Raw genomic sequence first — 121896 nt, 5'->3', positions numbered from 1 at the left:
CACAAGGAGGCCGGACTCGAGCGATGGCAAAGCGTACCCACCCCCAGCCCTAAGCACCACCTCCTTGCTATGAGCGGAGAGTGGAAGGGAGCGAAGAGGGCGCCCTCGCTGGCCAGACGGCCAATCAGAGCAGGGCAGGCAAGCAGGACCGGCTCCCAGTGGCCACTTAGCTTCAGGCTAAGCGCGCTGCCTGCTCTGGCACTAGGCAGGCTCCCTGCCAATCAGGGGGCGGAGCGAGCGGGGCTCGGCCAATGGGGGGGAGGCGTCCCGGCCAGGCCCGTGGCCCGGCGGTCCGCGCAGTGGACTGCGAGCTCGTCACGCTGAGGGAGGCGGCCGCCAGCCCGCGCCCGCCGCCCGCGCCCAGCCCGCCCCTGCGCGTCATGCTGAGCGCTGCTCGGCGCTAGTGCCCGGGGCCGCCGCCAGTCCTGCCGCCCGCAGCCGCGCCCACCGCCCAGAGCCAGAGGGATGGTGGTAGTCACGGGGCGGGAGCCAGACAGCCGTCACCCGGACGGTGCCATGTCCAGCCCCGACGCTGAAGACGACTTCCTGGAGCCGGCCACCCCGACGGCCACGCAGGCAGGGCATGCGCTGCCCCTGCTGCCACAGGAGGTACCTGGAGCCGGGGTGGGGGTGGGGGGCCTCGGGAGAAGCAGGGGCGGGGCGGAGCGGGACGCTGGGCTTCCCCACCCCCAGGTCCGGTGTGCCAGGGGTGTCTTCCCTGCCCCAGCGGGTACCTGCCCCCACCTCTCCTTCCAGAGCTTACTGGCCTGCATGGCTGGTTTACTCCCAGCCCTAGGCCCTGCCCTTAATAACCTGGAAAGGGGACCTTGGAGCCCCAAGAGGTGATAGTATCTTCTAGAGAACCCAAGAGAGGTCTTGGCCCAAGTCCAGTCTCCACAGAGTGAGGCAAGGAGGTACCTGCAAATGAGAAGCAGAACCGTTGAATAGACGTGTCCACACTCACCTGCTCACCTGACAGCCCCTTTTCCCGCATTGCTCTTGCTCACCAGCTGCTATGCTGTGATGTGCTTTGGCTTCCATTGGTCTTACTTGACTTGTGTGTGTCTATCATGTTAATGCCTGAAATTACCCACAAGAGAAAGGCAAAGAGGCAAGGAGGGTGGAAGCTAGGAGGTGGAGGCTAAGGTAGCGCCATGTGGGAGCATGTGATGTGTGGAGTCTAAGAGAAGAGCCAGAGCCCCAGAGAGGCTGAACAAGGCTGGACGAGGCTCTTTGGAGCAGAGCACGTAGTCTTGGAACTAGAAGCCCTGGGAAGCTCGTGAAAACGAGCAAAACTGTAGAGGTAGTCTTACAAATCGGAAGAAAAGGCCCTTAGAGACACAGTGGTGCTGTGTTTTAGCAAGGGTAGAGAGGAGTTTTAAGGGTCTTTTTGTGCACTGGCATTGGGGAAATGTGGTTTGGGGGAAAGAACACAGAACCCAGAGACTATCACAGGCCAGGATTCCAGGACTAGCTCCCCCCCAGTGGTTACATTGCTCCACGTGAGCTCCAAATCTTTGTGTTCTCCATTGCTTTTCTCCTCTCTGCCTCAGTCTTCTCATCTCTAATATGGGACAAACACGTGGATTGTGATAAGATAGCCTTGGAAAAGGTTTGAAGAGCTCCACAAATTATTAGTATTCCAAAACAACATGAGTCCTTGGTATGCACAAAGAATGGTTTTAGAGGAATTATAGAATAGGCAGAAGGCATTTCCATGTCCTCTGGGAGCAGAATAGTAACAGCACATCCATCCACACACACAACTGAAAATGCCTATTTTATTCACCCATTCAATGAATATTTGGGTCTTTACTGTGAACCAGACACTGTCCAAAGCCCTGGGTAAGTTTTATTTAATGTGTTTGTATCCTACTTTATTTCACAAAAAAAACTTGAAAGGTGAGAAAAGGGACTGTCTAAACTTTGACTGGACCCAGAGAGATGTTGTAATATTGAGAAGTATGCAGTTGGATAGATTTTTAGCTAATCTGGAGAAGATTTGTGGGAAAATTAGAGAACTGGCCTTATTTCTTTGAGATGTGGTTTGGTAGAAACCACAGGTGGTGAAAGCCATCCAAAAAAGTTTTAAAGGCCTGAGTATTTTAGGGGAAACCTCGAGTTTTCCAGGGCAAATCTCTGCTTCTTGGTGAAAGCCATCCAAAACAGTTTTAAAGGCCTGAGCATTTTAGGGGGAACCTCGAGTTTCCCAGGGCAAATCTCTGCTCCCAGCCCTTACCTCCAGAGGCTTAGCTGGACTGGGCACTAATCTTCTCTCTGCAGATGAAGTTGAGGAGGAGCTGTGAGGCACAGAGAATGAGTGGATGCCTGGAAGCACTCAACAAATACCCGCTGAGCCCTGCTGGAGTGGCCAGGATTGGTACTGCTCCTGCCCTTGGGAAGCTTGGGGTCTAGTAAGGCGGGTTAACAGAAGAAAATAATTGCCAGTGTATTGTGCTAGGTCCTATAATAGAGGAGAGTGTGGCACACAGTGAAGGCACAATGGAGGGACTGTTTACTTAACTCTTAGGGGAAAGTGAAGGAGGGTAGAGCAGAAATGTTCATAGAGGAGAAGTTGGATAGAAGCCTGTAGAATGAGTGGATGCTGTTAACCTGTATGGTGACTTGGTATAAAGTAGTAACCCAGCTGGGCTAGTTCCATCACTGTCATCCAGGTGCCTTTGTGCGGTGAACAACCTACACTACTCTACAAGGCAATTCCATTGGCTAGGTGGACAGAGGGAGAGAGAAAGAGTAAGAACTTTTTGGGCAGAGAAAACAGCATGAGCAAGGGCACAGAGATGGTAAATTCAGGAAGTAAAAGAGGACAATGAAAGCTTGAACTTCAGAGTGGAGGTAGTAAAACTGTGGTAGAAAGACCTAACTTAAGAGTCATTAGGAAGAGAATGTATAGGACTTGTCAGTTGACAAGTGTGGGGAAGAAGAAAGCTTTCAGAAGACTCCTGGGTTTGGGGCTTTGGCAACTGAGTCATTGGAGTGGCCCTACCAGGAGAAGACGGAAGTCGGAGCAGTCCCGGCTCTCACTCTCCCTGCCTGCCTGAGATCCCTGGTGGTTCCTTTCCAGTTTCCTGAGGTTGTCCCCCTCAACATTGGAGGGGCCCACTTCACCACCCGCCTGTCCACCCTGCGGCGCTACGAAGACACCATGCTGGCGGCCATGTTCAGCGGACGACACTACATCCCCACCGACGCCGAGGGCCGGTACTTCATCGACCGCGATGGCGCGCACTTTGGGTATGTCTGTCCTCTACAAGCAGCTCGTAGTCCCAGCAAGTTAGTGGCCTGGGCTTGGGTATGGGGCTTTGGCATTTTCCATGGTGCTCAAAAGAGGACATAACGTATCGATGGAATTTGATAAATGTGCTCATTGAATTGGATCAAAATTATTAATTTTTTTTTAGAATTAAAATCATAGGTACATTTATTAACATTCAACAGTTTTGGGTAGATATTGAGTTGACACATATATCCATATGTGGATCAGAATTCTTAGTTTCTTTCCCAAAGGAGTCCAGGACAGCCAGAGCAACCCTAGGAAACATACCCTGGGTGGGTGTGCTGAAACTTTATTTCTAGACTATGCAACCGAAGACCGGGGAGTTGCCATCTGTGTGGAAAGGAATAGGTGTGATGCCACCTTGAGGCAGTGGAGGTGTAAAACAACTTCTCACAGAACACCCTGGGATCCCAATTCTGGGCTCACCGTTACCATTAGGGAGGAACAAAGCGTGGTGTGAGGCAGTGGTCCCAGACTTTCAACAGTTTAAAATAAACAAACAAAAAAAGGGGAGGGGAGGGCTGATCTAGGGTTTCTATACTTTAATTCTGCCAAGTCTCAATAAAAAAACCTTCTGTTGTTACTGTCATTTTGACACAAAAAAATAGTGTCAAAAACATAATCTCAAAAAAAAAAACCCTTCCTAAGACACCTGACAACTTTATATATAAACAGTTTTAAGACTTTAACTCTCGGTTTCCTTGTTTATAAAATGAGAATTAATTATAGCTGCCTTGCAGGCTAGTCCAAGGATTAAAGAGCCTTGATGTGACTCCTAGCCATGTTCTTTCCAGGGCATGCAGTTGAAATTCTTTGCCCTTTCAGTCTAACTTTGGAGGTGACTGCAGAATTGCCATGGTCCTTGACCTTGAACCAAATGACCTAGAGAAAGGAACTCTCCACCTACTTTGTTTCTGTGCTGGCCTCTACACAGGATTGCTGTCTTTGGGGAAAGGGTCACTTTTATCCTCAGAAAGGAGCCTCTGGCCAAATAATTTGCTTTGAAGCATCTGGGTTTCCCCAGTGGGCCATCAGCTGCCTCCAATGCTGAGAAAACAAAGTGTCACATCACTCTGCAGAGCTATAAAAAGATTTTTGTTTGCAGGCTGTTTAGTGGAGGAAAGTGCTGGCCCCAGCTGGCAGCTCCCACAGCACTCTTAGCTGGGTCTTGCCCCAGGATTATGTTTTTTCCGGAGCTTATCAAGGTTTGCTGAGGGTCCTTCAGAACTAATTTTGGAAAGGGGTATAGGGAGGGGAAGCAGGGTTTGGCTCTAGAATGATCTACCCATGTCTGAGTAGCCACAACTAGGAGAGATGGAACCAGGCAAGGGCAGAGCAGAAAGCACATTATTGTGGCATTCCTACTCTGGCTGCTGGATTCCAATGCAGTGAAGATTTTCAAAGACCCAGATAAAATAAAGTAGGGGTTCAGGGCATATGGAGGATGCATTTCTCTGCTGGTGGTGCTCATGTACCCCAGTACCTACCATGGAGGCCACCTGGACCTCTGCCCAGGCAGTGTCCCCTTGGAGTGAGTATGCAGCACTTTGGACCACTGTGCGTATGAGCATGGGGTCAACTACACCTGGATCTGAGCCTCTAGAAAGCTGTGGCCTTTTTTTTTTTTTTTCCTTTTTAGGAGGTACTGGGGATTGAACCTGGGATCTTGTGCGTTGGAAACAGATGCTCAACCACTGAGCTAAAGCTGCTCTTTTTTTTTTTAAATTTTTATTTTTTTATTTAAGTATGTATAAGCTGTGACTCTTTGAGCAAGGATATGCCTTGACCTCTCTGAGCCTTGGTTTCCTCATTTATAAAATGGAGACAAGATAGCACCTACCATATCATGCTATTGAAAGATTACATGGGACACATATGAATAGTCACTAACATAGGTTAATATCTAGTGAGTGTTGGCTGGTGGTGTGTTATGGTCATAGACTAATTATTGAGGTGACAGCTTACTCCTGTGGTATGCTCACATATCCTTCAGGAAAAATCCTTCCCACATCTACCAGTTATAGAACCAATTTCTCTTAGCACTAAAGAATCTGAAAAGAGAATTAGCAGGACCAAGTTTCAGTTTCTAAAAAAAAATGTAATATATGATTTCATTCAGCCCTAGAACTAGTCTGTTTAGACATTAGGGTTAGGCATTTTCTCCATACACCTATAGAATAACACTAATGGCAAGGACATGGAGCAGCTAGAACACTCCTTCATCACGGGGAGGGAGTGGGTGCAAAACACTGCACCACATTGATAAACATATACTAACCCGATGACTGAGCAATTCTCCTAATATTAACCCAAGAGCAGTTGGTGCATGTTTCCCCAAAAAGTCTTAGATACGAATATTTATTGCAGCTTTACTCCTAATAGCCCCAAATTGGGAGCAAGCCAAATGTCAGGAGAATGGGTAAAAGTAAATAAATTATAGTCTAGCCATACACTGGTATACTTCTTAGCAGTACAAAGAAACAGTCTATAGCTACACATAACATGTTGGGATAAATCTCAAAAATATTATGTTGAAAGAAAGAAGCCAGGCACACAAAAAAAAGAACTTTCTGTATGGTTTATTTGACTTTGAGGAAGAGGCAAAACTAATATTTGGTAATAGAAATAAAAGTCAGAAGACTGCTTCCCTCTGTAGGGATTGCCTGGGAAGGGGCATAAGGGACCCTTAAGGAGATACATCTTGATTCTAGGCATGGTCACATGTAAAAAATTTATTAAACTTTATACTTAAGATTTGTGCATTTATTATTTATAAATTATACTTCAAAATACATCTTTCCATTATACCTATTCCTAATAATTGTAATAATAATAATTGCAATAGTAATAATAATGATACCGATAATAACAAATACTAATACTTACTGAGGGCTTAATCTGTCCCAGGTATTTTCTAAGCACTTTTCATATATTAACTCATTTAATCCCCTCATAATATTATGAGATTGTTCCATTATTTTCCCCCATTTTACAGATGAGGCACAGAGAGATTAATTTCCCTTACCCAAGATTGCACAGCTGGCACTCTGGTTCCAGTTTCTGTGCTCTAACCATTATGTGGCACTGCCTAGGTCCCTTAGCTCCTTCTCACTGACTCTCCTTCCTCCCCAGAGATGTGCTAAATTTCCTGCGCTCAGGGGACCTCCCACCCCAGGAACGCGTGCGAGCCGTGTACAAAGAAGCCCAGTACTATGCCATCGGGCCCCTCCTGGAGCAGCTGGAAAACATGCAACCACTGAAGGGGGAGAAGGTGCGCCAGGCGTTTCTGGGACTCATGCCCTACTACAAAGGTGAGAGGTCAGCTGCTCAGGGCAGTTGGGGTGTGGGGGAGGAGGGTTGTAAAGCAGCTTCAATATCTAGGTCTCCCCCAGAATAAGTGGCTCTAGGGTTCATCTAAATTACTGAAGATGGGATTGAATTCTGCTTCCTTCCCTGCCTTCCCCCATAGTTACACTGGGATGATTCAGGTTAGGGTGGGCCCACCTGGCCCATGACAGTCGTCACATCACATTTCAGAAGAACAGCCCTCGGCCCATGGGCTTCCTGTTTGCTATGGAGAACCGTGTAAGTTTGTACCTCTCATAGGCCCTCAGAGTCCCTTCCCCAGGAATCTGTCCCTCCCTCTTTATCCTGACATCCCTGGGGCTCTCTGCCCTCTGCCCCTGCATAGTCCTCTCCTCTGCCCCACTGACAGGTGCTATGTTCACCCCCTTAGACCACTTGGAGCGGATTGTGGAGATTGCCCGGCTGCGCGCAGTACAGCGGAAGGCCCCCTTTGCCAAGCTCAAGGTCTGTGTCTTCAAGGAGGAGATGCCCATCACCCCCTACGAGTGTCCGCTCTTCAACTCTCTACGCTTCGAGCGGAGCGAGAGTGACGGGCAGCTCTTTGAGCACCACTGTGAAGTGGATGTATCTTTTGGGCCCTGGGAGGCTGTGGCTGATGTTTATGACCTCCTGCACTGCCTGGTCACGGATCTCTCAGCCCAGGGCCTCACTGTGGACCACCAGTGCATCGGGGTGTGTGACAAGCACCTTGTCAACCACTACTACTGCAAGCGCCCCATCTATGAGTTCAAGATCACATGGTGGTGAGTAGCCCTGGTAGGGAACAGAGTCCCATCAGGGAGGGTGCCCATTCCCCTTGGTGGCTCTGGGAATAAGATTCCTGGAGGGCTGCTGACACCTGCCCAGAACCTGCTGAGGTGAGGACTGAGCCCTGAGGCACAGCTCCAAGGGAACAGAGGTCCAGCTCCCACCTGCCTGGCTGTACCTCAGGGTCGGGCTCAGGGCTTGGGGCCTGTGGGCACTCTGGGCCTACACTCACCTGGCCCTTCCTCGAGGTTGGCAGTCACCGCCTGTGGCTGATGGGATCTAGCTAGGGCTTGACCGGGAAGCCCAGAGAGGTTTTATCACCTTGACCTTGCAGGAGAGTTTCTGCCCTTTTTAGAACATAGTCACTTCCTCAACCCTGTTGAAGTATCACTTCCTTGTGCTAAGTGTGTAGGTATGAGCGTAGAGAATGATGGGAGGTTTACCCAAACAGCCCACCCTAGCCCCTAGCTGAAGAAGAAAGAGCATCTCTCTCTCCCGGTACACTCTCTGTCCCCCCAAGGATAGTCCGATGGATTGTCTTAGGATATGAGAAGACTCCTTTTCCCTTCCACAACATGTTCACCACCTTTTGGAGCTGTAACTGTAGTTGCCAAAGCCGTGTACCAGGTTGGCCTTAGAACACCACAATGTTTACAGCCCTGTCTTGGGCCTTTGGCTTCTCCTACCTTCCTCCAACCTTTCTTGCTCACAGGGTTATCTTCTCACAGGGCTGGAATACAAATTTCAAAGGCTGCTGTCGAAGATTTCCAAAGTCAAAGCAGGCAATATGCCTAGATCTTCTGTTAGCTATCAGATGTAACATTCTTTTTAGAGGCTAAGAATACCTCCTTGGCTTCTATTTCATTGGTAGGTTCAGATTTAAGTGAACCTCCTTTGATGGGAAACACACACATCCCACCCCTTTAAGCTCTGTTGTTTTATCCTGCTAACCTTCTATCTCTAGAAAGGTGTCTACTCTGGACAAGTAAAGGAAGGGCTGGACTAGAGGCCCAGCCATCCTAGGAACTATAGGAAAACAGCAGATTTTGATTTTATTTTACTTCCCACATTTCAGAGAGCTAAAAAGATCCACAAGGGTCTCTTCCCATTGCATTTCCTTCTCGCTCTGTCTGCAGCCTAGCTGGTGGGCACAGGAATGTGTCCTCTAGAGGAAGAGCTTGGCAGCACCACTGGTTTCCATGCTGCATCAAGGGCTTCTCCCTGTGGTCATGACTGTACATGACTCTTCCTGGGTGTTCTCTTAGGGGCATTTTTTAATATGTAAAGAATTGGCAAGGACGACCTCACTGGTCTCAGTTTTCAAGGACCGGATTGGTGAGGTGGGGCAAGAGGGAGCTGAAGATGACTGTGTCCTTCTGAGAGAGGGAAGGCCAAGCTCTGGGGCCCTGGCTGAATTCTCTCGTGGGGCTGGAGAGATTCCAGGGCAGGGGTTTGCTCTCTGCACTTTTAAATGGGTGGTATGGAAGGACAGTGAGCTCCAAGAGGAAAGGACAGCCATTCAGATTCTGAAATGTCTTGTGTGTTCTCATCCACCAATGGATGGTCTCTGCTGCAGCTGATGTCTCTGCTTGAAGCTGAGCTCAACAGCATGGCTCCTGCCTTGTTCTCACAGAGCAGTCTTTCATTTCAGTTGCCACGATTGGTGTTCCTGCCTAGTACATGTTCATTTCATGACAGACACTGAGGTGCACTATTCAGGAGGAAGTCAGTGAGTAGAGGGCAGATAAGTGAGCCCCATGCTTTCAGTAATCCAGCCTTGACCCTTTCTCCTTCCCACCCCCTCCACAGAGCATCACAGGGCTTGGCTGTTTAGAGTCACTGCATGTGAGACATGGAGCAACTGGTAGGCTCAAAGGCAGGTTCACGAAAAAACAGGCTGTCGTGGTGGTGCGCTCTCTGCCATTCCAAGGAGACAAGGTTCCAGGCCAGTAGAGCAGGCAGAGAGGGGACTCTGTGCAGCCAGCTGAGAGCTCTTTCTAAATGGATTAAAAGAATTCAGCAGCCCAGCTTGGCCATTCAGTGTTGAGAAACCAGGGCTAGGCTGAGAAGTGCTTTTGGATGTTGTGGTGCAAGGTAATGGCCTCCAAATAAAGGGGCCATCTCTGAGGTAGTGACTTCTTTCATTCAGATCCTTTTCCAACTCTCAACGCCCAGGCCCAGAGCCACAAGAAGAATTAGGTCAGGAAGGAAGGAGCATCATTTAGAGCTCCCTGATCAGCAGGAAGGATATTCTCATAGAATTCTTGTGCATAGTGTTGATAGCTGTCTCTCATCTCATCCTGCCTTGAGACAGGTCACTGGTTATCAGTACATCAAACCAAAGTACCTCCCTTCACAGCCTCCCTGCTGTTTGATTTTGGACAACTTTTTATCCAGGTGCCATGTTCACTGGCTAGGAGAGTGAAAATTTTAGGAGACAGGACTGTATGTGCAAGGCTAGCCATAAAAAATTTCAAGAAAAATAAAACTAAAAACCGTTACAGGGTAACAGCAGCCAAAAAGACCAAAACAAAACCACAGTAAAATATGTCACACCATCCTGGGTGGAGGAATTCCTTTGGTGATGCTCTAAATAGAGGAAAGTCATCACTATCCTTTTTCTACCTTGGATGGGTTCTCCAGGCTGCCCAGAGCATACCATGCAGATAGCAGTAACCATACTCTGAAAAGTTTCTATTCCTTTGTTCCTAGGACTTAGGATATTCTGGAAGCTATCTGAGGCTGCCTCAGGCTGGTCAGGGGATTTAATCTTCTTGTTTTGAGTTGCTCACTGGAGAACTGGGAGATAGACATTTGCAAGACATGTTGTAGGATGAGCGTCAGTGTATAATTTTGGTCTAAGCTGGATCTAAGAAAAACAACAACAAAACAAAAACCACTCACACTGAACATTTGACCCTAGTAAAAATTTAAAGCATTATTCTCTGCATTCCTTCTGTCCATATTTGATTCCAGTGTGATTCCAAGGCTTTCTTGGGCACCATTCTCCTGAGGGTCTTGCATGAATTGGTGCCTGCCTCATGGTCCTTAAGCAAAGAGGCTTTCTCATCATAAGCTGGAGTGGCAGAAACCAGGGTGGGAGAGGAACTATTGGAATTCTGGAAAAAAAACCATGTCTGTATATATGTGTTAAGTGGGATGGGTGGGTTGGCAGGGGTTGGGGGAGGCAGGTGTAGGAACAGGCAATCACCTCTGGAGTGTGGGAGGTCACCTGGGTCCACTGTCTTCCTTCTGTATGATGTTGGGTTTGTGTCCATGGTGTAATGCTTCCTGTGTTCATTCACGTACCTGTCTGTGAGCACTTCGGGGCGTGGAACCTCAGCCCCCTCGGATGGCATTAAAGTCAAGAATTAGAACCTGGCTGCTGTGCCTTTCTTTTTAAAGCCTCCTTGCTGTTGTCCCTCCTCTACCCCCCCACCCACCCATCCCCCTTGCCAGCAAATAGATCTTGATTTCCACTTAAAACGTATGGTTTGGATGCCATACTAAATAAAGCAGGTGCTTCCCTGAGACCAGCAGCTGAACTTGAAATTAAAGGGAGGTGGGACCCATTAAGGCCCTTCTGGAGTTACTCCAGCTTTGTCTCAGGTAGGGACAAGCCTATCTCAGCCAAAGCAAAGAGCTTTCTCCTCACTACTGAGATTTCTGCAGGGGAAGAAGATACCACAGTCGCACAGTCGCTTGAATGGCTCACAGCCATGTCAGATAGTTCTGAAAGAAATCCTTCCTATTGTATCACCTGCTTCTTTCCAAGAGGCAGATAAGTGACTCTACACTATATGAGCCTCAGTGGCTAAGACCCTTCCTTGAGGGAAATGGACAAAAGTTGCCCTTCCTCTTAAATCAGGGTTTGGCACCTTCCTGGCTAATGAGTCACCCCAAGAAGATGGCCCATGGAGTGACTTCATGGATTAATGTGAGTTCTTAATGTGAGTTCTGAAGTGCGGGGTGGCTACATCACTTGCCAGCTGCCTCCCTGAAGTCTCTGATTATTCTGACTTTTAAATGAAAGTACAGTATCATCTGTGCCAAATGTATTCCCTGACCTAATTACCATGCACATAACCACTTTGTAATAACATACTAATAATACATCACAAGGTGGAAGCCGAAGCTTGTAGAGGTCTAATTTCCCCAAAGGCACAAAGCTAGTAAGTGGCAGAGCCAGAATTCAAACCCAGGACCCCTTTCCCAAATTCTCTGGGTGTTCAAGAGCAGGGTCCTCCTTCCTCCTGGCAGCTCAGTATCCACCTCTGAGGCCCAGATCTTCACCCTGCTTAATCTGTAAAGATGTGAAAAGCCAGTACACTAGGAAAGAAAATTAGAAAGGCTCACTTAGACCTCTAGGCCTTAAGTAGCCCCTGAACATGAAGGAGATAGCTGGGGTCCCCAGTTTACTGCCTGTCCTTCTGAGGCATGCATGTCCATAAGGTGGAGAAGGGCTCCGCCCATGGGCACTGAGCAGAGGGTGGCTGAGCAGGTGAGGCATGGCTTCCCGGCTGGACCCTGGCTGTGATTCGGTGATCTGGGACAGCCCTGTCAGCACCATCCCTTTTGGGATGGCAATTCTGACCTTTTTATGGCAACATTACCCCTGGGAACCCCAGACTTGTCGATCAACATGCAGAGAAATTCCAAGACAGTCCAAACAAGGTCTTTGCATGAGGATGAACATGAAAGTGATGCTCCTCGAATAGGTTTTTCAGATACTCAGCAGGATTTCTGGAGTTTATAGACACCACTGGTCATTTGTTCATGACCCTCAGTTTCCTCACATGACGAGTCTTATCTTTTTAGGAAATGGGTTCACCTAGTCCCAAGTTAAGGATCCAGCATTCCAATAGCTAAAAGCCCTATATGTATTTTCTCCTTTCCTGGTCTTGCATCTCCAAGATAAAACTTCAGCACTTTAGCAAGGGCCCAAGTTTGGGCAGCCCCTCTCTCCCCTGTTTCTTCATCTCCATGATGCTGGTATTAGCTAAGGCCAATAGCCCTTGTAGTTGTGAGAGTTGAAATATTAATAGGTTCAAGGTCTAAAGGCACCATTTCATTTGAAAAAGCCCCTTTAGAGAAGTGTGTCCACAGAAGCCTGGAGGAGCAAGGTGAACCTGTGAGCACAGTCCACACAGAGAGGGCCGTGTTTTGAAACATTTTGGCTTTAGAAGACATGCTGCTACATAATCAAGACCCCAAGAGGCCAGCAGAGAAATTCCAACCCTGGTTGTAGCTGCCTGAGAGAAGCCACTGCAAACTGCAGGTATGTACCTGGGTTCAGGAGAAGCCAGCAAAATCCCAGAGCCTCCCAGATTGCACACCAGAGGGACTGAGTTCTCTTGGAAGGGATGATTGGTGTCAGGAGAGGAAGCCTGAACTCAGGTACTCCTGCTCCACCCCAGTGCCATCCCATCTGCCTTCACATCTCACTCATTCAAAATGGAAAAGGACATTGATTTCTGGGGACCTTGCATCTGATATCTCAAGCTACTCTCCTTGAGTGATCTTGCTTGTGTTGCAGTTAGTACCATTTGTATCTTGCATGGTCCAATCAGGAGAGAAAAGCTGCATAGTAATTTGAACATGAAGGTTTACTATAAAGAAATATAAACTATAACAAGGGATTGGAGAATGAAAGATTGGCTAATAAAGAGTAAAAAGAACATAGGAATAGTAGATAGAAGGAGCAGCCAGTACCCCTAGGGTTGAAACAGAGGGCCCAAGGTAGAACTGCCCCCACATCCCAGGGCCATGGTCCAGACCTTATTGGAAAGGCCACGGCCATGGTTCACTGAGTGGCACACAAGTCAGTGGAGGGCTGTGCTAGTGGAACTTGCTAGAAATCTACCCTTCAAAATGCTGGAGAAATCTGTTCACAATGAAGTGTCTTGCTGGAGAAATCCCACTACAGAACCACCCTGGGTGGGTACGGGAAAGCTGCTGGCCTGTTTGCTGACTACCATGCCCTGTAGGGACCTAGGGCTCGAGAAGCTCTGTGTGCTGAGAGCGAGCACGCTAGGACAGCAAGGAAGCCCCACCCCGCCCCCCAATCCTGCAGTGTCTCACTGCTGCCCTCTACTGGTAAAGGTTAACATCATGTAAGCTAACAAAGGGAAAAAAAGTGAGCAGGCAATGAAGGATGAATTTGGAACTGTGAGGCAATAAATTGATTAACTGGGATATCAACTATATGCCGATGACTCCTAAGTTTATACTCTTCCCCAGGACTCTTTCCTCAGACTTGAGTTACACACCCAACCACCTGCTAAATAATGCTGTTTAAATGTCTATTGGTCGTATCAAACAATACATTCAAAATCAAACTCTTGAGTTCCCTTCTTCACCCCAAACACCTTCCTCATTCCATTTTCTCTATCTCAGGTTATGGTACCACCATCTACCCATTTGGCAAAAACCCGGGAGTCAACTTTGACTTCTTAACTCACCTTCCACCACCACGTAGTTGATTCCATCATCAAGATATATCTCAAATCTGTTCACATTTTCACGTGTCCAAATCACCATTATCTTTCACCTTGCATTATTACAGACATTAGCCCCCGATCATCCCCCTTTAACCTATTTTCCAGAATGACCTTTTAAAAGTGTTGATTGGGTCCTGCAATAGCCCTACTTAAAACCTTTTAGAAAAAATTGAAAAGAATTGCAAGTACTGAACTATGTTTGATCTGTTCCTGCCCACCTCTCTCCAGTCTCCTCTCGTATCACCCTTCTACTTCCCATCCTTCAGTGACCCTGGGCTTTACTCAGGTCTTGCCCCTAGGCTTTGTGATTGGCATTCCCTCTGTCCAGAATGCCTTTCCCCAGACCTTCTCATTCTTAGGTCCCAGCTCAAATGTCACATCCTCGGTGAGAAGTCACTGGCTATCACATCACCCTGTTTATTTCCTTCAAAGCATTTGTTACCAACAGAAATTATCTAGTTTGTTTTATCTCATTCCCTGTCAAGTAAGCTCCCTGTGGGCAGTGATTTTGCCTCTTGTTCACAACTACATCCTCAGTGCTTAAAACAATGCCTGACACAAGGATGTGGTCATTTAAGATCTGTGGAACGAGTACCTGACACTGGCATATGGGTCAACAGCAGGCCGAAAAAGTTCACATCAGCGGTATCCATTCTTGACTTGGGATCACTGCAGGGATAATAGCATGACAGCTCTGATGACACATGTGCCATCAGCAGACTTCACTCACTGCACTAGCCCCTGGTCTGCACCTGTCCCCTCCAGGAGACCTGAGGATGTACACTCATAAGTACTGACCTTTGTCAGGGTGTGGTGCATGGGGATGTCAAATGGAGAAGAGCTCATGGGAACCAGCAGCACCTGAAGTGTATGTGAACATGGAGGGACTTTCCATTGAGTGGGCCTGGGAAACCCCGGTCACACTTCCTAGGGCCTGAGGTAGGGTCTGTGTGAGACTGTCTGCCTGGCTGCCAGAGAAAGTTATGAGCGACGGGGCTTGCTGTAGGCATATCTCTGGTATGTAGGATTGACTCTCTTCTCCCAGAGGTGTCCAGCTTTGACCTCTTGATGGCAAGTTCAGACTCTTCTCTGGCTCATGGACTGCTCTATGCCCTGCCCTCTTCAGTCACATTGGGTAAAGGACATCTTTGGTCACTCTCAGCCCCTAACTCCTGAATCCTAGCCAGGATTCTCTCCCATCTTAAGTTTCATCCTCTGTGTATGTGTGTACATATATAAATGCATTTATAATATTTATAATACATGTTATATATAAATATGAGTAATGTAATATGTGTTTGCTTGCATAGGCAGAGATATTATCTTCATATCTGGTCACAGTTGTTGGTTCTGGGGAGGAAAACTGTCTGAAAGACAAGTATGTAAAGACTTTGATCTTCTGAACCATGTGAATGCATTAGCTCTTTAAAAATTAATCTCAGAGGGAAGCGGCTGTGGCTTAATCAATTTGGCTCCCGTCTACCATATATATGGGTTCACGTCCCAGGGCCCGCTTGTGAAGGCAGGCTGGCCCACACCCACGGAGAGCAGTTGGCCCACGGAGATCTGATGGCCCATGCCCGCGGAGAGCTGGCGCAGCAAGATGATGCAACAAAGGGAGACAAGCAGAAAAACGCACGGCAAATGGACACAGCAGGCGGCAAGCAAGCTGCAAGGTGGGGGGGATAAATTTTAAAAAGTAAAGAAAAATAAATTAACCTTAGAATGTCATTTCCCCCCCACTTTCAGCATATTATCTATCTCTGCTGTTGAATGGTTCTTTGCTTATTCATGTATTTAGGTGTCTACCCTGAATTAAACATTATGCAGTGTGGTAGTTTGAAGCTGTATACTACTACTAGAAAAATGTGTTCTTTCTATTCCTGTGGGTGAAACCTCATTGTTAAGTAGGTCCTTTTGATGAGGTTACTTCAGTTAAGGTGTGTCTCACTTTAACCAGGATGAGTCTTAATCCTATTACTAGTGTCCCTTATAAGAGAATGAAATTCAGACACAGGGAGAAAGCCATAAAAGCAAGAAGCTGAACTCAACAAAAGAGAAGGGAGAGATCACCAGATGCCTCTACATGCCTTGTCTTGTGGCTGAGGAGACAGACACTGCTGGCAGTGGTCTTCAGGAAGAAAGCATTGCCTGGATGAGGACTTGATTTGAACATTTTCCTGGACTCTAACCATGAGCAAATAAATTCCCATTGTTTAAGCTGAACCATTTCATGGTAATTGCTTTAAGTGGCCTTGGAAATTAAAACTCAGAGTAACCCCACAAATTGTGAACTATTATGTATATTTTGGCATATTATGTTCAGGCTTGTGTGCATTTTAATGTAATTCTACATTCCACTTGGTAAACTGCCCTTTTCACTTAATACATTGTGATGCAAAACAAAACATTTTTCCCAAAGAATTCTGAAAATATTTATTTCAATAGATCATTCAGGCACATATTTATAAAAATAAAACAGTACAAAAAGATAGACAGTGAAAAGTAATTCTCTCTCCTATGTCTATCTCCCAAGCCTCGGTTATCCTTCCTTTCCTGAAGCAATCACTATTACAGTTTCTTATAAATCCTCCCAGAGATGATGTTGCCCCTCCCCCTTTAACAATTTGATAGTATTCCATTAAAAGTATGTTCCACCAAAGAATTTTTTGAAACTACTTCTGCTGCCTTTTGAGACACACATGCCCTTACCCATCAACAAATAAGCTGTTCTTTCTCACATTTGGCAAACATATGCCTTAACTGTTGTTCTTGATACGATAAAGACTACTTGGAAATTTAAGAAAAAAAGGTAAGATGGAGATCGTGGGTTTCATGGTTGCCTTCAGTATTGCTTCAGCAAGAGAGAATGTACTTCACTGTGTATCCCAGAGATCTGTTTTCCCTAGCTTTTTGATCCCAGGGCAATTGGCTCACATTTTGTGTTTCCTAACTTCTTCCTAGCTGAGAACATTGTAATATGGTATGTTCTTCTGCCATAATTATTTGACCAATCAACTCAAGCTGAATCACTTGAAGATGACCCAGGTACTGTGCCATTGAAAGTCTTCAGAACTCTTGTTTCCCTGGGTCCATCTCTGAGGTTTTGCCCTGGGTTGGTGCTTTCCTAGGCAGCCTTTATCCACTATAGAGATGGACTTTACTTGTTCTAGGATTACACTGCCTTTAGCAAAACCAGAGTAAAGAGACAGCCACTTTCCTGAAAGCTTCAGAAGTCCCAGGGAGGACTCATGGGCCAATCCTCGTACATTCGTTGTGGCTAAGCAAATGGCAGAGCTTACATGCCTACTCCTGGAGCCAAGGGACAGCGTTATCAGTAGCTGAATGACATAGGCTAATAAGGTATAGTTCCCCAAAGAGAAGCTAGGTACACCAAAAAGCACACATCCTCTCGAAGTTACACAAAATTACATACCTGTTTCTGCTGAGAGAAATTAGTCATGACCACATTATATGAATTTAGCATAGATACCTGTCCGTGAACGGTTTCTTAAAGTATTCAGAAAAAATAAGGTTAAGAAAATAAGTTCCTCTTGTGGAGTCAAGTAAAAAAAAAAAAAAGCACAAGAGGGACAGTTTTAACCCCTTTTCTAATTTATATTTTAATGGTTTGATAGGTTTTTTTTCCCTTTCTTTCTCTCTCTCTCCACCCAACCATTTTATTTCATTCACAATTTTGTGGATCAGGAATTCGGGAAGGACCCAAATAAGTGTCCACCTGGACTGGCTTAGACTAGAAGGATCCTCTTTCTAGATGGCTGGTTATCCACCAGGGCCTTGCCACATCCTGGGTTCTTGCAGAGTAATGGTGTCAGGATAGTCACACTGATACTAGTTTTTGATGAACTGCAACATGCCCTATCATATAGCAAGTAGAAAAGTAATGACCTGCTCCATGACACTGATGTGATTTTACTATCACAAACCAGATAAATCTAGTCAAGAAAGATTTGTTTATTTTATCTAATTGCTGCTCGAAATAATGGACCAATATTATGTACAGTTAAAATTCCTGTTTTAGACACACATTATTAAAAATGTAAGTGGGAGCTGGTGTGGCTCAGTGGTTGAGCACCAGGTTTCCACGTGAGGTCCCAGGTTCAATCCCTGGCCCCAGTATCTCAAGAACTAATAATGGGACAATTTGAGCATCTAAATAAACAATTATAGTAATGGGTTATAACCCAAATAAAACAAGAATTCATGAATTCATGCTGACACAAATAGTTGTATAAAATAGAAAGGAAAGGTCTTAGAGTAAAATGCCAATCATTAAAAAAGAGATGAATTTAGAAACTCACCATTTATAACCAATATAGGCAGGAATCATCAATGGATGTGGAAACTGATGGATCAAACATTGACGACAAATAGGATATTTATATAGTCTCAAAGTATTTCCCTACAAATTGCTTATTAATTAAAAAGTAAAAACAGTAACTTCATTTTGAGATATGGAGACAGGAAGGATCAAGGTCTGTGTGAAAAACAAAATCACCCCCTCCAAAAAAAGGGGGGGGGTGTGTGCCTCTCTTCCCTATTGAATTACCTGACCAGTTTTGTTGGTGAATTTGACAAGCTTTTACATATGTACACTGTCAAACTGATACAGGGAAAAAGTGGGTTTTCTCTCAATGCATCTTTAAAGCCAATTCCGGGGGAAGTGGATGAGGCTCAACCAGTTGGGCGTCTGCCTACATGGGAGGTCCCAGGTTGGGACCATGGTGCCTCCAAAAGAAGACGAGCAGATGCTTGCACCCCGCCCCAACAAGCTAGCTGCTGCACCACAACGAACTAGACACCATACCCTGCTACAACCAGCTAGATGCAGCACCTGCTCCATCAAGCAGATCCCTAAACGAGCAGATGCCACAAGCCAGCAGATGTCACAGCCCAGTGGGGAGCAGATGTGGCTCAGGCTGCTGGGCGCTTGCCTCCCATGTGCAAGGTCCCAGGTTCGACAGACAGACCAAAGAACCATCTGGGGGAGGTGGAGATAAATAAAAATAAAATTAAAAAGCCAATTCCCAAGACACCAGTGTTTCAAAGAGAGAGGTTTTTGTTTTTTTTTGGAGGTACCAGAGATTGAACCCAGGACCCTGTACATGGGAAGCAGGCACTCAACCACTGAGCTATACCCACTTCCCAAGTCTTTATTGGTTGCACAAGCAATGGAGCACAATGGCCTCATGGCCCAAAACTGTGTCCTAGATGTGCAGAAACTCTTATTATTTTAAAACATCAAGATGCTAATAAGCAATCAGGGTATAGTTTGCACAGGTTCTTTCATTAAGGGGCTGAGTCAGGATGGGGGTATCAATTGGGGGGGTAGTTACAAGGTTACAACCATTATCCAGGAGAGGGGGATACCTAAAACAAAGGTCAGCTTCAAGATTTTTCATATGGCTATCAAACAGAGGAAGATGGAATGGTCTCCCTTTCAATAGAAATGTTCATATACAAAGGTAAGATCTGGAGTAATCATTACAATGGTAGGTTTTTAGTTGGAAATGGCCATATACAAAGGGTGAAGTCAGTATAGCCAATTTCAGTAATTTTGAATATTAACTCTTTTGGCTAATTTAAAAGCATTTATATGATGTTTCAGTAACCATAATTATTTGTTAATTCTTAACCTTTGGTTACAAATTCTCCCTCTCTGTTTTGTAAAATTCCCAATCTTGGGAATGATCTGGATGTGGGATCTTTCTAGTTTCTTCATGCTGAAAAGGGGCATCGACATTATGAGGTAGAGAGGGGAAGCTAGTTGTCTTCTGGGTTCCAGAGCTCTTCTGACATAGTAATAATTCAGAGACTTTCTGAAAAATAAATTGAGAATTATAGGGTTAAATATCCATTTTACATTGGGGAAATAATTTTATAGCCTTTCTTGGATAAAGCCTGAAGTATCCTTTAGGCTTTGCCTGCTAGCTGAAACCTGCATAAAAGTAATTCCAGAATGACCTCTCAACTCTATTTGAAATATCTTAGCCATTAAAACTTTATTCTGTTCTATTCCTTTTCCCCCTTTTGGTCTAATCCCACATTGTCAGGGAGGCCCATCCCTAGGAGTTGTCAAGTCCTGTATTGCCAGGAAAAATCTCTGGAAGTTAAGTCCCACATTGCCAGGGAAGAGTTTATTCCTGGAATTTCTGTCCCATGTAGGTAGTGAGAGTCTGGCTTAGAGAGGAAGGTCACATTTGAGTAACAAAGAGGTTCTCTGGAAGTGACTTAGGCATTAGACAGGTAGGTTTAGCTTTGACATTACAGAAATAAGTTTCATGGGTGCAAGCTAGCATGTTTCTTTTTCACAGGTTTACCTTGCAGAATTCTACCATGTTGTTGCAGTAACACTGTGGATTCTGAGTTTCTAGGTTCTTGGCTTCATCGCAAAAAATTCAGAGATGTGCCAGTTTAATAAAAAGAAAAGTACACACCCAAGATTTGGGTGTGGGCATGCTACAGGGTGATACATGCAATGGGGGTGGGGGGGTGGGTCCCAGCATATGTCCTTTCAAGATCTTTCCTCCTCCCCCCTCCCCATATTAAGGAGGGATCTCAGCTATTTGCTGGCCTGATTGATTGCCTTTCTACCTTCAACTGACAGCTTTCAGGGAACCAACAGGGAGGACTTTCTGTTTGGAGTTATCTAGGGCTTTTTTTTTTAAAAAAAGATTTATTTATTTATTTATTTCTCTCCCCTACCTGCCCCCAGTTGTCTGCTCTCTGTATTTATTTGCTGTCTGTTCTTCTGTGACCACTTCTATCCTTATCAGCGGCACCGGGAATCTGTGTTTCTTTTCACTGTTATCTTGTTGTCTCAGGTCTCTCTGTGTGCAGCGCCACTCTTGGCCAGGCTGCAATTTCTTTCGCTCTGGGCGGCTCTCCTTATGGGGCGCACTCCTTGTGCGTGGGGTTCCCCTACGCAGGGGACACCCCTGAGTGGCAGGCACTCCTTGCGCGCATCAGCACTGCGCATGGGCCAGCTCAACAGGGGTCCAGGAGGCCCGGGGTTTGAACCACAGACCTCCCACATGGTAGGCGGATGCCCTATCCACTGGGCCAAGTCCGCTTCCCTTAGGGCTTCTTTTGAGCCTGGGAGTTTCAAAGTTCCAGGTGGGATCTTACGACTATGTTCTGATGAGCAGCCTTCCCTCACTTCCTATACTAACCTGCCTCAGTTTCAATAAATTGTTTGAGAGAGTAGTAGGAAATACCCAGGTGATGGAGTTTAATATTTCTATATTTCTTCCAGTCCTTAAAAGTCTTTGCAAATACCTTTCAATTTATGTTCTAAAACTATGAAATGCATAGGGCATTACAACAATTATGTATAGAATATTACAATTTCACTCACTATTTTAGGTTCCATGTTAGTTATGCTGTTTATTATTATTTTAAAATACCACCTTTTTTTTTTTAATTAAAAAAAATTTTTTTGAGAGGTACCAGAATTGAACCCAGGGCTTGTACACACGAAGCAGGCACGCAACCACTGAGCTACACAAGATATGCGACTCATTAGGTTAAACTAGATAGTGCTGGACAACCTCTGGGAAGACAGCAATCTAGAAGGACACAGGACTCTTCTCTCCCAGAAAAATAGCTAGAGGTCAGGCAGAAATGGCCTGGAAAAATGTTCTAGGGTTTAGGACACCAGGGAAATAGAGGAAACTGCCCAGAAGAGAGAGAGACAAAGGAAAAGAATCACAAAACTGTGAGTTAAAAGCAGCAGCTGCTACTACCAGCACCTTCTCCTATAGAGATACTTTTGAATACTCAGGCCTTAGGGCCAGCAGTTACAGAAAAAGGGGGTCCCCCCGGGGAACCAACTCCCCAAGAAAGGGGCAAGAGAAGGAAACAGCCTAAGGCTGACTCAGCTTTGACCCACAAATGTGGACTGCTGTGTTCCACCAGCCCTTCCAGGCTAGGTGGGGACACACTATTGTTTGCCTTGGGAACTAGTTTGGGGCTAAAGAGATCTGGGACTAAAGAGATCTGAACCTCTCATAATTCCTTTCTACCAACTGGGACTGATTGTTGAGGACATAGATGAGAGTGGAATTATTTACTCCCTGGGAAAAGGAAGGGGACTGCCAGCCAAGGTTGGAGAACAGTTTTGGAGAAAGTTTGAATCACAAGGCTCTTAGCCTCCAGGCAGGAACCTGTATCAAACTGATAAAGTCTCCGTTGCAGCAAAAACACTCCCACCAGGCATTGAACTGAGAGGGCTGTCAAACAGTGCCATCCACTGGCAGACCAAGGAAGTACATGTGAGGTAAGAGACTTTTCCCTGCCTTTGAAGCCCCCAAGGTCCTAGGAAGCAGATCCAGAGCCCAGTTTTGACCAACTAAGAGGGAAAATCCTAAAGACCCAGATTGAAACAAGAATCAAAGAACAGCAATTAACAGACACCCTCTTGCTACTAAATCCCTACAAAACAGAGGGAAATTAAGCATCTGAGTAAACTCACCGTCCTAATCAGATGCCTGGACATCAGGAAAAAATCACTAGCCATACTAAGAAAATAGAAAACATGGCAAGTAAAGGAATATATTAAAGCTCCAGAAGAGACTCAGGATTTGAGAAAACTGATAATAAATGAGATGTACACAAATTGATAAAATCAAATTAATAAGTTGAAAGACAAAATGGTTGGAGATAAATGAAATCCAGAAGACACTGAGCGAGCACAAAAGAGTCTGAAAACCTAAATAGAAAATTAACAGAGCTCATGGGAATGAAAGACATGACAGGTGAGATCAAAAACACTGTAGGTGATTAGGGAAATGCAAATCAAAACTACAAGGGAAGCTGATTTAGCTCAATGGATAGAGCATCCGCCTACCACATGGAAGGTCCAGTATTCAAACCCAGGGTCTCCTGACCCGTGTGGTAAAGCTGGCCCACACGCAGTGCTGATGCGCGCAAGGAGTGCCATGCCACGCAGGGGTGTCCCCCGCATAGGGGAGCCCCACGCGCAAGGAGTGCGCCCCATAAGGAGAGCCTCTGTGTGGGGAAAAAAAAAAAGTGCTGCCTGCCCAGTAATAATGGTACCATACACAGAGAGCTGATGCAGCAAGATGACACAACAAAAAGAAACACAGCTTCCCGGTGCCACTGACAATAAAAGTGGAAACAGAAGAACACACAGCGAATGGACAGAGAGAGCAGACAACTGGGGGTGGGGGTGGGAGTGGGGAAGGGGAGAGAAATAAATAAGTCTTTAAAAAAAAAAAAAACTACAATGAGGTATCATTTCACAACTATCAGAATGGCCACTCTTAAAAAGACAGTGAACTACAAGTGTTGGAGAGGATGTGGAGAGAAAGGAACGCTTATGCCCTGCTGGCGGGAATGCAGAATGGTAAAGCCATTGTGGAGGACTGTTCAGCACTTCCTAAAGAAGTTGAATATAGGTTTGCCACATAACCCTGCAATACCACTTCTGGGTATATGTCCAGAAAAACTGAGAGCAGTGACATGAACAGACATCTGCACGCTGATGTTCATAGTGGCAATTTTCAACCCAGGTGTTCACCAACCAATGAATGGATAAATAAACTGTGGTGTATTCACAGACTGGAATATCGTGCAGCGGTAAGAAGAAATGAAGTGGTAAAGCATATGACAATGTGGATGAACCTGAAGGACATTACGTTGAATAAAGCCAGTCAGGCACAAAAGGACAAATACTATATGATTGCACTATTATGACCTAAATATATTGTGTAAACACATGGGAGTTAATAACTAGAATAGCAGATCTCATGGGAATGAAAGGCACAAATAAATGAAATTAAAAATACGCTGGAGAGAGCGGATGTGGCTTAAGCGGTTAAGTGCCCTCTTTCCGCATGGGAAGTCTGGAAGCATGGGAAGTCTGGAATTTGGTTCCCAGTGCCTCCTGAAAAAACAAAAACAAACAAAAGCAAAACAAACAAAAAACCAACTCAGGGACGCCAATATGGCTCAGTGGTCAAGCACTGGCTTCCCACACACAAGGTCCTATGTTCAATCCCCAGCTCCTGGTTCCTCAAAAAGAAAAAAAAAACCATTGATTATACACTTTTAGATAGATCATATGGTATATGAATATATCCCAATAAAACTGCTTTCTATGTAAATAATTGTACAAGAATAGCCAGAAATAGCAGATATGTACAGCATGGGCAACAGAGACTGAAAGGGGAGGAATTTTCTTGATTATTTGCTTTTTGTTTACTATTATTGAAATAATGAAAATGCTCTAATAATAATTGAAGCGATGAATGCACAATTATGTTCTTATATCAAATACCATTGATTGTACAGTCCGGATGAACTGTATGCTTTATTAATATGAATCAATAAAATTGACTTGGTTATTAAAAAACAGATAGTGCTCCAGAGAAATTGAAAGAACTTTCTTAAAATAAATTTCTCTTTCTGGTCCCCACAGCACTCAAAAGTTTCAAAATGCCAACATTACTACCCTTTTCCTTGCATCCTGACTCTCCCCAGTCTCTAGATTAGCTCCATTTACCTATTAACCGAAATCTGGTTCTTTTTAGTTTTCTTTTTTCTTTTTTTCTTTCCTTAGTGTCTGCGCAGTGCTGATGTGCGCAAGGAGTGCTGTGCCATGAAGGGGTGTCCCCCACATTGGGGAGCCCCACACGCACTGAGTGCGCCCCGTAAGGAGAGCCACCCCGTGTGAAAAAAGTGCAGCCTGCCCAGGGGTGGCGCCATAAACATGGAGAGCTGACGCAACAAGATGATGCAATACAAATAGACACAGTTCAGTGCCATGTCAGGTGGCCCTTTGGAGTTTGATTTTCTGTGTGATGGAGCTGGACTCAGATGTGATCTTTGTCCACAAGCCTCTCCTGTTACTTTTACTGGAACTGTAAATGGTGCTGGGGTTTAGTGTATACCCAGGGGACCTGAATCTCTGAACTGACCATGTGATAGCCAGGCCATTAGCCTCAAAAGACTTGCAACTCCTACACTCTGGTTTATTGGACTTACCCCACTCAGCGAAGTGGAGGTGAAGAAGGTCAACCACCACACCAGGAAGCCAAGACTGCCTACAACTGAAATCAGGAGGATTGCATCCAGCATCCATGTGGAATCTCAGCCTCCTCGATATAGATGTGGAGTGGACACAACAATTCTAAGGTCCACAGGATGGAGGAATAGAGTATGGATTAGAGTGGACTTAGTGATATTCTATTCATGAACTATTGTGATTAATAATCTAAGGAAATGTGGCACTGGTGTGGAGAAAGTGGCCGTGGTGGCTGCTGCGGGTAGGGAGTGGGAGGAAGAGATGTGATGTGGGGGCGTTTTGGGGACTTGGAGTGGTCCTGGGTGGTGCTGCAGGGACAGTTACCAGACATTGTTATGTCCTCCCATGGCCCACTGGGTGGACTGTGGGAGAGTGTGGGCTATGACGTGGACCATTGACCATGAGGTGCAGCGGTGCTCAGAGATGTATTCACCAAATGCAATGAATGTCTCATGATGATGGAGGAGGTTGTTGTTATGGGGGAAGGAGTGGGGTGAGGGAGGTGGGGGGTATATGGGGACTTCATATTTTTTGAATGCAACATTAAAAAAATAAAGACACACACAAAAAAGAGACACACAGATACCCGGTGCCGCTGACAAGAATAGAAGCAGACACAGAAGAACACACAGCAAATGGACACAGAGAGCAGACAACTGGGGGCGGGGGGGAAGGGCAGGGAAGGAGAGAGAAATAAATTTTTTAAAAATTGAAAATTAAAAAAAGAAGAGACACTGAAAACTTTAAAAGTCTAAGAATTTTATGCAATCTCCAAATATATAAGTAAATTACTCATGTAATTTTTCCATTTTCTTTTAAAAAGATACTGTTTACCCGAAAAAAACTTCAGTAGTAACAGAAGAAAACTATTTTTCTTATAAATTTTATGAGATCCTAAGATTCCCAACGGAATTGAGATTTTCTATTACATTTGTTATCACTACTTGAACCAAATGCTTACTGGAACATTAATATCTTGATTCTAAGAATATATTGCTTTATTTTTTGTTAGGTCTGTAATTAAGGAATGGAGAGAAGAGAAATCAGGGAAAATAACAAGATTAAAGGTCCCAGGTAGAGGGGAAGGGGCTGAAAAGTGACAGAGGGGGCTGATTTACAGACTACAATTCCCCATTACAGATTACAATGCCCAGGTACTCCCCTCAAGCCTGTTCTCATATCCCCTGCTCAAAACTCTCTGACGTTGTGCCACCTGAGAGGCAAGTTAGTTTAGGGAGAAGGGAAATGAGTCACAGCCGAGACACATGGCCATGTAACCTCACTTGGAAACCCCCTAAGGGTAAGACCACCATCAAGAAGGCTGCAGGAAGGACCATGCAAGACTACGGCGACAAGAGCCTGTTTGACCCACGAGATCCTATTGGGTCTTGGGGAAGCCCTGGAAACCTCTCAACAACAGACTTCCCCATTGGCCCCTAGATAGCTAACAGGTGGGGCAACCAATCAGAACAGCAAGCAGTTGGGGCCCTGCCCCAACATTAGGAGGAGAGGGAAAGGTCTTAAAAGACCTAACTCAGGGCCTCACGTGAGTCTAGTTCAGCAACATGCCCAGTCCATGCCTCCGACCATGTACTTTTCTCGTTTTGTTTCTTAATTAAACTCTTTACTCCCTTGCCTGCCCTACGGCGTGTCCTTAAATTCTTTTATGCTACATAAACCAAGAACTGAGAAGCCAACATAAATCAGATTAAATGCTAAAGTCTTTACCTACAAGATCCTGCAAGACTTGGTGTCCCATTTTCTTTTGCCCTCATTTCCTCCCCCGCTTTCACTCTGCCAATAAGTACCTGAGGGTCTTTGCCCTTGCTCTTCCCTGTGCCTAGAATATTCTTGGCCTCGTATTTATAGAGCTGACTCCTCACCACCTTGTTCTAACGTCATCTCAGTGAGACCCTCTCTGCCCACTCTAAAACTGCAGACTTCCCTGTTGCACGTCCTACTCACCTTCCCTGCATTATTTTGCTCCACAGCAATTATCATGATAATAAACCTGCTTTTCTCTCCAGACCATCTTGGTGTGGACTCCAATTCATCTGCTGCGGCAAGGACCCAGAGGGACCCCTGTGGGGTCTTCCTTCAATGGGAATCATGAGAACTGTGATTCGACCATTAACGACGGACATCTCTAACTTATTTAACTTTTCTTGGTCTCAGTTAAGAGCTGCTGCTAAGAAGAAAAAAAAAAAAAAAGGCCCTGGCATCGACCGATCTCTTTAGAAGAAACTCTGTAGGTCGTAACCCTTGTAAAATCCGAAGATCCGAGAAAGAATGGGATTCATACGTTTTCCAGTCGGCTTCATTCTCTTCCAGCTGGGATCCGTGTCTTGGCCCAATGACTCCTCTCGCGCGCCGCCTTTTCAGCCACCGCCTGGCTTTCCACGCTTCTACAGTGGCCCATGGGCCAAGCGGCCCCGAAGTAGAGTCTCCCTCAGGTTACCGCGAATCGGAACCCGCCGCAGAGATTGAGGAAACGATCGGGTGACACCGCCTTCCCCGCCGGCGCCCCGGCGCTTGCCTCGGGACCTTCCCCTGCTCTTTGCTCTCCGGGGCAGTCTGCGGGAATCATCACGCCAACGCCCAGCCCAGCCCTCGGAGCAGGCGACAGCACCCTCCCGAGACGTCGGGATTCGGAAGTGACGTACGTGCGCGTGCGTGCATGACGTGCGTGCGCTCGCCGCGCTGGGGGCGGGCCGGGAGAGCGGGAGGGCGGGCGTGAGGGAGGGGAGTGGACCGGCGGAGCCCGAACCCGGTCGAACGAGCTGCGCGGGGAGAGCTGTGGTCCTGACGCCCGCGGAGCAGCAGACGAGGTACGGAGCTGACGGACGGGCCGGGGGCAGCGCAGCTCTTGGGTCCGGACGGAGGGGCGGCGGCCTGGGCGGGCGGCTGCCGGGTGCCCGGTCTGTGCGGTTCACCCGGCCCCGGCCGGTTCGCTTCGGTGCCTCCTACCGCCCTTCGTCCCACCCCCAGGCCCCGGCAGCGCGGCCCTGCCAGACGCCAGGCCGTCGCCGGTTCCCTTAATCCTCTTAGTGCTTAGCCTCCCGGTTTCGGGCACTCGGCGCCAAGTTCTGCCCGGCCCGGCCCTAGCTCCGACCGACAGACGCTTATCATTTCCTGGCCGCTTCCTCCCGCCGGTCCCCCCTCCTCTGCCCGGCTCCCGCCTCGCTGTCCGGTCCGCCGACTCCGAAGGGACACCTGTGGTTGCGGCCGGTCGAGTCGTGCCCAGGGCCCCGCCGGGGACCCTCCCAGCGCCAGTCTGGATTCGAGCCTGGTCTTGACAAGGGGGCCGGGGCTTGGCGAACCCGCGTCGGTCTTGGGGAACGGAAACGTCCTGGAGCCGGGCGGGTGCTGTCCTGCGTGGCGAGGCAGTTGAAGACCGTGGCCCTAACTTTCGCCCTGTGATTCAGGGCAAAGTTTCTGCTTCCGAACCGTCTTGGAGGAGAGCGGAGGTGATGCCGGTCACGGAAGTTTACAGGAGAGAGGGAAGGGCTCAGCCGCTTTAGACACTAGGTCACAGGCAGCCAGTGCTGTCTCCGCGCCGGCGACCAGGCTCTGTGGTTGGGAACTGTGTTAGTGGGAGCTGGTGGGCTTGTTTCGCCTTTGAGATCACATGTAAAAAATTGCCAGAACGAGTTTACAGGATCACCTAAGGGAGTGGTTTTCTTTTGAGGGGTGTGGGTTCTAAAGAGTTGGGATTTTCGTTTTTGTTTTGTTTTTGAGGTTACAAAAAGGTTGTACCAAGCAAACTTACCGGCGGTGCAAAAAGATTTGATTGTTTTATGTCCATTTAATGATAAGGTTAACTTTTAAGAGTTATTGGTTCTAATGAATTTTAAAGCTTTTTATCTCTCTCAAATTTAGGCATTCACAAGTGTTAGATAAGTACTTGACTTGATGGGAATAATTGATTTATTTGATTTCTGATGTTGGTTTTCAATGAAAAAATTCATCAGCACTTACTCATTTTAATATCTACATGTAAAACTAAGATCCTCTTTCATTTGTTTGTGGTATTCTTTGGCTAGAAACATAGAATGCCAATCTTGACAGTGTGAGTTTGTTTTCTGATTCTTTTTTTTTTTTTTTTACTAGTTGCAAAGTAAACATCTGTAGCCAAAATGACCCATCCTAGTAGGATATACCTGTGTGACATACATCTATGACTCAGAATAGAACTGCTATTAAGTGACTTCTTTATCCATCAATAAAGTTGTCATACTAAAAGCAGGCGTTTCACAGTAGAGCAGGGGTTCCACAGTCCCCTTTGCCAGTCAGGTGAAAACTACCCACCCCTTACTAAGTCCACACTATACTGTGCATTATTTAATAAATATACACACCTGCACCACCATGTCCCCACAAGAATTTTTGTTGTTTTTTTACTTTCAACTCAAGCTCACAGACCCCTTCTTAAGGAACCCCTGTATTAGAGGGTAAACATTTTGAAAGTCTTATTAAAAGCTTACCTCATGGGGCACATATGTTAACATGGATGAACCTTGAAGACATTACGTTAAGTGAAATAAGCCAGACGCAAAAGTACAAATATTGCATGGTCTCACTAATATGAACTAAATACGAAAAATAAACTTAGGGAGTTAAAACCTCCAGAATAGGTTATTCGGAGATAGGAGGGCTGAGAAGGTATACTGATGCTTTATGTATGTAGAAGTTTTCATTAACTTGACTGTAAAAGTGCAGAAAATGGATAGAATTGATGGTAACGTATTATAGTGAGTAGAACAAATACATCTGATTTATAAATGGGATTGTTGCTGAAAAGGGTAGTCCAGGCATGTAAATATCAATGGAAAGAAAGCTAGAGAAAAATCTAGGGACAAAATAACATAACATAGTGAACCCAGAGGTAGATGAGAATTGTGGTTAATAGTACAAATACAAGAATGTCCTTCTGTGAACTAGAACAAATGTGCATCACTATTGCAAGGTGGTTAGAATGTGGAGAAGCATGGGAAAAATAAAATTGATTTAACCTTTGGACTATAGTTAACAGCAATACTGTACTATTCTTGCATTAATGCCAAAGACGTACTGTGTTAATAATGGGGGGGGGGGGATATGTAATAGTGGTAGTGATAATAGTCTGATAATATTATCTCATAAATTGTAACAAATGTTCCACAAAACTGTGTTCTATAGAAATCCCACATATGTACCTGATAGTTTTGTGAGTTCACAACCTCTCTAATAAAAATATATTTTTAAAAAACCCTTCACCTCTATCATCTTACTGTTGAAACATACCATGTTTCATATGACTGAAATGCCTTGAAGTAAACTAGACAATTGTTAAGTAAACATTTATAGAAAACAATAGTCGATTGACTTATCTCAATCTCACTTAATGCTCTTTCACTCATATTTTATCTGTTTGTTGTTTGAATGAAGGCTGAAATGCTTCAAGAAAAGGTTGTAATTGTATGGTGCTGTTTTCAAGTTCTCTGTGAGATTCCTGTTTTGGGTGAACTTACTGTTAGTATGGTAGGAAGTTTAATTTTTATTGTATAGTAGAACATTTTTACATATTTCTGATAGCATAGCTCACTTGTTTATGGTTACTCAGTGAGTCAGGAACTATAATTATAATAAATTAATTGGGTGAATATGTGGTTAAAAGTTATGACCAGAATCATAACTATGTGTTCATGAAAGGGTAAAATATTACAAACAAGGGACATCTTAAGCTTTTTATTTTCCCCAAACGATATAGCAAGGAGATGGCTGAAATCTCTGAAACAGGAATGTAGCACAAGCTTTTGGAGCTCTAAATTCTGTATTGTCTCACCTGAAGGAATAGCTATTCTGAAGGGGTTAGTTGTACAAAAATCTTATAAACTGCTTTTGAAGCTAGTCTGTTCAGTTCCTATTCAGAATAAATATTCTACTGTAATTGCATTTATGGTCTGTATTTTAAAATTTAAAAATGCCTTTTGGGGGATTTTTACATAGGGGTATATTTATAATTTTCTGTGTGCTCCCGTGTTAAAGATACATAATGAAAGTATTTTATTTTTGTAGTTCCTCTATCATTAGAATTTTCTAATTTTAGACATATTTGCTATGAAGCATTTTCCTTTTTCATTTAGAAGGCACTTTAGAGCATATAAAAGCACACAGAAGAAAGTGTTTATTGATGGAAGTTTTTTTGAAGTAGAGCATATCTTTTAATTACACTTTTTTTCCCAGAAAGGACTTAAAAAGGTACAACATACCCTTCATAACATACAAGTAGAAATAAGTGGGTGATGAATTCAGGACTGAGAGAGAAAAATTAAGATGAATACAGGAATGAGATCTGTACACAAAGTACTTGGCCTAAAGTCGTAAGTATTTGTTCAAAGGCCACAGATTTGACTTTGCTTTTTATAGTAGCCAGTTCACAGAGACATATCATCAGTTACATGGTTCATTGACTGGTTATAAGATAGAACATAATTTTCTCAGGAGGAGAGCTGTTCCTGGTTCTTAGACCAGGGGGTGAATTTCTCCTTTGGATTCCCAATGACTCCATATTAAAAAGTTCCTCAATGACATCCTTAAGTAAATATAGTGTGCATTTCTAAAGCTGTTTTGTTTTGCCCTTTTTTTTATAGGTTGATGACATAGTATCAAAATATAATTCAGTAAAAGCAGTTCTGGTGTAGGCAAGATAATGCGATCCAAGTACTTAGATCTCTAGCTTGATTTAATTTAGGATTCTGTTTTAGATTACCTAGATAAGTAGGTGGATAGCACATTCATCAGGCACCTTCACCTTTCATAAATACTTTTTTCTTTGTGGAGCTGTGGGGCAATAGGATTGGAGTTGGTGCTCCCTGACAAGTTCCTGGAGTACATCTATTTTATGTTGTTGGCTAATTGCAGAGCCATATGTTTTAACAGGCGTACTTTATCATGCATAGTGTGAGACTAGAGGGGTCTGACAAGGACACTTGTTTGAATTAAAGCCACCTCACCTCCACATGGAGTTGGGCTGAGGGAATACCAATAGCAGATTATGATTTGTTTCCAGAAGTAGATTTTGTTGTATTAGCTCAAGCACAGAGAACATTGGTTTGAAAAACCCAGGCATATACTTTATTTTTAAGAAAGGAACAGATCTGTCCATCTTTTTTTTTTTTAAGATTTATTTTATTTCTTTATCTCTCTCCACCCCCTTGTTGTTTGCACTTGCTCTGTCTGTTCTTCATCTTTGTTTCTTTCGGAGGCGCTGGGAACTCAAACCTGGGACTTCCAATGTGGGAGGGAGGAGCCTAATAGTGCTTAAGCCACCTCTGTTTCTGCTTTGTTGTGCCTCTCATGTTTTTCCTCTTGTGTCTCTTGTTGTGTCATCTTGCTGTGCCATTTCACAGTGCCTGCCCATTGTGCCAGTTCGCCGTCCTGCTTGTCCTCATTAGGAGGCACCAGGAACCTCTGCTCCCTGCTTTGTTGCGTCGGCTTGCCATGCCTACCTGTCACCCCAGCTCTCTGTCTTCTTTAGAAGGCACTGGGAACCGAACCATGGATCTCCCATGTGGTAGGCAGGAGCCCAATTACTTGAGCCTCCTCTGCTTCCCCTGCTCATCTTTAATAGAATCTGTATTTCACTCAAACTAAAGAATTGGCCTTTTAAATAATAGTAGTTAAAAATAGTAGTTAAAACTGATTGATTGCATGAGCCAGACACTGTGCTAATAATTTCTTTACATGCATTATCGCAGTGCTACTCCATTCCCCTTTTATATATATGAACAAAGCAATGTGGTTCAGAGTGGTAATTTGTTCCAGGTCATACAGGGGTGGCAGAGATTTAAATTCAGATAGTCTGACTCAGTGATCTGGACCTACTGCTTTATACTGCATGGGATCGACTAGACTATGGGCCCACCAGATGCAGCTGGACCTGAACAGTTGGTATAAACACATTGGCAAGTATCAGAATCTACCACTAAAGGACTTTGAACAATTCTGGATCTCCCTGGCTAAAAAATGAGCTGGGGTCTACAAGTTCAGGGCATTTGGTCATAGTGTATAAAGTGAGGGGAGGAAAAAAAAATATTCTAGATACATATCATGGTGGAGAAATGGGAATATTTTATGTTTTTGTTTACATCTATTGATGCACATATTTTTCCTTTCAGTTTACTGTAAATTCATCTCCTGTGAGAATCAGAAAAGCTGTAATGATATTTGTAAAGACAGGGTGCCATCCTAGAAAAAGATGCTTATATTTTAGAATAAAACTTTAGCTGGTGAGCTCACAAGCTTGATTTGAGGTATAGTTAGGTAATACATATGTGTGGTGGCATTGCTAGATGTATTTGTTCTTAAATCTCATTCTTGTTTCATTAGGAATTATACTGCATTAGAGTTATACAGATAAATATACCATTATTTATTGCAAGTTTTCGTAGGACATTGTTCCATGAATTCAAGATCATTTTGTTTTGAAGTATTATGATATAGTTCCTACAATACGTTGTAAATTGTGATCTTGCCTATGAAATTAGGATAGGCAAGATAGAGGATACAGAACACCCTTATTCATTTTTATTCAGTAAACAGTGGGTGACCTGTCCTTGCCTAAATATAGTTATGCAATGCTGTGGTTCCTTAATTGCATTTTCATAGAGCTTTAGACATTGTTCTTTTAATGTGTCCCTGAAAAATGAGTTGGGCTAGTGACCAAAGTTTTGAAAAGAATATTATTGTATAAGAAGAATGCAAATAAAAAGTGTAAAAACAAAACAAAATCCCACAAAACTGTAGACTAATGAAATAAATGTTGAAAATCCATCATAGTATTTCAGGGGGTAATATGCTTGGTGTCCACCTAGAAAATTGGATTACATTTTCATTTGTATGAATTTATTAGACATTGCAATTGGGATTGTACTGTGATGTGTTTAGATTTTATTTGCCTAGGATTTCAAATGTATTGTCATGAATGAACACATCATAATACATTTATGAGCAATAACTAGGTGACAGAGTGTTTTCATAATTAAATGCTAATTGCCAGTGCTTCCACAAAACATCACTGTGATATCTGCCCCAGGAAATGGGATGACTTATGACAAAGACAATATTGAAATTCAGTTTTTAAGTCTTTAAATGTCAACTATGTTAAGTAGATACCACTTTCTTCCAAGAGCCTACTTTTGTTGGACATATTTGGGAACAAATTGCAGACTTTTTTTTTATTACCTAAAAAAGCATTTGTAGGATGTTAAGTTGTTTCCTCAAGGAAGCATTTTTGCCTTTTCAGTACTTTGGGCTGTAATTGAAGATATATAAAGAGAAAAGTATATGAGAAATAAATTGGGATTCTTTTAAAGTTAAGGTTCTTAGATTCTAACAGAAATTGATCAGGAAGTTGGAGTCTAGGTCCAACTGGCCCCAGCCCCAAACACAAACAATAATGGTTATGATGGTGATTTGACCATTTACGTTTCAGTGAAACACAAAGATTTGAGTTCCAGTCTGCAGTGAATGCTTTTGGAGAAAAAGAATCTGAGTACTAGGAAATGCTTTCAAAAGGTGTTTCTTTTATTTTTGAGGATTTAGTTTCAAGAAGTCTTCTTTTTATAGTAATGAATTTTAGTGACTATCAAAATCATCTGTTCTAGTAAACACCACATTACCCCAGAATATCTTCTGATGATTATTAATGTATGCTTTTGTTGTCTAAAAGTGTATACCTTTTACTTTGTATTTTTAAAAAAGAACATTTTTTATAAGCATTTCAAAGCTCCCCATAGGTATATATGTGAGTTTTATGGTATTTTAAAGAACAGGTTTTTTAAAATAATTTTTTAAAAAGATTTATTTATTTATATCCCCCCTCCCCTCATTGTTTGCTTTCTGTCCATTCACTGTGCATTCTTTTGCCTGCTTGCCTTCTCTTTAGGCAGCACCGGGAACCAATCCTGGGACCTTCCAGAGTGGGAGAGAGGTGCTCAATCTCTTGCACCACCCCAGCTTCCTGGTCTGCTGTGTCTCTTATTGTCTCTCCTCTGTGTCTCTTTTTGTTGCATCATCTTGCTGTGCCAGCTCTCTGCGTGGGCCAACACTCCGCTTGGGCCAGCTTTCCTCACAGGCCAGCTTGCCTTTACCAGGAGGCCCCAGAATTGAACCCTGGACCTTGCATATGGTAGATGGGAGCTCACTCACTTGAGCTACATCTACTTCCCAAGACCAATATTTATGCTCCATATTATTGTGCAGTTTTATCCTTCTCTGATCTGCCATGGCTTTTCTAAATAGAATTGGTTACGGTCAGTATTTTACATTGAACTTCAAAGCCATTAGTAAGAAGTACTCTTCTTAGCTCCCAGTGATGGCTAATTTTTAACTACTTGGCTACCATTAGATTTTTTATATCTTCCTGGTGGATTGACACTGTTACCATTTTTAACAACCCTCTTTTCTCTCTAGTAGTGCCTTTTTGCCTTAAAGTCTACTTTGTATGTTGTTTTTTTTTTTTTTTTGGATATTTTTATTTTATTTTATTTTATTTTTTTAAAAAAATTACATTAAAAAAATATGAGGTCCTATTCAACCCCGCCGCCCCCACCCCCCATACTTTGTATGTTATTAACATAGCTTTACTAGGGTTTTTTTTTTGGTAATGTTACATGCTATCTTTTTCCATTCTTGCACTTTCAAACTTCCTTTGTTCTAGAAAGCATCATGGATTTGGATTTTGTTTATTTTTCTTTAGGCTGATAACGTTTTAATCTTTAAATTGGAATTTCTATTTAATGTAATTATTGATATATTTGGTATTGTATCTACCATCTTATTAAAAGAGTGTGCTTTTATTAAAAGTGGGCTATTTTTTGCCCATTTTGGGGGGATTAATCAAATATTTGATTATTTCATGCCTCCATTTTTTCCCCCTCTAGTAACTTCTTAGTTATCATGCTTTTACTATTCTTTTAGTGGTTTTATTAGAGATTATAGCATAACCTTCACTTATTACAATGTAATGTAAATGACTTTTACCACTTCCCTGATAATGCTAGAACTTTAGATACTAACTCCATTTGCCTTTCTCCTCCTTCCTTTTTTTTAAAGATTTATTTATTTTTATTTATTTCTCTCCCCTTCCCCCCCTCCCAGTTGTCTGTTCTCTGTATCCATTCCCTGTGTGTTCTTCCATGTCCAATTATATTCTTGTCAGTGGTACTGGGAATCTGTGTTTCTTTTTGTTTCATCATCTTGCTGCGTCACCTCTCCATGTGTGCGGCGCCTCTCCTGGGCAGGCTGCACTTTTTTGCATGGGGCAGCTCTCCTTATGGGCTGCACTCCTTGCACATGGGGTTCCCCTACGCTGGGATACCCCTGCATGGCAGGGCCCTCCTTGCACGCATCAGCACTGCGCGTGGGTCAGCTCACCACACAGGCCAGGAGACCCTGGGTTTGAACCCTGGGCCTCCCATGTGGTAGGCAGATGCTCTATCAGTTGAGCCAAACCCACTTCCCTCTCCTCCTTTCTATTTTACTTTTTTTTTTTTAATGAGGTAGCAGGGATCAAATCTGGGACCTTGTATATGGGAAGTAGGCATTCAACCACTTGAGCTACATTCACTCCCCTTGTTTTACTTTTCACTCATTTCAATTCCACATGTATTTTAAACCCCATAAGAAATTATGGTATTTTTACAATTGATATTTATTTGTATTTAAAAACATAATTCTCCTTTGTTTGCTCTTCATTCCTTTCTTCATTTCTGTGTTTGGGAGAGGATAATTTTTCTTGTGCCTGAACAATTCTTTTTTTTTTTTAAAGATTTATTTATTGTAATTCCCCCCCCCCCCCGCCCCCAGTTGTCTGTTGTCTGTGTCTATTTGCTGCATCTTCTTCTTTGTTCGCTTCTGTTGTTGTTAGCAGCACGGGAATCTGTGTTTCTTTCTGTTGCATCATCTTGTTGTGTCAGCTCTCCATGTGGGTGGCGCCATTCTTGGGCAGGCTGAACTTTCACGCTGGGCAGCTCTCCTTACGGGGCGCGCTCCTTGCGGGTGGGGCTCCCCTACGCGGGGGACACCCCTGCATGGCATGGCACTCTTTGCGCACATCAGCACTGTGCGTGGGCCAGCTCCATACGGGTCAAGGAGGCTGGAGGTTTGAACCGCGGACCTCCCTTGTGGTAGACGGATGCCCTAACCACTGGGCCAAGTCTGCTTCCCTTCCCCTGGATGCCCTAACCACTGGGCCAAGTCTGCTTCCCTTCCCCTTTAGTCTTTTAATAGAATTAATAGAAGTCGTCGTTGTTGACATTAGAGTTGCCCCTTGGAGTGTACTATCTTCAAAGATACTAGGGAGTACAGATGGAAGTTGCTGACTTTAATAGAAAAGCAACCAAAGTTGTCGTTAAAAACGAAACAGGGAGCGGATGTGGCTCAAGAATTTGAGTGCCTGCCTCCAACATGGGAGGTCCTGGGGCCTCCTAAAGAAAAAGAAAAATGGACAAGGAGCAAAAACGTGAGCAAACAGTGAGCAAAAACAACAAGCTGACAGAGCAAGAACAAGCAGACAGAGGAGCCATCTCAGGGTGAAAACAAAACAAAACAAAACAGGTCAGCCAGGGTCAGATGCTCAGCTGGATATCTTCAGATCTGTTGACCCTGGCTCCACACCCACAGCTGACTCAGTCACAACGTTCTGGATTTGCAGACAACAGCTGTCAGGTAAGGTGGGAGCTGCACATCTGCTCCAGCAAATGATCCTTCTGGGCTCTTTAAAGTAGACACGTGGGGCTGCAGCTCCATTGGACTCTCCTGCCTTTTAGATAAATGGCAGTCAGGAAGATGCTGTTGGAATGCCCTTCACAGTTAGGGCCTCAGTGGGGCTGGCTGCTGGAGGAGATAGGGCTGCTGTCCTAACAGTCCATGCACCAAGTTCTGGAGATGCTGACCTGGTCTATGTATAGATTGCAGAGTTTTGCGGTTGCAGCCTTGGAGACTTCTCATCTGGAAGCTGTGCAGCAGGATCCTTGATTCTCTTGTACTCCTTACTGGAGGTCTAGCTTCTGAGGAGGATATTAAGCAAGGCAGGGGCTATCTGATATCTTCCTCCTAAGCAGGAATTGCTCAAATTTTGCAGCTGCTTTTGTATGGGATATCCTTTACAGCTTTTACAGTTTTTGAGTTTGCACTCTATGCTCTAGCTCAGGCTTACTCTGGGCATTTTAAACTCCCTGGTGAGACTCCACATGGATCAACAGCTCAAGAAGCATTCTTGAAAATGACCTTTATTTTTTATTTGTTTATTTATTTTTACATTTAGGCTGCTGAAAAAGCCATTGGCTTATGGGCTGCCTATTCCTCTCTCAACCCAGGCTCCATTTTGTGGAGCTACTTCTCTGGTCCCTGATGTACAGACCATTGCAGCAGAGAGGACCCCTCATCACACTACTGCTGCATTTGGGCCCCTGGGTTGCTCTCCAAGTCCTTGCTGAAAACCTTGCCCTAGGGGCAGCAGTCATGACCTGGACACTTTTGGGGAGTGGCCTGCTGGAGCCCAAGGGCTGTCCATTAGTTTGAGGAAACGGCTGCTGCTGTGACTGAAGGGAGGGCAAATATTGCCCTAGATTCCTGTGGCTCAGGTATGTAGAAGGTGATCCTGGAACAGTGGCGTCTTTCAAATTCTGAGGCTGTTGAGACTCCTATAGATGACATCCCCATCCATTCTGCTGCTGCCCTTGCAGTAGTAATGATAATAGGCCATAATCTCTTCCCTCCTGTTGCTTCCCCACTCCATGAACATTATAAACCATAGTTCGAAAAGAAGGGATGTGCATGCTCCCTGCCCCAGGCCTGTCCTTATTGAAATAATTCCCAGAAGTATGAATGTAGATTGCTAGCTGTGACTTGGAAAAAGATAAGCAGAAGGTGCATTTCCTGTGTCACCTTGATTCTTCAAAGCATAGCCTGGTTCCTTTTTAATGCCTGGGATCCCAGAGCCACCTGAATCCACCTGCTGAATGGGAACCCACTGTTTCTTCAGAGAAGAGCTGCCAGCTCCATGCAGCAGAACCTCCTGGGCACAAGAGAAGCTCTGCTCAGTGGTGTATTTCGAGACTTTATCCTGGGCACTGGGGAGACTTAGAAGTGGATCACCTTGGACAGGGTACTCATGAGGTTTCCTAGCAGCAGATATTATGTGTCTCACTCTAGGTGGTAGTAGGGGCTATTTTGTTCTGAAACAAGTTATCAGTTATAGACACATGACAATGAACATGTCTGGCCAGTTCTTCCCTAGTTGTAAAATCAGGGTAAGGGTTCTCTAAATATTCTGTTAAGTGTGTTGAATTCTTCATTAGTAAATTTGTGTCTTGTTTTTCCTTTTTCTCTTCCCCGTTTTGTTCTTGCTTCATTATGACTATCCTCTTCAATTGGAGAGCCATTGGAATCTGTCAAATCTCTAGTCCAAGTCGTTTTGCGTGATAAATGTTTAATGTGTCTTTTTCCCTCTGGTTACTTTAAAAAGTTTTGATTATCAATAATTTAATTATGGGAAGCAGATTTGGCGTCCGCCTACCACATGGGCGATCCAGGGTTCAAACCTAGGGCCTCCTGACCTATGTGGTGAGCTGGCCCACACGCAGTGCTGATGTGCGCAAGGAGTGCCCTGCCACGCAAGGGTGTTCCCCGTGTAGGGAAGCCCCACACACAATGAGTGTGCCCCCTAAGGAGAGCCTCCCTGCGCGAAGAAAGTGCAGCCTGCCCAGGTGTGGTACCACATACACAGAGAGCTGATGCAGCAAGATGACGCAACAAAAAGAGACACAGATTCCTGGTGCCACTGACAAGAATCTAAGTAGACACAGAACAACACACAGCAAATGGACACAGAGAACAGACAATGGGGTGGGGAGAGAGAAATTTAAAAAGTAAAAATAAATCTTTAAAAAGTAATAATAATAATTATCAAATAACTATTATGGATTGAATCATGTCCCCCACAAAGTCATGTTCAAATCCTAACCAGTCCTGTGGATGTGAACTCATTTATAAATATGATTTTTCAAGATGTTATTAAAGTGAGACCAAACTGAATGAATCATATTAATCCAATCCAGTCATATTAACCCAATATGACGGGAGTTCTTACAAGCAGAAGAAATTTGGAGAGGAGGAGGTAGATTAGAAGGAGATAGATGTTTACATGATGGAGGTGAGGACTGAGCTATGCCAGCAAACACCACCAGGACACTACAGATGTCAGAGAAAGTATGCCAGCCAACACCTTAACTTTGGTCTTCTAGCCTCCAAAACCAAGAAAATTACTTTTGTTTAAGCCAGTTAGTTTGTGGTACTTTATTACAGCAGCGTTAGAAGACTAAGCTAATACCTTTGTGCATTTTTCTTTGCATTATTTCTGCTTGGGGTTCACAGAGCTTCTTGAATTTTGAATTAATGTCTTTTATCAGTTTTGGAAACTCTCAGTACTTCGATTTTGTTATATTGACCTATATTCTAGTGACTAACTCTCTCGTGTGCTGTGTCTAATGTCTGCTGTTAAACTCACTGAAGTGGCTTGGAGTTATGTGTCCCAGAAAAACATGTTCTAATATTAATCCTTTACAATCACATTGTAAATAGGACCTTTTGATGAAGTTATTTTTAGTTGTGGTGTGGCCAAATGAATCAGGATGGGTCTTAATCTTGTTACTAGAGGCATAGAGAAGGCCACAATGAGAGATGCCATGGGGAACAGCCAGAAGTCAGCAGAACCCAGAGGAGAAAGAAGACATTGCCCTGTGCATTGCCATGTGTCAGAAAAGGCGGAGAACCCCAGTGATTGCCAGCCAGCCAGAAGATAGCAGAAGATACTAACCCTAGGGGGAAGCAAGCCTTCTACCCTCTGAAAGCATGAGCCAATAAATTCCTGTTTTTAAGCCAACCCGCATTGTATGGTATTTGTTTTAGCAGCTAGGAAACTTTAATGAACTCTTTGAGTTCTTAATTCTACTTATATTTTTCAGATCTAGAATTTCAGTTTGTTATAGATTCTCATTCTCTGGTGAAATTTTCAATCTTTTTATACATTCCCCCCTTTTCCCCCTATTGAAAACATACCAATCTTTATTATTTAAAAAGTATTTAACTTTAATGCCTGGATCAGCTAAGCATCGGTTGCTGGTATTTTTCCCTTTTGGTTATCAGTTATATGAATGCTAGACATTGTGAATAAAGTGAGGCTCCATATAATGCTTTCCTATTTCAGAGAGGAAGCTACCCATGCTTTGCAAGGCAGGTAGAGTGGGGACTAATCACCTACTTGTATTAGGGACTGAGCTGAGGGTTGTGGTTGTATTGCAGGGTTGTTGGTTTTTTTGGTTTTTTTTTAAAGATTTATTTATTTCTCTCCCCTTCTCCCCCCCCCCGCCCCCCCCCCCACCGCCCCAGTTGTCTGTTCTCTGTGTCTATTTGCTGCGAGTTCTTTGTCCGCTTCTGTTGTTGTCAGCGGCACGGGAATCTGTGTTTCTTTTTGTTGCATCATCTTGTTGTGCCAGCTCTCCGCGTGTGCAGCACCATTCCTGAGCAGGCTACACTTCCTTCTGCACTGGGTGGCTCTCCTTGCGGGGCGCACTCCTTGCACGTGGGGCTCCCCTACATGGGGACACCCTTGCGTGGCAGGGCACTCCTTGCGCGCATCATCACTGCACGTGGGCGATCTCCACACAGGTCAAGGAGGCCCAGGGTTTGAACCGTGGACCTCCCATGTGGTAGACGGATGCCCCAACCACTGGGCCAAGTCCACTTCCCTGTATTGCAGGTTTGATAAGGTTCTGTTTCCCTCTGGTTTGCTTTTATTACTAGCAAGCAGCCTTCCAGGGCTTCAAACTGATAGTCTGGTGAGTTTACAGGGGTACTTCTTCTAGTGGGCTCTATACTATAATCCTTGTCTCCTGAACACAGTGAGATTCCTGAAAATTCTCCAATTTCCAGAGGTTTTGGGTTTTTGTTTTGAAACCCTCCTATGCAGCTGCAGAATTTGGCTTAGTTTTTTGACTTTCCTTTCTCACTGATGTCTTGGTTCCTTAAGTCTTCATTTTATCTCTTCCAAAAGCTCTAGAGGTTCCTCTGCCTGAAGAAAAAGTCTGGATTCTCAGCCTTTTGCCCCAGAACCAGCATATGCACTTGGGGGAGGGGGAGAGATATTGGCTGCAAGATGTTACTCATTTCTCCACAGTTCCCCTCTTTTTCTAGAATCTAGGCCTTTCTAGTCCTGGTTGCTTCAGCAGCTCTCTGGTACCTTTAAATGGATTTTAAAAATGTATCTAGCTTTCCTAGTTGTTTTCACCAGGAGTTTTGGTTTGTTACAAGTTACTCCATATTCAGAAAAGGGAGTCTCCCACTAGGAATGAAGTCATGAGAAGAAATGTTTTCTTTTCATAGTTTTGGCATTTTTCTTATGCAGTGGTTCTCAAAGTGTAACTTTCAGCAATATTTCCTGGGATCTTATTAGAAAACCAAATTCTCAGGCCCCACCCCAGACCTATTAAGTCAGAAATTCTGGTGTGGGCCTGGTAATCTGTGTTTTAACAAGTCCTCCAGGTGATTCTGATACCTTATCAAAGTTGAGAAGCACTGTTTATAAGTTAATTGTTTGCTATTTAATTTTTTATTCTTACCTTCTTTGGGTTCTGGAAATTGTGTAAGGGACAAAAATGAAAAAGATGCTTTTGCCTCAGCAGATCCTTTGTCAATTTTAGGAAACCGTTTAATACTTTTAGAAAATATTTATTGAGTACCGACTCTGTGCCTAGTACTGTGTTTGTGTCTATGAACAGGAGTGGGTGTGCAAACAAGTCACTGATAGAATGCATGTTATAATAGATGTATTTGCGAAACACTTGGAGAGAGAGAATCATTAGTTCTGTCAGTGGGGGAAATGAGAAACAGATGTTGATGTTGTTTGAACAGGGTGTGAGTTGAAGGTAAACAAAAACCTAGAATTTGCTCTATTAGGTATTCTAGGTTTGCTTATAAATAGGAAGACCATGTAATTTATCATCCAAAGCAGATCCTTTGTGCCAGGACAACAGGCATAAACCAGGACTGCTCCTTGCTAACTGGGGTATAATTTCCCAGTTTGTAAAGAAGTGATGTTATGAACTCAGAGTTGTATGTCAAATTGTGGAAAACTGGTTTTTAAAAATTATTTGTAGAGTTGACAGCAGTTCTTATTGGGTAGGATGGTTTTTACAGCTTTTAAAAATTTCTGCAGTTTGACTAAATTTTCATTTTCTTTATGGCATTTAAGGAAAGTTAATTTTGTTGAAAACTCAGGTTCATAGAGTAATTTATCTCATTTTATGAATAGATGTAATATTCAGAAAAGTATGTTTCTTTATCAATAACCAAAATTTCATTATGTCATGGGATTTTTTTTTTTTTTTTTTAATTTTAGCTTTTACTGGTTTTATTTGTAGCATTTTTGTTTTGGCCACCTTCTAGCATTTTCAGATTTCAGTTTCTTAAACCTAAGTTATTTATGTGTAATAATCAGTAGCCAGAAATTAATAAGAGATATATATAGTTAATATGGATTTTAATTTTGTTTTAGTTTTGTGGCAGCTCTTTTTCAGTATGATTGTTAGTCCAACCCAGGTGAACATTCATGTTTTAGACACAAGGCACTACACAGATTAAAACACAATAAAAATGTTTATTTGATTGAGTCTTTCAACAAATTTGAATAAATACATTTTTAATCCAATCGATTGCCTTTTGTAGTTTTCTCAACTCATAGATATATGTGTGTGTGTATGTGTTACTTTGCCCAGCCACATCAAAATAGCTGAGGGTAAAGTGGATGTAGCAAAGATTAAACTTTGAGGGAAAAAAGATCTTCAAAGTTTGAAATCATTGTATGTATTGCAATTTCCTGTTACTGTAGGTAGCATTAAGAGAAATAATTTTGATCATCTGTTTACTGAATAAGTTGACTATTTGAAGATTTGGCTTATCCCTGGAAGAGAGGGTAGAGAATGGTAGGATATAGACTGGAGGGCCAGGGAATGGCATGCTCAGCTCAGACTCATAATTTCACTTAATTGAAGAGGGTGTGATTTAGTAGAGTACAGGATTGTTGTCTAAAACTCCTTAAGAATGCTGCACTGCTGGCTCTGCTCATTCCAGCAGCAATAAACTCTGCATTATATTCCTTGGGTTTGCATATCATTTGGAGTTATTTGGGCAGGCTAGTTTTTGGATACTTTGTGTTGTTATGTTTAACATTTAAATTTAAACTCTGCCTTTGATTCTCTATGTGACCTTCACATTTGTTTTTGAAACAGTGTATTTAATGATAGAAAAGTTGGCCAAACTTGGATACAGATTTGAAGTCCTAAGTCTTCAGTTAAAATTATGGTGTCTTCATAACATATAAAGTCAAGGACTAAAAAGATAATATAGGAGAATTGGGTGTAGCTTAGTGGTTGATTGCTTGCTTCACATGTAGGAAGTCCTGGGTTCAATCCCGGGTACCTCCAAAAAATTTAAAAAGATAATATAAAAAGAGCGCCTATAAGTCAGAAAGAAAAACAGTCTGTAGAAAAATGAGCAAAGAACATGAACATTTAATTTTTTCAAAGAAAATATACTATTGGCCAATAAATATGTAGAAAGATGGCTGACCTTCCTAATAAGGGAAATGCACATGAAAACAAAGAATGATAATACTTTTCCACACAAGATTGGCAAAAATTGAAGATTAATGTGCAGCATTCATGAGTTTGTGGGAAGGTATATAGGGACAACCTTTCAGTGAGGTCTGGAAGTATATATCAAAATTTGAAGTGGATACCCATTGCAATAGCATTTCTGTTTCTAGCAAACTTTCCCCTTTTGTGAATGGTTTGCTCCTATTTTTGTCCTTCATAGCTATCTCAGATTTTATTGTATTTAGAATTATTGGTATAATTTCTAAATACAATAAAATACTGCATTGTCCTATTTAACTATTTTTTCAAGTCCCTTACTTGCCTATTTTGGCTATAGGTGAGGCCTTTTTAAAACTACCTAAAAGTTTCAATTTATTTATTCAAATCTGTTCATTTCCCTTATGATTTCACCTACTGGTAGCCTATAAGCTTGAATAACCCTCACTTCTGTAATAGTTTCATAAGTACCTAATATTAGTTCTTTCTATTTTTTTCTCTCTCTCTCTTTTTTTTTTTTTTTTACTTAACTCTTTAATATACCTGTCATTAATTTTAGGGATATCAGATTGCTGAGCAGTTATTCTATAAACTATTTGTTGAAAATTCTTCCCTTTCCCTCCTTCCTCTCATTTTAAATTATTTTATATATTAGGATTCATTTTGGGGACAGTCTAATCTGTAGTAATTTTCCAGTTCTACTGCTAAGTTCACAGTATTTTAACTAGTTTGCACCCTTGCTATTAATTTTTTGTCAGAATTTTTTTTTTTAATTTCTTCCCTGATTATTAAGGCTGTGAAATATGGAATATTTTGTCAAGTTCCAGAAAGTCTGTTGAGTTTTTTTAGACAAATCAATTTGATTGATACATATAAATAAAGCATACCATTCATCCAAAGTGTGCAGTCAGTGGTATTTGGTATAATCACATAATTCTACTTTCAAAACTTTAGTCATTATTAGAGCATTTTCATTATTTCAGTAATAATAAGCAAAAACAAACAAACTAGAAAATACTTAAACTCTCAGTGTCTCTATGCTTCCCCTCCTGTGTATATAGCTGCTATTTCTGGCTGTTCTTGCACAATTATTTACTTATTTTTAAGCAGTTTTATTGAGATTTATTCATATACCATACTACCTATCCAAAGTGTATAATCAATGGCTTTTAGTATAATCACAATGTTTTGCATTCATCACTGCAGAAATTTCTAGAACAATTTCATTACTCCTAAAAAAGAAAAATGCCACACCCTTTAGCAGTCACCTCTCAATCCGCTATCCTTCCCCAGCCCTACATAACCACTAATCTAATTTCATCTTTACAAATGACTTTATATTTACTTTTTATTGTTGTTGTTAAGGAGGTACCAGGGATTGAATCTGAGACTTTGTACACGGGACAAAGGCACTCAACCACTTGAGCTACATCTGCTCCTGAATATTTACATTTTATATAAAAGGAATCATACAATATGTAGTACTTTGTGTCTGGTATCTTTCACTTAGCATAATGTGTGTGTGTGTTTTGTCTGTTACCATCTTGTTGTAGTAACATAAATTAATTGAGTTTACAAAAAAGACTTACCTATGCAATATTACCCATATTCATATTTCCCATGAGGTTTTACTATGCTATACAGTCCCATGTTACACTTCTTAGCTTTCCTTTTATTAATAGATATGATGTTAGACTTTCCCTTTAAACCACTGTCATACCCATATAATGGTAATGCTAGCTACAAACATCGTTTTCTGTTTCATCTTTTCTATTCATTTCCAAAGATTAACACACAGCCTTTTTTTTTTTTTGTCAAAGAGTTATTTTCTATATTTTCCCCACCCCCTCATTGTTTGCATTTGCTGTGTCTGTTTGTTGTATGCTGGGCTTCTTTTTTTTAGGAGGCACTGGGAACTGAACCTGGAATCTCCCATGTGGGAGAGAGGGACCTACTCACTTGAGCCACCTCCTTTCCCTACTTTGTCATGCCTTTCATTATGTTCCCTCTATGTGTCTCTAGTTACATCACCTTGCCGAGCCAGCCCATCGCATCAACTTGCTGTCTTGTCTTGCTCGTCTTCTTTAGGAGCCTCCAGGAACCAAACCCAGACCTCCCATGTGTAGGCTGGAGCTCAGACACTTGAGCCACTTCTGCTTCCCTAACACAAATCCTTTTTACCATTTCTGCAGAAGCTTTCCTTTCTCTACCCTCATTCTATTTTCTGGTGACCCATATTCAAGTTATTAACTCCATGGGATTACACAATATATTTAATTCATAGTAGCAAAATCATACAGTATTTGTCCTTTTGTATCTGGCTTGCTTCACTCAACATAATGTCCTCCAGGTTCATCCATGTTATCATATACTTTATGACTTCATTTCTTCTTAGAGATTGCACAATATTCCCTCATGTGTATACACCACATTTTGTTTTTACTTTTGTCGGTTGATGGGCACCTGGGTTGTTTCCATCTTTTGATATTCATGAATGACGCCACTGTGAACATTGGTGTGCAGATGTCTGGTCGTGTCACTGCTCTCCGTTCTTCTGGGTATATACTCAGTAGCAATATTGCTGGGTCACATGGCAAGTCTATATTCAACTTCTTTAGGAACTACCAAACACAGTGGCTGTACCGTTCTACATTCTATCCAACAGTGAATAAGTGTTCCTGTCTCTCCAAATCTTCTCCAACACTTGCAGTTCTGTCTTTTTAGTAGCGGCCATTCTAATAGGTATAAAAGGATATCTCATTGTAGCTTTGATTTGCATTTCCCTAATCGCTAGTGATGTTGAACATTTTTGCATGTGTTTTTTTGACATTTGAATTTCTTCTTTGGACAAATGTCTGTTCAAGTTTTTTACCCATTTTTTAATCTGGTCATTTGTCTTTATGATGAGTTGTAGCATCTCTTTATAAATCATGATATTAAACCCTTATCAGATACGTAATTTACAAATACTTTTTCCCATTGACTTGGCTGCTTTCTCACTCTAGTGTTTACTTTTGAGATGTCCCATTCATCTATTTTTCCTTTTGTTGCTCTTGCTTTGAGTGTAAAGCCCAAAAAACCATTGTCTACCACAAGGTTTTTAAAATGTATCTCTACATTTCTTCTAATAGTTTTATGGTCCTAGCTTTTATATTTAGGTCTTTGATCCATTTTGAGTTGATTCTTGAATAGGGAGTAAGTTAGGGGTCTTCTTTCACTCTTTTGGTTAGGGATATCCAGTTCTCCCAGCACCATTTGTCGAAGAGACTGTTTTGTCCTGTTAACATGGCTTTGGTTGGTTTGTCAAAAACTAGTTGAACATAGATGTGAGTTTATTTCTGGTCTGTCCATTCTACTCCATTGATCAATTTGTTGATCTTTATACCAATACCATGCTGTTTTGACCACTGTAGCTATGAATATGTTTGAAGGTCAGGCAGTAAAATTCCTCCCACATCACTCTTCTTTTTTAGGATGCTTTTGACTACTTGGGTGCACTTTCCCCTCCAATTGAATTTAGTATTTGCCTTTTCTATTGCTGTAAAATAGGCTTTTGAAATTTTGGTTGGTATTGAATTGAATCTATAAATCAGTTCAGGTAGGAATGACATCTTTACAATATTTAGTCTTCCAATCCATGAACATGGATTGTCTTTCCATTTGTTTAAGTCTTCATTGATTTCTTTCAGCCTTGTTTTGTAGTTTTCTGCATATAGGTCCTTACTTCTTTGGTTAAATTTATTCCTAGGTAATTGAGTCTTTTTACTGCTATTGTAAATGGATTTTTTCCCCTGATATTCTCCTCAGTTTGTGTAACATTAGTGTACAGAAACATTACTGATTTTTGCATGTTGATCTTGTATCCTGACACTTTGCTGAACTCATTTATTTGCTCAAGTAGTTTTGTTGTAGACATTTCAGAATTTTCTAAATATAGGATCATGTCATCTGCAAATAGTTTTACTTCCTCTTTTCCTATTTGGATGCCTTTAATTTTTTTTCTTGTCTGATTGTTCTAGTTAGAACTAGAACAATGTTGAATAACAGTGGTGACAGTGGGTATCTTTGTCTCATTCCTGATCTTAGAGGGAAAGCTTTGAACCTTTTCCCATTGAGTACAATGTTGGCTGTGGTTTTTTCATACACACTTTTTATCATATTGAGGAATTTTCCTTCTATTCTTATTTTTAAAATTAATTTATTGAAGTATATCATTCATATATAAACATATATAAGCAATATATGTATAGTAATGATTATGAACTTACAAAACAAACATATATAACATATAAAACTCTCATAACTCACCCTACCACCAATACCTTGCATTGTTGTTAAACCTTTTTAACTAATGATTAAAGAGAGGCCATTTCTTCAAGCTCACCAATCCTTTCTTCTGCCTTCTCAAATCTGCTATTGTATGATTCTAATTTTTAAAAATTTCATTTGTTGCACCTTTCATTCACATAAGATCTGCTATTTTTCTTTGTATACTTTTAAATTCTTTGTACTCATCCAGTGTCTTCTTAATATCCTTAATTTCTTTAGCCATCTCATTGAATTTATTAAGGAGATTTGTTTGAACATCTATTATTAGTTGTCTCAACTCCTTTATGTCATCTGGATCCTTTAACTGGGCCATATTTTCCTGTTTCTTGGTGTGAATTGTCATTTTTTGTTGGTGTCTTGGCATCTGGCTTACTGGAGTATTTATTCTGGGTATAGTTTTTCTCTTTAGTTTAGGGCTTCCTACCCTTTCTTCCTTTCTGGTTGTGCAGTAGGAGCCAAGGATGTAGTTGGTGCTATAAGCTGTGGAGACTCAAGCTGCCCTTATTGCCCCAGGGACGGATGAAGCTTCTCCCAACTTTCTCCTTTGCCAAGGATAGGGACAGAGTCACAGCTGTGTGGAATAATCCAAGTCATGCAAGCCTAGACTGTAGTTGCTCAGAGAGACTGATGAAGCTTCACACTCCTTTCTCTCCTGCCTGGGGTGGGGTTTAAGCTGGTATGGGCAGCAATCTATGCAGGCAGGTCCAAGATGACTGCAGTTGCCCCAGTAGACTTCCGATTATTCAGTCTGTGCCAGGCAAAGGTACCTGCAGTTACCTGAATAGGCTAGTGCAGGGCCCACCAGCCTCCTTCCTGCTGGAGGTGGCGCTGGGACCTAGGCTAGAGCTGCATTCTGATCTGGATAGAAAGAAGCCGGTCCCTGTCAGCACTGTGAGTTTCAGTTCGCCCTGCTTCCCCTTGTGCCAGGTGCAGTGTAGGATGGCAGCTACCCGCCTCTTTCTGACTTGGACAGTCTCCAACTTTATTATACTTTAGCCCACTGAATTTACTCATCAGTAGCTGAAGTTGGTGCCCAACTCTCTCTTCCTCCCCCATTTTTGGACAGTGGAACTTTCAATTCCAGCCACAGAACAGCTCCCAAGGTGGTTCATGCCTCCAGTGGAGAGTGGGCCCTCCCTTCGTGGCATGGAGTGCTCTACTTAAGAATCTTCTCTGCAGTTGGGCAGTCATCTCCTTCCATTCCTTCAAGTATGTTACAGGATACCCTTCTGGCCTCCTGAAGCTCCCAAACAGGTGCTTTAGAAGCTCCATATAGCTCTGGGTCTTTACTAACTGCCCTGTAGCAGGAGCTGACTCTAGGAGCTCTTTACTCCGCCGCCATCTTGCTGGTTCTTATCCTTCTGTTTTGAAGTGTTTTTATCAAAAAAGGATGCTGGGGGAAGCAGCTGTGGTTCAGTCAGTTGGGCTACGGCCTAGTATATGGGAGGCCCTGGGTTCGCATCCTGGGGCCTCCTTGTGAAGGCAGGCTTGCCTGCAAGCCGCGGAGAGCCGCCGGCCCGCAAGCACCGTGGAGAGCTGACTCAGCAAGGTGATGCAACGTAAAGGGAGACAAGTGAAAACATAGAAGAGCGCGCAGCGAATGGACACAGAGAGCGGACAAGAAGCAACTTGCAAGGTACGGGGGTGGAAATAAATACACACACACAGAAGAGTGCACAGTGAATGACATAGAGAACAGACAGCAAGTAAGCTGCACGGGGGGGAGATAAAAAAAAAAGGATGCTGGATTTTGTCAAATGCCTTTTCTGCATCAATTGAGATGAACATTGTTTTTTTTTCTTTATTTGCTAATGTGTATTACTTTGATTTTCTTAGGTTGAATCAGCCTTGCATACTAGGACTAAATCCCACTTGGTTGTGATGTATAATTCTTTTTGTATGCTATTGAATTCTGTTTGCAAATATTTTCTTGAGAATTTTTACATCTGTGTTTGTTAGAGAGATTGAGCTTTGATTTCCTTTATCTTGTAGTGTCTTTATCTGGCTTTGGTTTTAGGGTGATGTTGGCTTCATAAAATGTGTTGGGTAATTTTCCCTCCTCTTCAGATTTTTGGAGGAGTTAAATAGGATTGGTATTAATTCTTTTAGAATTATTGGTAGAATTCTCCTGTGTAGCAATCTGGTCCTGGACTTTTCTTTGCTGGGACATTTTTGATGATGGATTCAATCCCTTTGGATGTCATTAGTTTCTTAAGTTCTTGTATATCTTTTAGTTGTTTGTGCATTTCTAGGAATTTGTCTATTTTATCTGGGTTGTCTTGTTTGTTGGGATACAGTTTCTCATCATATTCTCTTATGATTCTTTCTTTTTCTGTAGGGTCAGTCATAACTTCCCCCCTTTCATTTCTGATTGTATTTATTTGCATCGTCTCTCTTTTTTTCTTTGCTAATCTTGCTAGGACTTTCTCAATTTTATTGATCTTCTCGGAGAACCAGCTTTCGGTTTTGTTGATTTTCTCTATTCTTTTTGTTGTCAATTTCATTTATTTCTGCTCTAATGTTTATTATTTCTTTCCTTCTGTTTTCTTTGGGATTGATTTGCTCTTCCTTTTCTAGTGTCTCTAGTTGTTCAGTTAAATCTTTGAGTTTAGCTCTTTCTTCTTTTTTAATGTAGGTGTTTAGGGCTTTAATAAATACCCCTCTCAAGACTGCCTTCGCTGTATTCCATAAGTTTTGATAAGTTGTGGTCTCGCTTTCATTTATCTCAATATATTTACTGATTTCACTTGCAGTTTCTTCTTTGACCCACTGATTATTTAGGAGTATGTTGTTTAGCCTCCACACATTTGTGAATTTACCTTTTTCATGTCTATTATTGATTTCCAGCTTCATTCCATTTTAATTTGAGAAGTTGCTTTGTATAATTTCAGTCTTTTTATATTTATTGAGAGCTTTTGTGCCCTAACATATAGTGTATCCTGGAGAAAGATCCATGGGCACTTGAAAAGAACGTATAACCCACGGAGTTTGTTTGCAATGTTCTGTATATATCTTTTAGGTCTAACTTGTTATCATATTGTTCGAATTCTCTGTTGCCTTGTTGATCTTCTGTCTAGCTGTTCTATCTAATGATGTGCATGGCATATTGAAGTCTCCAATATTATTGGAGAGATGTCTATCTCTCCCTTCAGTTTTGCCAGAGTTTTCCTCATGTATTTTGGGGAATAGATATTTATGACTATTATATCTTCCCAGTGGGTTGTCTTTTTATTAATATAGAATGGCCTTCTGTATCTCATAACTTTTTTGCCTACATTTTAGCATCCAGGTTCATTAGAGAGATTGTTCTATAGTTTTCCTTTCTTGCGGCATCCTTGTTTCACTTTAGGATGATGTTGGCATCATAAAATGAGTTAGGCAATGTTCCCTCCATTTCTATTTTTTGGAAGAGTTTAAGCATGATTGGTGTTAGTTCTTTCTGGAATGCTTGGTAGAATTCACCTGTGAATTGTCTAGTCCTGGACTCTTCTTAGGTTTGATGATTGATTTAATCTTCTTACTTGTGACTGGCCTGTTGATTTCATCAATTTCTTTCATCAGTGTAGGCTGCTTGTTTGTTTCTAGGAATTTGTCCATTTCCTCTAAATTATCCATCTTCTTGGCATATAATTTTCCAAAGTATCCCCTTATGATACTCGCTAATTATGTAGAGTCAGTGGGGATATCCCTTTCTTAGTTTCTTACTTTATTTGCATCTTCTCTCTTTTTGTCTGTGTTAGTCTAGCTAAGGATATGTCAATTTTATTAATCTTCTCAAAGAACTAGCTTTTGGTTTTATTTTTTCTAGTGCTTTCTTATTTTCAGTTTCATTTAGAGCCGCTCTAATCTTCGTTATTTCCTTCCTTCTACTTCCTTTGGGGTAGTTTGTTGTTCTTTTTCTAATTTCTCCAGGTGTACAGTTAGGTCTTTGATTTTAGCTCTTCTTTTTTAATATAGGTATTTATATCTATGAATTTCCCTCTCAGTACAACTTTTGTTGCCTCCCATAGGTTTTGATACGTTGTGTTGTCATTTTCATTCATTTCAAGGTAGCTACTGATTTCTATTGCGATTTCCTCCTTGACCTACTGTTTGTCTAAGAGTATGTTGTTTAACTTCCATATCTTTGTGCCTAATCTAGTTCTCTACCCCTTACAGATTTCCAGCTTCATTCCATTGTGATCAGAGAAATTACTTTGTGTAATTTTAGTTTTTCTTAAGTCATTGAGAGTTGTTCTGTGGCGTAGCATGTGACCTATGCTGGAGAATGATCCATGTACACTCAAGAAGAATGCATACCCCACTGTATTTAGGTGTAATGTTTTATGTATGTCTATTAGGTCCAGATCCTCTAATGTATTTTTCAAAATCTTTGTTTCTTTATTGATTCTCTGTCGAGATGTTCTGTCTAATAGTGATAATGGTGTATTAAAGTCCTGTGGGAAGTGACTGAGATCCTTCCTACCACATAGGAGGTCTATGGTTCAGTTCCTGGTGCCTCCTAAAGAAGACAGCAAGCTGGCATGACGGGCAGGTATGGCAAGCTGACATAGCAGGGAGCAAAGGTTCCCGGTACCTCCTGAAGAGGCAAGCAGGTTGTTGAGCTGGCACAACGGGCAGAAACAGTGAGCAGACACAACAAGAGACCCAAGAAGGAAAAAAAAAACATAATGAGAGACACAACAAAAGCAGAGGTGGCTTAAGCGATTAGGTGCCTCCCTCCCATATCAGAGGTCCTGGGTTCAGTTTCTGTTGCCTCCTCAAACTAAAGAAACGAAAAGAAGATGAACAGATACAGCAAGTGTAAACAAGAAGGGAGTAGATGGAAATAAATAAAACAATCCCCCTCTATAATTGTAGAGACATCTATTTCTCCACTTAGTATGTCCAGTGCTTGCCTCATGTATTTTCAGATGCCCTGGCTAAGTGCATAAATGTTTATGATTGTTCTTTCTTTTTGATAGTTGACCCCTTTTATTAATATATAGTGTCATTCTTTCTCTCTTATGATGGTTTCGCATTTAAAGTCATTTTGTCTGATATTAATGTAGCCACTCCCGTTCTTTTTCGATTATTGTTTGCAGGTAAAATTGTTTTCCCACCATTCACTTTCTTTTTTTTTTTTTTTTTTTTTAAGATTTATTTATTCATTTAATTTCCCCCCCTCCCCTGGTTGTCTGTTCTTGGTGTCCATTTGCTGCGTTTTGTTTCTTTGTCCACTTCTGTTGTCGTCAGCGGTACAGGAAGTGTGGGCGGCGCCATTCCTGGGCAGGCTGCACTTTCCTTTCACGCTGGGCGGCTTTCCTCACGGGCGCACTCCTTGCACGTGGGGCTCCCCCACGCGGGGGACACCCTTGCGTGGCACGGCACTCCTTGCGCGCATCAGCACCGCGCATGGTCAGCTCCACACGGGTCAAGGAGGCCCGGGGTATGAACCACAGACCTCCCATATGGTAGACGGACGCCCTAACCACTGGGCCAAAGTCCATTTCCCCCACCATTCACTTTCAACCTCCTTGTGTCCCTGGGTCTAAGGTGATTTTCTTATAGACAGCATATAGATAGGTCACTTTCTGTTGCTGCCTCCCTCCACCCCTTCCCCCAGCCTTTGTTATCTTCTTCTTCCAGCCGTTACTGTCCTTCCCGCCAGTCCCGCCCACGTTGCCAACATATAATCTGCCTTCTTCCTTAGCCACTGCTTACCTCATAGCCGCCTGCCCAGTTCCGCCTATCCATTATCACCCCTAGCCAGCCCGCCCTAGCTCCAACCCCTCCCTCTACCCAACCATATATAACTAAGTGTACTTCCTCAATAAATTAGACTTGCGCATAGACCTTGTCTCCGTGGTTTCTTCCATCTGACCGCGCGTCCCCTCCAAGCCTTGAGCCGCCCGTTGCCACCCCGGTCAGGCCGTGGCGTAGGCCCGACCCCCGGCAGCGATCCGCCGGCTGTACTCCAGCGGCAGCAGAAGTCCCCACAACAACTTTCCTTATCCATTCTACCAATTTGTGTCTCTTGTCTACTGAGTTTAATCCATTAACATTCAATGTTATTAATGTCAAGAAATTTCTTACATTAGCCATATTTTCTTTAGGTTTATGTATGCCCTATGTTGTCTTTATTTCTCTTTTTATTTTTTTAGTTGTTCTTATACTGTCCTCCAACTCTCTCCTGTTTTTTTCCTTTTGACCTATAGAACTCCTTTTAGTATTTCTTGAAGGGCAGGTTTTCTTATTGACATACTCTCTTAATTTCTGTTTATCTGTGAATATTTTAAACTCTCCCTAATTTATGAATGCCAGCTCTGCTGGATAGAGAATTCTTGGTTGGAAGTTTTTTTTTCTTTTAGCACCTTAACTGTGTCATACCACTGCCTTCTTGCCTCCATGGTTTCAGATGAGAATTCAGCATTTAATCTTATAAAGCTTCCCTTGTATATGATGGATCTCTTTTCTCTTGCTGCTTTCAGTATTCTCTCTTTGTCTTGAGCATTGGACAATTTGACAAGTATATATCTTGGAGTATGCCCATTAGGATTTATACTGTTTGGGATGCCCTGCCTGCACTTCCTGGACATGTTTGTCCATGTCAGTCAATACTGTTGGAAAGTTTTCAGCCATTATTTCTCCAACACATCTTCTGTCCCCTTTCCCTTCTCTTCTCCCTCTAGGATGCTTATAATGCATATGTTTGTGCATTTCATGTTGTCATTCAAATTCCTAAACCCCTGCTGGATTTTTTCTCTTTTAACCTATCTGTTTTACTATCTGTCTGAGTTTATATGTACTGTGTTTCATATCGCTGATTCTTTCCTCTACCTATTCAAATCTGTTATGTGCTTCCAGTGTATTTTTTATTTCTTAGATTGGGCCATTCATCATCATATCTGTTATCTTTTTATACCTGTTTACAATTTCTTCAGTATGTTTTCCCAGTATCTTCTTAATATCCTTAATCTCTTCCTTTACTTCATTAAGTTGATTTATGATATTTGTTTAGATATCTCTGATTAGTTGTTCCATGTTCTGCATCTCCTCCTGGTTTTTAGTTTGTTGGACTCAGCCATGCCTTCCTGTTTCTTAGTATGACTTATAATTTTTCGTTCGTGTCTATGCATCTGTTTATCTTGATGGGTTTATTCAGTTGATTAGCATTTTATTTTGTTGTGTTATTGTTTCTAGGATTTTATTTTGTTGTTGTTTCTGTGCGTGTGGTAAGGTTTCACTTTGACGTTTCATTCCTCTTATTCTATTTCCTTTCTGTTGTCTTTGTTCCCATGAAAAAAAATTAGGACCAGAGAAAAGGAAAGAGATAAGAGAAAAAGAATAATAGTAATAATAATAGTAAAAGGTAGAAAGGGAACTGTACAAGACCTAGGAAAATTAATAATTAATACAAATAAGTAGTACAGAGGAATAAGAATAAAAAAGTAGAATAAAAACAATGAAATGAGAAGCAGAATAGAGAAAAATATATAGAATGAATTAAAAGGCTAGAATGATGAGTAGAGAGGAAAAAATAAAAAAGAAAGAAAACAGAAAAAAAATAGAGAAATAAAAAGAAGAAAAATTGAAGACCAAACAAAAAGAGTTGAAATGAAAGAACAATAGAAAACAGAAGACTGAAAAATGAAGGAGAGAAAAGAAATAGCGTAAGAAGAAAAAATCAGTAAACAACAACAACAACAAATAAAACGGAAACAAAGGAGGGGAAATACAGGAAACAAGACAGCAGCAACTAATTTTTAAAAAGGAGAAAGAAAGAAATTTCTTACATTAGCCATATTTTTAGTGAGTAAAAATAAAATTTTTTAAAGTAACTTTTTTTTTTTAAGAGATCCAAGAAAAGCTAATACAGAAAGAATGTCTACATGCTCCCTGTCATAAAGTTCAGATGGATACCCAATAACCTGGTAGGTCCCTTCTCTAAGAATACCTGGAAATTGAACCAGGGACTTCATGTCTTCTTAGTATGGCTTGTAATTTTTTGTTGGTGTCTAGGCATCTGCAGGAATTCTTCCACTGAGCTAAAGTGTGTCCTTAGATTTCTTAGCCTTTCAGAAGGTTATCTGCCTCCTTTCCCTTGGGGAGATTAGATTCCTTGTAGTTTGCCAGAGTCCTGCTGATTAGGTGCCTGTCTGTCCTGCCTCCTCTTTAATCTAATTCCTTTCTTTACCTGGGTGGGGGCATGACAGCCTTCCTGAGGAGATACCCCTTCCGCTCTCCCTGTCTAATGGAGTCCCTTCCATTATTCAAAGAGGGCGCTCATCTGGCTGAAATCAATGCAAAAAACCACTCTCCACCTTCCCAGACCCCTCTTCCTCCCAAGGATCTTCCTTTATACTCCATTCACTGTAAGGAGCCAGTGACTCCCCTAAGCTATTTGCCCTGAGGGCAGAGTATATGTGCTGCTTCCATCCACAGGGAAGAGCAGCTCACAGTTTTCCTTTGGCTTCTTTATCTTTCCAGTACCCTCCTAAATGACTCAGGGCACCTTCCCATTCTATATATATCCAAAGCAGCTAACAGGGAGGAAGACATCGGCTCTCTTCTCAGTTAGATGCAATTCACTAGGAGTTTTACCCTTGCTTAGTATCTTGCGGGGTGGAGGAGGGAAGCCCTTCCCAACAGCCCTTCCCAACAGCCAGGAGGCTTAATAACTCACAGCTTGTTGTTTCAGCTTCTTTGTCTCTTTGTCCCTCACTCTTCTGGAAGTTGTGAAGCAGTGTCCTGGTTTACTGTACCCTAAAGCAAGTCCCCAAGTCAGCCTTTGACTCTTTCTCTGAGCCTTATGTACCTAACCTGATGGCCATGTTCCCACAATTCCCCTCTACTGTGTTTGTTTATTTTTCAGATTTTTATTTTTTATTTATTTCTTTCCTCTCCCCACTCCCCCACTCTCCAGTTGTCTACTCTCTGTGTCCATTCGTTGTGTGTTCTTCTGTGGCCGCTTCTATCCCTATCAGCGGCACCAGGAATCTGTGTTTCTTGTTGTGTAAGCTCTCTAGGTGTGCGGCGCCATTCTTGGGCAGGCTGCACTTTCTTTCGTGCTGGGCAGCTCTCCTTATGGGGTGCACTCCTTGCGCGAGGGGCTCCCCTATGCAGAGGACACCCTGTGTGGCACAGCACTCCTTGCACGCATCAGCACTGCACATGGGCCAGCTCCACATGGGTCAGGAGACCCTGGGTTTGAACCACAGACCTCCCCTATCCTTTGGGCCAAGTTCACTTCCCTCTTCTGTGTTTTTGATCTCACCTCTTGTATCTTTCATTCTCATGAGCCCTGTTACTTTTCTATTCATGATTTCAAATTCTTCGTCCTCACTCAGTATCTTCTTGATGTTGTTTATCTCTTTAACCATATTGTCTTTCAGCTCATTAATTTGATTTTGGAAATTTGTGTACATCTCTTTAATCAGTTCTCTCAAATCCTGAGTCTCTTCTGGAGCTTTGATATATTCCTTTTCTTGGCCTACCTATGTCTTGTCTTCCATGTTATAGTATAACTTGTAATTTTTGCTGGTGTCTAGGCCTGTGATTAGGATGGTAGCTTACTCAGATGCTTGATTTTTTTCTCTTTTGTAGGGATTTAGTGATAGGAGACTGTGTGTTACTGCTGCTTTTTGATTCTTTGTTATACCTGGAACGTTAGGATTGTCCCTGTTTGTTGCTCAAAACTGGACTCTGGACCCAGTAATGTGTTGCAGACCTACTTCCTAGGCCCTTGGAGAGGGAGGCTGGAAAGGCTGGAAAAGGCCTTTCTAATTTATTTTCTCGTGCACTTTCTTGGTCTGACAGCAGATGGAGCTTTCTGTCAGCCCTCTCAGTTCAGTAACTGAACTGGTCAGATTATGTTTGCTGCAACATGGACCTGATAAATGTGATAGAGGATCCTGCCTGGAGACTAAGAGCCTCATAATTCCACTTCCTCTGCGTCTTCAGTAACCAGTCCCGCTCAGTAGAGAAGGAGATCAAGAGAGCTGGATCTCTTTAGTCCTTCACAAGTTCCCCTGGCAAACAATGGTGTAGCCCCGCCCAGCCTGGAAGGGCTCGAGGACACAGCCTTCTGGATTTGTGGGCCAAAAGCCAAGTCAGCCTTAGGGTATGGCCCTCTCTCTCCCCTTTCCTGGGGCACTGTGTCCCTGGAGCCCCCTTTGTAGCTGGCCTAGAGGCCTGAGAATTCTGAAGTTTGTTCATTGTGGGGGAGGGCGCTGGCAGTAGCAGCCGGTTGGTTTTAGTGTTGCAATTCTACTCCTTTGTCAGAGTTTTAGTGTTGCAATTCTACTCCTTTGTCCTTCTCTCTTCTGGACTGTATCCAACCTTTGCCTGGTGTCCTAAACCCTAGATCTTTTCCCAGTCCATTTCTGCCTGACCTCTAGCAGTTTTTCTGGAGGAGAAGAGATTTCCATGTGTTTGTAGTTTGCCATCTTCCTGGAAGTCTGTCCATGTTTATTCTGATTGGGTTACACTGCACTTCTTTGACATGTAAGTTCATTTCCCTCATGAAAATGGGAAATTTTCAGCCATTATTTCCTCAAATACTCTTTCTGCCTCTTTTTCTGGATCTCCCATGACACAGATCTTACTGTTTTTTGTGTTATCGTTCAACTTCCTGAGTCCCTGCTCAGTTTTTTCCATTCTTTTCTCTATTCAATTTCAGCTGCTCTGTCTTCTGTATCACTTTTTCTTTCATCTGTCATTTCAAGGCTGCTGTTCTATGCCTCTAATGTGTTTTTGATCTCACCTGTTGTGTCTTTCCTTCCCATTGTTGTAGACATCAAGAGACGTCCAATAATTGCGTATGGAAAGGCCAGGACTCAGTAATAATTTTGGGAAGGGAAAAAGGATTTATTTACAACCAGCTGAGCTTCTCATTCAAAACCTGAGCCACAAATAAGATTTTAAAGTTTTTTTATACGGAGGAAGAGTTAAATGGTCCTTTGTTTCAGTGCTTAATAAATTTGAATTAACGCATATCCCCCACATTCTAGGTAAGCATTTAGCATGAATTTCATACATTCTAGGTAAGCTTTTAGCATGAACTTCATACGTTCTAGGTAAGCTTTTAGCATGAACTTAATACAGTCCATGTAAGCTTTTAACACATTTGGTTTGCATTTTCCCTGAATATTTAAAGTATATAGAGTTTGCATTGCTAAATTGTTTTTCCTGGACTGGAGTTGTTACCATGGTTGCCAAGGGCAGGGCTGCAGCTCACATAGCTCAGATTATCTACAAAGAGAGGAACAGTTCCCCACCCATAGCGTACATCACCATGAGCTCTGTTACTTTTCTATTCAGGTTTTCACATTCTCTTTTATGTTCGCTCAGTGTCTTGATATCATTTGTCTCTTTAGCCATATTGTCTTTCAGCTCATTAATTTTATTTTGGGAATTTGTGTGCATCTTGCGATTTGTCCCAAATCCTTGTCTCTTATAGGGCTTTGATATATTCCTTTTCTTGGTCTATGTCTTGCATTTTCTTAGTATGGCTTGTAATTTTTTGCTGATATCTAGGCATCTGATTAGGATGGTGAATTTACTTGGATAGTTGATTTCTCTCTCTTTCATAGGGATTTAATGGTTTGAGGCTGTGTGTTACTGCTGTTCTTTGATTCTTAGTTTAACTTGATAAGGGTATTTAGGATTGTCCCTGTTAGTTGCTCACATCTTGGCGCTAGACCTAGTAATGGGTTGCAGATCCACTTGCCTTCGATAGGGAGGATGTAAAGGCTGCAGAAAGCCCTTATTTTAAGTTCCTCACATGCACTTCCTTGGTCTGCCAGCAGATGGTGCTTTTTGGCAGCCCCCAATTCAAAGCATGGTTGGCATGTGTTTGCCCCAACATAGACCAGATCAATGTGATATATGATCCTGCCTAGAGGCTAAGAGCCTGGTAATTCAGACTTTCTCCTACCTTTGCTGGCAGCCCCCTCCCTTTCCCAGGTAAGGCATAATTCTGCTTCCCTCTGCTTCCCTAACAGCCAGTCCCCATCAGTAGAGAAGGAGATTGAGAAGGCCAGGAGGTTCCCAAGGCTAACAATGGCGTAGCCCCCCAGCCTGGAAGGCCTAATGAGACACAACAGACCAAATGTGTGGGTCAAAAGCTGAGCCAGCCTTATGCTGGTCCTTCTCTCTACCATTTCCTAGGGAGCTGGATCCCTTGGGTCCCCTTTGTCTATAGCTGTTGGCCCCAAGGTCTGAGAATTCAAAAGTGTCTGTAGGGTAGGGAAAATGCTGGCATTTGTAACTGCTGCTTGTAACTCAGTTTTACTGATGCGATTCTTTTCCTTTGCCCCTCTCTATTCTGGGCAATGTGTGGGCATTGTCCAGCCTTCCCTTGGTGTCCTAACCTCTAGAAGATTTTTTCTAGGCTGTTTCTGCCTGTCCTTCAGCTGTTTTTCTGGGAGAGAAGAGAGTCCTGTGTCCTTCTAGCCCTCCATCTTCCTGGAAGTTCTTCTTTATTTTTAAAAGACACTTTTGCTGGATATAGAATTCTTGGTAGTCAGTTTCATTGCTTTCAGCACTTTAAATATGCCATACCATATTTGGCATATGCCTCCATGATTTCCAATGAGAAATCAGCACTTAATTTTATTGAGGCTCCCTTGTTATGGATATGTTGCTTCTCTCTTGCAGCTCTCAGAATTCTCATTATCTTTGGCATTCCACTGGTTGATTAAAATATACTGCAGTATGGGTCTATTTGGGTTTATCCTGTTTGGAGTTTGTTGCATGTTTAATAATTCCTTTATAATGCTAAGTGTCATTCCATCACATGGATGTGCCACAGCTTATTTGTCCATTCACCCATTGAGTGATATTTAGGTTGTTTCTAGTTTTTGGGTGATGATGAATAATGCTGCTATAAAAATTGTGTATATGTTTCTATGGACATCAGTTTTTATTTCTCCAGAGGAAATACCAAGAATGGGATTGCTGGATCATATGTTAAGTATATGTTAAATTTTTAAAGAAACTATCAAACTTTCCAGAGTTTTCATACCATTTTGTTCCACTAAAAATGTATGAGAGTAGGAAGCGGACTTGGCCCAATGGATAGGGTGTCCGTCTACCATATGGGAGGTCCGCAGTTCAAACCCCAGGCCTCCTTGACCTGTGTGGAGCTGGCCCATGCGCAGTGCTGATGCACGCAGGGAGTGCTGTGCCACGCAGGGGTGTCCCCTGCGTAGGGGAGCCTCACACACAAGGAGTGCACCCCGTAAGGAGAGCCACCCAGCACAAAAGAAAGAGCAGCCTGCCCAAGAATGGCGCCGCACACACGAAGAGCTGACACAACAAGATGACGCAACAAAAAGAAACACAGATTCCCAGTGCCGCTGATAAAGATAGAAATGGTCACAGAAGAACACATAGCGAATGGACACAGAGAGAAGACAACTGTGGGGGAAAGGGAGAGAAATAAATAAATAAATCTTTAAAAAAAATGTATGAGAGTTCTAGTTGTTCTCCATCCTTGCTATCACTTGGTAATATCAGTACTTCTTTGTTTTAGCCATTCTAATAGGTGTTTAGTGGTATTCATGGTGATTTTACTTTGCATTTCTCTAATGACTGATTTTAAACAACTTTTCATGTGCTGCTTTGCCATCTGTGTTGTCAAGAACTGTGAAGAACCTGGGAAGCGGATGTGACTCAACTGTTAGAGTGTCCACCTAACATATGGGAGGTCCAGGGTTCAAACCTAGAGCCTTCTGGCCCATGTGGTGAGCTGGCCGACATGCAGTGCTGCCATGTGCAAGGAGTGTCGTGCCACACAGGGGTGTCCCCCACTTAGGGGAGCCCCATGCGCAAGGAGTGTGCCCCGCAAGGAGAGCCATCCTTCGTGAAAAGCGCAGCCCGCCCAGGAGTGACACTGCACACACAGAGAGGTGATGCAGCAAGATGACGCAACAAAAAAGAGACACAGATTCTTAGTGCGACTGAGAATGCAAGTGAATGCAGAAGAACACACAGGGAATGGACCCAAGAGAGCAAACAACAGAGTGGGGGTGGGGGTGAGGGGGGAAGGGGAGAGATTTTTTTAAAAATTTTAATTAAATTAAATTTTAAAAAGAACTCTGAAGGACCTGAGTTGTTTTTTTTTTTACCCTACTTGCAAACTAACAAGTTAGCCTGCACAGTTTTATGGGTGCTGGCAGAAGACACAAGACTCCTGGGTCAGAGACAAAAGTCTTATTACCCACAGGACAGGTGCAGAACAAGTTTCATTGTTCCTAATGGCTGCTCTTGCTCCCCAAGTTCTACAAGGAGCTCCAAGAATCCAAGCTTCAGGAATCCAAGTCTTTTATAGTGAAAAGCAAGCAAACTTGCCTGACCTTTGATGCAGTAGGAGACATTTTTAGAGACCTCTTGTACAGGAATGTGAGAGACCCTTGCCAAATTGTTTCCCAGAACATATATCTCTTTGGTGAAGTGTCTGTTCAAATCTTTTGCCCATTTTTAAATTGAGTTGTTTTCTTTTCTTTTTCTTTTTTTAAACAGTATTTTATTGTGCCTTTATTCACCTTAGTTCATCTATAATGTACTTGTTCTAAAGATCCTATAAATAGACAACCTAATGTAGGATAGAAGTTACCCCTTTAAGCATGGTATTTAAAAAACAAAACAAAAAACCACAGTATTTCTAATAGGAATTTTATTGATCACATATTAGTTTACAAGAAGGCCAGATATAATGACATACAGTCTAAACAAGACAGGCTGATTGAGAATTTACATAATGCAGTAAAAAATATATATATATTCAAAGTCAGCAATGTGGTCAGAGGCATGCAGCAGGAGGAAGTGAGGAGGCTGCAGATCCCTGCAAGACTGGGCATGAGTGCACACAGGAGCAAGACTGCTTCCTTCCCATGTCGGCAACCACTCGCACTAAGATTTACAAGCATGCCACATACATCTAAACAATGCATATACAGTTTAAATGGACATAGCTATAATTGTCCAGTGATATTCCTACAAAAATAGTAAATAGTAATTACTTATTCTAGGTAGAATTTGAAAGAGGTTTAATTCTTGACATTAATATTTGTAAAGAGCTTTTTCTACATTTTTTTTCACAAGTGACATGCATTTAAGAGTGGGGAATTTTTTCTTTCTTTGGAGGTACTGGAGATTGAACTGGGATCTTGTACATGGCAAACAGGCACTCAACCACGTGAGCAACACCTGCTCCCAAGAGTGGGGGAATTTTGATGGTTGTTTCACCTCATAGTAATAGGTATTCTTGAAAGTGTGAGAGATATTTAATAATATATTTTAGTTGCACACTTAACAAATAACATGAATCATCTATAGCTTTAAGCCAAAAGGTAGAGGGTAGAATATCTGAATTTTAATGTTTGAGTTTTAGTTTCTACCACTGCCCTGATGAAAGCAATGCCACTGATTGTTTATTTACCAAACCAGGTACTAGTTTGAGTTCTCAGAGAAAGTCCAAAATAAGAAATGCCACTCCTTTTTTCTCTTGAACCTTTTCAGAAGGTAGACCAAAATTTTAAGTTACAGAAAGATTCCTACTAAGCTGTGGTGTTTTTCTGCATATAACTGTCTAGAGAACAAACCAAAGCAGCAACTTGGTATTTTATCAAACTTCTTTTTTTTTTTAGATTTTTTTATTTTTTATTTTTTTATTTTTTCCTCCCTCCCCTCCTCTTGCCCTGCTATTTTTGCTGTCTGTATTTTCTTCTCTTCTCATTTTCTCTCCTCTAGGATTCACCAGGATTTGGTCCTGGAGACCTCTGATGGGGAGAGCATGGGCACGCTTTCTCTTCTTTTTCACCGGGGGGCCCCATGTCCTCCCATATGGTAGGCAGAAGCTCTATCACTTGAGCCACATCCGCTTTCCCTGTCAAACTTCTTAATGCTGCAGAAGGCCTGATTTGGTATCTATTTTCCTAGGAATTGGGAACATTGAAAGGCAGCTCAGAGTCAGAATTGTTTCTGTACAACCCCATGTGCCCTGCTTTATACCAACTATTATAGCAAATGATTTTCAGGGGGCATGGGGTTATGCTTGACAACATATGCTTAAAGATCCTCCTGTGGAGATTTCTCCAGCTGAATGGAAACCCTTCTCTACAAAGTTGCAGAGTCTGTGAACCTTAAGAGAAGCCAGGGTCTCTCAGAATGCCTTTCAGTACAAGTTTCTATGTTTAAAAAAAAAAAAAAAAAGTGTATTAAAATAACTTGAAGGTCTCTTTTATTGGCAACTTAAAATGCAAAGTATTTTATTTTAAAGCTTCTAAAATTTGAGAACAAGATGCTCTAGGCTAAATAATAAAGTTTTCCAAAGCTGAATGTCCTAATTTGGAGGTCAGTTTAAAATATAAGAGCAACTTCCTAAAACTCTTAGGTGAAACACTATTCTTTGATGACCTGTGAATAGATAATATCAGTTGGGGTTTTTTTTGTTTTGCTTTTTATGACCTCAGTATAAGGGCTTTAAAATTCTAGAGTACATGCATCTGCCAGCCTTAAACTGTCCATTTCATTCCAGATGTCTCCTGAGAGGCATATACCATATACAGAAATCCATCTTCATCCTTCTTGTTTTCATACACTTGAGAAGTGGATGTGGAAACGCTCATCATGCTGTGTCAGTTCACTAACAGGAAGAAGGCTTGATTAGCATTCAGCTGCCAGTGCCTTCTAATTATTTTGTTTAGTTTACTCATGTTGACATGATCTGTTACAAGGCAGTTGGTTTTATCCAGTACAGGAAACTGCTTCTCACCCTGGTATCTTTTTTCTTATCACCAGGATTTTGGTAGGATGCTGCTCTTAGATACGTTGGACGTCTTCTAACCTTTATTCAGAGGTATGGTGCTGCTTGAAGGTCTTCTCCACGGGCATGACAGAGCAATTGTGTGTGGGGTGGCACTCAAAGCAATGACACTGCGGGGCACATGGCAGCAATACTGAGGGGCCTGGCTTTGAAGGCTACTGTAGCAAAGGCCAACTTGTTTGTTTTCTTACTATTGAGTTTTGAGAATTCTTTAGATATTCTGGATACAAGTCCCTTTGTCAAATATGTGATTTGCAAATATTTTCTCCCAGTTTGTATTCTTGTCTTTCATTTCCTGAATAGTATCATTTGGAGGGCAGTTTTTGTTTTTTTTTTAATTTTACTGTCAGATTCAGGCTACAAGTTCTAGCCCACCTTTTGAGGGCTGTCGTGCCAATGTTATTTCAGTTTTCAAAGCCTTTGCAGTGTTATGTTCTGTTTCACCTGTATGATAGTCTGGGACCTATGCATTGGTCTCTCTATTAGTTCACTTTTCAAAGTCTGAATTCTTGCATGCACATTTTGAGAATGCTTTCTTGAGTTCTTCCCAGCAATTTCTCCAGTAGTTTGTTGTTGTTCATCATTTTTTGCTTGTTGCTCATCATTTCTTTCCACTGCCCAGAAAGTTGTATGAGTTACCCCACTATGCTGTGTACTTCCATGACTGCCCCCATATCTGGAGCCAAAGATTGGGAGGGTAGAGAATGGGAAAAATCAACAGTACTCCTTCTTCAGAGTTTGGCTCCTAATACTCTCCTATTCCAGCCACTACCATTTACATCACATAATGGCTTGGGCTCTGTGATGCAAGAGAAGGGGGGCGGGGGGGGGGGGGGAGAAAGACAATTAAATTGAGGGATTTCCATATTCTGAGTGTTAGGAATTCCCGTTCTCATTCCTTTAACCAGAACTATAAGATTTCTCCTGGAGCTCCATATTAGTCAGGGTTCTCTAGGGAAAAAGAACTGACAGGAGTATCTGTAAATAGTATGAAATTTTATAAAATTGTTTTACATGACCACGGTGGGGGTGTACAAGTCCAAATTCTAGAGGGTAGACTGCAAGCCAGGGACCCTGATGAAGGTCCTCCTTGAGTTCCCCAGGAGACCCTGACTCTCTGAAGCAGAGATGGGAATTCTCTCTCTAAATGCAGAAATCACTTCTCCTTTTAAGGCCTTCAATTGGGCAAAGACCAGTGAAGTAGGATGGTCCAATGATGAGCCCTTCATACTGATGACTATGCTTATAAGCTTGTGTTCCTGAAATTTCAACTAGGCCTAGAGCTGCAGGGTGTCTAAGAGTTACCTCCTGAGAGCCTCCATGTTGCTCAGCATAGCCACTCTCTAAGCCAAACTCAGCATGTAAATGCATTACCTTTCCCTCAGCATGGGATGTGACTTCTGGGGATGAGTCTCCCTGGCGCTGATGGATTACTACCAATCACCAGCTGGTGATACAGCTATAAAAAGATCTTGAATAAAAGGGGGAAATGGTAAAATCAAATGAGTTTATATGACTACTAGACTTCAAAATGAGTCTGGAGGTCATCAGAGGGGTCGCACTTACCCACTTCTCAGCAGGATCCCAGAGATAGCCAAAATAATTGCAACCCCAGGTGCTAGTGCTCCTGAAAGCTACGGAGACACACAGATTCTATGGTCATGGCAGGTGGCTCTGCAGTTCAGTACCTTATCAGTGGAATTTGTGCTCCTAAATGTGATGGAGTTGGACTCAGATGTGAACTTTCTACGCATGCCTCTTCTGTCACTTTTACTGAACCTGCGGTTGGTGCTGGAGTTGGTATACTCAGGAGACTTGAATATCTGGACTGGCCATGTGCCAGCTGGGCCCTGACCCTCAGAAGAGTTGCAGCACTTACCCTCCAGTTAGTTGGACTTATCCAGTTCAGCTTACAGGGAGATGGTCAACCACCACACCACCAAGGAACCAAGAGTGCCTACAACTGCAAGGAGGAGAATTGTATCCTTCAACTATGTGAGATCTAAGTCCCCTCTCGATTTAGAGGTGGAGTGGATATCACCATCCCAGGGTCCACAGGATGGAGGAATAAAATATGGATTAGAGTGGACTTACTGGTGTTCTACTATTGAACTATTATGACCCTAGAAAATGGAAGAAATTGTATCACTGATGTGGAGACAATGGCCACAGTTGCTGCTGAGGGCAGAGAGAGGGAAGAAGAGAAGTGATGTGGGGGCATTTTTGGGACTTGGAGTTGTCCTAAATGATATTGCAGGGACAGATGCTGGACATGCTATATCCTGCCATAGCCCACTGAATGAACTGAGGGAGAGTGTAAACTATAATCCATGCAGTACAGCAGTGCTCCAAAATGTATTCCCCAAATGCAATGAATGTGTCACAATGATAAAAGAAGTTGATGTGGGAGGTGTGTGGGGGGGTGGAATGTGAGGTATATGAGAACCTCTAATGTTTTTTAAGGTAACATTTTTTTTGATCTATGTATCTTTTTTTTAAAAAAAGACAAAGAATTCTAAACAACAACAAAAAAGGCCTTCAGCTGTTCAACTGATAGGATGAGACATCACTCATTGTTGACGGCAGTCTCTTCAGTTGATTGTAGATAACCTGCCATCTATGCAGTCAACTCACTGATGATTAAAGTCCATGAAATGTCCCTGTATTACAATTAGCTCACTGCTTGCTTGACCAAACAATGGGCACCATTACCTCGCCAAGTCGAAAGACACCATCACAGTCCACCCCTTGTCAACTTGGCAGCCATATATATCACCTTAAAGCATACTTAGTCTCTAAATAAAAACAACATATATGTGTGTGTGTGTTTATTTATTCACCTAACAATACACAGCTGTCGTGTATAACACCAGAAGTGCACTAAATCCCTCCAGAATAGGGTGCAAGTCTTTGGGAAATCTTTACTATTAAACTTGACATTCTTAAGTACGGCAACATGAAACTAATGCAACTTATGTCATATGATAAGGGGGAAGGATAGGGAAGAAAACAAAGGTATTCATTTTATGTACATATACAAGCATACTCAAAACAAGAAAGAAATATTCATGACCATTACAGTCCTTGTTTCTGTAACTGGTCATGTGGTTGAAGTTCGTATTGGTCACTACCTTCTTCCACTACCCATTTTATGTTCCCTTTACCCTCAGCAAGTACCTCACCTGGTTCTTTGCCTTCATTCCTGAAGATTCTGGGCCACTGTTAGTCCTGCCTGGATTGGGTTGTTGTAGTTTTCCATTGTCTTTAATCACAGGGCATGGTAGTACTAAGAGATGCTCTAGGGAATCTCTTGTATTCACATAAACTCTTCTTTACCTCTGTTGTTTAGGTGCAGTACTATTTCCCCTTGCTAATCAGGATCAGTCACCCCAGCCAGTACAATATTTCCCTTCTTTGTCTGTTGATTCAGAGGCACAGGGAGCCCAAAGTGGCCAGGTGGTACTCTTAACTTCCAGTCCGTGGAACCATTGTTATGTTCCCTGGTGGAAGCCACCCTCTTCCTTTTGGAACTAAGAACTGTAGACCAGCAGAGCTTAAGATTTCAGGGACAGGAAGCAAAAATTTTCTTAGTGGATCTCTAGGGGTAGTAGTGGTGCCACTCCCATTTCCACCCCTTGATTTCCGGACCCATGAATCCTGGCTATGGGAGAAATAGCACCATAGAGTAGATGTTAATTTAGAGCATACCCAGACTCCTGGAGAATGTTGCAGAGGTATTTCCACCTAGTTGGTGCTGTAATTGAGTCTTCAAAAGGCCATTCCACTGTTCTGTCATTCCAGCTGCTTCAGAATGATGGGGAACATGGTGAGACCAGTGAATTCCGCCGGCATGTTCCCATTCCTGCACCTCACTGTGAAGTGGGTTCCCTGATCAGAAGCAATGGTGTGTGGAAAAAATGGCAATGGATAGGACAATGTTAGTTTGGGGAGAAAAGTTGCATGCAGGGAAGGCAAACCCATATCCAGAGTATGTATCTATTCCAGTTAGAACAAATTGCTGCCCTTTCCATAGAAATACCTACTATGGGTTACTGAAACAATGAACAAATAAGTTAACATTTGATATGGTAGGAAATAGACTGGGAAACTAGTTGATTTTTATTTCAAATTTTCTTTTTTTTTTTTTGTCTTTATTTTTTTTAATATTACATTTTAAAAAATGAGGTCTCCATATACCCCCCCCACCCCCCTCACCCCACTCCTCCCCCCATAACAACAATCTCCTCCAACATCATGAGACATTCACTGCATTTGGTGAATACATCTCTGAGCACTGCTGTACCTCATTGCCCACACTCTCCCACAGTCCACCCAGTGGGCCATGGGAGGACATACAATGTCCAGTAATTGTCCCTGCAGCACCACCCAGGACCACTCCAAGTCCCGAAAACGCCCCTACATCTCATCTCTTCCTCCCATTCCCTACCCCCAGCAGCCACCATGGCCACTTTCTCCACACCAATGCCACATTTTCTTTGATTACTAATCACAATAGTTCATGAATAGAATATCACTAAGTCCACTCTAATCCATACTCTATTCCTCCATCCTGTGGACCTTGGAATGGTTGTGTCCACTCTGCATCCATATCAAGAGGGGCCTTAGATTCCACATGAATATTGGATGCAATCCTCCTGCTTTCAGTTGTAGGCACTCTTGGCTCCCTGGTGTGGAGACTGACCTTCTTCAACTCCATGTTAGCTGAGTGGGGTAAGTCCAATAAACCAGAGTGTAGGAGCTGAAGTCTGTTGAGGCTCAGGACCTGGCTATCACATGGTCAGTCCAGAGATTCAGGTCCCCTGGGTGTATATTAAACCCCAGCACCAACTATAATTCCGGTAAAAGTAACAGGAGAGGCTTGTGAACAAAGATGTGGAGGCGTTTTCGGGACGAGGAGATGTCCTGGGTGGTGCTTCACGGACAATTACGGGACATTGTAGATCCCCCCAGGGCCCACTGGATGGAACATGGAAGAGTGTGGGCTATGATGTGGACCATTGACTAGGGGTGCAGTGATGCTCAGAGATGTACTTACCAGGTGCAATGGATGTGTCACGATGATGGGAGAGAGTGTTGCTGTGGGGGGAGTGGGGGGTGGGGGCGGGGGGGTTGAATGGGACCTCATATTTTTTTAATGTAATTTAAAAAAATAAATAAATAAATAATTTTTTTAAAAAAAAAGATGACATCTGAGTCCAGCTCCATCACACAGAAACACAAACTCCAAAGAAGGGCCAACTGACATGGCACTGAACTCCATCTGCCATGATCATAGAGCCTGTGGGTCTCTGTAGCCCTCAGAAGAACCAATACCCGGGGTCGTATCTACTTTATGTGTCTCTGGGACTCTACTGAGGTGTGCATAAGGGCAATCCCTCTGATAACCTCCCGGCTTTTTTGGAGACTCATGGCCATATAAACTCATTTGTCCTTTCCATTTCCCCCTTGATTCAGATCAAAAAGCATTTTTAACTCCTGGTATTATATGTAGACTGAGATATTCTGCTGGTCCAAGTTGACCCTTTTATTCAAGGTCATTTTCTAGCTACATCATCAGCTGGTACTTGGTAGTAATCCCTCAGCACCAGGGAGGCTCATCCGTGGGAGTCATGTCCTACACCGGGGTGGGGGGGGGGGGCGGAAGGCAGTGCATTTACATGCTGAGTTTGGCTTCAAGACTGGCCACATCTGAGCAACATGGAGGCTCTCAGGAGGTAACTCTTAGGCACCCTGCAGCTCTAGGCCTTGTTCTTATTTCAGGTGCACAGGCTCACAAGCATAGTCATTAGTATCAAGGGCTCATTGTTGGACCTTCATTCTTTTTTGGGTTTGCCATTGCACTTGGGGGATTGTTGCTGTTCCTTTAGGGACTGTGATAGAGCTCCCCTGGCTAGGAACTCAGCACTCCCTCAGTTGTTGTTTATAATTGTGTCCACTATGAAAATATCCAAACATTTTTTATGTACCCTGGATATATGCCCTGTAGAACTCCCTGCCAACCATGTGTCCCCTGTCAATAACATCCCACACCAGTATTCCTCCCCTGCCATTGTTGAACCTCCCTGTGATCCAAAACTTCCTGAAAAGTGAAGCCCAATATATTGCCAGGTTCCATTAATAGTAAAATGGAATATAGCAATGAGTTTAAAGGTTAAATATAGAATACATATTAATTTAGAAAAATTAAGGTAAAAATAAATTGGGTAAAATTTTTCAAAAAATTGAAAAATGCAAAAGCTTTGTTTTTGATGTTTTGCCTTCCATCACTGCAGTAAGTGTTGCCCTGTATGCAAATTGGCAAGGCAACTACTTCCGTCTTTTCCTCAGTGTATACGTCCTATCTTTTTCTTTCCTTTTTTCTAATTATTAAGCTTATCTTCACAAAAGTTATAGATCACAGTAATTCATATATTCATTATACAGTACTCCCACATTTCCAACATAAAACCTTTTCCCTTCCACAGCAATAATCTTTTTACATATTCATATTATATTTACTGAAACTGATGTACAGATATTGAGACAATAGCTTTCAAACAAGGTAACATTTGTGTTGACATTGTGGTTTATATTTTAGACTATACAATTTTCTAACTTTTTAGTTATCTTATGTTTTACATTATGATTTACATTTTAGCCTATAAGCCCCTATATATTTTTGGTGTGATTTAACATGTCTTATATCCATCCTTGCATACTCTTGTGGAACACTTCTATTGCCCACACAGTTACATTGGTTCCATCTATTCGATACCTCTTTCCCCCTCCCCTTAGGGCCCACAGTAACAGTCAATCTTCATTGCTTGAAGGGCCATGTTCAGAGATACTTGCAACAGTGTTGAGGGCTTGACATGCTCAACTGCCCTAATGCACTGGGAGCCACCATTTCTCTTGAGAGATACAGTTCCCTCTATTTGAGGGCATCAATCCTCCCCAGGATGTGGGTATACCTTCACTCTCATTATACGGGTCTCTACCATTTGTCTTCAAGCTCTGTTTCCTCAATTGTAAAATGCAAATAATTCCTTAATTTTGATGAGTGGATGATTTTATATTTTGTAAACACACAAGTTTTCTATAACTTGTTTACTACAACTTATCTTCATCCAAATTTGGTTTTTATCTATTTCTGTATATTCTAGCAGAGGGAAAGAGCACCCTTTGTAGGAGCTCTTAAATGGTTCTTCCTCACTCCCCTAATACTTACAATATGATAGCAGCAAGAAGAAAATAGGGATTGGTAAAATGAATCTACCTAACAAGATTGATTAAATCCACTTGATTGCTAAAGATGAAGATAGCTTTGACATATTTAGCATGCCAAGCAAAGGATCCAGTTACGTAATAACTTCAGAAACTCCAAATTGTTTTGCTAATAATGTAAAAAGGAAAGTCATAGCTGAAAATTTCTCTCGGTTTCATAATTATTCCAAGACACCATTTTGGTGGTTTTCTCCTTATACAAATAACTTTTTAACATTTGCATTGTGTAAGGCCTCAGATTTGTATCAAATCTTAAGGGAAGCCCTGGTCCAAGTACAATCCGAAAACACATCTTAGTTTCACACTAAATTCTATGGAGACTATAAAGCAGCACTTCATGTAGTCTAGAGAGGGGAAGACAGACATAGAAACAATTCTTTCTACCAAACTAGAATGAAATAAATCATTCTGGTATAAGCAGTATTTTGAGAATGGAGGCTACAAGGTAATTCTGGGTGGGAGGAAGCTCATGGAAAGCTTCTCCAAAGAAGTGGCCCTTAGAATGAGCAGGAAAGAGTGGGTCATCCTTGAAAAGCAGAAGAAAAGTATAGGAAAGAATTCCAAGCTGAGGCGTGAAAATGCATGACTTGTCTGGAAAATAGTGATATGCTTTAGAATTACTGTGCCCAGGGTCATGAGTTTAGACAAGTAGGTAGGAGGCAATGAATGAGGTACAAGAATTTTGGAATCTCACCGGTTTTTTGTTGTTGTTGTTGTTGTTTTTAGGAGGTATGGGGAATGAACCTGGGACCTCATACATTCAAAGCAGACACTCAACTACTGAGCTACACCTGCTTCACTCAGTGGTGTTGAACCCCTTCTCTGCTGCTTATTTATTAGTAGAGTTTATACACATTTAAAATTTTCTTTGAACCTCAGTTTTCCTATCTAATAAAACATATATAATATCTTCTTTGGTTTCGTGAGAATTAAACAATTATATTAAGTGTCTGTCACAATATTGGTTATGTGGTGAGTGCTGACAAATAATAGACACATGTTAATTTGTCCTGGATTTCTGGGAGCTTTGAATACCATGCCAAGGAGTTTGAATTCTCTTCTCATTGCTTTAATTACCCTCACTGTCTTGGTTAATGTTAAAATATTTCAGTTGAGACAAAGTATTCACTTCCATACCGTTGATTTCTTAAAGTATACTTTATGTTATCAGGCCAGAGAACAAGAAGTCTTTTCTTAAGAATGACTCTGTCAGGAATTAGCTATATTTAACCTTTCTTTTTTCTTTTCTTTCCCCTTTACTCCCTTTCTTTCATTCATTCGTTTGTTCTTTCACTCTTATAGCTTGAAGATCATGGACTCTCTTTTTGGGGGTGGTTCTTAATTGCTATGCTGTAAATTAGTAGAATGACAGTAAATTCATTTCAACAGCACTTCCTTGTTTGTTTCTTGGTTAGCAGGAAGAAGATGAGCCTTAAGTCTGAACGCCGAGGAATTCATGTGGATCAGTCGGAGCTCCTATGCAAGAAAGGATGTGGTTACTACGGCAACGTTGCTTGGCAGGGTTTCTGCTCCAAGTGCTGGAGGGAGGAGTACCACAAAGCCAGGCAGAAGCAGATTCAGGAGGATTGGGAACTGGCAGAACGGTAAACAGACCTAACTAGGAATGATTAACAATGGTTTAACTGTGTACATAGTCCTGTCATTGTCATAATATATTTTTCTCTTCTGAGCAAACAATAAGTCAGCTTAATATTTAAAGAAAGAGAAGTTCTTTTTTTTTTCCCCTTAACTTCTCATCAGTCAACATGTAATGAATGGCTCTCAGTGATCCCTTCATTTTGGGTTTGTGTTCATTTCTAAAAGATGGAGTGGCTTAAAAAAAAAAAAAGTTGGAGTGGCTGGACTCACAATGGAATGTGATTATGACAAAAAATATAAAAGATGAAATGACTGATGATGGAATTCAAAGTGCCATAAATAATATTAATCCTTTGACAAATCATCCTAGAAACTGTAAAACTGTTTCAAAAGAAGAAAGGCAAGTGGAACCCTGACAGCTTTTGCTAGTTTTGTTGTATCCAATTAACCAGTATTTATTGAGTGACTACTTTGCTAGCAGCTGTGATGAACTCAGAATTATAAAGCATACTTTTTGCTGTCAATGAGTCTATTTTAAATCAGAGAAAATATAGACATAGAGTATTAACTGTTTCCCTCATGCTCCCCACTGCACTCCTGATAGTCTTAGTAGCTGACCTTTATCTCACAAAGAAAGTCAATACCACTAGCTATGAACTCCCTCAGCTTTCTCCCCCCCACACATCAAAATGTACTTATATCTTTATATTAACTTCTCTTCTGTCTCAGAGAAAGATATGTCCCTATTCCATTCTTTTTTTTCTTCCCTCCTCCCCTGCCCTGCTGTTTTTGCCTATTCACTGTGTGATCTTCTGTATCTATTTCTCTTTTTATCTTCTCATCTTTTTCCTCTAGGATTCACTGGGATTTGATCCTGGGGACCTCTGATGTGGAGAGAGATTCCCTGTCAATTGTGCCACCTCAGTTCCTGGTCTCTGCTGTGCCTCCCCTTGACTCTGCCCTTCATCTCTTTTGTTGCTTCATCATCTTGCTGTGTGTGCGGGCACTGGCTCACTGCATGGGCACTCAGCTCACTGTGTGGGCACTGGCTAACCGTGTGGGCACTGGCTTACCATCTGGGCACTCGTGTGGGCACTTGGCATATCATGTGGGCACTTGGCTTGCTGTGCAGGCACCCATGTGGGCACTCAGCTTACTGTGCGGGCACTTAGCTCGCCACACAGGCACTGGCTTACTGCTTAGGCACACTTTCTTTTCTTTGATCCCCAGGGATCAAACCCAGGTCCTCCCATATGGTAGGCAAAGGACTTATCACTGAGCCATATCTACTTCTCCCTATTCCATTCTATGGTTAATAAGTCTACGTTTGACCTTGTTTCTGCTTCCAGTTGAAACTGTCCTTGAGATTTCCTACACCAGTATTTCTCAAATTTGAATAGGCACCAGAATCAGCTGTAGACCTTGTTAAAACAATGATTGCAGGTCCCAGATCCCTTTAGTAAGTTGTAGATGGGGCCCAAGAATTTGCATTTCTAACAAGTTCTCAGGTGATGCTGATACTGCTGACCTAGGGCTCATACTTTGAGAGTAACTGATCTATAGCTAGTGCTTGAGACAATACAGACACCTCAAGTTCAGCTGGTCCAAAATCAAATTTATTGCTTTTTACTTACTCTTCTTCCTACTGCCAGCATTTTCCTCCTAACTCTCCTCCTGTATCAATGACTAGTATCACTATTTTTCCAGCTAAAAAAACCTTAGAGTCATTCTTAATTTCTCCTTTACCTCACTCATCACCTACAACTAATTGGGTAAGTTCTACTTATTCCAGCTCAGAAAAGTCTTTTGAATTTTATCTTCTTTATTCTCATTTTCCAGGTCCTTATTTTCTCTCTTAAACCTTTTAAATAGACTCCTTATTGTCCCTATCTCCAGTCTGTCTGTCTGTCTCTGTCTCAGATCAGGTAATAGTAACTTCTTGGATATAAAATCTTTCTTGGTTCTCCACTACTATATGATAAATGTGGAGTAACAGTGGGCTTGACAGTCAAAGTTTCTAACCATCCAGTGTCATTCAGTCTATCTGCCATCATAGTCCATCACACCATCATATGTCTGGTTCCCTTGAACTAGTCCTGCACTAAGCCACATGCCTTCACATGTTAGTTCCCTATTCCTATAAAACCTCCTCAGACTCCTCTAGCAAATTCAGTTGCTCTCTTCTATATTCTCAGAGCATTTGGCTTTTACCCTCTACTATAGAAACTGTCATATTGTATGGTAATTTTTTATTTACCTATTTCTTCCTTCCATCTTTGAATTTGTTAGGGAAAAGGACTGGGCCTTATTTCTTTCATGTTAATCCTAGTACAGTTGCTGAATGAACATCATCCATAGAGAAGGTTCCTTTTGAAGTCTGCAGAAGCATGTAGGACAGTTTCTTAACTATAGCTATCTGTCAGATACTCCATACCTATATGGTGTATTTTCCCTCTAGTTCTAAAAATTTTAAATCTTCCTCAATTCATTGAGTATCAACCTTTACATATAAAGAAAACTTGAAGATTAGTTAAGTAATTTTTAGTCTTTTCTTGAACTACAGGCTTCAGCGGGAAGAGGAAGAAGCCTTTGCCAGCAGTCAGAGCAGCCAAGGGGCCCAATCCCTTACATTTTCCAAGTTTGAAGAAAAGAAAACCAATGAAAAGACCCGCAAGGTTACCACAGTGAAGAAATTCTTCAGTACTTCATCCAGGGTTGGATCAAAGAAGGGTAATTTTCTGATAACTCTTTTTTGAAAAAACTTTTATTGTGTATCTGAACAATGTGATGTGGAATAGACTCATGAGGCATATAGAGGTAGCTTTCAGATAATCTTTGAGACAGAAATTAGTTTGAGGGTCAGATGATAGACAAAACCAAAATCTCTGGTTAGATGTCATTGTTTTAGAGAAGTTTGTTTACTCTTTATGGGAGAATAAAGAAAATTGGAATACATAATTTTATTTATAGAATTCATTCCTGGGAGCGGATGTAGCTCAGTGGCTGAGTTCCTGCTTCCCATGTATGAGGTCCTGGGTTCAGTCCCTGGTACCTCTTAAAAAAAATTTTAATTCTCACCCAAAAGGCTTTTTAGCTGTTTTTGGATTTTTTTTGTGCCTTTAGTTTTTAGATCCTGGCTTATTTCTTTTGTTATCCTTAGCTTATCAGAATTGGCTGTTTGTGGGCTTGTACACATCTAAGAAAGATTTTCCTTCTTAAGAGCCTATTTGAGAGAGAGTTTGTGTCTTGAGGAAATGTACAGGAATGTATATGAAAAATATAACTTTGGGCTCTTAGGAGGTAGGGGTGAAAGTAACCCATAGTAGGTATTTCTAATATGGATTTGTATGTGCATGACCTTCTTTATCCTGTTTTTTATAATGCCATGTAACCACTAAGGGAATTACCACTTAAGTCACAACTGTTCTATGGTCCCACTGGTGAGCAGAGAAGCTAGTTGAAATGGCTTCATATGAAGCAAGGAAGAGTCTCTCTTGATAGGATTCAGTCTCTGAACCTTTAAGTACTTTTCAGAGTTAGGCAGTAAAATTGGAATGATGAGGCAGAGTGAGAACCAATGCTGATGCTCTCAGAAGAGCTGCTGCTTAGAGCTCCCCTCCCACTCAGCCTGGGTAATTGTGATGAAGTTTTTGGTCTGCCTAAAAGGAAAGGGATTGAATAATATCATCCATCAAGATCCTTGCTGAGATGTTAATCATGGGGTGGGTGAGGTATATAGAAATCTGTGTGATTTTTTTTTTTTATAAACCTATACCTTCCTTCTAATTAAAAAAAAAGATCCTTGCTAGTATGTCAGACTTAGTGATACTACTTTTTGTTTTCATTTTATTGAAAGGAAAATTGCTTATAAACAAAACACAGCATTTTAAGAAATATATAACTTTAAACAATCTTCTTTGTTTACATGATTAGTTTGGAGTTATTTCTTGGTTGGTTACTGGTTGTAGCTGTTTTCTCTCTGCTGTAATAACGAGGAAATTAGGAGGGAGTATAGCAGGGTTGTTGAAAGCATAGGCTTTGTTGTCACTCCTGGTTTGAGTCCCACCTCTGCATTTCACTGACTATGTGACCTTGGACAAACTGATCTCTCTAAGTCCTGTCTATACTAAGAGATGGTGACACCTATCATAGACTGTGGTGAGGATTAAATAAATTGATGAAGGTAAAGAGCTCAGCATTGTGCCTGGCACATTTAGTCTCCAGTCAGTGTTAGCAAGTTTAAAATACAGATTTTATTTCTGGATAGAATAATCTCTGCTGGTAAGGAATGCAAGGATATTGATTAAAGCCATTCATTCTCCACCCCATCCCCACCGCAAGATGTCTCCTTCATCTGTTTGCTTGTTGTTTGCATGTGTTGTCTGTTTGTTGTTTTTTGCTCACTGTCTGTTTGCTTTTTCTTTCCGAGGCAGCAGAACCTCTCATGTGGGATATGGATGCTCAACTGCTTGAGCCACATCTGCTCCTGCCATTCTTTCTTATGTAGCTTAAATTCTGTTTCCTACTTTGGGAAAGTCACATTAACCTTATTAATTTATGATATATATATATAATGAAATGACATATGTTAATGACAATAGATGAAATATTATAAATATAAAATTTCTATTAAGTGCATACTAGTTATGCTTATTCTGACTTTTCTTGGTAGCTTTGAAAAACCTTGTCCTAAGGGCTTCTGGAGGATGCAGATTATATTATGAAAAGAAGATTTATAATCCAGTGTGGTGCCACTACTTTAAAGGAAACAACTCTCAAGTGATTTTTATTTTAAAGAACTTTTTTAGAGCAGTTTTTTTGAGCTATATTCACATATCATACAGCCCATCTGAAGTGTACAGTCATTGGCTTTTAGTATAATCACAGATTTGTGCATTTACCACCACAATCAATTTTAAAATATTTTCATTACTCCAAAAAGAAAACCCTCATACCCCTTAGCAGTCACCTCTCAATTCCTCTATCCTTTCCCAGCCCAAATAACCACTAATTTATGTCTGTCTCTATAGATTTATTTACATTTACAACTTACATGGGATGTAAACTTCCATGTAACTTTTACATGAAATAGTTTTTAACTTTTTTTTTTTGACAGATTTGTTCTTTAGATTTTTTGCTGTTTGGTGTTTTTTGTTTTGTTTTGTTTTGTTTGTTTTGTTTTTTGGAGGTTTTTGTTTGTTTTGTCTATGGAAATCTTCTGGTGGTAAAGACCTCAAGAGTATTTTTAAAACTGATGTGTGTATATTAGAAATGAGGATGCTGTTGGATGTTTTGTTTTATTTTGTTCTGTTGTGGTTTTTTTTTTTTGAGATACCAGGGCCAGGGATTGAACCCAGGACCTTGTATGTGGGAAGCTGGCACTCAACCACTGAACCACATCAGCTCCCCTAAGTTGGTTTTTTCATTTGTTTTTTGGGGTTTTTTTTGTTTTGTTTTGTTTTTAGGAGGCACCAGGGACCAAATCTGGGAATTCCCATGTGGGAAGCCGGGTGCTCAACCACTTGAGCCATATCTGCTTCTGCTATTGGATCTTTGTTTCACAGATTGCTTATATAATTGCCAGATGGTCTTTGTATTTTAAACTGGATTATTTGTTTGGCTATTTGTGTGTGGATAGGTTAGCCTGCACTAAGTACAATTTTAACTTATTGGGTATAGAATAGAATAGACATTTTGTATTATCTATTTTTTATTTGACTTATTTAACACATTTCTCTTGCTCTTGATATTTTGCTTATGTCTATTAGTAGCACAAAAGAAAGCTCTTAAACTAGGGAAGATTGATAACAAACAAAACACAAATAACCTTTCAAGGGATTTGAAGAATGTTTTAGCATCCTATCAGAGTTGGGTGCCCTTTCAGAGAAGGTAAGTAGAACAGCTTGGCTGTTTGTACAGGCTCAGAAAGCTTACTTGTAGTTTTCTTTTTTTTTCAATTTCCAAAGTGAGGTTGAATAACTGTTGATTATTGGTTAAGATGAAATTATTGTTCATACATTCCAAAATGCCTTTTTCCTTTAGAGTTCAAATGTGTTTTCACCCTGAGTAGACTCTTTGTTTGCCTTTTAAAAATTGATCCCATCAAAATACAAAATAAAAATTTTAAAAATTAAAACACACACAAAATTTATCTCGGGGAAGCAGATATGGCTCAAGCCATACTTTTCACATGGGAGGTCCCAGGTTTGGTTTCGGGTGACTCCTAGGACAAAAAAAACAAAAAAACAACTAACAGTAAGCAAACAAACAAGAAAGCCAACTCAGGGGAGCCGATGTGGCTCAGTGGTTGAGCGCTGGCTTTTCACATATGAGATACCGGGTTCAGTCCCAGCACTGGAACCTCAAAAAAAGATCTGGTAGTGAATATAGCTCAAGTGGTTGAGTGCCTGCTTCCCATGTACTAGGTCCCAGGGTTCCAGGTTCAAGCCATGGTACCTTCTTTTTTAAAAAAAGACAAAACTTGTGACTATCCCTCAGGCTTCTTGTAACACCCTGGGAACCCAGAGCTACCAGGTAAGGAGTCCTAAGACTGCCCTGCTAGAGAGACCTCATTCCTTCAACAGCACCAGCTGATCCTAGCATTCCAGCCATGTCCTTCTAGGTGGCAGAAGCCCAAGTAACCCTAGACAATGCCACATTGCTCAGAAGCTGAGGCCTACCCAAATTTCTGCCAAAATTGTGAGCTATAGTAAAATGGTGGTTGTTTAACAAAAAAAAAATTTTTTTTTTAATTGATCTGAAGATAATGCTTAGGAAAAATCTCTTTTCTTCTTTTAGGATTAAAATACTCATCTCTCTGCCAAGACCTTAGATTTTAGATGCCGTTTCTCACCCAAATGAACCAGAGTTCCTTGGAGAAATGACCGATTCTGAGACTGGGGTTGGGAAGGAAGGGTGCCATGTAAAAAATACCCTGAAGCCAGCTTGAAGGGTTTCCCACTGTCCAAATCTAGGACAGTGTGAGTATCACAAGAAATAAGGATAGTAAATGGATTATAAGTGATTGAATGAAATTACAGTCCATGAGATAATTCCATTAATAAAATAGATAAATAGAGGAAAAGAGAAAGCTTCTTCACCAGAGTGCTGACTATTAAATATAGAAGGAATGATGAAATTAGAAAATCACTATTTTTCAATCATAGTAAAAATTTATTCATGCAATTTTAGCAATGGGGGCTAAATCTGGGGTGGAGAGAGGGAGTTTTCTGAGGAACAGGTTCTTAACAGGATCTGTAATTTGTTAATTACATGTAGAGAAATGGTAACTATAAAACATGGTGATGGTGGTTGGGGAACAGACATCATGTGCCTTCAGATATGATACTCTAAGAAGAACTGAGCATCACTTATGTAGTATTTGAGCTGAAAATTCATAACCTGAATCCAATCCTAAGGAAACACCAAAGAAACCCAAATGGAGGGACATACAAAATAACTGACATATGTTCTTCAGAAAAGAAAGTCTGAGGAGTGTTTCCAGATTAAAGGAGACTATAGATTCATAACAACTAGACCTTGAATTGAATTCTGTATGAGGGGGGATATATATATATATATATATGTATGTATGTATGTATAATTAAAACATTTGGAACAACTGATAAAATTGGAATATGGACTGTAAATTAGATAAAAATATTGTATCACTAGATTTTCTGAACTTGATACTAATTTTCAGTCAGTTATTATATAACTATAGTTAGAACAACTGAAAAAGTTAGAAAACAATATATCTTTGTTATTACGAAATACTCATATTAAGGAGTATATGATATATGCAGTCTGCTCTGAAAAGGTTTAGAAAAAATACAGAGACAAATGTGACAAAATGTCAAAATTTTGTTTATCTGGATAAAAAGTACAAAGGAATTCTTTGTAACAGTCTTGCAACTTTTCTTGCAAGTCTGAAGTTATTTCTAAATAAAATTTTTAGAAATCAAACTATAGTTTTCCAGCATTCAATGCTGTTCCAAGACCTAAATTTCAACTGTTAATTAAATAGAGGCATAGTGCTAATTGCATCGTTGACAGGATCACTAACAAATTGCTACTTTAATCACCTAGGGACTTTTTGTTTTTTTTTGTTTTTTTAAAGATTTATTTTTTATTTATTTCTCCCCCATTCCCCCCGTTGTTTGCTCCCTGTGTCCATTCGCTGTGTGTTCTTCTGTGTCTGCTTGTATTCTCATCAGGCAGCTCCGGGAACCGATCGTGAGACCTGTTGGAGTGGGAGAGAGGCAATTATTCTCTTGCACCACCTCAACTCCCTGTTCTGCTATGTCTTCTTAGTTTCTCTCTTCTTTGTCTCTTGTTGTGTTATCTTGCTGTGTCAGCTCTCTGCGTCAGCTGGCACTTCTGCATGGGGCAGCTTTCCCACATGGGCTGGCTCACCACGTGGGCCAGCTTGCCCTCACCAGGAGGCCCTGAGCATCAAACCCTGGACCTTCTATATGGTAGACTGGAGCCCAATTGGTTGAGCCACATCCGTTTCTCTGAGGGCGTTTTTGGATGAAACTGAGGTGTAACTATTTCCCAAACTGAATTTGGAACCCATGTTAGTTATATCATGCCTGTTTTTACCATCATTTCTCAAGTACACTGTACTTGGCTGTGTTTTCTTGTCTACTCTAAAGATTGTTTTTCCTGTAAAATCATCCTTTATATAATGTATTAAATAGAATGTATTTGGAGCACAGTCAATTTCAGACTGTCATTGCTAAGGACTATCTGCTTTTCAGTCTATAGTATATAACTATAGTCAGAATAACTGGAAAAGTCAGAAGAACTATAATATTCTACTGAGTTACCCTTTTTTAGTTTAGATGATCGAGAAATATGTGTGGGTTGTTTTGTAAATGTCTTAAAATGAGATATAAAATGTTATTTTACCCAGACCAGAAATGGTGTCAGTTACCTCTACTAATGATCACATTCTGTTTTTAGCAAATAAATTTTATTGATACATATTAATAAAGGATAAACTCATCACCATCATTTCTCAGTGTCTGTATGCTTCCCCTTTCATATTTTGATACTGATATTTTCAGATTGTCTTTACTCTCTCACAACTATTCTTAAAATCTATTGGTGAAAGTTTTGCTTTCACAGTCTTACTTTGTGTATTAAAAACTTAACTTGCTTTAATCTGCCTTGCAGATAGGTTTATATAGGTGTTCAGTTAATACCCATTGATTGCTTTAATTTTAAAAAAATAGATGGCTGTAATAACAGGAGGCCTTTGTGGTGTGGTGTGTGTGTGGACTTTGGGAATCGGTCAGATCTAGATTCACATCCCAGCTCTTCCTTTTACTAGCTGTGTGGCTTTGGGCACATAAGTGACTTACTATCTTTAACCTTAGTTTTTTCACTTTTAAAATGGAGTTAATACCACCTGCCTAAACAGAGATTTTAGGATTAATGAGCTTGTATAGAAAAGCATAGTATCTGACATAGAGAAAATTCTCATTGAATGATACCAGTAAATATTATTGCCATCATTATAATTCAAGAGTATATGTTGTTCTACCAGGAAGACTTTAAACCAGATGTTTAGCAGAGCTTAGTCATGGCTGACAGACTATACTTGAAATACAAGCTTCGTTTCTATATTAAGAATGCAAGATGATTTTAAGTTAAAAGCAAGCATTTGTCATTTGGGCTACTGTAACTGTAATGCAGGTGAAGTTTTTCCTTTCCATCTTTCATCTTACACATTGAATACTAGATGCTCAAAACTCATTCCTTCATGTGTACCACACACCTGAACTATCTCTCCTTCACTTTCAACTCTGTAGTCCAAACTGTATTCTCTTAGTAGGGTTGATTTTTTTGTACAGTTGGAGAGAGACAATTGAGAGTTAATTTTTTTTCCATAGTTATTTTTTTTTATCATTTTTTTCTTTCTTTTTTTTTTTTTAAGATACATCACACAAAATGACTTTTGATTTTAATCAAAAGAATTTGTCTTTGGGGAAAAGTATCGGTGAGTGGGATGGGGAACGTGTGCAAGTAAAGCAATAAAGGGAATGGTTAATATTTCCCTACCCTGAGTGGTTTACAGATCTCCAGGGTCACAAGGATTGGTTATTCCTTTGAAGAACTTTCATTCCTCTCTTTGGCATGTGGAGGCAGTTTTAACGTAGTGAAGAGCTCTAGCCTTAGAGCTAAAATACCCAGATCTAGGTTCAAATTCTAGCCTATACTGGACTGTTTAGACATTTTTGGCCTTCATTTTATTTCTACATATGGTATAAAACCTACAATATGTTATTATTGTTTTGTCTCTAAACAATTATCTTTTTTTTTATTTTTTAAGATTTATTTTATTTATTTATCTGCTCCTTTGCCACTTGCACTTGCTGTCTGCTCTCAGCATTGCTACTAACCATGGACTATAGTTTACATTATAGTTTATACTTTGCCCAGCACAATTTTATAGGTTTTTGGCAAAATGCATAATGGCCTGTATCTGTCATTACAGTGTCATGCAGGACAATTCCAGTGTCCCAAAAATGCCCCCATGTTACACCTAACCTTTCCTCTTCCTCCCCTCAGAACCTCTAGTGGCCACTGCTTTTTTTTTTTATCAATAATAAAAGTTGTTCCATTGCTAAAATAATAAGTCTACTTTAGGGAAGCAGATGTGGCTCAACTGATAGAGCATCCACCTACCATATGGGAGAGTCCAGGATTAGATCCCCAGGGCCTCCTGACCTGTGTGGTGAGCTGGCCCACGTGCAGAGCTGCCGTGCAAAAGGAGTGCTGTGCCACGCAGGGGCGCGCCCCCATTTGGGGGTGCCACATGTGCAAGGAGCGCACCCCGTAAGGAGAGCCTCCCCGTGTGAAAAATGTGCTGCCCACCCAGGAATGGTGCACAGAGAGCTGATGCAGCACAGAGAGCTGATGCAGCAAGATGATGTAACAAAAAAAGAGACGCAGTTTCCCAGTGGCACCGAGGGTACAAGTGGACACAGAAGAACACACAGCGAATGGACACAGAGAGCAGACCATGGCGGGGGAGAGAAATAAATAAAATAAATCTTTTAAAAAAGTAATAATAAGTCTACTTTAGTCCATAGTTGCATTCTCCCCTTATGTTTGTTCATTCTTAAGTCTTGAGGATTTTGGAATGGTCATGCCCACTCTTTTTCTGATTGAGAGGGGGCTTAAATCCCCTGGGGCATATGGGTGGAACTGTCTTGCTTGCAGTTGTATATACTGTTTTTTGTTTGTTTTTTGTTTGTTTGTTTGTTTCTCTCCACTCCCTCGTTTGTATTTGTTATGTCTGTTTGCTGTGTGCTGGTCTTCTTTTTAGGAGGCACTGGGATCCAAACCTGGGGCCTCCAGTGTAGGAGGGAGGCATCTATTTGCTTGAGCCACCTCTGCTCCCTGCTTTGTTGTGTCTCATTAGGTTTTCCTTGTGTCTCTTGTTGCATCATCTTGCTTTGTCAGCTCACCATGCCAACCTGTTGCATCAGCTCTCTGTCTTGCTCATCTTCTTTAGTAGGTACCGGGAACGGAACTTAGGACCTCCCATGTGGTAGGCAGGAGCACAATCACTTGAGTCACTTACACTTCCCTCTCTTTTTTTTGTCATGGGTATTTTCCATCATCATTATCCCTTTGTTGTCCTGGGCGAGTCCAATGAACTGGAGAGTAGGTGTTGCAACTCTGCTGAGATTCAGGGCTCAACTGGAACATGAACAGACCAAAGATTTAAGTCTCTGGGATATATATTTAACAAGTATAGTGGTAATTATAGATTGAAGTAAAAGGGGCAGAAGAGCCATGGGATATTATAAATCAGCATTATTTCTTGAAATATTTTTTTTCTAGTTCACCTCCCTTTCAGGAACTCCAATGTTATTGGCCCTACAGGTCACTGATGCTCTGTTAATTTTGTTTCAGCCTTTTTGCTCTCTATGATTTATCTTAGATAATTTCTTTTGCTATGTCTAAAGTTCAGTGATTTTTTTTCTTTTGTATTGTCTAATGTGTTGTCAATACCATGCTGTGTATATTGTCCATTTCTCTCATCTTGTTCTCTTTTGTCACCTTATTGAATATTTGGAGTATATTTATAAAATCTGTTTTAACAGCCTTGTCTGCTAATTCTATCATTTGGGATATCTCTAGGTCTGTTAATATTGATTGATTTATCTCTTGTTTATAGATCATATTTCCCTAGTTCTTTGCATGCTTGGTGATTTTTTTTTTTAGAGAAGTTGGAGGTTTCCAGAAATATGCAGAAAATACAGAATTCCCATATACTTCCCCTAATATTAACACTTTGCATTAGTGTGGTACATTTGTTATAACTGATAAAACAATGTTATTATAATGGTATTATTAAATATAGTCCATGGTTTACATTAGGTTCTCCTATGTTTTTTCTATATATAACAACTTTAAAATTCCCCTTTTAACCACATCCATGTATGTAATTCAGTGCTGTCAGTTACAGTCACAATGTTTTGCTATTATCACCACTATCCATTACCAAAACTTTTTCATCACTGCAAATTGAAACTCTATACAATTTAAGCATTAACTCCTCACTTTTTACCCCTACCCAAACCACTGGTAACCTGCATTCTGGATTCTGATTCTATGAATTTGCTTATTCTAATTATTTAATATCAGTTAGATCTTATTTTCCTACTTCTTTTCATACTTGGTAATTTTTTACTAGATGCCACATATTTTGAATTTTACATTTTTTGGTAAATTTTGTTTTTTTCCTTTAAATATCATTGGGCTTTGTTCTGGAATACAGCTAAGTTATTTGAATTTGGTTTGATTCCTTTGAAACTTGCTTAAAGCTTTGTTAAATGGATCAGGACAGCCTTTAATCTAGGGCTAATATGACCCCACTACTAAAGTAGTAATCTGAGAACTCTAATTAATGTCTTGTATTAGGAGGTCTTTCCACTTTGGCTAGTGAGAGAATGAACCATTCTTAACCATGTGTGAGTTCTAGGAATTGTTCTGCCTGTTCCTTCTCCCAGTTTTGGATAGTTCTTTCTCCAGTCCTTGGTAGTTTCCTCACATGCCTGTGCAACTCAGTACTCAACGAAAATTCAAATGGACTCCTCTGCAGGTATCTGAAGCTTTTATCCCTCCACTTTGGATATTTCATCCTCCAAATTCTAGCCACCATGGCTTCCCTGAACTCCGAACACTGTTTGCTCTATTCATCAACTCTGCCAGGCTCTATTTGAGTTCTCTCTGTGCCATGGCCTGAAAACTCTCTCCAGGCAGTGAGCTAGGACACTTTTAGGACTCAATCATATTTGTTTCTCTTCTCTCAGAAGCCAGTCTCCTGTTTGCCTGTTGTCCAATATCTGAAAATTATTATTTCATGTATTTTGTCCAGTTGTAAGGCAGTAGGGTCAATCTGATCCCTGTTATTCATCATGTCTAGAAGTGAAATCATCAGACTGAGTGAAGAATTAAATTCCAAGTATTACAGGATTTTTTCTAATTGTACAAGAATGTCAAACCCAATTTTTGGTTTTCCATTTTAATAAAATATGTTTCAAAACATGTTCCCTGGGAGCAGATGTGGCTCAAGTGGTTGAGCCTCCTGCTTACCACTTGGGAGGTTCCAGGTTCAGTTCCAGTGCCTCTTAAAAAACAATAAGCAAAACAAGTGAAAAAAGCAACTCAGGGGAGCTGATATGGCTCAGTGGTTGAGTGCCAGCTTTCCACATACGAGGTCCCAGGTTCAATCCCCAGCCCCCAGTACCTCAAAAAAAAAAAAAAAGAAAAAAAGATGTTCCTATTTTTTAGTTAAATTATACTTTATTTTAAAAATAGATGTTATCAAAAGGACAAATACTGTATGATTGCATTACTGTGAACCAAATATATTGTGTAACATATTGTATGATTTCAAAAAAATTTATATACAGTACATCTAATTGAGGAATGTATGTTTTTATTCAACTGTTTTCTTTTTATTTTTGTTTGTATTTCCAATTCTTAAATATACAAAATAAAATAAAATAAAAAATAGATGGTATTTTCAAATGACTCAAAAATGTGTAGTTTCCCTTCCACTCCTTGTCTATCACCCATCTAGCTCCCAACCCACTATCATTATCCTCTCCTCATCCAGGTAATCTCTGTTATTAGTTTCTTGTTATCTTTCTGAACTTCTGTTCTCATTTATAAATAGTACCCCCATTTTACATAAACTAAAAGCACACTGTGCTCACCCTGTTATTTATACTTAGCAATATTTACAAACTCTTTCCTTATAAATATACAAAAAACCTACTTTTTTCTTTCTTTTGTTTTTTTACATTGACATGGTAGTCCATTTTATGGATTAAATCGTAATTTACTTAGTCCCCTAGTGGTGGCCCATTTGTGTTACTTCCAGTCTTTTGCTTTTACAAGTAGTGCTGCAAATTTGCACATATTTCATTTTGTACATGTGCAATTATATCAGTAGAAATTTTCTGAGAAATAGAGGTTTTTGGCCATAGGATAAATGCATTTTTAATTTTGATGATTATTACCAGACTGCTCTCCATTGAAGTTATATCATTTTACATTACCACCAGTGTTGTTGGAGAGTGCCTTCTTCCCCATTACCTTATTAACACCAAACATCAGATTTTTTAAAATTTTTAAAATGGGATCTCATAGTAGTATTAATTAGCATAGTTGTTATCATGAGTGAGATTGAACATCTTTTCCTAAGTTTAAGATCGTCTTTGTTTTCTTTCTGTGTACTGTTGGTATTGTTTACCTATTTTTCTATTTGCCTGTTGTATTTTTTTTCTTCTCTATTTATAGGAGACCCTATATATTAGGGAGATAAGCCCTTCGTAATGTAGCTTGCAAATAATTTTTACAATTTGTTGTCTGGCTTTTGACTTAGTGGGTTTTCTTTTGCCATACATACAATATTTTTTGATTGCTAGTTTCCTTTTCTTTATGTGATTGAATTTACAATTCTTTTAACAATGATTTTGAATCACTGTTAGGAAGACTCTAATAATTTAAAAGATTGGCAAATACTTGATTTGGAAAAAATCATTAAATGCAATTTATTTCTGCTAACTACTTAATATTAGTAAGATATTTTGCTTTAATTTGAACATAAGTCGAACAACTAAATACCAACTTAATGACCAGTTATGTAATAATAAGTGAGAGGTAGAATTTTCAGTTTGCCAGGTTTTAGTAGAATATTCTTTTAGATAACCTACATAGTTTTCTTATTTGAATAAAACCACAATTCTAATAGGAATGTATCTCTTGAGTTTGAGTTTTAAAGTTCAAAAAAGATTTCAAGAAATTACTTGATTTTAATATCTTCAGAGGATACATTTTTTCCTAATTATCTTTTTTGATGTAAAAGAAAATCATAGGGGTGTGAGGTAGTTTAATTCATTTCAGGTATTGAATTAGCACAGTTCAGAATCAGGAGGTTTAGAATGTGATCTGAGACCAAGTATAGGGATGTTTTTACCTTCTGAGAGCATTTCCTCTATATTCTTACACCCTTACTGTGTACAATGAAAGGAAAATGATACCTTGACAGGTCAATAAATCATTGTATTTATTTAAAGGGAGGAAAGAGTTTTGGGCCCAAGAAAGTGTGATTTGCTTCCCCTGCCTCTTTGCTGTGTGCTTTGACACTTTTATTATGCTACTTTGGATATGCATTCTTTTACTTTGAGATGTATGATCTGTAGATTGGATGGTAGGTAAACTAACTGTGAGTTTCCCACATAGCAATTAGCAATTAGTCTTTGCCTTTTGGCAAGCAAAGTGGGATTTTATAAGTTATCTAGCATTTTTATGCTTCTTACTGATCGTTGTTTTACTTGTTGACTTTTTTTTGTAAACTCATACAGTCTTTGAGAAAGTTGTTCACGATAGTGGTACCATTTCAGTATTAATGATTAAATATATAGATCAAAGCATGATATATTTTGGCTAAGAAAATGCTAATAAAGCAAGTTTTATATGAAAGCAATATCTTTTAGATCATTTAGTTTATCTGAGGAAAGTTGTCCAAATATTTCAACATAAAAATAACTTAAATCCAAGTTTAAATTTGATTAAGCATATTTAAATAACCTTACATTAAATACTTAAAGTAATTCCATGCATGGATCTCCTGTGTAATAAAATTTAATTATGTTTAATTTTCCCAGCAGAAATTCAGGAAGCAAAAGCTCCCAGTCCTTCCATAAACCGGCAAACCAGCATTGAAACGGATAGAGTATCTAAGGAGTTCCTAGAATTTCTCAAGACCTTCCACAAGACAGGCCAAGAAATCTATAAACAGACCAAGCTGTTTTTGGAAACAATGCCTTACAAAAGGGTAGGTTGAGAATAACCACTTAGAAACACAGAGCTTTGATTTTAGGAAAGGTATTAGAGATAATCTAGTGCAATCTTGTCATTTTATATCTGTGAAAATCTAGGCCCAGAAAAGTTAAGTTGCTTATCAAAGAAAAGCCACTCAGCCTGTTTAAAACCTGACTTCCAAAGTAGTACTTTTCCACTGCAACTTAATGGGTCTTCTTTCTGTGGAAAGTCTGATATTGAAGCCACTTGGGTTACGTGCTTCAGTAATAGGCCTTCTTAACTTGTGACCTTGTAAGTTAACTCTAAGCAGCAATTGTAGGCCACTTGCAATAATTTCAGGTTTTTGGATTTTTTTTTTTTGTATTTTTATTTTTAATTTTATTCTGCTTACTCAGAAAAAGGAAAAATAGCATTTAGAAGTTGAAAGAGACCTTAGCGACTATCTTCTTCATTCAGAAAGGATAAGTGACTTGCCCAAGGCTGCACAGCTAGACTTTGCCAATTTTAGAAGTAGAACTTGTAGCTTTCATACCTGTCTTTTCTAGCACATCATTTCACTTTCAATAATTTGTAAGACTGCCTGTAATGGGACTCCTTTTGCAAATAGTAAATATCACATTCTGTTATAACAGACTATAGGTCACAGTTATCCCCTATAGTCCCTTTTATGAAATGAGGCAGTCTTAGAGCAGAAGGAAAAGGGAATTAGAAAAACAGCATGGTGAATGATTGTTTAGCTGTTTTCCAGTTCTGGTCACAGATTATTAAGCTAATAAACAATGGGCTTCTGCCTAAATATTTTTTTAAAATATTGAATTCAGGTAGTAAGGGAGAAACGAAGTTTCTTTCTTATTTTTTAGGAGTAGCATTCTACTGAGAATAAGCAACTTCTTTTCTTCCATGTATGTGTGAACAAATAGTGACATTTAGAGTTAAAGCAAGCAAGCTTTTGTGGATTTTTTGAGTTAAAATCAATTAATGGTAGACTATTCTTTGATATGGAAAAATTCAGAGTTCATGGTACATGCAACATACAACCTCAAATTGAAGTTTCATAGTTATTCTTCAACCTATAAGAAATTTTATACTGTGTTAGCATATATACTATAGTATATAATATAGCATACATACTGTAAACTACTATATTTTAGAAAACTGTTTAGCTTGGATTTGTTCATTTTTCTTTTGCTAAGAAGTGTTGTATCCTTGTTCTTTAATATTTTGGTTGACTTTTAAATCCATATACTAAAGTAAAGAGATGATTAAGTGGTATAGGTGCTATTGTGCTTAGTGGCTTTCCAAGACATCGCTAAATATCAGAGACCTGAATGTGGCCTCAGATTCCTTCTAAGAAGGAATCCATCTATGAAACCATCTCTATACCATGTGTTTCATGGCCAAGTGGCCAATCTTATGCATGTATCTATTGTATCTTCAGCATCTTGCATAATGCCTGGCACACATCTGATATTCAGCAGATGTTTGTAAAGCTAAATGTTCCCTAGGGAACTTCCTGTTGCCTTCTCCTGCAAGTTAATGTCCTTTCAAATAAGTAAAATACTTTTTATACCTGAACTAAACCTAACCCTAGCCTCAGATTATTTAATCATATAAATTTCTTGAGAGAATGGACTGAGTACAACTTGCGGAAGTTTCCATGACTTAGTGAAGTGTGTAATGGTGTGCTCTCTACAGTCAGTCCTCTGAAACTGCACAAATGTACAAACTTAATCTTATTTTTGAGTCATCTTACTCAAAGGACTCACCCAATATGAAAATTCATGCTTATCTGATAAAACTACGCTGCCTTTAACTGATAATTCTTCCCACCACAGCCCACAATATTATTCTTCCCAAAATATCCTTTGTGCTGAGATCCACTATAATGTGAAACACTCTTATACACATCTGTGCCTGTTTCATTCCTATTTTCTCCAATCCTAGCGGTGCCAGTGGTGGGCAACCTTTTCTGCATGTGAGCCAAGTCTAGAAAAATAAGTATGTTCAGAGCTGTATTTAAAATGTACTTTAGCTATTTTATTTTTATTTATCTGACCTAGAGTTTCCCTCCTTTTCCCAAAAATGTATCTCTCGTCTAAAATTTCAGCACCCACCTAATTCACACCCACTGCCATATTGTACTATAATACTTCATTGTTCAAAGAAATATTATTGGCCAAGATTTTTCTGAAGCTGGTTTCATCCCACCACCCCCGTTTTATTTTGTTTTGGTTTTTTTTTACTAATCTTATTAGATACTAATGCTAAGTGTTTATTGTCTTATTGTGTAGTACTGCTTGGTATTCTTTTTAAATAGGGCTATTTTCCTTGAAAATGAGACAGGCAGCTACATCAATAAAACAAAATCCATTTGTTAAACATAGTTATTTGCTACCTTTATCTCTTAGAAGTCACTGCAACAAGAGTTTAAATTGTGTTTTAAAAATGGAGGAGGGATGCAGAATATATAGGTGAGACTATACTTTCAGGTTAGGGAAGAATGTATCTGAGGGATTTAGTAACATTTAGCAAGAGCAGGATTTAAACAGTTTGGGCAACAAAATATTTTTTCTTTATTTACTTTGATTTAGGTGAAGTATAATTACTGTGCTTTGTAAAAGGTTTTCATACTAATAAATTCACTGAAAACTATGTTTTTTGCAATGCCATTGACCTCATATTAGAAAATATGGTTTTCTAGTTATAATGGGAAAGATTTACATCTAGTTAGACCTAAATAATGTTTTAAAATTACCCTGGGTACATGACAAAGGAAATCTATATAGCCTTCATTTCATGGGTGACCATGTATATTCCTGAATCCATGATCACTCAGACCTATTTGAAGTCTGGTTCTTATAATAAGATTCTTAAATTCAAGTTATTTTGTAAAGGTAGGAAGTTTAAAAAAAAAGACAATTTAACTATATGCCTATTATAAACATCTCTAATCTCTAGTAAACAGTGTTCCCTTGGAGCAGACATTTTAGTGGGGGAAACAGACAGTAAACAGATCTATAACGTAAGAGTGGTGAGTCCTACAAAAAATCTAAAGAAGAATTAGAGGTCAGAATGGCAAGGGACTTACTTTACATTATGAAGTAAGCACTATAGTGAAAGATAAAGTATAAATCTATGCAATATAAATAAAAGCATAAAAAGATGTTTTCAGGACATAAAATTACACTGATTGTGTGGCTCATGGGGAAGGAAAAGATGACTGAGTGCTACAAGTAAAACAAGCCACTTAGGGCTTTAGAAGGTGGTCATGAGGGTTTATAGTTGGAAGTGAGTACTGGTAATAATCATAAGAATGAATACAGTTTTTTTCTTAAGTTAAATGTTAAAATTAGGTGCAAATGGAAGGTCTAAACTTCCTAAATAGATAAAAAGAATATAGAGTCTGTTGGGGAAAATATAAGAAGTAAATTATAGCATCTAAAAAGACAATTCACATATCACAGTTGGAATGTTAAGGAAGATCCCCATATTTTAAAAAAATAAAAATAGATTCATAGGTTAGTAGTTAAAAAAACCTCTCATCTCAATAAACTCCAGAATGGTAGTACTTCTTTTTATTTAAACCCATTCTGTTTACTGAAAGGATTTGAGGAGGTTTACAAAAACATTTAAAATAAGAATAAGAGAAGGTGATTACTTGATAGATTTTATAACATGTTCTTGTGGACAGGTTTTTCATGTAGCTGCTGTTTGCGATTACATAAAAGTCCAATGAGAAGATTAAAGCTACTTCTCTGAGGAAATATTTCTACTGGACCTAAAATTGTTGGGTCCATGGATATATTTTTATGGTGAGATTGTTTAATATAGAGATGAAGCTTAGAGAATTTATAATAGCAGTTTCTTTTCTCATTTGACAGGAGAAATGAAAATACAGGTATTAGGTTGTGGTAGTGAAAGGAAAGCCATATATTTGACATACCAGTCATGGTCAAGTAGAGACTCATCCTACCTCCATATCGAGGCAGCAGCAGGAGGATTGTGAATAGGGTCAGGGTTTTTTAGAGTCACTAGGGATCTACTTGGGTTCATGCCATTGAGCATAGAGGAGACAACCTTTCTCATGAGAATCATTAGAAATCTCTTGTTATCACCATGTCACATGTTAATATGAAACAAGAATACTTACTATCACTACCACCATACCTGTTTAGAGAGGATTGTTGAAAATAAATGGAATAAGAAAAAGAAGTGAGAGATGTAGTGTATGCCTTTATAACTTTGTCCTTCTTGCTTATAATTACCATAAAGTATTATAATTACTTTATATGCATTTCAGTCTTCCCAATTATGCTGAAAGCCTCTGAGATTTTATTAATCTTTATATTTCATTGTCTGGTACAGTGGCTGGCAATTCTGCTAGTCATGTAGTATTTTTAGATTGGATAGAAATACAATTTTCATGTGTACCAAAAAAAATTATCAAGAAAGCAAAAAAGACAACTTATAGCATGGGAGAAAATAGTTTTAAACTATATATCAGACAAAGGCTTACTATCCAGAAGATATAAAGAACTTTTACAATACAACAACGAAAAGACAACCCAATTAAAAAATAGGCGGACAACTAGACAGAATTTTTTTGGAGTAATATTTCCATAACTTGTTGAGCTGCCTTTTGCCTGCTATTTTACTTTTTGAATTTGAAATGAAGTTTGAAAAATAATGGGTAAACCATGTGAATAGACATTTCTCCAAAAAAGATATTCAAATGACCAGTAAAAACACATGATAAGATGTTCAATGTCATTAGCAAGTAGGAAAATGCAGAGCCACCATGTGAAATCACTTCACACCCACAAGTATGGCTATTACTAAAAAAAAAAAAAAAGGAAAATTACATTGGAGATGATGCAGAGAAATTGGAACTCTAGTCCGTTGTGGTGGGAAGATAAAATGTTGTAGCCATTCCTGAGAGCAATAGGGCAGTTCCTCAAAAAGTTAAATATAGAATTACCATATGATCTGGCACTTCCTCCTCTGGGTATATACCCAAAGAGAGAGAAAACAGGGTCTCAAACAGATCATTATACACCAGTGTTTATAGCAGCACTACTTACAATAGCCAAAAGTTGAAAACAACCCAAATGTCTAAAACAAATGGCTAGTAGATAAAATATAGTACATATAATGGAATATTATTCAGCCATAAGAAAGAATGAAGTTATGAGACATGATGCCATGTCACATGAAAGCACCTTGAAAACATTTTGTCTGGTGAATTAAGCAAAGCACATAAGGACAAAATTGTATGGTAAAACTTACAAGAGATGACTAGAAATAACAAATTTGCAGAGATAGAAAGATTAGAGATTACTAGAGGGGTGGGGCAGAGAGGAGTGTTTGTTAAAAAGAAAAATAAAGGAAAAATGCTTCATGGATTGAGTGGAATCTTGAAGAAAGAAGAGGGAGTAAACCCAACATTCCATGTAATATGAGTAATTTCACATGGAAATTCACTGTTTTTTGTTTGTTTGCTTGTTTTGCTTGTTTGTTTAGGAGGTACTGGGAATTGAACTGAAACCTCGTATATGGGAAGCAGATGCTTAACCACTGAGCTACACCTGCTCCCTGAAATTCAGTTTTTTTATTTGAGTTTCTTTCTGATTTCCAGCATCTGGTTACATAAATTTGTACTGCTTCTGATTAGTTAGCTTGGAGCTAAAACAGTAACATTTCGTTTATGTCCTGTTTATAAAAGGAAACAATAGAGTAGCCAATCCCAATAAAATATACTATTATAGGGGAAAAAATGAAATAGAATTTTAGGTATCATTATCTTCTCAGAAAATTGAAGGGAAAATGAAATATAAATAGAAGTATAAATTTAGCAACATGACATATACAAGATAAATCCACAAAATTCAGTTTCAATACAATATGCAAATGATAAAAAGCTAAAGAGCCTAACACATTTTTTAAAAAAGCAATCAAGAACTCTAAATATTAAGAACTTTATCTTACATGGAAAATTAAAATTCATTCAAAGAATTTTAAAAGTTTGAGAAGTATATCTTGGATCTCACTGAGAGAGATAAAAAGGTAAATTTAAAAATACTTTGCAGATCAATGTATGCACATTTTAAATATTTTCATTATAAGGTTACATTGCTTATTCTAGAAAAACAAGGAAACACATATACCATATAATTTTTTTGAGGGAAGCGGACTTGGCCCAGTGGTTAGGGCATCTGTCTACCACATGGGAGTCCGCAGTTCAAACCCCAGGCCTCCTTGACCCGTGTGGGACTGGCCCATGCGCAGTGCTGATACGCACGAGGAGTGCCCTACCACGCAGGGGTGTCCCCACATAGGGGAGCCCCACGTGCAAGGAGTGCACCCCGTAAGGAGAGCCGCCAAGCATGAAAGAAAGTGCAGCCTGCCCAGGAATGGTGCCACCCACACAGAGAGCTGACACAGCAAAATGCTGCAACAAAAAGAAACAGATTCCCGGTGCTGCTGATAAGGATAGAAGCAGCCACAGAAGAATACACAGCAAATGGACATAGAGAGCAGACAACTCGGGGGAGGGAAGAGAAATAATAAAAATAAAATAAATAATTTTTTTTTGTGAGGCAGAATGAAAGTGAGAATTTGGGGAAGGAAGTTTGTCAATTTAGCAGACTTCAAAAGTATATTCTAAAATGGATGAGATTTTGATTTTAAAAAAATATAAGAACAATGGAAAAAACTAGTGATTCCAGAAATAGATTCCATTTCTCAGGACTAAATTATATGCTAACTGAGGAAACAAGAACAGAGTCCTTTTTTTATCTAATAGCTGCTGAAAAAGATAAGTTTGTATACAGAATACTTTAGGTCTGTTTTATACCATGCACCTTATATTCCAGCTAAATTAAACAGCTGAATGTGAAAAAACTTCGAGGAAAGTAGATTAGAATATTTATTTCAACTGTGGAGAGGGCTAAAATTGAAACATTGAAGAATTGTTTTTAATGTCCAGGTAAAGGCCTTACTGGCATTAACTTTTTAAAAATCTGAGCCATGAAAAAAATTAAAGGGATAAGCAATGGTGGGAAATTACAGTGAATATAAATATGAGCTTAATATGACAAAATGTATAAAATGTATTAAAGTTAGTACCCAGGCCTTATTAGGAATCAGCTTTAATTGAATTAAATGGCATGTATATAAAGAACTAATTTAGATAGGAGGGCTTCAGTCAAGGTGGTCACAGAGTGCTGTAAGTACTGTGACACCTATAAGATTATTTTGACTAAAGGGAATGATGGAAAACTCTTAGAAGAGGTAAGATGTGCACTGAGCCTTGAAGGAGATACTGTTTGGACTTTATTGGACAGTTGGAGGAGTAGAAATATGTAAGTAATTTGGACAGAGAGAATAATTTGATCACTGTTAAAGAGGTGGGAAAACTAAAAGCAGATTCTTGGACCAACAGATAAACTGGTAAGTGGGAAGTAGGGTGGAGTAGATTGGAATTTTGGACTGGGTATACTTAAGCATATATCTGATGGAAGGACCTTGGAATTGAGGCAGAATGTGATCCTGATGATAATCTGAGATCAGCTTGATTGTACTGTGTAAAATGGAGTGGGTGTGAGAGCTGTCAAAGGTGGGAAGAGTAGCTGAACTCCAGGTGGAGGTAAGGAGGGCCCAAACAAAGAATGGAAAGATAATGCAGATAGATGGGAGAGACACTGTGAAGGCACATGAGCATGTTTTGGTGAGCGCCTTAACCCCAAGAGCTCTGGCACCCATTCTGAATTAAACCAGAGATTCCAACTGCTGCATACCTCAATGGGGCTTTATCAGCCCTTGGAGTGTAACATCATTGGCCTGTGTGCAGGTCTGTAGGAAACAGTCCTGTGGAATTTGTCCTGAAGCTTATTTGTACCCTTTTACAATGGCATCTATGAGAACAGTTGTAAGAAATTTCTGGTTTGGGTATCAGGAATGGATTTATTTCACCTGCACAATTAGTTCACTTTTGTTTTTGGATGCTGAATTATGTAACTATTTTCATCTTAGTGGTTATGGCTAGAAAGTTTAGATAGAGATAAAATGTGTATGCTGACTCTTGACTAACTTCTAGATCTCCGAGGAATACATTTTTGTGTAGTCATTCCTGGCTCTATTTTCCATCTCTCTTCATGTTTTGTATTTCTTTTTTTATCACCATCTAATTTATTGTGCCAAACTTTATCAATTATATAAACCTTCAGCCCTCTTTGGAAGAAAGTGGGAAATACATATATTGCACCTATAAATTCAGTAAAACAAAATAAAAAATTGTAAAGTCCAGTGTTGCTGAGGGCCATGGAGAAATAAGCACATGTATATGGCTAATCACAGTCTACACTGGAGTTTCTGAGGATTATATCTAGCAGCAACTACCTAGAACTGTTGTTCATGCTTATTGAACTGTTAATGCTGCTTCTGGAGATGTAGCACAAAGAAATAACCCAAAAGAAAATGGTCTTCACAGAACTGTGGGATTTTTTTTGTGTTCTTTTTTTGTTTGTTTGTTTTTGTTATCTTTGTTTTCACAGAATTGTTTATAGCTGCATTATATAATAGTGGGGAGAGGGGAGAGGAAGCAATATGGCTAAATAAATTGGTTGCTATAATGGAATATTATGAAGTCATCAAAAATGATTGAGTAATTTAGATAAATAGAATTGTACATAAAAGTTGTGTATTATTAAAACATACATTATGTAATAATTTTTTTTAAAAACATGCATTGTAACCATGTAAGATGATGTGTACAGTGAAAAGAATGGAAAGAGCACACAGGATGTGGTGAATAGTACTAATGAATAAGTTTTTCTCCTCCCTGCAAAATTATTTATAATTTTTAAGTACTTTTGGCATTAGCACCAATATAAGAAGTGTACTCATGATCTTTCTTCAGCCACCAAGCAGCCTCTTTGCCCCTTTGTTTCAGGAATTAAGCATTGAAGAACAGTCAGAGTGTACTCAGGATTTTTACCAAAATGTGGCTGAAAGAATGCAGACTCGTGGAAAAGGTAATACTTTATTAGCCAGCCATTGAGGAGATTGCTCAGGCTCTTAGCAATTTCTCTTTCTCTGGTGGCCTGGCTGGCTTGCCCAGTCAATCCTGTAAATGCTGGTATCTGGTCTTAGCATTGCTGTTGAGTACCACCATGTGTATCTTTCCAAGATAATCAGGGCATTTAGATACTTTATCATGCAATGTTTAATGTTTAATAACTCCACTAAGAATAGGGATGGAGTAAATTTTAAAAACCCTTGGGAGCCTTTTTTAAATGAATCCTCCATCCTGGAATCACCATCTGGGTAAGTCATTGTGGTAATCTATTCATCATAGAGGTTGGGGCAGAAAAAAATTTAAGAATCACTGGCACCTAGGAACTTTAGGTTTTCAGGGATTCTTGAACTTGACCTCCACTGATGTGCTTTAGAATGTACTTGGCACATGTGTGTATCAGAGAGCTGCCCCCGTATGTATACTCAGAGCTCTCTAAGGGCATTATGGTAAACCTCAAAGAGATGAAAGTGTGAGTCTTGCCAGTTAATATCAATCTTGCACATTTCAAGTGCTTTTCTAATATAGCGATAGGGGGGAACCCAAACTGAGATCTTCCTGCTTGGCAGTAGTATACCTTTTAGGTCCTGCCAAAACAGTTGAAGCTTAAAGTGATGATTCTGTAAAAAGCAATCCCAGAAGTTGAGGTATTTTAAAGGATGTTTTTAATGAACATCTTACACTTTTGTTTCTGGGTATGTTCAATGTATTTCTAGTAAATTAGTTTTCTACTGTTTAGACAGTACTATGGAAGCACACTCCTAATTTAAAATGTCTGTCTCTTGAGCTTTTTATATCCATTTGGGTATTTCAGTGCCTCCCGAAAGAGTTGAGAAGATAATGGATCAGATCGAAAAGTACATCATGACTCGTCTCTATAAATATGTATTCTGTCCAGAAACTACTGATGATGAGAAGAAAGATCTTGCTATTCAAAAAAGGATCAGGTAGTTGTTTTGTTTTGTGTTGTCTTGTTTTATTTACTACCTGCTAATGGAAGAACACAGTGTGGAAATACAGGGCCCTTGAGTTTCAAACTTTGAGAGAAAGTAACAGCTAAGATGCCAACCATCCTCATCATTTAAGCTTCTCTGTGGTGATAGAAAAGGAAAATGGTAAATTGATAGGCGTAAAAGGGCTCTTGAGTCATCATCTTGCTTATCCCTCTGACTCCACACAGCCTTAGATAAGAACCATGATTGAATGTTTGAGATTGTTTCAAATCGCCAAAATTTCCAAGGAACAGAAGGACTTTTTCAAGTTTCCTTATACTATCTTGTCAGGCAGGAAGCTGTGAATATCCATATCAAGACAACAAATGTTATCTTTCCCCATCCCTACTAGAAATGCCCATTATTCAGCCATTCCTTCTGTCACATCTCTCCGTTCACATTGGATTGGTAACATTTCCTAGAGCATCTACTCTTCCATGGCCAGTGTAGTGAGCCCCAGTGCTCTCCATTCCAGTGGCAGTGAAACACATGGGGAATTAGACCAACTGCCATGTGGAGACAGGTCCAAGGCTGGGCATGATGAGGTGTTTCTGGAGGAGAGAAATGGGATTCCCAAAACCAAAGGACTGGTTATCAGTAGATCTGTCCTTGAAGTTGTCACATCAGAAATGAGTTGAGGGAAGCGGATGTGGTTCACCTGATAGAGCTTCCACCCTCCATATGGGAGGTCCAGGGTTCAATACCCAGGACCTCGTGGCCCTTGTGGCGAGTTGGGCCACACGGAGTGCTGCCACACACAAGGAGTGCCACCCCACACAGGGTGCCCTCCACACAAGGAGTGCCCCCCGCACAAGGAGTGCCCCCCACAGAAGGGGTGCTGCCTCATGCAGGAGTGCAGCCTGCCTAGGAGCAATGGAACTACCCATGCTTGGTGGTTCCAGGATGCCTCAGGAAATGAGGGCAGAGTCTCAAAGGACGTTAACGGTGCTGAACAGTGAAGACAGGGAACAGTGGATGTGTCTCAGATCTTCATTCCTAAATATTGAGTACTTTTTTGTATTGGTAATATAATTTCATTTCAACCAATGAACTTGTCTTTTGTTCTTCTTGTGATACATGAAGAAGAAAAGTCTCATTTTAGGAATCTATTTACTTCTGCATATCAGTTGAGTTCCTTATATGCAGGAGCAATGGACTTGGACTTAGGAGGGCTGGCTGCTGATAAAATAAATGACTAAATCTATTCTTGGAACTCTTCTTTACTGCCTCTCTCTTTATAGAGCTCTGCACTGGGTTACACCACAGATGCTTTGTGTCCCTGTTAATGAAGAAATTCCAGAAGTGTCTGATATGGTGGTGAAAGCAATTACAGGTCAGTGAGACTGAGAGCTTTTGCGTTTGGATGTTTTTCCCTTGAGGTTAATATTTTGCTGTGATATTAGGACATATTTATTAAAATAAGCAAAAAGTCAATAAATTATTTCTGAAGCACAGACTGCCAAAGACATATTAGATTATAGTGGAAGTAATTTGGAGTGATTTCATGCATTCAGGATAGCAGGTAAACATCCTTTCCTCTTCACTTTCAGTGACCAAGGTGTCTTATTTCTTGGACATTGATCTGAGAGCTGTTGAGATGCAGCTAGGGTAAATTTCCAATCTTAGTTGCATTTACATATCAGAATAATTTTGGAGAGTGGAAGAGAACTGGTGTGGCAGGGTAATCCCCAAGTTACAGTAACTAGATTAAAATATGCCTTTGGATTATTAATCAGAGATATGCTTTGAATTGTTTTTCTGGTTTGTTCAGGAAGTAAATGAAGTGCCTCAAATTGATGTAATTTTGCCATTTTGGAAAGCCCAGACTTCTAATGAGTTTTTGTTTCTTGTTCATAGCAATAACTCAGCAGAAGTACAATACAAAAGTTTTTAAAACTTCTACTAGAGGAGGCTTCCAACCTTAGCTAGGTTCTCCTTGATTTGGGGGAGGAGTTGGAAGGACCTGCTCATTTACAGATTGTTAATATCATTCTGCTGGGAAGGAAAGTGGGTCAGCTGATGTTAGCAGTGTTGGAGGCAGGCCATTAAATAGCGAGCACCTTTAGAACCAGAGACTCACTCAAGCTACAGGAGGAAATAGGGGTTTGCTTTAAAAATTCTTAGACTCATAAGGGAAGCAGGATGAACACAGGAACTAGAATCCAAGACTACTTTACGGATTGAGCTGTCATACTGCCCCTTCAGCAGCCAGCGGGTCTTTTTCCAGGCTTTCTGCTGTTGACATGAATCTTCCACTTTTCCGGTTCTGCTTCTCTTTTTATGTTTGCATTTCAACACCTGTTATTAAGTGAATTATTCTGTAATTTCCAGAGCAAGTTCTAGAGGTAGAGTCTAAATGGCATAGCTAAAAACTGTCATTTTTGTTGTTCAGAACTTTTCTGCTAGACTCTGTCATAGGTGCTATGACTTGACTCCTTTAGTTCAAGGTCCACGCCACCTCTACCTTTTGTTCGGGGAACATGGTAAGAAGATTGTGGTTGGGGTAGTTTTCCTAGGTAGTAATGGGCACAGTGAGGATTCAAGAAACCTGGATATGGACCTTCTACTTGTGTTTTCCCAAAGACTCTACTAGAAAGTTCAGTATCAACTAGTTAATGTTTAGAGTAATCCATAGGAGTTTATGATAAGGATCCTTTTCTGCAAGCCATAAATTAAACCTTGTAAACTGAGAAACTGCAAGCACCAGACCACTGTTTACTTAAAACAGAACTGTGAAAGCTGATTTCAAATTTGGTAATAGAGTTTGTTCAGTTTGTTAATAGAATTTGAGAGATGAAACTATTCTCTCAAAGTATCTAAGATGGTGTTCCAAGCGATCTTGATTGTAGAGAAACAACAAAGTTTCAAAGCCTTCTTGCTCTTTCTTGTCTGAGCTCCCACATCTTGCCAGGCCAAGTGAGGATATATTCTGGCTCTGGACTAAAGGCTACATGATCACTTTCTTCCTAATCTAAAACTGTCAGCCAAAGTATAGGAGTTGACCAGAGAGGACACTATAATGCTGGTGTTAAATATGGGAGATAGGGAAACGGACTTGGCCCAGTGGTTAGGGCGTCCGTCTACCATATGGGAGGTCCGCGGTTCAAACCCCGGGCCTCCTTGACCCGTGTGGAGCTGGCCCATGCGCAGTGCTGATGCGCGCAAGGAGTGCCGTGCCACGCAGTGGTGTCTCCCGCATAGGGGAGCCCCACGCGCAAGGAGTGCGCCCCGTAAGGAGAGCCGCCCAGCGTGAAAGAAAGTGCAGCCTGCCCAGGAATGGTGCCGCCCACACTTCCCGTGCCGCTGACGACAACAGAAGCGGACAAAGAAACAAGACGCAGCAAATAGACACAGAGAACAGACAACCGGGGGAGGGGAGGGGAATTAAATAAATAAAAATACATCTTTAAAAAAAAAAAAATATGGGAGATATCAGGTAAATTTCTCTAAATCATCCATGTGCTACTAATTAGCACTATCAATTTTTGTTTATAAATATGTTTTTAAAATCTTAGCTCTACAAACATCTCGAAAACCTTTGAGAGATACTATCACAATAAGGTTTACTTTTTAGGTAAATTCATGGACTAAAGTCTTACTCATTAAAAGATCCTTTCCAAGAAAGCTCCTAGCTTTAAAAGCCAACAAACTTGAGTCTTTAAAATCATCCCAGCCATGCTAGCCTTTTAGGCCAGTTCTTGGTCATAGAAGAGTCTCCAGACTTTCTATACTTTTTCACCTGGGCAGGGCATGGATTGTTGGCATATCACTTGATGACAAGTGTTTGCATGACCCATCCATGGTTAGAGTAGGAGGGCAGTGAATGGTGGTTTCCTGAGGGATTGGGGTTGTGTGGTTGTGTTCAGGATGTGGGATGGATAGGAGATACGTCTGGTCCAGTTGTGCAGTGCAGGTTTTTCTAGGGCAGGTTTTCTGGACTGACTAGTAACAAACGAGGTCTTTTGAAAGAGAACTGCATAAAAATGGGAGAATCCTGAGGTTTAATTAGGACAGCCCTCAGGATCTCTCAAAATAAAGAGCTTGTTTCCCCTGGGAAGATAGAGAGGATCAGAGAGTCCTGTCATCAGCCTCTCCCAATTTCAAGAATTTGAATGTGCAAAAGAAGCGTTAAGGCCTTTGGTCAGGCTTTTGGTCAGGAGTTAAAGTTTCCCTCTCATTTTGCTCTGCCTCTGCATCTTCTGTCTTGCTATTGAGAGTCATCCGTCTAGAGCTGTGCTTCTCACCCGAGGGCTGGTTGGCATTTGGCTACATTGGGAGACATTTTTGAATGTCACACCTATGGGAATGCCACTGGCATCTAGTGGGTAGAAGCCAGGGGTCCTGCTAAACATCCTGCAATGCACAGGGCAGCCCTCCACAGTAAAGATTTATCCAGCCCAAATGTTAATAGTGCTGAGATTGAGAAACCGTGACCTAGAGATATAGCCTACTTTGTTTTCAAAACCCCAGTAAAGAAAAGCCTAGATAACTGGATCCAGCTAAGATAGAGTACACACATGCCACGCCATCTCTTCTATGGGTCACAAGTTCATACCTTGTGCAGAAGATGTAAAACAGTTATCTGAGGACTCTGAAAAATAAATTATGGCAGGCAGATTGGAGAGGGAATCATTACTCAAAGAATAATTAATGCAGCAGTGAGTTTCCTGTTGTGTTTTGTTTGGTCTGGTTTTCCTCCCATATCTCCTAGTTTATGTCTAGTAATAGTTTATGTCTAGTTTGTCTAGTTTAGACTTTAGGGCATTGCAAATCATGGAACTGCACACAGTGGTGGAGATCCAAAAGAGTTGCAAAAACATCCTTTTATTAGACCCAAGGACCAGGAAAGGGGGCTACTACAGGACAAAGAGAGTGGGAAGAAATACTTGGCATGTTTTCTTTCCTTCTCCTTCCTTTTCTTTTCCTTCTTTCCCCTTTTTACACTCCTGGCTCTGCCCTATGGGACAGTGGCAACTACGAAGACATCCAGATAGAAAGTAATTCACTTTTAAATTAACTTTAGGGTGGTGGACTTGGCCCAGTGGTTAGGGTGTCCGTCTACCACATGGGAGGTCCGAGATTCAAACCCCGGGCCTCCTTGACCTGTGTGGAGCTGGCCCATGCGCAGTGCTGATGTGCGCAAGGAGTGCCGCACAATGCAGGGGTGTCCCCGCGTATGGGAGCCCCATGCGCAAGGAGTGCGCCCCATAAGGAGAGCCGCCCAGCATGAAAGAAAGTGCAGCCTGCCCAGGAATGGCTCCGCACATACAGAGCGCTGACGCAGCAAGATGACGCAACCAAAAGAAACACAGATTCCCGTGCCGCTGACAATAACAGAAGCGGACAAAGAAGAACACGCAGCGAATAGACACAGAGAACAGACAACTGGGGCAGGGGGAAAGGGGAGAGAAATAAATAAATAAATCTTAATAAATAAATAAATAAACAAGCTTTTAAAACATGAACAAAAATCAATAAGAAAATGGTTAAAAGTTTAAAAAAGAAAATAAAAATTAATAAAAGGTTGAAGTCTCAATGAGTAAATAAAAATAGTAAAAAATGGTAAAAAGAAAAAACCTTACCCATATTATTTTTTGTAGCACATTCTGTTTAAATAGAAAAGGAAATAGATTGAGATATAGAAACTGTAATTTTAACCCAGAATTAAAAGATCAAAGGAACCAAATAATATCATATAATTCCCAAGTGGGTGGGAGGCAGGATTAAGAGCATTAGTGAGTTAAATAAGTCTGTGGCTCACAGTCCTGCAAGGGTCTCCAATAGCTAAGAGCAGGACCCTTTAGCATACACTGCCATCTCATCTGAGTCTGAAACTTTTATTCCTGCTATGGGTAAGAAAAGCTGCTTCAGCTATTTTCCTTCATGTTCCAGATTGCAAAGGGCAACTCCCTCCCTCCTCTCGTGTTATTCTAGCAGTACTGACAGTTTGTGCTTACCCATTCCTCAGTCTCTCCTAATCTTTCTGACTCAGGTTGTATGCATTTATAAGGGCCCAGCAGGTGGACTTAGTGATAGCCAAGGGCAGTGAAATAATTTTTCTCTGAGAGATATAAAATATTTCTTATGAGATTCAATTTGTGTTTGTGTGTGTGTGGTGGTGGTGGTGGTGTTTATGATATTGAATTTGTATCCTCACTTCTTGCCCTCTGCTAACCCGCAAGTTTTAAGGGTCATAAAGTTTTGTAGACGTTCATAGCTAGTGGAGAGGTAATGTGCCTGGAGGATTGGTTATCGTAGATCTAAGTGTGTTGGATTTCAGCAATTATATTCTTATACCCAATACAAAGATGCTTTATATAGTAGTCACATTTCTAAAGAGCAGTATGCAATTGACTCTTTCTAAATTGAGTGTTAGAATATATCAGACAAAAGCAGTTAAAAGATTCATCTTTTAAAGCAACATCTCTATGGAGTTCAAGGAGTTTAGCATTGTGATTAAAAGCATGGGCTTTAGAGCCAGACAGGTTTGCCTTCAAATCCCAGCTTTGACACTTGCCATTTGTGTGATCTTGGACAAGTAATTTAACCTCTCTGAAACTCAATTCCTTCATCTATAAAATGGATAACAGTAATATCCTTAGCAGAGGATATTCTGAGGATTAAAAGAAAAATACTTATAGAGTGCACTGCATAGTGCCTGGCTCATGGCTATATGTCCTGTAAGAATGAGCTAGTATTTACTGTTTTTCAGGGTCTCACTTTTTCGTTGGTAGGGAAGGGTTAGTGAGAGTACCTCTGTAAACTAACAAACTGATTATATCATTATTTTCTCATCAGAAGCAGTGTCTTTTCTGCTTTACAGATATTATTGAAATGGATTCAAAGCGTGTGCCTCGAGATAAATTGGCCTGCATCACCAAGTGCAGCAAACATATCTTCAATGCCATTAAGATCACCAAGAACGAGCCAGCTTCAGCAGATGACTTCTTACCCACTCTCATCTACATTGTTTTAAAGGGCAACCCCCCACGCCTTCAGTCCAATATCCAGTATATCACCCGCTTCTGTAACCCGAGCCGACTGATGACTGGAGAGGATGGTTACTATTTCACCAATCTGGTAAGTATTTTATTTCTTGGTGTTATGGAGAAGAACCACAAACATGTTTATCTTAGGGGTGTGACAGGTCATTTGTAGGCCTGTGATAGATAGGATAATGCTCCTGAATAAAGCGTCAGCATGGCTGAGGGAGGATGCTGGCTTCCCATTACAGAATATATGTGATCAGGCATGAAAACACACCATCGCCAATACCTGACCAGAGATGGTGTTTCTCTTATGGGAAATGGATGGCAGCCACATTGACAGTCTCTGCTTCTGTTGGGCATCCCTTCCCAGGCTCCTAGGTGTAGAGACATTTACTTTGTTTGGCCTTTTTGACCATGAATGAGTCAAATCTTGGACTTTGATTCATTTTTTAAAGAGTTAAGATTAATTTTAAAAATTATTTCTACAAGTTATGTCTTAAACTGAATACCAAGTTATTCTAAGAAAGCTGAAATGATTTTCAGCTATCATTTTCTTATAGTGGTTAATTGATTCTGGGCAAGACAGTATTAAATTATGTATATACAAGTTATAAGGCCAAACCCTTCCTTCTGCTTATTTGCTTTAGACTAGATTTACCGTGATGCTAATGAATTTGAGCCTCAGGATACCTTGTTTGCTTGGTTTTCTGTGCTGGGATTATAGAGGGTGGTAGGTGGGAAGAGACACCAGGATGCAGTGAGGTAGCATTTCTGCTAAATTGCCTAAAAAGATCTCAAGATGGGTACTTGAATCTCCTAGGCCCTAAAAGTGTTGTGAATTATTATTATTTTTTAAAGATTTTTTTAAAATTTCTCTCTCCCCCCACCCCGCCCCATGTCTGCTCTCTGTGTCCATTCGCTGTGTGTTCTTCTTCTCTGTTTGTATTCTTGTCAGCAGCACCGGGAATCTGTGTCTCTTTTTCTTGCATCATCTTGCTGTGTCATCCCTTCGTGTGTGTGGCATCACTCCTAGGCAGGCTGTGCTTTTTTCACACAGGGTGACTCTCCTTGTAGGGGTGCACTCCTTGCGCATGGGGCTCCCCTATGCAGGGGACACCCCTACATGGCACGGCACTCCTTGCACGCATCAGCACTGTGCTCACCACACAGGCCAGGAGGCCCTTGGTTTGAACCCTGAGCCTCCCATATGGTAGGTGGACGCTCTATCAGTTGAGCCAAATCCACTTCCCTTGAATTATTTTTATATTGTAAATTTATATTCACTTTGTACCTAATTTTGCATTTGTCTCTTTTTTTTTTTTCTTTTTCTTAAATTGTGTTCCCAAAATTGTATTAGCTTCAGGTCCCTCAAAACCTGGCCCTGCCTCTGACCACTATTGTGTTCGGGTGCTTGCTACCATTCTGCCAGCATCTTGGGAGTATAGTTGCAGGTGATTTAAGAGTCTTCTTTCTCAAAATGATACTTGCTCCATTACTTGCAGAGTTTTTCATCCCTTCTAGGCACATGGTTGTTTAAACTACAGTCCTCAAAAAAGTTTAAGTGACCTGAATGGTAGAGATTGGAAATACTCATATTTCATAACATAAATGGAACATGTACTTTTGACTGATAGAGAAGAGGCTTTTCAATTCAATTCTTTATCCAGAGAGTATCACAAGCTCTAGAAATCCCAGAGAAGGGTGAAGATAGAGGCATGGCCTGCAGAAGAATTGAAGCATAACCAGGAAGTTGTTGGGGTTCAGCCATAGTTGTTGGCAATATGGGTTTCTGGTTCACCCACCCTTAGCAGCTTCCTTGACCTACAGCCTTAACTGCTTTTGTACCTTCTTTTGTTCATCCTCTTCTTGCCTGACTCAGAGTCTGGCTTCTATGTCCATCACTCCAATAAAACTACTCCTCAAAAGTATAAAATCTGCCAGTTGACAAATCCTATGGGCACTTTTCACTCTTCACTTTCTCTCTCTCTTTTTCTGTTTAAGGAGGTACCAGGGATTGAACCCGGGACCTCATATATGTGAAGCAGTGTTCAACCCCTGAGCTACACCTGCTTTGCTTTACTTCTCTTGATTACTCCTTTGTTTTTGAACTGCTGACCCTTGGCTTCCACAATCCCACTTCTTCTTTGTCCTTTTGTAGGCTCTGTGTTCTCTACCTACCCCTGAATTGTGTTGTTCCCTGGGATTCTGTCCTCTATGCATCTCTCTCCCTTGGCTGTCTCCTCTGCTCATAGAACTCTGCCCCCCACAGGTCTGTGCCACTTGTCCTGACCTCACGCTGGACTCCAACCCCAGATTTTCAGTGCACCTTAAATTCAGTTTGCTTAAAACTGAAACTGCTTCCCCATCAAAAGTTTTTTTCTTTTCCTATGTTCCCTGTTCCCATGCAATACCATATAGCCACTCACCTGAGCCAGTCTCCCCAGATAACGGGGTGCAGCGATTCCACACACACTATGAGCCCATGTGGGAGAGTCCAGTGCGCATGTTCTTGAGTCACTTTCTTCAGAAGGGTCACTTATAATAGATTTGTTAAATGTTCCTTAAAGAGATGATTGCTTTTTTTATGAAGGACCCTGTGAATGGGTTTCTCAGAAGAAATTCTGTCAGCTGCCTGGTTTCTCCTGTTTATCGTTTATCAGAAATTGTTTTCTTTTTTTTCCTAAGATTTATTTTTATTTCTTTTTCTCCCCTCTCTTTCCCTCCCCTACCCACCGTTGTCTGCTCTCTGTCCATTTGCTGTGTGTTCTTCTGTGTCCTCTTGCATTCTTGTCAGGCAGCACCAGGAATCTGTCTCTTTTTGTTGTGTCATCTTGCTGCGTCAGCTCTCCGTGTGCATGGCACCACTCCTGGGCAGGCTGCACTTTTCTTGTGTGGGGCGGTTCTCCTTTGGTGCGCACTCCTTTGTGCATAGGGCTCCCCTACGTGTCACAGCACTCCTTTCACGCAGCAGTGCTGCACTGGGCCAGCTCGCCACACAGGCCAGGAGGCCCTGGGTACCAAACCCTGGATCTCCCATGTGGTAGGTGGACGCCCTATCAGTTGAGCCACATCCACTTCCCAGGAATGTTTTCTTGTGAAAATACCTTTCTTTAAAAATGTAAAAATGAGCACACAACAAGTAGACACAGCAAATGCAAACAACAAGGGGGTGGGGAGATATAAAAAAATTTTTTAAGTAAAAATGGCATGTGCTTATTGTAGAACAAGTTAGTCATTGTCTGAAAGTATAGCTAACAGATGATATTTAATTGGGCATTTGCCCTAGCATTTCTATATTAATAACCACTACATTTATTCATCACTTACTACAGACCAGGCACCATGAGCTAATAAGCAAGTTACATATTTTATGTTGTTTTAGTCTCACAATAAACTAGGTGGTATTTCCCCCATTTTATAGATGCGGGAAACCTCAAAGAGCTTAAGTAACTTTCCCAGGGTCACGCATCTTTTACTGTTAAAGACAGATATGACATTAACTCAGGCCATCTTACGTCAAAGCTTTTTATTTTAACCATTATGTTAAAAGATATCTGGATATTTGTAACTTTTCTGATACCAGTGTCATAAATAACATTCTTCTCTTTTTGTAGTGCTGTGCTGTGGCTTTCATTGAGAAATTAGATGCTCAGTCTTTGAATTTAAGTCAGGAGGATTTTGATCGCTACATGTCTGGCCAGACCTCTCCCAGGAAACAAGAATCTGAGAACTGGTCTCCAGATGCTTGCTTAGGTGTTAAGCAAATGTATAAGAACTTGGATCTCCTGTCACAACTGAATGAACGACAGGAAAGGATCGTGAATGAAGCCAAGAAACTTGAAAAAGACCTAATAGATTGGACCGATGGAATTGCAAAAGAGGTTCAAGACATTGTTGAGAAATATCCACTTGAAATTAAGCCCCCAAATCAATCTTTAGCAGCTATTGACTCTGAAAATGTTGAAAATGATAAACTTCCTCCACCATTGCAACCTCAAGTTTATGCAGGATGATAAAAATTTATATCAATAGTATTTATTTGAACCTAAATTGGAGCTAGCCCTTACTACAGTCAGTGATTGGGATCTAGGATATAACTTAATTGCTTATAAATGCCAGAACATTTTTAAAGGTACAAATTTGGGGGGATTGTCGTGTTTTGTTTTGTCTTGTTTTGTTTTGTTTTGTTTTGTTTTTTCCAGCAGGGGAAGGTTAGTAAATAATAAAACACTATTTATTTGAGTTACTAAAATGAGGATTGAGTTAAGGCTTGTGTGAAAATGTTATCTAAATCTGCTTTTTGTCCATGATTTTCCTATGTGCTTCCTCCATGGCATGTGCTCTGGTTTGGTTTTAGGGTAAATATTTGCCTTTTAAAGGATAAAATAAATGAATGCTACAAAGTATATGTTTAAGGGAATTTAACGGTACCACTGTTACCACAGTTTGAAATAAGTTTATAATTGTAAAGATAGAAGACATATTGAGAAGTATTTATGTAAAATTGTAAATATGTAAAAAAAAAAAAAAAGGGAATGGTGTATGCTGTGCATGACATTTCATGTGTGTTTTGTTGGTTTAAAATGAAGTACATTGAATGTTTGCCTTTTACAGTTTTTATTTGGTTTACCCCACTAAAATGAATCTAAAAGTATTTAGACATACTCTCCTTAAAATGTTGGCTCCATTTTTAGTAATGTGTTAGCCCTAACTTTGGGTCCCTGTGTAGTTAGAGACTGTGACACCATTGAGTTTCAGAGTAATTTTTACTATTCACTATAGACCACTGAAGACTTTGAGCCATGCTTCTTGCATCTCCCTCCCCCTAACCCCACCCCAATTCATTCAGCAAATGCTTGTTGAGCTCTTTAATATAGAGGAGCTGGCCATAAGCCTGAACTGGAGGACAGAGGAGCAAATGGGACTCTGATGGTGAAAGCTGATGGGAAATCCCTCCCAGCTGTAAAGTGTAGGAGGTACCTTTTGTCCTCCATAGTGTACACCCAGACCTTTCTCATATAAACCTTTTTCTGGGTTTCTCAATCTCAGTACTCTTGGCATTTGGGGCCTGAGAATTCTTTGTTGTGGAGGTTGTCCTGGGTATGGTCATATGTTTAGTTGCATCCCTGGCCTCTAGCCACTAGATGCTGGTAGCATTGTCCACCACCCGCAGTTAATGAAAAATTGTCTCCAGTGCCAGATGTACCCTGGGGTGCAAAATCACCCCCAGTGGAGAACAAGCACGGAAAGGAGTTTTCCTCCTGGTGGTTCATTTAATATAACCAAAGAATATTGCATTAAATGCACAGTATAATGTTAACTGATATCTAATTCATTAAGGCTTTACAGCCACCTGCAGTGTGGAACTTTTTCTGTCCTCATGGAAACTTTTATATGCCATTTATGATTCTTTTTCCAGTCAGTAACTTCTACAGATTATCAATGTACCTGTGAAATGGTGAGTGATTACCCAAGGCACCAATCTTGAAAAATGTCACCTCACACAAACAGTTCTCTTGCTTTCTCAATATCTTCTTAACAGTGTACCACAAATTTGTAGTTCAGTGATTTTGGAATAAAACTAGGGTGAGTATAAAACTTTTTATCCTTTTCTTGTATTTACTTTGTAAAATCTATGAAGTTGACACATCTAGTGTCATACAGCACTAAAGACACAAGTAGTTAACGAAGTCAGCTGATTGTTACGCTCACATCGAAGGTCATGAGTTACTATTAAATGCCCCAGAGAATTTGCTCTTAGAATATGCTAGGCCCAAAGGATTTTAGTAAGAAGGTTCCCCTTTCTTTTTTTCCCCTTGTTTTCTATGTACTCTCTAGGTGCTAATCCAGCATACATAGTCTTAATTCTCCTGGAAATACACAGTTCTTTTAGTTGTTGTACATTACATTTGTTAAATAAAATGTGCATATTAGCCTCCCTCAAAAACTGACTTCTTTTGGTTTCTTGCTTATCTTGTTGGTCAAAGTTAGCATCAACACCATGGCCAGAGTTTCCATTTTTCCAACACAGAAGTGTTGATATTTTATGCACTGTGCATGTGATTGGAACAAACCTTTGGAACAGAAAACCTTATCAATAAAGTTTCATGATTCTTTCCTCTTTTCCAAACAGATTGATTTTTGACTCTTTATCTTAGGAGAATATGCATTATTAATATTCTCATATTACAAAGCTTTCTGTTTTAAGCCACAGTTGTCATTATTGTACTTAATAATGAAACACTGGAGACACTCCATTAAATTAAGAACAAGACAAGGATTTGCTATCACCACAATTAGCATTGTTCTGAAAGGTCTCCGCAGCTCTTCAAAGAGAAATAGAGGTAGAAAGAAAAGGAGTTAATCTAACCAATATAGATATAAAAACATGAACTCTGGAGCTAGAAGGCTAAGATTTGAATTTACCTGTTAGCTTTTTAGCCTTGGGCAAGTCTCTCATGCTTCAGAAACGTCAGCTATGAAATGGATATAATAACACCTGCTTCACGGGCTTGTGAGGATGAACTGACTTATAACAGTGCCTCACATTGGTAAATGGTCATGTTAGCTATTATTTGTAAATGATTTGTAGAACTGATATTAAACTATCAAAGTTCACTAAAATGGTGAGATATGAAATGATACAAGAGCCATAAAAAAATAGTTATCCAGAGCAAAGCTCTGCTTTCTTAAACCTTCCTAAAAGTACCTAATTGGAACCTAAATCCTATAAATCCTAATACCCTCATACTGATGCCCTGCAGTTCCCCAAGGTATATGCTCTCCTCCCTTGTTGCAGTTGGTCAATAAACACAACTTAGTTCAACTAAAAAAAAAATAACTGTACAAGTTATCCGACTTTCCTATATTCCATTACTAACCAGTTGGCAAATATAATAAAAATATATTCACAATAGAAGCAAATACAAATCACCTAGATATAAGAGCTTTGGGGACTTCTATGAAAACAATTACAAAATTGAGTGAGGAACGCAAAAGAAGAGAGGGAGAAATAGACAAGCCCTGTGCTCAGAGGGGCCCTGTGCTTGGGGTTTAATGCCTTGCAGTTGCCGTTTTGAAGTTCTCTGTAATTTTATCTTTGGGTTTGTGTTTTGTAAGTGAAGTCTGATGGGACAGGGGAGCATGTGCCACTGGGAGTCTGGAGCCTGGGCTCAAGCACAGTCCTGCTTCTCACCACCTCCCTAGGATGGGTTTTTGGCTTCCCTGTTGCTGCCGCATGAATACTCTGGCCTGCGCCTTGAGTGCTCAGGAATGGTAGGACATTACTGTCAGTGTTCTTAGGTGTAATAATAGTCTGGCTTTTTTTTTTAAAGGAGTTCAATTGTACTCTTCTTTTTTTTTTTTTTTTAAAGATTTATTTATTTCTCTCCCCTTTTCCCCCCAACCATTGTCTGCTCTCTTGTGTCCATTCACTGTGTGTTGTTCTGTGTTCACTTGCATTCTTGGTGGCACTTCTTAAAATTCTTAAAGACAAACTTCTAAAAATTAAAGACAAAGGAAAAGTCTTGAAAACAGCTAAACAAAAGCACATTATCTATAGGGGAACAATGATTAGAATGACAGTGGCTTTCTTATCAGAAACCACTGGGAGGACAGAAGGAAGTGGAACAAGATATTTCCGGTGCTGGGGAAAAGAACTATCAGCAAAAGTGACCTTTAGGAATAAATGTGAAATAAAGACATTCTCAGATGAAGGAAAAATTGAGAGAATATGTGACCAGCAGACCAATTATGGAAGACTAGTTCAAGGAAGTTCTTCAAATAAAAAGAGAGTTGGATATTCAAAATGAAATAAGAAAAGGGAAAGAATACAAATACGGGTAAGTAGATTAACCTTTTCAGCTTTTTATTGTAACAGATGAAGCAAAAAATTAAAACATTGATACAGTTTTCAAAGTAAGTAAAGCAATATTACTCAACCTCAGCATTATTGATTATTAGTATTGGGGAAGATAATCATTTGTTGTGGGGGGCTGTGTTGTGAGTTTAGGATACTTAGCAGCATTCCTGGCCTCTACCAACTGGATGCCAGTAACATCTGCTTACCCAATATTGACAACCAAAAATATATCTAAAAAATGCTGACAAGGATGTGGAGAAAATGAATCACTCATACAATCCAGGTGGGAATGTAAAATGGTACAGCTACTCTGGAAAATAGTTGGAGGTTTTTGTTATACAAGTAAACATGCAACTACCATGTGAATCAACAGTTGCATTCTTGGGCATTCATCCCAGGGAACTGAAAACTTGTGTTGGTATAAAAATACAAACACAAATGTTCATAGCACATTTATTTGAAGTAATGAAAAACTGGAAAGAACCCTAGTGTCTTCAGTGGGTGAGTAAACAAACTGTAGTACTTTCATTCAATGGAATAAAAAGATAACAATTGATTCACACCAACCATTTGGGTGTATCTCAAGGGATTATGCTTGAAAAAAATCCAATCAAAAATTTATATGTGTATATATGATTCCACTTACGTAATAGTCTTGAAATGACAGTACTCTTATCATTTATTATTTATGGAAGTCAAGGATGGGGGGAAGAGGGAGCTGGCTGTGGCTGTAAAAGGCCAGCACAGAGACTCCCAGAAAGATGGTGGACTAAAAAGACATGGTACTCTCTCTGCTGCCAGAAAAATAGCTATAGGACAAACAAAAGTGACCTGGAAAAAAAAGTCTTTTAGGATTTAGAACCCAGGGGAAGACTGTACACTGCCCAGAATAGAGAGGGACTAAAGAAAAGAAACACAATGGCGAAACTGAATTAAAAGCAGCAGCTGCTACTGTTGGCAATCTCCTCCACACTTTTGAATTCTCAGGCCTCAGGGCCCAGCAGCTACAAAGGAGGCCCCAGGGATCCACTCCCCAGGAAAGAGGAGAAAGGGGAGCACAGCCTAAGACTGACTCAGCTCTTGACCCATAAATTTGGTCTGCTTTGTCCCAGAAGCCCTTCAGGCCAGTTGGAGCCCCACCATTGTTTACCTTGGAAGCCTGCACAGGAATAAGATCCAGGAGTAAAGAGATCCAATCCTCTCAATATCCCCTCTACTGACTGGGACTGGTTGTTGAGGACACAGAGGGGAGTGGGATTATTTCCTACCTAGGAAAAGGAAGGGGGCTGCCAAAAAAGGCTGAAGAATTGCCTTTGAGAAACTGAATTACAAGGCTCTTAGCCTCCAGACAGGATCCTCTATCATGTTGATCCAGTCCATGTTGCAACAAACACACTCTGACCAGGCTTTGAACTAAGAGGGCTGCCAGAAAGCACCATCTGCTGGCAGACCAAGGATGTGCATGTAAGAAAATTAAAAGTAAATAAGAGAGGCTTTTTCTGGCCTTTACAGCCTTCCTCCACAATACTCTAGAAAGTATGTCTGCAACGCATTAGTGGATTCAGTGCCCATATATAAGCAATGAACAGGGACAGTCCTAATGACCCAGACAGGTTGAACCAAGAATCAAAGAACAGTGATAGCAGCCTTCCACCACTAAATCCCCATGAAAGAGAAATTGAACATCTGAGTAAAGTCACCATCATTATTAGATGCCTAGACATCAGGAAAAATTACAAGCCACATTAAGAAAATGGAAGAAATAGCCCAAGAAAAGGAATATGCTAGAGCCTGAGAAGAGATTAGTTAGATTAGTGGTTATGTAGGGGTGGGGAAGGACTGCTAAGAGTGTGAAGTTTTTCTTTTTGGAGCATTGAAATTGTTCTAAAAATTTTTGTGGCGGTGAATGCACAACATTGTGATTGTATTAAAAGTCATTGATTGGGAAGCAGCTGTGGCTCAATGAGTTGGGCTCCTGTCTACCATTTGGGAGGCCCTGGGTTCGCTTTCCGGGGCCTCCTTGTGAAGGCAGGTTTGCCCTCATGCCACAGAGAGCTGCCTGGCCCACAAGCGCCATGGAGTTCTGCTGGTCTGCAAGCACCACGGAGAGTCAGCAAGGTGATGCAACAAAAAGGGAGACAAGTGAAAAACAAAGAAGAGCGCTCAGCAAATGGACACAGAGTAGAAAACATACAAGGGGGAAGGGAATAAATAAAAATAAATACAGACACACAGAAGAACTCACAGCAAATGGACACAGAAAGCAGACAGCAAGCAAAGCTGCAAGGGGGGGAATAAAAATTTTAATGAAAAATAAAGCCATTGATTATACACTTTGGATCAATTGTATGGTATATGAATTTATCTCAAAACTGCTTAATAAATCATAAGTAATTACATAAGAATAGTCAAATAGCTATATGTACAGCAGGGTAAGCATAGAGATAAATGGGTGCAAATTTTTCTTGTCAAATAGTTTTTAGTTTATTATTATTAAAATAATGAAACTGCTCTAATTATGATTTAGTTAATGAATGTACAATGATTATACCAAATACATTGATTGTATAATTAGGATAAATTGTGTGCATCATTAATATGTATAAATAAAATTGATTTGTTAAAAAAATAAAAGTAAATAAGAGGATTTTTCCAGCTTTACACCCTCACTCCCCAAGGCCCTAAGGAGGAGAAGTGGGCCTACAACCCATTGCTGGGTTCAGAGCCCAGTTTTGAGCAACTAACAGGGACAATCCTAAAGACCCAGAACAGGGTGAACCAAAAACCAAAGAACAGCAGTAATAAACAGCCTCCCGCCACTGAATCACTATGAAACAAAGAGAAATTGAGCATCTGAGTAACTCACCATCATAATCAGATGCCTAGACATCAGCAAAAAATTACAAGCCATACTAAGAAAATAGAAGACATGGCCCAAGAAAAGAATATATCAAGTCCATAGACCAGATGCAGGATGTGAGAAACTAATCAGTGAGATGCACACAAATTTCCAAAATCAAATTAATGAGTTGAAAGACAAATGGGTAAAGAGATCAGTGACATCAAGAAGACATTTAGAGAGCACAGAAGAATTTGAAAACCTGAATAGAAAAGTAACATCTCATGGGAATGGAAGATACAATTTGTGAAATCAAGAACACATTGGAGGAGCTGATGTGGCTCAGTGGTTGAACACCAGCATCCCACATACGAGGTCCCAGATTCAATCCCCAATCCCAGTACCTAAAAAAAAAAAAAACAAATTGGAGGCTTACAACAGCAGACTCGAAATGATAGAAGAAAGAATAAGTGGTACTAAAGACAGAACACAAAAGAACAGAGAGAGAAAAAAGGAGAAAAGAATGGAAAGAATTGAGCAGGGGCTCAGGGAGTTGAATGATAACATGAAAAAGAACAATCTTCGTGTCATGGGAGTTCCAAAAGGAGAAGAAAAAGGAAGAAGGGCAGAAAGAGTATTTCAGGAAATAATTGCTGAAAAGTTCCCAACTCTCATAAAATAAATGAACTCACATATCCAAGAAGTACAGTGTGCCCCAATCAGAATAAATCTGAACAGACCTACTCCAAGACACATACTACTCATAATGTCAAGCATCAAAGACAAATAGAAAATTCTGAGACCAGCAAAGGGGAAAAAACCATCACATCCAAGGGAATCCCAGTAAGAGTGCAGATTTCTCATCAGAAACCCTGGAGGCAAGAAGACAGTGGAATGATACAATTAGGATACTGAAAAGAAGAATTGCCAGCTGAGAATTCTTCATCCAGCAAAATTGTCCTTCAAATATAAAAGTGAATATAAAATATTCACAAAGAGAAATTCAGAGGTCATAAGAAGAATCCACTTTTGTAGGAAATATTAAAGGAAGCCTTAGAGCCTGAAAGAAAGATAGGAGAGAAAGGCTTGGAAGATAGTGTAGAAAAAAGAATAGCAGAAAGGATAACCAAAAGAAGAAAAAGATGAAAATCAGATATGATGTATGAAAACCAAAGAATAAAATTGTGAAATTAAATAGTGCGTTTACAGTAATATCAAGGAATGTGGATGGGTTAAACTACCAATCAAAAGATATAGGCTGTCTGAATGGATAAGAAAACATGACCTGCGGCGGCTTGCTCGGTCGGTAGAGGTGGGGTCTGGCTGCGGACGAGGGGTCGGTCCAGCTCTGGACGAGGGGTCGGTCCCACTTGGGACGAAGGGTCGGTCCCACTTGGGACGAGGGGTCGGTCCGGCAGCAGACGAGGGATCGGTCTCACAAGGGGTTGCGCGGTTCGGCTGACGGGGTCGCCCGGCGAAGCCGGCGACGAAGGGGTCGCCCGGAGAAGCCGGCGACGAAGGGGTCGCCCGGAGAAGCAGGCGACGAACTGGGGACAAGGGAGGCCAGGCCCTTGTTGGGGGCTCTCAGGACTGGAGGGCGCACGGCAGAAGAACTACCGCGGAGACAAGGTAAACACGCAAGTCCACTTTACTGAGGGAGAGGCAACAGTTTTATAGGGGCTGGGGAAGGCTGATTGGTCGAAGCCACGCCCTGTTCTGATTGGTTGCCGGCGAAAGGTCAGTGGGCGGTACTGGACGGGGGAGGGGTGGTGGTTAGGGATTGGCTGTCGCTGTTGCTGGGGGAAGGGGCAGGGTTTAGGGATTGGTGGCTGCTGTTGCTGGGGTGGAGGGCAGACTGGATTTTTCCGCCCACGCCTGGCTATTGCTGCTGTCGGGGGAAGGGAAAAGGGCAGGCTGGATTTTTCCGCCCACACCTGGCTGTTGCTGCTGTCGGGGGAGGGGAAAAGGGCGGGCTGGATTTTTCCGCCCACACCTGGCTGTTGTTGCTGTCGGGGGAGGGAAAAAGGGCAGACTGGAATTTTCTGCCCTGCGCCTGCGCAGGGAGAAGGAAGAAGAAGGGTGCCGCCCCACAAGGCATCGGGTGGCGCCATCTGGGAGGAGGGGCGGCCGTGGAAGCATGGCTGCCGAGAAGGGGAGACCCGAGGGCACTCTGCGCCCATGCCGAGCTTCCTTCAGGGGTGGCGGTGAGTCCGACCAGCCACCCTATTATGGGGGCAGCGGCTTGGCCTGCCGCGGCTGCTCCCCCGCCAGGCCAGCAAACCACACTTCAGCCTGAGGGGTGACCGCAATGACCCACCCATATGCTGCCCACAAGAGAATCAGCTTAGACCTAGGGATACGAACTGGCTGAAAATGAAAGGTTGGAAAAAGATACTCCATGGAAATAGTAACCAAAAAAGAGAAGTAGCTATGCTGTTATCGGACAAAACAGACTTTATTTTTCATTTATTTAATTTTTTAAAAGATTTTAAAAAAAATTTATCGCCCCACTCCCCATTGTCTACTCTCTTTGCCCATTCACTGTGTGCTCTTCTGTGTCCGCTTGCATTCTTGTTCAGCAGCACCGGGAATCTGTGTCTCTTTTTTGTTGCATCATCTTGTTGCATCAGCTCGCTGCGTGTGTGGTTCCACTCCTGGGCAGGCTGTGCTTTTTGCTCAGGGCAACTCTCCTTGCGGGGGTGTACTCCTTGCACATGGGGCTCCGCTATGCAGGGGACACTCCTGTGTGGCACAGCACTCCCTGCGCGCATCAGCACTGCACATGGGCCAGCCCACCACACAGGTCAGGAGGCCCTGAGTTTGAACCCTGGGCCTCCCACATGGTAGGTGAACGCTCTATCAGTTGAGCCAAATCCACCTCCCCAAAAGAGACCTTAAATGCAAAAAGTTCTAAGAGATGCAGAGGCTATTATGTATTAATAAAAGGGACAATTCAGCAGGAAGAGATAAGTCATAAACATCTATGCACCTAACCAGGGTGCCCCAAAATACATGAGGCAAACTCTGGCAAAACTGATTGAAGAAATAGACATCTCTACAATAATAGCTGGAGACTTCAACGCACCACTAA

General features: G+C 40.8%; 2 protein-coding genes and 1 long non-coding RNA gene across 9 annotated transcripts; 2 read left to right on the top strand and 1 right to left on the bottom strand.

Annotated features, from left to right (window-relative positions):
* Nucleotides 1–269: 269 nt before the first annotated feature.
* On the top strand, nt 270–16321 carry KCTD7 (potassium channel tetramerization domain containing 7). Of its 2 annotated transcripts, none has more exons than XM_058285994.1 (5): nt 270–609; nt 3086–3255; nt 6431–6609; nt 7035–7407; nt 12493–16321. In XM_058285994.1, exons 1-5 carry the CDS (start codon nt 466–468, stop codon nt 12536–12538), a joined length of 912 nt encoding a protein of 303 aa, XP_058141977.1. In that variant the 5' UTR covers nt 270–465; the 3' UTR covers nt 12539–16321. The 2 variants fall into 2 exon arrangements, with proteins under 2 accessions (XP_058141977.1, XP_058141978.1); XM_058285995.2 differs by lacking the exon at nt 12493–16321 and adding an exon at nt 10124–10255.
* LOC101415051 (uncharacterized) lies at nt 16322–27717 on the bottom strand. The gene is made up of 2 exons (XR_189240.2): nt 26945–27717; nt 16322–19751 (listed from the first exon to the last, which is right to left on the bottom strand). It is a non-coding gene; the product is annotated as an uncharacterized lncRNA (long non-coding RNA).
* On the top strand, nt 27661–114229 carry RABGEF1 (RAB guanine nucleotide exchange factor 1). Of its 6 annotated transcripts, none has more exons than XM_071211183.1 (10): nt 27752–27807; nt 65788–65845; nt 74515–74700; nt 77259–77425; nt 90895–91064; nt 100002–100083; nt 100939–101071; nt 102358–102449; nt 107940–108196; nt 111720–112707. In XM_071211183.1, exons 3-10 carry the CDS (start codon nt 74522–74524, stop codon nt 112116–112118), a joined length of 1479 nt encoding a protein of 492 aa, XP_071067284.1. In that variant the 5' UTR covers nt 27752–27807; nt 65788–65845; nt 74515–74521; the 3' UTR covers nt 112119–112707. The 6 variants fall into 6 exon arrangements, with proteins under 6 accessions (XP_058141971.1, XP_058141975.1, XP_058141973.1 ...); XM_058285991.2 differs by having other exon boundaries at nt 27759–27807; nt 74512–74700; XM_058285988.2 differs by lacking the exon at nt 65788–65845 and having other exon boundaries at nt 27661–27807; nt 74512–74700; nt 111720–114229.
* Nucleotides 114230–121896: the final 7667 nt, after the last annotated feature.

This window comes from Dasypus novemcinctus, chromosome 23 (assembly GCF_030445035.2).
Source record: "Dasypus novemcinctus isolate mDasNov1 chromosome 23, mDasNov1.1.hap2, whole genome shotgun sequence".
Classification (NCBI taxonomy): Eukaryota; Metazoa; Chordata; class Mammalia; order Cingulata; family Dasypodidae; genus Dasypus; species Dasypus novemcinctus.
This window is presented reverse-complemented; position numbering and strand designations above follow the sequence as displayed.

Excerpts from the sequence above, each read along its gene's own strand:
- RABGEF1 (XM_058285988.2), top strand. The coding sequence starts at position 74,522 with ATGAGCCTTAAGTCTGAACGCCGAGGAATTCATGTGGATCAGTCGGAG. Across the intron at positions 91,065-100,001 it reads AAACAATGCCTTACAAAAGG|GAATTAAGCATTGAAGAACA; the intron begins GTAGGTTGAGAA and ends CCTTTGTTTCAG. Across the intron at positions 108,197-111,719 it reads GTTACTATTTCACCAATCTG|TGCTGTGCTGTGGCTTTCAT; the intron begins GTAAGTATTTTA and ends CTCTTTTTGTAG.
- KCTD7 (XM_058285994.1), top strand. The coding sequence starts at position 466 with ATGGTGGTAGTCACGGGGCGGGAGCCAGACAGCCGTCACCCGGACGGT. Across the intron at positions 610-3,085 it reads TGCCCCTGCTGCCACAGGAG|TTTCCTGAGGTTGTCCCCCT; the intron begins GTACCTGGAGCC and ends GTTCCTTTCCAG. Across the intron at positions 6,610-7,034 it reads ACTCATGCCCTACTACAAAG|ACCACTTGGAGCGGATTGTG; the intron begins GTGAGAGGTCAG and ends TCACCCCCTTAG.